Below are 144,179 nucleotides of genomic sequence, written 5' to 3'. Positions count from 1 at the left end.
GGCCGTGTAACAGAGTTTATGTGCAACGGGGCCTTTTAACCCCTGAACCCCAAGCAAGGGTTTGGCTGGATCTGTAGGGTGCTCGTGAGGGGAAAGGCCGCTTTGCAAAGGCAAACCCACAATAAAACTCTAGAAGAAGGAAGAGGGGTGTTTTCTGTGCTGCGGAAGCCCCATAGGACGTAGCGACGACCCACACAAGTTCCCTTTTGGGAATGAAAATTTTGGGCATTTGGGCGGGGGGAGGAGGTGCCGCGCACTTCTGGAGCGGACTCAGTTTAAGCAGACGGTATCACAAAGCTGAACGGAACGGGAAAGGCAAGTGACAGAAACACCGAGAGGTTTCGAAGGACGAGGCCGCAGCAGCGCGGGGGGCAGGCCCGCCCACACGGGGACCGACGGCAGAACCGCGGCCGGCCCTCGGGCAGGAGTGAGCGGGAAGAGCCCCGCTCTCGCCTCCTCTTTCCCCTCCTCCTCCTCCACCTCCCCCTGTCGCCGGGCTCCGGGGCGGCGCGTCCGTGAGCGGCGGGGCGGAGCGGGGCCCGCGGGAGCCGCTCCCCGCCCCGCCGGCAGCGCCGCCCCCGCCCCCACGTGTCCAGCCGGGCGGAGCGGGCGGCGGCGGCGGCGGAGCGAGGACCGGCCGCCCCCTCGCCCCGTTACTACGAGCCCGCCGGCTGCGGCTCCGCCCCGTGGCCTCCGGGCCCTGCCAGGGGGTGGGGGAAGCTCCTCGCTGAGCACCGCCCCCCTCAGCTCGGCTCCCCTCCCCTCCGGCGCGGCGCCCCGGCCCCGGCGGGGACTATGCGGAGATGGTCGTCCCGAGCCGAGGCAGGAACAAAGAGTCGCCGCCGCTCAAGCCCGGGCAGCAGCAGCAGCAACAACAGCAGCAGCAGCAGTCGCCGGGCGCCAGCCCCAGCCGCGGTCGCCGGCCGCACTCGCCCGGCAGGCAGGGCTCCGGCGGGGCCCGCGCCATGCGGAAGGGAGGCGGCGGCCGGCGGGGAGCCAGGGGCGACCCCCGGGGACCCTACCGGGAGGGGCCCGCGGCGGACGGGGAGCGGGACGTGCTGGGCCGCGGGCCCCTGAGTCTCCTGCGCCTCTGCGGAGAGCGGCTCCGAGGTGAGGCTGCTGCCCCGAACCCTGCCCCCTCTCCGCTCCCTCTGCCCCCGCGGCGATGGGAGCCGGCCCTTCCGCCCGCGGGAAGTGCGGCGGGGCTGAGCGCCGCTTCCCGTCCCTCTTTCCGGCAAGTGGCTGTTCCCTTGCCCCGTGGCACGGGGCGGCTTTTGCCGGGGCAGGGAGCGCCGGGACGTCTCTCCCGGGAAGCAGCAGCGGTCGGGGTCCGGCGGGCGGGAAGGAGGGAGGAGGCGGCGGGCGGTGCCTGGCACTGCCCGGGAGCGGCGGCCGGGTCGCGCTCCCGCTCTGCCCGGGCCCCTGCTCCCCCGTCACTGCGCGGGGACGGTAAGGAGAGAGAAAAGCTGACGAAACCCGCACAGCGATCGGCGGGAAACGGGGGCGAGGGAAGGGGAAAGGGCTTTTTACCACTTCAGCGTCCTCTGGGGTAGAAGTGGGGAAGCGTGCTGTTTGTGTAAGTAACTCTTGTTAAAAGAGTCTGTCTGGTGGTGCTGACTGTCGCAGCTTGCGGTGCTGGCATGACCAGCTTATTTCTGCTGAAAAGCACGGAGGGCTCAGTATTCTTTAAAAGTCTGACTTTCTGCTTGAGCGAATTTGCCAGTAACATAGCTTTGTAGAAATTACCTTTTGACAAGTTATTCTGTAAAAGTTATTTCAGAAATTAAAAACCTGATGATTTAAATAGTCACCTTCGTAGTCTATCTGTGATGTTTAAAGCTTTTGTGTGTAGTTATGAACTTGCTGTATGAAATTTCAGCATTTTTGAGGTCAAGATTTTTACATAAAACTAATGTTGCAGAGCTCAGATTTCCTTTTGTAGACTCTGTGCTTAAGTGATGCTTAAGGTGCTTGTATTCTTTTGGCAGTATTTATTGTCGACAGAAAGGCCTTCATCACAAAAGCTGATAGCAACATCTGGCTCACGTTCTTTCTGGGTAAGTAGAAGGAATACATCGAAGGGGGGAAATACTGATCTCTTTACCCTTCTCTGTAATTGTAAATTGTGTCAAAATGTAGTTGGAAATACAGATTTGAAAAGGAAGAAAACACAGCTGATGTTGAAAAGGGACAGGAAATAACTTCCTACCTGGTAATTTTTGGAAAGCTGTTACTGTAGCAGTTGATGGAGGAAAAAAGGATTTTTAGGGAAAAAAAATTCCAGGTATTTACATATTTCTTCTATCTAGTCATTAATTTATAGGGGAAAAAAAAAGGCAGCAACTTTTATTAAGTAATATAAGAACAACAGCTTGTTTCAGTGGAAGAACATACAGTTGTAGAGGGATGTAAATTTGGATGTTATTATCTTTGGTAATATTTTTGAATAAATAATGGCATGATTAATGACCAAAGTCTTGAAAAAAACATCTGAAGTATTGGCCAAAAGATGCATTCCTAAATTTAACAAATGTTAGGTAATAGCATATTTGTCAGCTGCACCATTAGGTATACACTAAAAGGTGTATTTTAATAGAGACTTTCAGGGTATTCCAACGATGCTGGTACTGTTAATCACATCACCAGTAGTCCTGGCTGCCAGAGGGAGTTTCTTCAGTTTGATGAATTGCATTGCAAAGCAGTAGCAGGGAAACAGCCCTTAGCTTACAAACTAATTAATGAATAAAGTGTTCCTGAATTGCTTTACTTGCATCTGTTTATTCAGCAGTTCCTAGACTTGTAGTTACTTAAATGACATAGAAATGCTTAAATGATGGTCAGAATTGAAAAATGCTTTCCTCTGATTGAAATTTGAGAGCAGATTAGGGAGAGAGCTTTATAATTTTTAGAATTTGATTTTGTCCATGACACCCAGATAACACATTAAATATTTCAGGGAATTTTTTTTTTATTCAATTGGAGTAATAGCAAAGTATGTACTAGCATACAGTATTTGCAGTAGCAAAGAATGTACATATACTAAATATGAAATAGTGAGTTTTGATTAAGTTTAGAGGAATTTGAATTTTTGTTGTCACTTTGCTTAAGATTTAAGGCCTATTTTAAAAACAGAGGCTCCCACAGCTGGAGCTAGTTTAATTATAGAGTGTGAATTTTTTTCTCTTACAAATTATCTCCCAATTTATGTGCAGCAGTAAAGTTGTCAGACTTTCAAGGATGTTCTTATACAACACTTCATCCTATTATGTTGTTTGGGTTTTTTTCACAATGACCATTGACTTGAGGCCTTATTCCTGGAGACATCCTTATTATATTGCACAGAATCTCAGAATGTAACAACTTGACTAAGCTGCAGAAGTAGTCAATGCTTGCAGATTCCTCATTGCTTCCAGTTCTACTGTATTCCTACTTGGTCATTTTGTGGATATTTGCAAAATATGAATCAGTGTATTGTACCTTTCACATCCTGTTGGATTATAGTGTCTCAGCATTTGTTGTTCTCTTGGTAAATAAAGCCAAAGAATGGCTGTATTCTTCAGTATTTAATTTCCAGAATTAGAATCCTTTTTATATGCCATTCATATTGCTTTTCTTATAATAACACGCAGACAAAAATAGGAAATCTATCAGATTTTACATAATAACCCTAGTCTGCAAAAATCTTATCATATGCTTTGGTTTTAGGGCTTCTTAGGCTGGGTGAAAAAATGGCATCTGCAAGTTCAAGCACATGGTAGCTGTGTAAGTGTCTGTAGCATTAGGACTGCAGTGTTCCCTTCCTGTCCCCTCCTTCATTCCCTCTCCAGTAAGGACATTAATGAGACCAAAGGGTGGTAATTTGACAGAGCTGAGCTGCATGTTTTCCATCAGAAACTGGCTTAATGCAGTCTGTTGAAAAATGCTGATTTGGGCTTAGAGTGGAAGTCTATGAATTAAGCCCATTGTCTCTTGAAATATGAGTAATTAACATTAATTGCTGTGTGATTATGAGAGGTCTTCACTTTGTACTTATAATAGAATGATACTGTGAAAATGTATATGAAATTCTCCAAAATAACTGTGAATGTATTTACATTTACTGCATTGACTTTCAATAAAGCATTTACTGAAGGGAAGAATCAGATTTAAAGACATTGTTTCTTCTATGAAATAAGTGGTATGTCTGGGTGTGAAATGTAATTTCCATAATAATAGTTAATTTATTTGCATCAATAAAATACTGCATATTTGCCTTATTTGGAACCCTGTGAATTTGAGTTTAAGAACAATACTGGTAGCTAAGATGCATTGGACTTTACTGTATATTCTTAACATGTGATCTCTCTTAATTTTTTTTTTTGTTTTTTTATAGCTGGTGTATGTGCAAATGTATTTCAGTATCTAATCTTACTGGGAATCTTGTGAATGTTGAGAAATAAAATAATGCCTTGTCCACATGTGTAACTATTAGTCAATAAGCAGTAACTAAGAAAGGTATGAGCTGCTCTGTTTCTTTCCATACAATTGCTGCAGAAGATGGTTTTTTTAGTATGGAATATGGTTTGCTGCATTGCTGATAGAGCTAATGTGCTTACCTGGAAATCCGTGTCATATCAATGCCTGCTCTTCTGAAAGACATTTGCAGCTTTCCATGGGAACTAATGTAAATGTCCTTAGTATAAAAATACCCCTGCAGCTCCTGAACCTTTCCTAAAACATTAAGTTCTGCTTACACCAAGCAATTTTGGTGATTTTTTTTTAGGAAGTATATAAAAAAGGGGAAGTTCTAAGTGAAAGATTGAGGTCTTCATTTTCTAACTGGAACCCAGTTGTCTGGGTTCAGTCTTGTCCTTGAAAAGCCTACTTCAAGTGATAGAAGTGGAGCTGTAAAACTCTGAGGGAAGTTTCAGTGTACTATAGTACCACCTCACCTGCTGTGTGAAGTGTTTAACATGAGGTCAATGTTGTTAAATTGTACCAGCAGCTCGTTTAGAAATTTTTTTAGGTAATTTTTTGTGTGTTTTTCTTTTTTTGTTTTGTGGTGGTAATTTTCTGTCTTGCCCAGCTTCATCTTGGATCTCTTCACTTACAAAACTTAAATTTTAAAATTAGGTCATAATGCAACACTCTACAGTTAGGACACCTTGTTGTGACCAGGATAACAAGTACTGGCAGTAGCAGCAAGCAGCACTTCCAGCCTCTGTGTTGGAGGACTGTGTGAAATATACATATATATGGAATATATGTTGGGTTTATGTACTAGGGCATGAAGTGTACATTAGGTCCACTCCCATGCCACATAAATTTAGTGGATTTGCAAAGGGTTTTTCTTTCTCTTATCCCTGCTGCTTTTCAGAAACGGACAACTCGAGTCTTGTAACATGCAGCCTGAACAAATGTACATTCCTTAACTCTCAGACTGTGTTCTGCATCAGCATGCAGGCATTGCTGTGTGCTTTACCAACGTCCAAGCACCTTGATTCCTTCCACGTCTTCAGAGAGGCAGCAGCAGTGTCTGGGTGCCTGAAGGAGGGAAGGTGTGTGCTGGTCAGCACCCTGGAGAGGGACACAGTGCTCAGCACCTCTCTGGCCACAGCTGGGTCTGGGCCAGGAGGGTGATTGTCCTCTCCATTTTCTCTCTGCTCCATACAGCCTATGTGAGTAAGAGGGCTCTTCATTAACAATAAAGATTTTAGTGGGTTAAAGACAACTAGTCTGCCAGATCTTTCTCTGGCAGAAAGCCTAGAGGGCACCTGGGACACCTTCAGTCCAGGAGGAGCACTGTGGTCCCTCTAAATGCCTTCCCATTATCCCTCCTTCAGGCAGGCTTTGCTTCTGTGGTAGGCTGCGTTTGTTGCCAGCATTGCCCAAGCGAAATGGAGTGGTTCCTTCTCTCTCTGGGTCTTGTCATGCTTAGGTGGTGTCAGAGACCTAGGCTGTTAACTCACTGCTGTATCAGCATTTGTCTCTTCCCTTTGTCCCTCAAACAACCCCCTTTGTTCTGTATCTACATGGTAGCAGTGCAGATAGTCTTCAAATGGAACCTAATTGTGCGCAGAGTCTATAATTTTTTAGCAATTACAGTTTCAATTAGATTTGTGTTGGTTGTCATGGTCCATTTGGATTCCTCATATTTACAGCACAGTGTGCTCTGTAAATTAAAATTTATTTTATGAGTCCATTAGGGAAGAAAACCAACAAACATGACAAACAAGGGCCAGTCTACTTTGTGCAGGCTAGTCTGACATAGGAATTCACTGAACCATCATTTAAGGCATGAGGTTTTGAACTTACAAGTTCTCTAGTTCATAGCTGAACTTGAAGCTTCTAACTTGTGCACCTCTCAGCAAAATAATTACCTAGATGGTGGTGAGAGCGTTCATCCTTCCTTTTTCATCATGATGCTGCATCACCTGGGAAGCACAAACCTTAAGCCCTTTCAGCCCACCAGGTTCTGCCTTTGGTGCCCTTGCTTTCACCTAGCAGTGCTGCTCAAATGCTCCAGGCCTTAGCATGAGTTACTGAAAATCCGAGCAGGAATTGAGTGAACAGTAACAGTAGGTGTCATAAAAATCCTAAAAATATTTATGCTTATTAAAAAAGTGCGTTTAATTCAGTTTTGTTGTCAATAACTGAAATGTGTGCATTAGATGCTGGTGGGTCAGCTTGAGTGATGCAAGATGTAGGTGGAAACGTTGCCTAGTGCGGAATACCACAGAAAATTTTCAAAGACCTGGCTGTGGAGGTGTAATTCAGATGTTCCTATTCTTCTGTTTGCTGGGGTCTTGAGTACCTTCTGTGCATATCTGAAGTAGTACTGCAATTACTGCAGTCAGCACATTTTCATGTTCAGTTATTTAAATATTTGAGTAACTTTGCACCTTATGTTTCCTTTACAGCTCTTTTTGCAGGAGTCCTACATTGGTAAGGTTAAATTTATTACTTCACAGTAATATGCTATTTTAAAATAATAAAAATATAATTTTTAGTTATTTTTAGAGAAGACGTTGGGATAATTTATATTTATAACTTTCCTCTCAAGACTAAATTATCTTTGAACTGAATAATTCTGTTCTTGTGAAGATGATGTGAAAGGTTTCTTAAGCCTGTTCAGAGAAGAGTGAAGCCTGCTTTTCAGGTGAAAAATTGCTGCTTAATCCTTTAGTGTCTGCACTTTAATTAAAATACATTACAGTTTATATATAATATATAGCGTTATAATATTGTTACTAATGCCATACTAGAATTTAATAAATACCCTTTGTTTATTCTTCTTCAATTTAAAATTATCTGAAAAGATGAGGATATTGCTATCATATATGAAAAAATTACAGTAGCAGTTTGTAAGTAAACTTTGGGTATTCATTGAATGTTCTTTGCTATCTATGACTTAGTACATATTCTAAACCTCTTTATTCCATTTTAATTGTTATTATTTTTTGGCAGGTGTCACATAACAACTCTTTTTGAAAATGACCGTCATTTTTCTCACCTGTCAACACTAGAAAGAGAAATGGCTTTTCGCACGGAAATGGTGAGATTATGTTCCAGTGTTTGGAAAACTTTTGTTTGTAATCTGATCATGGGCTGTCCAAAATGTCTTAATAGATAGATTCTGCATAAGTATGCAGATTGCTCTCTTACAACTACTGTGCATTACACTTTTGTGTGCAAAGTATTTGTGTGACTTGCAGCTGATCCCTATGAATTTATCACTTCACAGTTCACTTAAAATATAATCTAAAAGTACGGTTCTGGAGGACCCAAAATACAAAACTGCAAGTACCTTATATCTTGCTTTCAGTTATAGTCTTCTTATGCCACCTTGTTTGTCTAAATATTTTTTCAGTTAATATATGTTGGCATATAGATACACACACACACCTTTTATCTGCTTTTATTTTGAGAATTGTGAAACACTATTTAACGCATAGTTACCAGCCCAAATGAGAGGTTGCCAGGTATGCTATGAAACAAAGTGGAAGGAAACCCACACCACTTGTTTTGGTTGCAGTAACAGAAGAGATTTGAAAAACAGGATAGTCCTCTTCAATAAGTCTGTCCTGTTTGTTGTTACAAAATTTGTTTAAAAATGAAGCTTGTATGTAGTGGTTCCTGAAGCAGAAGTGACATCTTTAATTGTAAATAATTAATCTGTTCTCCTGTAGGGTCTTTATTATTCCTACTTCAAGACCATTATTGAGGCACCATCATTTTGGAGTGGAGTAGGTGCCATTATGAATGACAAGCTAACTGAATATCCTTTAGTGATTAACACCTTACAAAGGTTCAATCTTTACCCAGAGGTGAGTTATGTTTTAAATGTAATCCCTTCTGCAGGTCTTTGGTTGTTTTAGCTTTGACTATAAATTTGTAAAAGTTACTTTGGAAAATGTACTTGTAAAGATACAGTGACTAATGAAGTGTTGCTTAAATATTGTATTTCAGTTCCAGATTTCAAATGAGAAAGTTACTTCATACATTATAATCAATTTCCAAACTTCAAGTATTTTCAATTAACTATGAAAGCTTTCTAGATCTCAGTATTTTGTGCCCAAAAGTTGCACTTTTTGCCTTTTTTTGTTCTTTTCCCTGAAAGCAAGTAAGTTGCTGACATTATATACTTCAGGAAATCGGATGTATGCAGTATCAGTAGTATGTGACAGTAATGACTGAAGTGATGCAGGTTGCAAGAGATTATTTTGTTTTCCGTTTTTTGTAGGACACATGAAACTGACAGAACCAAGCACATCACAGTTCACAGTGGCTGTGAAATCCTTGGGTGGTAATAGTTTACTTAGATGTTGCAGAGGAAATTGCTTTGTGGAGGACTGACTACTGTTGATTTGTGCATACTTAATGTTAGACTTATTACCTGGTTAGATCACATTCCTAATCTGCTTTTTTTGTCATTAAAAAGAATGTGTTCAGAATGTGTTCAAAAGAACATGTGTACAGAAATGTTGAGGTTTCTGTCTCTTAGGGTTTTGCCAGTGTGTCTCAAACATTTTGCAAAGGGAAGATTCCTTTGGTTAATGTACATTTCTGTAATTTCATGTGTCAGCAGCAGTTTATTTTTATGAGAGCCAACTAATAATGGCTGTTATTGTTGGGTACTAGCTTTTATACTCATTCTTCTGCTCTGTTGGAGCAGAGCTGCTGTCAGGAACTGTATGTGTAAGGGTTCTTGGTGTGCATGTATTTGTACAAGTTGCACGTAGTGGTTTCATTTCCTTCCTAAGTCCTTGCTCTGGAAGAACTAAATGCTGTGTAGATGAGCACGTTTTTGTTGCCCTCTCACTTATTTAGGGTTTGTTTGGAATTTTTTTCTAATTCCAGATGGATTGCAGTTCAGTTCTAGAAATGCCCTATTGTGAACATCATTTGAATACTAAAGAGCTATTTCCTTTAGCTGGAAAAAATTTATTGACTTCAGCTATAGTCTGACTTTCAAAAATCAAGGATTACTGGTCAAATCAACTTGTTTTTAAAGACTCAATAGTATCATCCTGAAAGATGACTAAATAAATTAGGTGGTGGAATCAAATATAGTGGCTTACATTCTATGAATAAGAAAGCTGGGTTGATTACAGTGCAAAATGTGTAGGTTTGTCTGTTCATTCAGATTTCTAAGATTGTACTGGCTCGTAGAAATATTGGTGATAAGGTATGAATTCATTCATCTTTTCTGTGCCTGTGTGGGCATGCAAAGCAGACAAATAGTCTCCTCTACTCCTTCCAGTAGTTTACTGCTTAATGTCTAGACTTCCTGTAAATAGTGCTTTGGGTTTTTTTTTTTAAGTGTATTTCTTAAATACTCCTGTTTCCACATAACTGTATTTATAAAACTGTCAGTAGGTGCAACTTGGCATTTGAAATATGTTGTCTGAATTTACAGAATTTTCTCATGATTATAATGGGGCTGGGTGGTGAGAAGATGCTTGTGGATTTTTTTGTTGGCAGTAAAATTTTTCCTTCAGATGCTCAGTATCCAGTCATGTTTCCTGAAAGTGTTTCATTTCCTGTTTGATATTTTGGGATCTTTCCAGCTCTTTAAGCCCATTAGTAGCACTAAGGCTGAATTCTAATAAAATGTTTGTTTGTTTAATGGATATTAAAATTAAATTCTTCAAAACCAATCTGGAAATCCCATTGCTAAGTAGGACGTTAAATTAAGTAAGAAAAGTAAAACAATTCACTTACATGTACAGCCAGTACTAGCCTTAAAAACTTCAAAAAAAGGGAAAAAAAGTAAAATGAGTGTGTAGTAATCAATACATCATTTATGTAAATTATACATATAAGCAGTAAAAAAAAGCTGTCAAATGCTACAAGGTTGTCCTTGTAGCTGTACAACGTTAAAATTCAAATAAAGTTGATTTTCCAAGTATTTGCTCCATAGTCAGGTTGTTCTAGTAATTGTAGTGTTTTCATTTCTGATGAAAAATGGTAGAGATAATGTGTTAGTTTCTGTGGTGGAGAGATAATGTGTTAAGTTTGCTCTCTGGATGTTCATTGTTATGGAACAGTTGATATTTCTGTGTGTGGTGGTGATAATGAGGATGTGAGTTGAAATGAGGAGTGTGTTACAAAGATCCATGTAGTTGGCTTTAGAGTGCACACTCAAAGGCAACTAGTGAAAGGGCTTAACTTTTCTGCATGTTCTTTTGCAGCAAAGCAGTGGCCTTGTCCACAGAGCACTCCTGGGTCTGAGTGCCAGCCTTTTGTTTTCCAGGGTCAGCATTTGCTGCCTCATCTGATACAGAACAGTAGAAATTCCAGAAACAGCACTGTGCTCCAACTGACCTAGCAATTTTGTGCTGCTTACTGATTTGTTTCCATTTCTATGCCCATGTTAACTATTTCAAGTAAAGCAGCTTTTGGCAAAAAATAGGTTTTTTTGCTTGAAGTACTTAGCCTGATACCTTTTTAGGGAGTATTCACATGTAAAATCTGCAGCAGATACAGGCACTTGTGGCATAAACAGGTTAAATTGATAAATTAAAAACAGGTTGATAAATTAGTAATTTGATTTTTCTTTTTTTTGATGCAACATTTGGCAAGAATGGTTTATATGCTTGGCTAATGTCAGCTTCAGGGCTGGTGATGCAAATATGCCATAGAGATATCCCTAACAAAGGGACATTCAGGTGATAAAAAGAAGGACACTGATTTGGTTCTCCAGGCCTATTGATGTCTGTCTGGATATGGGACAGTGTCTGGTTCATGTATGCACGTGTGCATTGCCAGAAGCACCAGGGCACAGATGTTCAGAAAGTTTCCAGGAATTCAGGATGCTGTACTTTGTAAGGCACAATGTTGAGGCACAGAGTCTTGGTCTAGGAAGATGTAGTTATATTTTAAATATACAGGATTTACATTGTGAGGGTGTGAAGGTCACAGATGAAGTGAGCCATGAAGATTGGAGCCTTGATACTAAAAATGAATGAATTTTAGAATCCCAGAACAGTTGAGGTTGGAAGGGTTGTCTGAAGGTCCTCTAGTCTCAGCACTGCTCAAACCAGGGTGAAGTAGAGCAGGTTGCTCAGGGTCATTTCCAGTCTCAATTTGAATATACTCCACCTCTCTGCAGATTGTTCCAGTGTTTGACCACTCCCGAAATAAAAAATTCCTATGTATAAGTGGAATTTGTTGTATTTGAATTTGTGCTTGTTGTCTCATGTCTTGTCAACCAAAAAGAGCCTGTCTCAGTCATCTTTATTCTATGTCCTCCTTGTCTTGAGCAGCCCACAGCTGAGCCCAGCACCGCAGATAGAGTGTTAGCAATGCTGAGTAGAGGGGAAGTTGCATTTCTTGTCCTGGTGACATGCAGCTGATGATATATTGGTCTTTTCTGCATCAAGAGCTTGTTGCTGGCTCAAGTATAAATTGTGCAGCAGAACTCACAGGCCCTTTTCTGCAAAACTGCTTTCTAGGTGGTCACAGTGGTGTTCATTCCCAGTGCAGGACTTTGCATTTCCCTTTTGGGAAGATTCCTGTTGGCCCATTTCCCCTGCCTTTTGATGTCCCTCTAAATGACAGCACAAGGATCAGTCACTTCTTCCAGTGTTTATCCTGCAGATTTGCTGAGGATGTTCCCTTGTGCCATCATCTAGTCTTAAGATGTAGAACAGATTGGCACCAGATTAAAAAAATATCTGCAGTTTTCTCCTTATCTATCAAGACAGTCATCTCAGAAGGTTATAAAGCTGGGATTGCACCTTTTTAAATCTGTGCTGATTGCTTCATATCACTTTTTTGTCCTGTGTGTATTTGGAAGTGGTTTCCAGGAGGATTTACTCCATCACATTCTCACACGCGTTGTCTGTTTTTCCTTCTTGCCCTTCTTGAAGACAGAAGTGACATAAAGAGTTTTATTAATTGTATGGGGAACGAGAAGAGAGAATCATCTTTCTTATATATGTTCTCTGTGACACAGGGCAGAGGCAGCTAATACTGCAGTGGTGAAACATATTGTCAGTCTGGGAACCCCTGGGTTATAACTTTCAAAGCAGCTCAACTGGAATGGCCACATTACTCATTTATGAACTCTATAAAGTCAGTTATATCCTGACAGAATAGCTTGGTAATGTTATTAACTAATGACTTTGCTGTGAGATGAGTTCTCATTTTTGCTGTGTGTAAAGTACTGATGTTTTCTGTGTCAGGTGTTGAGATTTAGTTGAGTTGTTGTTATAAGAACATTACAGCATTTGCATGGAAAATGGAAATGCTCTCTTACATTGCATCTGGAAGCCCTTTGAATGCATGCTTAAAATTAAGCTATCAAAATTTAACAGACTAAAAATCCTAAAGATTTGGTCCACTAATATTCTTGTGAGGTGGAAAAAAATTGCCTTGAATGGGTTCAGTTTTGTCCACTGGCCTCTGTCAACAACATCTGTGATTTTAATATCTGATACACAAAAATACTCAAATGAGGAGCCTTCCAGACAATGCAATATGTGGGTTTTTTTTCCTGAATATTGCAGCTTGATGCATTAAATTATTTCTGTTATAAAGCATCTGAGTATCAATAGGCATAATTTTAGTCTGTTAATGAAGTCTGTTAGATGCCTCTAGGAAATTGTGGTCAAAAGTGCTGAGATAAATCCTGAGTTTGAAAATGAGCCTGGATGAGAGCCAGCTGTCCTGAGGGGTCACTCTGGGCAGAAACTTCTAATCCTGTTTTCCCCCTAGGTGGTCCTTGCCAGCTGGTACCGCACATATACCACCGTTATGGATTTCCTTGGTGTGCCAACAAAGACTTGTTGGACTGTGAACAGAGGAAAAGGGCTTAGTCCTGTTGAAAGCTGTGAAGGTAAATTCTGGTTTATCATGGTTTCTCCATGGAAGCATGCACTTGTGGCATTATGTATTTCAGAAATTATAAATAGTCCTGTGTTACTGAGGGTGAAAAATGTGGGTTTTGCTTATTAGATACCTCCTCTGGCCTAGATTGAATTCCTGTCCTGGAGTTCAAAACTTCACAGTTATGGTCTGAGCCCTCATAATGTTGGGTTGCTACAAAGACTAAGATGTCCTAAATGTAATTGGAAGCCTACTGTAGATGTATTAATTTTTGTAACTTCTGAAGGATCTCAAATACATTGCAACTTCCTGCATTTCAAAATTTCCTCCTTCAATTTTGGAGATTTTTTAGAGAACTCTTGCCTAGTGATGCTGCTGAGAAAAAATCCTCTTCTTACATGCAGTGCTATTCAGCCTAAGAATTCAGCATAAGAATTTCAGCCTTAAACGTTGATTTGACACTGTGCTCCAAAGGACACTGCCACTTTTTTTTCCCCCACATTTGAAATATTGGCTTGTCAAGTAGGTATTAAACAATAAAAGTACCTTACTGAGAAGTGCTTTTGAGGTGTTCTACAGTCAGTTCAACCTGAATAATAGATGGTAGTTTGTGAAGTTGTTTCATTTTATCATTTAGAATGCCTTTGTGTGATGACAGGGTAGTATTTTTCCTTTGCACAAAGGCTGTAAGAACTTCAGAGCTTGAATGGGTCACTTTCTCTAATTTTGTAAGAAGCAATAAACGGTGTGCAACCTTTCATTCCTGTTTTTCATGAAAACAAAACCAACAGAAGCACCAGCTATTGAGACTACTCTGTTTTGTGAGCATATCATCATCTTAGTTTAGAAAACTGTCTTGCTGTGTTTTCAGCAGTGGGGAATAATCAGTTCTGCATATGAAACTGAAGTTTTGCTGCCATTCACTTTAATGAATAAGGCTTTTTAATGCTGTATTGCTGAAATGATTAGAGCCAGGAGGGTTTAAAGAAATAGTGGGAAAGAGAATAACGGCAGAAGAGTGAGCGCAGAAGTGTCTGTTAATGAATAAATTGAAAGACTTGCATTACTGGAAAATATCTTGGCTTATAATGAAACAAAGCAAAGAGTGTTGTGTGTGATATGTTTAAAGATGAGTTTACTCCTGCAAGAGATGGGAAGTGTGAGTCTAGGATTAACAGACCTGTTCTAAAAAGCTCTATGATATAAAAATGTAGTCTAGAGAATATTCTTAGCTGTATTTCTACCTGCTAAACCTCATAGGTTTTTCTCTGCAGTTAGTGCATCCTTCTTGGCTTATTCTGTCACTGACTGCCCCAATGTTGTATCTACCCCTACTCTTCCTGTTTTTTTCCAGAGCTGTGATCTCCTGATTGAATCTTCACAATAGTCTTAATGACATCTACTTTTTTTTAAATTGTCTTTCTGTAGATACACTGAGATACTATATTGATAGTTTATAAATAATATAGACATATTAAGATAGTATACTGATTGTATGATGCTTTATAACCAATATGGCCTTCCTTCTATATTTGACAACATATATTAACTGTTTTTTGTTAGGGTTGGGAGACCCTGCTTCCTTTTATGTTGCTGTGATTTTTCTGTTGAATGGATTCATGATGTCACTGTTCTTCATATATGGTACATACCTCAGGTAAGGCAGTTGAGACTGGGCTATTTAGTTGGTATTAGCTGTCAGTTTTTAGACAAAATTTGAAAAAGTGAATGTAAAAATATTTTTGTGGGATATTGATGATTTGTACAGCAGTAGTGCTTTTTTTTACATACACATTGTCAATAAAAATTACTGAAATAGAGAAGCTTTTTTCTTAAAACGACGATGCTGCTGGAAAAAAAAATGTCAAAAATTTTATTGAGGCTGTGTCTCATTGATACCATGGGGTTGTGGATTAAACTAGAAGTTTATATGTGTTTTAAAAAGCTTTTGACATATTTCTGCTCTTAAAATTATCATTGTGACTCATTTTTACAACAAGTTGAATGATGGTGTACTTTTAACCAAGACTGGCATTTTCCCACTGCTTTGCTTCAAGTTGTATTTGCATGTATTTCCATTTTAACATAACTGAGAAGGCAAAATATTTTTTGACCTAATGCATTCTTTTGGACAAATTGTATGCACTTCCTTTTTTCTATAAATTTGTGTTTTCAGTATCTGTCCTTACATTTCAGGAGCTGTAATACACTTTCATACAAAAATGGATTCCACATTCAGCAGAAAAGCAGAAGTGGAAATATGTTTTCTGTTTACATCTGTTTTCATGTGTTGGTTTTGCCAAAAAGTGAAAGGCAGCTACATTTTCCTAAGAGATGTGATTAATTTCCCCCCCTCCAATTCATTTCTGGCTTCATTGTCATGGGTTTTACTCCTTTCTCAAGCATGTGCTGATAAAATAAGGAATAGCTCAGGGCAGACACTGTCAGTAAAAAGAGGAAGTTGCCTAGTGCATGTTTTGAGGAAGTAGGTAAACTTTGAATATTTGTCTTGTTAACTTGTAATATTTCTCTTAAGGGAGTTGTACAGAAATTCACATTTTATATATGAATGTCATTGAAAAATCAGTGACCTCTTTATTTCTCACTACTTTCTTTAAAAAGCATAGACCTTGAGTTTTGTTTCTGGTTTTGCGTGTTTTTTGGCAAATTTTTATTCTGTTTCTAGGGCTAACTTTTTAATGCTAAGCATGTTCTTAACATTAAAAATTTTAAAAACTAAAATTTTGCATTTTAGTTTTGAAGCTTTTCAAATTTATGGGATGTAAAGTTGAGTTTTATGTGCAAGAATGCACAATTCCTGGAGATTCGTTTAGCACTTGGTATCTTTAATCCTCAGATTTTGTACCCAGAACCTACTGATTCTGTTTAACTTGTATATTAGTGATGGGTGAAGGATCTCAGAGGGCTTTTTTTAGTTTTTGGGTTTGTTTTTTTTTTTTTGCCTTTTTTTTTTTTTTTTTTTGTGTGTGTGTGTGGTTGATTTTTTGTTGTTGTTGTTTGGTTTGGGTTTTTTTTCCCAAGAATCTTAACAGCTGGCTGCTGCTTTGGTTTAGTAGCAAAAATGGTATCATCTGTCATTCAGAGTAGTAGTGAACTTGTGTGCACAAAAATGTTCTTTGCTTTATATCACATAGCTTGAGCAATTATAAATCTGTTCAAACAATAGGAACTTTTTCTATTGCTCTTTTGAAATGGGAAAAATCTGATTAATATCTTTGGGTTTACTTTTGGTATTTATTCAATAGGTGAATTTGATTGGTATGGAAATGTAAAAAATACATTTAAGTCAAGGGCTTAAAAAGCTTCCTCATGTTAACATTGCAGTATTTCACATAAAAATTAAATTGTATCTTGCATTGACCCATATAATGAATTAATTTTTAAGTATGTTTTTGAATGTGCTTGATTTGATTACCCTAAATTAATCTTTAGATCCACACCAAAATTTCCTGTTGGGTGATTGAGCATGCAGATTCTGATATTTACTGCTCAACATATTAGGGAAGAAGTACTGCATTTATATTGTCTGGTTTTTAGAAGCACCAGATGTAATGATCTGCACCAAAATTTGTGAGCAGTGGAATAACTGTTTTCCAAGTTATTAACATTAAAATTGGTGTTCTGTGAAGAAGAGTTGATGTATGAAGGACTGGTTTGCTCTGAAATAAACCCTGTCTGACTAACTAGTATTTTAATATTGTATGTACTTTATTGATTTACTTCCCTTGATGTTTGAAAGCTTTCCTCCCTTCCTCCCCAATAAAATTAGCTGTACACAAGTGCAGCTTCACTTTTTTTTAAGCAACATTGACCATGATAAGATTCTGTTGTACCTATTTTTCTTGTTTTCACAGTGGGAGTCGCCTAGGAGGCCTTGTTACTGTGTTGTGCTTCTTTTTCAATCACGGAGAGGTAGGTTTCCCTCTCCCACCACTCCTTTTTGTTTTTAGTTATTACCAAAGTTTAAGCTATTTTCATTTCATTAAATGTAGTGATGTTGCTTATTTATTTGAGATTGAATTTAAATAACTTAAATTCAATTAAAATAAATTAATAAGACAATTGAAAGCAAAATAGACTATGACTGAAAAATACATAGCACAGTCCAATGTCCCTTAAGTGCTTAAAATAAAAAATCAGAAAGGAAATATATTGTAAATTGGTCCTGAGATTGAAACTCAGTAGCACAATGACTTCAAGTTTCAAAACATCAGGATACTCTATTTTCATGCCCATACCACACATAACTGGGCTACATTTACCATATGAATGAGCTTCAGAAGCTTCTTTAAATTGCTGTATATTTTACTGGAAACACAAAGAAAGTGCAAAGAAACCTCGGTATTATTTATATACTATACCCAGGATACACAGAATTTAGAAATAGTGTATGTATGTAAAGGATTCCAGTGCTAAACTTAAGTAAGCTGCATTGCAGGAAAGAAAAAGGAACTGTCACTTGCAACACCTCCTGGTTTTCCCAGTTAATGCTGTTCATGTCATTGTTTCATATTTTGGAAGAAAAATCATAGCTTTCATTCTTATTCCCTTGGGCTGTTTTTTTTTTTTTTTTCCTTAGTGCTCATTTTATGAAAGGAAATTTGTAAATAACTTCTAAATGGAAACTAACTACTTATAAATTAGTTTAGGGTTGAAATTATGTTTTGTTTTCTTACTTTACTGAGCTGAACGTGGTAGAGAACACTGAGTTGTAAGAACATGTATTGTACATAAGAGAATTAGAGATGCTTCCATCACAGTAAGCTTTGACAGTTTTTTTATAAAACAAAAATCTATGTGATAAAATGACTATTTTATTTTCAAGTTTCATTTGAAATGTCTTTTCTTTAAATATCCCCCATGTATGCATGGGGGATATTTAAAGAATTTAGGCACTTAAAAATGTAAGCATATTAAAGCATTGTCACCTATGGATGTTGAACTGCCTGGTTGAGAACAGGTGAACATTAGAGTTCCTAAACTTATTTTTTGTGCTCTATGTGTGTAAATATGGCATTTTATGTGGATTTCTATTCTTAATGGCATCCTGAAGTGAAATGATGTTTCATCCTTTGCTTGTGAATACTAATGGAATAGGCACTGTTTTCCAAGTCTGTGAAGGTGGTAAGTGTAACTTCAGAAAGAAATGTGTTGAAAACTTCAAGGTAGTGGTAGCAAAACAACATTTATTTCACTGTGATACAGTGCAATTCTTTCCATGGGTGACTGTAGGAGAGCTTCTCTCTCTCTGTGAATGACTTGACTTGGGGAAAAAGCACAGGTAATGTATTTTGGAGAAACGTGTGAAAGCAGATCTGCATAGCTCTACACAGATGTAGTCTGGGTTTAGGTGGGGCTTAAGGAAGGCAATCCTGGTTCAAGCTCAACTGCATGGATTTCTGGAGAACAACAGGAAATACTTGCAGAGGTGCAGCATTGGATCTCAGCTGGCACTTTTCTGTTTGGACTGTAGCTGAATGGAACAACTCAGACTTATTTGATATTGTTGTGTATATATTTATGGTAGTACCTGTAGTCAGAGGTGCACAGGGGCTCTCTCCTCACAGGGTGCTCATGTTGAATGCCATGCTGTGGGTGTGCCTGTGTGCGTGGAAGAAAGGCCCAGCTCTTTGACAGGCTTGTGATTATGTGCAAATCATCTTGAGTGGGTCAACAGTGCCTGCAGTCTAGCTAGACCAGCTGCCAAAAATTTCCCTTCCTATTTGGGAAGGATAGGACTGAGCTACACAAGTAAGCCTCATGTACAGCCCTTGGTATCTCAGCTGTAATGCTGAGATGTAAAAGTTGTATGTAAAAATGCTCTCTGGCTTTCAGCTAGTGACCCTAAGGCTGTATGTTTTTGTTTGTGCCGCGCTTGTGCTGCTGTGTTTTAATGATTTCAAACTTAGACAAATCTGATATATTTCTACCTGCAGCAGAGTGAGTTTACAGCCTTGATAAATCATCCACAGATGATTGAATTTAGCATTGCATTCCAAATATAGAAAAGTAGCCCATGTTAGTCAATCTACTTCTAAGGTAATGCTTCCTTTTCATGGTTGTATATGTTCATCATTTTTTTCATGTCTTATCTTTTCCAGTATCATAAGATTTGGTAAACCAAATGTTGCTGTAGTCTTGAAAAATATGCAAAATGACTACACTGCTTTAGAATAATCATGATTATATTTATTGCTTATTAAAAAAATTAACTCATCACATCTGTGCAGTCAGCTGAGGACAGCATATTAATACATATATTTATGAAAGGTTTATTTTAATGATAATTGCTGCAGCTTTTACAAAGAGTGCTTCAAGATGTCAGGGACTGTGATTAATGTGATGTGTTTCTGTTCTTTGCTTTTATTTTACACTGTTAATTTAACATTCTTGGGAAATGGCAAGACAATAAGCAAGGAATTATATAATGTTGATTTTAGTGACTTGCTTGGTAAAACAATATTTTAAAAAATGGTTTAAAGATTCTAGGAAGCAAGGGAAAAGGTACATTTTTGCAGCAGTATCCTACAGTATTTTCATAGATTGGTTATAGTCTATGTTAAGATTAATTACATTTTTCTCTTGTAGCTGTAAATAACTTATTTCTAATTTTTAATGCAGATCTCTTGATCGCCAATTTGAACCTGTTTTTTGTATGTCAAAGTATTCCTGTAAAGTTGTATTTGTTGTTTTTTTAAGGTCAGTGTAAGCCCTTTATAAAGAGCTGAATATAAACATTGGAGACAACAGTTGTAGCTGAGCCATTTGCCATGAGGCCCATTATTTATTTGTCATTAACCCCATTAATTAAGAAATTAATGAAACAACTATTCAGTTGACTTCAGTGTATTATGCTTTGCTTTATTAGGGTTAAAGAATGGAATGCATAAATTACGTATAAGTAGTATAGGGTCTGTGTGAATTTAATTTCATTATTTTAGTGTACTGGCCTGTTTTGTAAGGCAGCTTCAGATTTTATACTTAATGTGCTGTTACTGATAGAAATTTGAAATGTTTATAACCTAAAGAACTCTAGCATAATGAGGAATATATTGCTTTATCCTTCAGATCATCTTCCAAAATACTGTCTCTGTCTAAGTGTGGCAAGTCACTGCATCAATTTGAGAATTATTTACCTAGAAGAGTTGATTATTTCAGCAAAACCAGGGACAAGTAGCTGCTGTCTTGCTTTTTTCTTGGATATTCTCTAGCTGCCACATTTCATTTTGGAAAAGCAGTGCTCTGTTTTAATTAAACAGTGTATATTAGGCCCCAAGGGTGGAAGCTACTTCCTTTTCCTTCCTCTTTTCTGCTTCCTGGCTTGTCTTTTTAACGTTCTGACTAAAAGCTCTTGTAGCTTGGTTTTTGCTTTATTGGAGTATCTGTAGTCATTCATTTTGAAATACATTTTATGGAAATATATCAGTGAATGTCACCATCTAACCCAGTTCTTATTTTCAGTGCACTCGTGTCATGTGGACTCCACCGCTTCGTGAAAGTTTCTCATACCCATTCCTTGTGCTGCAGATGTTGATTTTGACCTATATTCTCAGGTACCTCTCAGTTTATACTGGGTCTTTACAATGCTTTAAAAAACGGAATGTCACAGGACATTTTTTGAAGTGCCTTTATTTAAATATTTATTTGAATGCCTCCATGTGCTGTAACAATGGTATCATTAACAGAGAAACTTTCCTGTGGCTGTTACATTACAGACGCTGCACCAGTAGAACTGCAGTCATATTACTCACTTATTAAAAGGAAAAACTTTGCAACTTGAAGACATGATTAACATAAAAAGCAGAATTACTGTGTTGGCAAATACGTGTCTAAAGTAAAAATCAGAATTTTTGGTTGATGTCCCTTCCTTCCCATGAGAAACAAGCTGATACTTCATCAATTGGTTTTGTCCCTCTTGGAGAGTGGTATGTTGGCTGCACGTAGAGTAAGCCTATGCTTTGCACCAAAGGATGCTATAGGCATCCATAAGCTAGTATGTTCTTGCAGTTTTCTGTGACTAATTAACTAGTCTCATTAACTAGTTCAATGATTTAGAGCAGTCTAATTACATTAATGCAGGGATGCTCTTGAGTTCATTAGCCCTGCTTTTCCGTGATTATTTCTGGCTTGCAACATGATTATTACTGTCTTGCCTCTGTTTTAGAAAATAAGCATGACCATTCCTACTTAAGGGCTTCTTTACCAACTCCATTGCATGAGATTTACTATGTATTTATGATTTAGGTGAACTTGGTACTTATAACCACCACCTTTCCTTTATTAGGTCATACAGATTTGTACTTATTGATGTTTAAAGCAAAAGTATCTCATGCTTATCACTAATTTGTGGTTTTTTATATAAGGAAAAGATATGTGCTCTCAAGAATTTAGTGAAATTTGAAACATGACATGTTTCAGAATTGAACTTGAACCAACACAGGATTAAATATTTTAAATAGCATTTATTTCCAAACATGGAGAATAGACTGGGGTTTCAGTTACAGATGAGTTTCATGTACTTGCCATTGTCTCCTTCCCTGAAACATCACTCAGGATTGCTAGCAGAAGGTAAATATGGAAGAAATGTGAGAGAGAGGAGTTAAATCACTTTCAAATGCAGACCATTCTGAAACAGTTGTGATTTCAGCTGAAATGGAAATAGTTGTGACCTGACTGTAGAGTCGTCACAAGAAGGTGAAGCACTTGCAAATGACATGCTTTGGCCTGCTCTACTGAATACTGCCAGGAGAAGACTTGTTTGGTAACCAGTGAGTCATCAAGCAGTTAAGAAATCAGAGCTGTTGTCATAGAAACTCAAGAAAAAAAAGATATTAAATTTACTTGGGCAGTGTTATCTGTAGTTGATCAATATTGCTAGCTATCTTCCAAGGTAGCTGTGTTTTTATTGCATTTTCTATTGTACTTTTCAATTATATGCAAACACCTGTGTAATTGTACTTACTGATGCCTATTCTGTCTCTTTTTCCCAAGGATTCCGAGTATTAATACAGGAAGCTTGATTGCACTGTGTGTTTCTAATATCTTTTTCATGCTTCCCTGGCAGTTTGCTCAGTTTGTTCTTCTAACTCAGGTGAGCCCATATTTACCTCTAAATAGCCTCTTTGTCTAGCCTGGACAAATTGACTGCTTTGTATAGACAGCCATTGAACTCACAACTATACTTTCCTTTTTAGCCAGATTTCATTCACGCTGTCAGGAAAGATTCTCACCCTTTACCACATCAATCTTGCTAGTCTTGAGTTTAAAAGTTGACTGTTTACACCTCTTATCATTCTGTCTCCAGATCTAAAAATATTTACTTTTCCCACATAAACAGCCTCTAGCCTGAGATCAGTACCTTAGAACAAGAAAAAAAACTTTGTCTTTTGAAGCACAAAAATAAAACAAAAGGCATTGATCAGGCTGTTAGAAAGTTTTAAATGTACCAGTGTTTGCATGGCATGTAATAGCTGGCATGATTTTGCATGATTTCCTATATAATTTTGATGAGTTTGTCTGTAGTGCTGTAGTCTGAGATTTTGGATAATTGAGGTAACTGTAGTTAGCACTGAAATCTAGGGAATGCTGATTGGAACCATAGGATGCTGTCATACAGCAACTTTCCTCCTGTTTGAGTTGGTTGAGATGTAGCCTGTTGACTGAAATCCAAAATCTGTGTCTCCAGACCTTTTCACTTGTCCGCTTTACCTGAAGCAGAGTTTGCCTGGTTTGAGTTGATAGCTTTAAACAATCCATATAAGCTGTGGTATGCAAGGTTTCTAACTGCATAAGAGGAAATCAATAAATTCTGTAACATATTGAGAAAAACTCATCACTGTAACCTGTTCAAGAAGCTGAGCCTGAAATTTGAAAATTCAGGTTCACTTCATAATTTCATTAATTTCCCATATGACTTTTAAGATGCTGTCTGATCCATATTTTCTTGAGCCTTATTTTCCTCAGCAGCAAATTGTGGATTTTTCCATACTTTGCTGAAAACTTAAAATTAATTAGTAATTCTTTTGTGGTTTTGACTGTTATATTTTGGGGTTTTTGTTTTGGTTCATTTGGGTTTTTTTGTTTATTAGGTTTTGTTTTTTTTTTTCCATTTTTGTTTGGTTTGGGTTTTCGTGTGCTTGGTCTGGGGTTTTTTGTGTTTAGATTTTTTTTTTAAATTTTGTTTTCAATTTAAAGGTGAAAGGTAATGTGTTAGTGCTGTATTTTGGTGGCTTGCATTTTTATAAAGTTGAGTACTTATTTCTTAAATATTCAACTGGATTTGATAATTCTTATTTAGAGCACCACAACAGGATTTCTGAAAGAAATAATTATGAAATGTCTAAGTACTAAGTAAAAAGTAGCAATAAAAGTTAATGATTGTTTGAATAATCTTTTCTTTTGCATGAAGGAGTACACCAGTGCAAATTGTTTTAACTTCTCTTTCACTTTTCATTTTAGATAGCTTCATTATTTGCCGTGTGTATTATGGGTTATATTGACTCCAGCAAATTACAGAAGATACTGTCTGCTCATATGGTAATGTTTTTTAAAATAAACCTTAAGTCCCCTCAAACAGGTCAAAGCATGAAAAGAGACCATTTGTCTGAAGTGTTTTCCTTAGTTGCACAAAGGTTGAAAACATGCAGTGATAGGGGAGGGAGGAGTCTGGACTGGAACTAAAATTGGGTTTTGAAAACTACTGTAGTCTTGACTATCCAGAGATCTTGTGGTTTAACTATTTGGGGAGACACTTAAAAAGGAGGACAAGAAAATAAATTTTTAAGTTGAAAATCTTTTTTTATTTTAAAACTGTGCCAGAAAGTCAAGAAAAAAGGGAAATGATAAGTAAAAGATGTGTAAGTTTCTGCATAATACCTGATTTTAATTTTTAAATTTGAGATAGTGATCAAGTTTTGCTTTTTGAAGTGAGATTACAGTTTTAAATACAAAGGAAGATGTAGACAAGTTTTTTTAAGAAATGTGATGGCGCTTAAAAATATGTTTTGCTAAAATTGTACTATGCTAACTCAGTGGGTGAAAAGAAAGTATTTCCCCAGAAAAGAAGCTAAATTATATTTCATATGTTTTAAAACATTTTTTGAAATACTGTAAATGATAAACTAAAGGCAATGTTAAGTTCTGTGTGATTTTTTGGTCATGTAAAGCAGGAACAAAATAAGCAGATTTCTTTGGTAGCTTTTTGACAGAAGCAGGATGACATACTTAAGCTTTCTGGCTTATGTCAATAGTTATATCATAATTTAGGTGCTGAAGTGCCATAAATAGCCTATTTTCAGATAGATAAACAGTCATGTTATGTTACAGCGACAGCTTATTGAGTCTGGGTAAACTGCCAGTCTGTTTCGTGGTGTTTTCAATTTTTTCCTCCCTCCTACCCTCCTCCTTCTGTGGAAAATGAAAGTCTTAACTATGTGAAGAGGGAAGTAGAAAAGTCTGCAAATTACTGTGTTATTTTTACTTATTCCTGTGTATAAAAGAAGACAGAGCTTGCTTATTGATTTTTGCCCGCCAAGTTGGAAAATGTAATTCAGATTGCTTTCTGTTAAAAAAGAGAGCACAGTAGATCAGGATAGTGGATGAAAGTTGTATTTCAGCCTTGAATTGGGTGCATATGACAAGACAGAGTTCTGCTTCCTTGACTTTGATGATGATAGTACTTTAAATAAATATTTGTCAGTTAGGAAGAAAGAAGACATCAAACATTCTATTAATTTTTACGTTTGTCCAGAATTCTAAAACGTAACAAACAGGATAAAGAGAAATAATACAGTAATTTAGAAAAAAAATTAATATGTTAGAAGTAGCTTCAGAAATTTATGTATTATATTACATAAATTTATCCAGGATTTGTTCTTGCATACTTTTAATGAATAAATTAAAACAATTATCTACACTTGGCTACCTGCTGCCATTAGCTCCTTACAATCAGTGTTTTCAGAACAAATCTGCAAGTGTATCAGGACTGCACTTTGCTGTAAAGTAGGTGTTTTTAAATTTAAAGCTGTTAACACATTAGGTAATCATTACCTTTTCTATTTTGAATTGAATAATTTTTATTCTTTCAGGTATCTCTTCTGGTGTGTTTTATTCTGATGTTTGGTAATTCAATGTTACTGACATCATATTATGCTGCATCTTTAGTAGTTATCTCGGTAAGTTGTTTAAGAGGAATCATATGCTGTGCTGAGACTGCGGTGCTGTACTTTTATATATGTATTGATGTAAAATGTGCAACTGCTGCATTACCAGACAGATGAGGAACCCTTCACATGAGAAACAGGATCAGACCATAAAGATATCTGGTGATGGCGTACATACTGATTCAGGAAATCGTGGATTTACACCAAAGCCTCTTTGTAAGAGAAATTCAGTTAAGACTCAGCTCTTCTACTTTTATAGTTCACTTCTTTTTATTAAAATATAAAATGTACCATGTATGTAATTTTGACCAGAGTAACTGTAAAATAAGAACCATGAGCAAGAAGGAGCTTCATTTAAATGCTTCTTATTGATAGTAAATCCTCTAGTGCAGAACAAATGACTAAGCCATATATAACAGTGGTTTAAGATTGTTTGAAACTGCTGCATCATACCACAGTGTTCGCAAAATTACTCACTGAAGATTCATCATCTCACTATTCATTATCTTAATCTTTCTTTAAATAGGACAAAACCCCACAAGCTCTTTCACTTTTGTATAGTTCCTCATAAAGGATTTATGTACATAAGAAATAGGAGAGAAAGTGTTGTGAGCAGATCCTATTTAGCTTTCTGCAAATCATCTTAATTTCTGATACTTTTTGCCTGTTTAAATTTTGTCAATCAGCAAGAGTGTGGCAATTTCTCACTTATGCTAGAGTAGACTGCCTTGGCTGCATATTTGCTGTAGTATAGTTTGCTTGTTATGAATCTATTCTAGTTTCTTGTAGCAGCTGTTGTAATTACATATTAAGTACAGTTTGAGTTCTCAACCTGTTGAGTTCCTTGCCCATTTTCTGCTTTGATAAAAGTATTTGTTGTTTGTGTGTTATTTGGATACTTATACTGGCCTCAGTCTCACATATGGACTGGATTTCTGGAAGCTTTTAATTACTTTGTTCATCAAATTAGCCTAAAATGGGTCTTCCTTGTGTTACAAAATGAACACGTTGTGAAACAGAAAGGTGTGACTCCTACCACCTTCCATACTCTGTTGCCTTACTTGAAAATTGTTTGTATTAATGCTGCCAGCAGTTTATTTCTTGCTTCAGTCTCTTGTCATTCACAGAAGCAGACAGAGCTCAGTTTCCCATTGGTTTTGATTTAAAGAAGCTCAGAACTGAATAATGCAAAATCTCCTTACTCATTCAGGAGAAAAGTAGTCTTCCATAATTGTACTCAAACTGCAGTCAGAGTTTCTTTGTTGGCAAGTTTTGCCAGTGGAGGGTGAAATCATACTATATATATTCATATCTCAGGTTGTATTAATTCTGGAAGATTTTTTAATAACTAAATATATGGTGTGATAGGCTTACCAAAAGGAAAAACCTCTCATTCAGCATACTGGAATAGCTTGTTGTTATTATGTTACCTGAAAATATGCATTAATTTTTTTTTTATTAGGGAATTCTTGAATGGAGTCCAAAAATCTTGAAGAGGCGCAAAAGAGAAGTCTATGTATGGGTAAGGAATTTTGAATATTTTGAAATTTCAGGGAAAAACGATGACTTTTTTTTGTTTGCTTTTGTCAAATACAGAAACAACTTCTGGTTTCATTTCTAATAATTGAAAATCAAGGACTATAGCTGCGCTACTGTCTTTAATAAATTGTCAACATTCTCAGCAATTAGTGTTAAATTCCTGAAGAAATAAAGAGAGCATAAACACACATTTATATGAGAAAGCTGAAATAACCTTTAAATGGCAACACATTTAATTTCACATTGACAACTTTACATGTTTACAAAATCTAAGATCTGTATGGAAATCCTTTTAAAGTAAAGGTCAATTTAGAAAAGGCAAGTAAAAGGCTAACAGTGCTTGCAGAAATGGAGATTAAGGTACTGCATTTGATATTCACTAAAATGTGGTTATCTATAGAATTTTTTAAGGATATTTTTATGACAACAGCAAACATCTTAAAATTGCATAGGGAAGCAAGTCAGAGTAAAATACTGTAGAGTGTGTAGGTGAGGTTGGAGAGTAGAAGTCATGTCCAGACAGGGAGAACACTCCCAAAACTATTATGAATAAAATGTAACACTGTAGAAAACATGAGAATTGACTTGCTGCATAAGACATGATGTTAACATGTAAAAACACCTCAAATGGGAGCCTACCAAAACTATGCCTGACTTAAGACAGGCATTCTTATTAAGTGAAGGGTGAGCTGTTAGCAAAACTGGATGAAATTCATGCAGTTATTATAAAGGAATTAGAATAGGAAGGAATTAAAATATTAATAGGAAACTGCAGTGTGTGGCTACATGCCTGGCTGTAGTACCAGAGAAAATCAGAGTGTAGGCAAATTTCATGTCAGTTTTCTGAAATGGAGATCCAGTGCACTTGTGGAACGACAATCTAAAAAATCTGGGGTTTGTAAAAGAATAAGAACTTGTATGGTGAGGAAGGTGTTAAGCTGTATGTATGTGCAGAGAGACATCCAGTGCAGCCTTTGTGAAAGGAAGTCGTGCCTTGCAAAATGTTTGACTCCTCTGAAGGATGTAGATAAGGGTGTGTGGGTGAATGTAATGTACATAAATTTCAGGAACTTTTTGGAGAAGCTGTCTAACTGGAACTATAAAAGAAACTAAACTCCATGAGATAAGGTATGAACGTTAGAAGGTCAGAAACAAAGGATGGTGGGATTAAATGGTAAGTTTTCAAAAGACCACCACCAACCTAAAAATGTATATAAAATAATTGATCCTAAATAAGATGCTACCATTCAGCAGAGAAATATCAGTATTCTTACGCAGAGTTCTCTGAACACACCAATTCATTACTGAGCAGACACCAAAAAGGAGAATACTTGATGGAAATCAGAGAGAAGGACCTGTAGAGAAAGCAGAATTTCTTTTTTTTATTTTGTAAATTCATATGTAACATTGTACATATTGCATGTAGTCTCAGTCAATGTGTCTTACATAAAAAAAAAGTAAAAACTATAATGCCTTCCACCAAAATCTGTTGACATTGAGTATGAAGATAATTATTAATGTAGATTTACCAAATAGCTGAGATTTTAAAATATGTTAGAATTCTACGTATTGTAAAGGTAGAATAAAATAAAGGTAAATATGACAAAGCCAGTGAAGAAAAGTAAAATATGACTTTTTAAAGGTGCTGTGGAAGAAAAATACCCAGAGGCATTCAGTAAAGGATTAGGATACCTCCTAGGTATTTAGGTTTCTTAGCAGCCATGAAATGAGCTGATTGAATGCAGCCCATCGTCACATAAAACCCTGGTTACATTAGGGCAAAGATCAGTTTTTTGTTGCATTCTCTCTGAAAGCATCTGCTGTGAGTCCCAAATACAAGATGCAGGCACAGGTTGTCCTATTCAGTTGATCCATTTTTATAAAGAATTAGCTAGATTAAGCTACACTGCCAAGAATTTAACCTTCTTGGTACAGGAATAAACTTGATACATAACTAAAAGGAGTAACTGGACATAGTTTGTTTTTATTTCCATCAACTTCTAACCTCAGATCATCTTGCGACAGTGCTATAAATCATCAAATTCCTCCAAAGATTTGAATTACCAGGCTAGCACAACCTGGTATAATATGGAGCAGCTCTTGTCCAGAAACAATCCCTGCACACGGATATGTGCAAAACAGATGGAACAGACAGCGAGGCTGCCCCTGTTTCAAAATAACTTTTCTACCCCCTCTGCTGCACTGTTGTATGCAGTGGTACAGCTGTAGTATAAGGCAGTGGCACAAAATTATTCAGCCATAACATAGGAGAGTTTATAAATAGTGGCTAAATTTAAGAAGCTTTTTAAAAAAGAAAAAATTTGTAAAAGTTAAAGACAACCATTTCATTCTAAATATTTTTTTCAAGGTCATTGAAGGATGTGCCTGGTTATTTGGGACAGTCACCTTGAAATACCTGACTTCTCTTGTGTTTGGAATAGCTGATGATGTAAGTTCTATTATCAGAGTATCTGGTTGGTATCTTACAAAAATTTTGTCATGCCTAATATTTGATTTTGACATCTTACTGATGTACTTTCCTGAATTTCCAGAATTTGTTTTAGAGAAGTGGGAGAGACATTGTATATTTGCTTTTTCTTTCATTATGTATTATCGCTTTGAGATCTTATTACCAAAATTTGCAAAACTACAAATACTTTTGTCTTAGTGAATGCTCTATGTGTTTGTTTTTAAATGTGGATTTACAGGCCTTTGTTTGTCTTGGCTATCTTCTACCTACACCTTTATTTACTGAGTTTGTCAATGCACTCTTCTCTGGAACTAATTTTTTTGCTGTTTTCTGCTTTTTATATAACACCATACCATCTGTGTTAGACTCAAAGATGTTATTTAATACACTGGAAGTAGATTTTTGGTGCTCTTGTAACAATACTGTAAGTGATATAAAATTCTGTTCTAATTAAAAATATTTCTCAATAAAGTGTAATTTATCATATTTATACTACTTTGTTATGGAAAACACGACTGTTTTTGCTTACTACAGTTTGGTATTTGTTTCCTGTGTATCCTACCAGGCTCATATAGGAAATATATTGAAATCTAAATTTATTGGCTACAAGGATTTTGATACATTAATGTATACCTGCGCTGCTGAGTTTGACTTCATGGAAAAAGAGGTAATGTGATTTTGGAAGAGGGAACTTCTTGCTTTATTTTTATTTGTAACTTAAAACATTTCAGAACCACATGTCCTACTGCCATCATAAGTTCAAATACATACTTGAAAAGATAAATTAATGAACTAAAGCTAAATTTAATTGGGTTTATTGCATTTAAGTGAACTTAAACCAAAGTAGTGTTTTGATTTTAGATCTAAGAAATATGCTAGCTTCAATGACAGAAGTGCTTCCTCAGGAATAAATGAAAGGTTACAGTTCTGCAAACAAGATTTTATGGGGCTCTCAGTACCTGGTTTTGAGTGTATGGAAAGTGTACTGAGAGCTGCAAGGGCCTTATGTGATAAGTTTAGACAGGAGAACAGCATTGAAAGTTCATCATGTGGCATTAATAGACTTCCTTTAATTTATCACTGCCTAGATATGCATTTAGAATGTTTATAGATAAGTCAACCTATAGTACTCAAATTCAGATGAGATACAAACTATTTCTCATCTTTGAATGGCTTGCCAAAGAACTGGAAATAATTTACTGATGACCCTAGTATTATGTCTTTAGTATGATTGCTGAGTGGAGTTTACATTTACATTTTACTCCAGAAAGGTCTCATTATATTAATTTCTTTAAATGGTGATTGAAATAATTACAGATGAGGGGATGAGGGGAAGCAATTAAAGAACTTGATTTCCATTTTAGACTCCAGTAAGATACACAAAGACTCTGCTATTACCAGTTGTTCTGGTGGTTTTTGGGGTAATCATCAAAAGGGTAAGTGATTGATTTTGTGAGTTACCTTTACCTTAAACTTACATTTCAGGGTTTTTTTTGAAGGGATTGCTATTTATTTATTTATTTGATATGGGAAGACATTTATATGGGAAGAAATTGATATGATGGGTTAACCTTTGCTGACTGCCAGGTGCCTGCCAAGCGATGCTGCTATTCCTTACCCTCACTATGATGGGGGAATATGAGTAGAAAAATCTCATGGGTCAAGATAAGTATGGGGGCTTCACTCTCTGATTCACTGTCATGAATTGAGGAAGATCAAATTAAATATTTTGTGAATTAAAAATAAAATGCAAGATGAAAACAAAAAGCTAAAACCATCTTCTCCTCATCCCCAGGCTCAGTAGGTCCGTTCCATAGGCTGCAGTTGTTTTAACAATGGGGTCAGCATAGGTCAGGTCCTTTCCATGGGGTACAGTTCTTCAGAAACAGACTGCTCCAGCATGAGTCCCCCAGAGGTTGCAGCTCCTGCCAGAAAACCTGCTCCTTTGTGGGCTCTTGTCTACAAGCTGCAGTTCCTGCCACGAGCTGTTTCCTTTGTGGGCTCTCTGTGGGTTGCAGCATCCTTCAAGGCATGCGCACCTGCTCTGGCATGGGCTCCTGCACAGGTCTCAGGTGAATTTCTGTCTGCTCCACCATAACCCTTCATTGCCCTCCACGGGAAAAGAAAAACAACTTATATCACTGTGGTGTTCTCCAAAAGATGCAGTCTCATGGTTCTTATGGAGCATCTCCTCCCTCTCCTTCACTGACCTCAGTGACTTGAGTCTCGTTTCACTCCCAGTTTTCTTGCTGCTCTCTCTTAAACATGCTGCAGAGTTACCTTTTTATGAACATGTTATCAACAGGGGCCCCACCAGTGCTGCTGATGAGTTCAGCTTTGCCCAGTGGTAGATCTGGTTTGAAGCTGTCTAGAGCTTGGCCTCTGACGTGGGAGCAGCCCTAGCTCTCTTCCCACAGAAGCCACCCCTGCACTGCTCCTGATACTGAAACCTTGACATGTAAACCCAATACAGTCAGAAAAACACAGGTTTTCAAGAACATGTATTTAAAATTCTGTATTCTCATTGCAAAGATTTTTGCAAAGGTCCAGTCCTGAGACAGATAGAAGAAATTTCTTTTATTTAGCTGATGAATACTAAACTGGAGTTTATAACTGTTTTTGTAAATTTGATTATGTATCGTTTGTGTAAAAACAACTTACAGTTTGCACAGGAACAGATGGGATAACTGCTAACTGCCTGGCTAATTAAACATCCTCTAAAAGAAGTTCTGGCTGAAACATTGCATGTCTTTTATCTTAGCGTTATCTCAAAAAGAGATTACCCAGGTGTGGTTTAATTTAGCAAATGTTGGAAATGCTTCAAAATGCTTTTGAAAGTACGTTCATACTTTTTGTTGTCTCTTGTTTTCTTCAGGCAATTAAATATATTCTGTGCTCCTTATCTCACACAGGCCGATATGAAAAGTAAGTATTGTCTTCTTTTTTAATGTAAAACTGAGTTTTGATTTGCTATATGCTACAAAGTTCAGAATTCTACATTATGTAAGTTCTTTTTGAAAGGTTAGTTATGTGCAGTTCGGTAACTGAATGGATGTATTGCAAATGGTATTTTTATATTATAACTAAAATGAAAGTTATCTGACATGTTTTAGACATCTTAAAGCCATTTATGCATAGATTTTATATTTAATGATTTACTTTTCTGCTCTTTTCCTAAAGCAGTATTTATGTGCTTTTTTGGCTTTTTTACTATTTATATTTTTTTACTTTTTTACTATTTGTATAAATAGTAAATACAAATTCTTTTTTCCCTCATTAGTTTCTTCATGGTTATAAAGGTACCAGAGTTTCATCTCATGGAAGTAATTAAACAAAACCTGCTAAAACCAGTACTCGAGATTTCCAAATAGATACAGGGATTGAGGAAGATGGTTATGATTTGCAATTTATTTCAAAACTTGGATAGAGGGGTGGAAAAAAATTCTAACACTTGATTCATGTTTACTGGATTAGCTGCATTGTCTAATGCCATTAGAGATTATCTTATTGTAAAGCCATTTCTTCTGTACATAAATAATGATGGGTTTTGGGTTGTTATTTTTTTCAGAGAAGAACGTTTTAACCATGGTGAGGTAAGATTCTTTTTCTGCACAATTTTGTTCCTGTGTTAATGCAAATACTCAGCATTGAAATGCAGGTTGCAATGGGCTGATGCTAATACATATGGTTTATTTGCATCTAAGTATTTGCATCATTATTTCCCTCATCTTAAGTTGGGTCTGGTATGTCACCAGAATAACTCTGAAATGTTGAACAAAGGAATATACTGGCTAATGGGGGTGATTGTGCAAGAGAGGAATCTTCGGCTTTTACTGTACCTGTTCCAAAAGACACTGAAGCTAGGCTGGACCTTCTGTTTTCCACATGGAGACTGAGAAGAAGATGGTTCCTTTACTGGGTTTTCACATGACATGTAATGTTCAAATTCTATTTTTAGATATGCCATAATGAATGTTGTAGTACACATAGTTCTTTTTAGTAAAACTGCAAAGCAGCATAGTGTGTCCCCCTCTGGAGCCATCGGCACAGGAAGAACGTGGACCTGTTAGAGCAGGGCCAGAAGAGGTCCACAAAAACAGAGGGAGAGAACATCTCTCCTGTGAAGACAGGCTGAGAGAGTTGGGGATGTTCAGCCTGGAGAAGAGAAGGCTGCAGGAAGACTTTAGTGGGGCCTTTCATTGCTTAAAGGGGGCGTATAAGAAAGACAAGGACAACTTTTTAGCAGGCCTGTTCCATTAGGACAAGGGATAGTGACTTAGAACTGGAATCAGATAGATTTAGGCAAGCTATAGGGAAGAAATCTTACTACAATGAGAGTGGTGAAACACTGGGATCAGGTGGCCCAGAGAGTTGATAGATGTCTGTGATTTAAGCTCAAGTTGCCTTAGAGGAGGTTTAGATTGGATATTAGGAAAAATCCCCAAAAGAATTTTCAAGCAGTGGGATAGGCTGCCCAGGGAAGGAGTTGAATCACCATCCCTGCAGGCATTTAAAGACATGTAGATGTGGCACTGAGGTCATGGTTTAGCAGTGAACTTGGCAGTGTTAGATTAATGAGTGGACATGACCTTAGAGGCTTTTTCAAACTTGAATGATTCTATGATAATCAATCAGATAAAAGCACTGATTGCAAAAATGCCTCTATATAGCACAGAACTTTGACAAGTGACATAGATTAATGTTAGGAGTAATGAGTGATGTATCTGATGCTTTTTAGAAGACTAAAGCAAGCTGCCTCTGATTGTGTCATTATCAAGGATGATCTTGTTTTCTTCTCTTACTCTATACTTGTGTATTTTGGGCACTAAAAATCAGGGTCTCTTAACTTCTATAAAGAGGTTATACAAGAAGTTTTACATATTCTGTTGTTGTCTGAGTGAAGCCTGTTAATGGCTAAGGATTTTTTTTAATAGCTAGCTGTTGCTCTAGCTCCTTTTTCTTTTATTGATAATATTTCTCTTTCCTGTTATTCCCTTCGTCAGCATACTACATGCACTCTAAATAAAAGATTACAGAAAGTCATTATCACCATCTGAAATATGAATATCTTTACTTTGACTTGGACTCTTTCAGACAAGCTCATCATTTAAGCTATACTGAAAATGAAGTTGTCTGTTTAAGGCAGAAAAGGATGCAAAGTTGCTTCTGTGTCTTGTGGTTTCTTTTTTTCTTTTCAGCTGGTATTCCATGCATTGCAGCTGTTGGCATACAGTGTCCTAGCGATTTTAATCATGAGACTAAAGCTGTTTTTAACACCACATCTGTGCATTATGGCTTCCTTGGTGTGTTCAAAACAGGTAAGGTCTTTTTTATCCTGTAGCTATCTCAGTACTTAGAGCGTTACACAGATATTTGTCCTAAAGCAGATTTCTCTGTGTGTAATTGCTGAATCTGAGGGTACCAGATAAAAATAAACCAGATTATATTGCTTGTCAAAAATGGTTCCATTCTCCCCTCTTCCCAAATAAAGCAAAAGTCTTGCTTTATGCACCTTGTCCAACTGCATTATTATATGAGTTAGCATGCTGTGTATCAAGCTTGAGCACAGGGAGACATCTCTTAGATTTTACTGTGTTTGCACACCTCTATGCCACTGCAAGTTTTTATTGACTATTAATTTTATCCAGTGTTTGTCTTTGTTTACACTGTGTTTTCACAGCTCTTCAGAGCTTACTGCCTTGCATATTTCCTGCCTATTAATTCTTTCTAGAAGTCTCGTTTGAAGTCTTGCTTGTTGAAAACATTTCAGTCATAAAAATCAAAACTCATATGCCTCAGACTTAATCTTACTACTTTGAATAATCTGTAACATCAAATATTAACTAGATTTCCTCCAGATATAAAAGGTCTTAGAATAGGCTTTCCATGTTTCATTATCTGTGTTTCTGAGAAGTGAACGTGATTAAATCTCTTATTTAAATAGCTATTTTAGAAGCTTTGAACATGCAGCAAAAGTAGGGTAAGTAGTCCTTTATCTGGGAAGCAGACAGGAAAGGTAGATTGAAAAATGTTTGAACAGCTGGGCCCAGAAATGGGTGGTGCCAAGTCTGGTTGAAGGCCAGTAACCTGAGGGGCCTGTGCTGGGTCCAGGGCTGCTCAGTGTCTTTGTTAATGGGCTGAAGGGTGGGGCACAGGGTACCCTCAGCGAGTTTGCTGATGGCGCAGAGCTGGGAGAAATAGCAGAGTCTTTCATGTGGTGCCCAATGACAGGACCAGAGGCGATGGGCAGACCCTGAAATGCAGGCAGTTCCCTCTGGACATGGGGAAACCTTTTCACTGGGAGGGTGAAAAGCGTTGGCACAGATTGCCCAGGGACGTGGTGGAGTGTCCAAAGAATCAGGTCCATCCTTGGAGGTATTCGGAGCTGGACATGGATCAGGGACACTTGGCTCTGGGTGACCATGCTCAAACCAGCCTTCAGAGGTTCCTGTCACCCTGCATGCACTGTGCTGTTGTAGAAAGTGTCTAAAAGGGAATTAGGGTGCTATGGTGAAGGCAGTTCCTGTCTGTGGAGCAGCTGATACCCGTGTCAAACAACTGGAGGATGAGTGAATGAGACAGATTTATGCAAAGAGGAGAAAGCTATCTCATGTTGGGCTAGCTGAACAAATAATTGTTTCCCAGAAAACTGAACTGCTTCCTAAATGATCTTTAGAGAAGGGTAGTTCTTTATAACACTGGACAGATTACACTGTATCAGTCTGCTTAAATGTGCTCATCCCTTTCTGATGCCTGATGTACTTGGCATAGGTTAAAGTGCCACGCATTTGCCAAAATCAGATTAATCTCTACAGTTAAAATGTAAAATGCTAAGAAATTATCAAAACCTCTTTCTTTAGCCACCCTGTAATTGGGACTTAGAAATCTCCTCTACATGCTTGCTATTCTGGAAGATTCACAGATGTCCAGTTTTGCAGCTCTTAGTTGTTCTTGAAATGCAGGCATCCTCCTAGGTGATCTGGTTGTTCAAGCAATAGCAGTTGCACTGGTTATTTTTCTAAGTGAACTTTCATAAGGTGTTTCTGAGTAATTTGAAATGAAGCTGCTTTTCAGAAGTCAGAGGAACAAAATGAAAAAATGTTCTTTTAACATCCAGTTTCTAGATAACAGTTATGATTTAGATTAATGCTGTCCAAAGTTGATTTGTTCTTAGTTATTTTTTAACTGTATATTTCTTGATGGTCTTTTCTGCCCTGTTGGTTGTGGTGGTGGTGTGGTAGTAGTAGTAGAGTTTTGTAGTGAAGTTCAGAACTAAAAGTATTTATATATCAGCACAGTAAAATCTGTGCTGATTTTTTTTTAGCTGCATGGTGACTTTTTTTTTTTAAAGCACCAGAGTGATAGCATTTCAGTAATTTTTCCTGGATTGTTGTGTGTTTTTAGTACTGCAGCTGAGGTCATCAGGCCAGTTAGTGAATGCTGGTGCTTTTCATAATTGTTGCATGTTGGATCTTAGAGGATGCCTTGTGTCGTAAATGTGTAACTATTGGAAGGGAGGACAGTAGACAGTATTTTGTCAATATTTTTTTATCTGCTGCTTCCAACTGCATTTTGGCCCTTTGATTGTTCTGCTGTTTCCTGTTGTGGAGTGAGAGCAAGCTTCTCAGGAAGCTGCAGTTGCAGATGCTAACCTGCTCTGGGAGCTGCCCCTGTTGGATCAGGTGACTCTGGTCCAGTAACTTTTCCTTCCTTCACTGCAGCATCATGGAGGCTTGAAGGAAACAGGTCATGAGTGCTAGGGAAGGGCTTTAGATTGCTGCAGGTCAGACATTTATTTTGTGCAGAAAGGGATAAATGACCAGCAGTGATACATAATACAGCTTGGGGATATCCTGGCCCTGGCTTGGGCCTGAGGAGAAGTGTTCAGGTGAATCCAACTTTAGGTGAACAGCATAAGGGGAAATAAAATTGATTTCCTTCTCCTGTTATTAGTGAAGGTTCTTTTGCCTGTTCAGCTGTTCCCCAGGTTGGTGCTGATTGATACCTGTAGAAGACAAGCTGGATTTTTTTCCTGGTCTGACAGATGTGTGCTTGCTGTAGTAGGGAGAGGCTGACAATCTTCCAAGCAATACAGGACTGGCTTCAGCATGGTACACAAACACTGGCCCATAAGGCTGTTGAGCCACCATTGAGCAGATCACCTCTAAGACTTAGCAAACAATAAGAAAACTTTTTTTTGTTCTTGTTTTGGTTGGTTTGCTTGTTTTTGTAGGGCCAGGAAAATATGAAGTGTTTTTTGATGAGCTTTTTCTATCCTACTGGCAGCTGAGGAGAAGTAGTTTTTTGAGGCTGAAAAATCTAATTGTGTGTGCAATACTGATCCAGAATTTCTTGGATGGAGGAAGATGAGATTTGTGACAAAATGATTGATTAACACTCAGTACAGTATATCATTGGATAAAGTTTTAGATGTTTGAATGAACATAAGTTAATAAGTGACAGTTTGGTTTTACAGATGCAAGAAAAATTTAAGCAAATTTAAAACAGGCATTTATCTTACTGCAATTGAGGTCAACACTGTCCTTTCATCTAGCAGGCCATGAAAGCTTATCTGCAGTGGTATGTTAGTATATCTAGTTTCTTTTGAGGCTAAAAATTACTGTTTGCACATGGAAAAGAAATTTTGTATGTTGTGTTGTTTCAGCCCATTGTGTGAATCCCTGCACTTTCCATTTTTCCATTACCAGCAGCCTGTGGCAGCTGATGGGCAATAAAAATGATAATGTTCTTTTTCAAATAAAGAGTATTTTCATTGTCTGGAATGCTTTCTGATGAAAAGAAGTGACCTAATGTTGATTTTCATTGGAAAGTAATTCACTTCATAGCACATTTTCAAGAAAGGATTTTTAATGAAAAGAAAATTTAAAGTAGCTGCATCTTTACAAAGGGAGTAACTCCCTTCTTCTGTACAGCTGCATTTTAAGTATGAGAAACCTGCTATTAGAACCTTTACTTCTCTTAGGTTGAACAAGGAGGAGTAATTAAATTAGGGATGATTCAGATATGTCATGGAACTCACTGTTCTTCAAGTTAGGCCCAGATCTTCTGCTGTTACTGTTCAGACTTTTGACCATTTGCATCCACACATTTCTTCTTTCTGTTAGGGAAAATGATGCTATCCTGAATGGAAATTTTGAAAACAAAATAAAATAGCTGGAGAAATACTTAAAGTATTCATTTGGGGAAACTAACCAAAAAACTAAAAAGCAACCCAAAAGCTTGAATTGATTAAAAAAAAACATAAGGAACAGCATCCAATGAAAGAAATGCTTTTTTTACATTGCATATATATTCAATCATTTTAGGCTCCTTGTGTAAACAAAATAGTGCTAAATTCAGAGACTTTGAACATCAATGAGGCTTTATAAAAACGTGACAGTAATGTAATTTTCTTTGATTTTAAAAGTTGTGGAACTGTCAAAGTTCTAACATGTCAATGAAGTGACATTTTTGCAGCTTTTGGTGAAAGGGAGATTTACTCATGCAGAGCAGCCTACAAATGAATTAATTTCACTTCATCCTTCCAGATCCACACAGTGGTCAGGCCTGTTTGGGAAATTAACTTTCTCTGGATAGTATTGCTGTTCTTCTCTGAGTGTTTAGTGAGTCTTTAGGGATGAGAGTAGAGTATACTGTATCTTTGGAGAGGTGACTGGAGAATTTTAATAATCTGAGGTAGTTTGTGGTTAGTTCATAAGAAAGATAAAACACACTACTTAATTGGTGTAGTCAGCCTTGTGGGAGCTTCTACTGAGAGACTTTCTTTCATTGCTTCATGCTTTAATTGAAAAAACCCAAATAACAGTACTATGAATTAAATGTATTTATTTAGTGTGAGTTTGATATTTTTGATGTGTGGAGCCTTCTAATTGGGAAAAAAATGTAGTTTATACTTTCTTATTTAATGGTTCAGGTATGGATGTGATAAAGTGTTACTGCTCAAATTAAGCTTCCACACAGCAAATTTAGTACTACTTTTTTAACTACCCCTTTTCATGTATTTATGAATATTTGCTTAGGGCCTTCAGCAAATTGCTTTTAGGAAACAATGCAAGCCCCAGCTGAAGAAAGGAAAGAGTGGGGTATAAAGCAGCGTTAAGCTTACTGTCTTCCAAGTCTGTCTTTCTAATATGTTTCAAAAGTTTGTAGTACAATCTCTAATCTGTATACTAAGATAAAAACTCTAGATAGAAACAGGAGATAAAATACCGTTAAAGTCCTGTTAGCTTTATTGAATCATCTTTCCTTGCAGATTTTGATATCTGAGATTTGACATTCAACTTTAAAAGTTTACATTAATGTGAATTTTTAAAATTCTTTTTTTTTTTAAATTTATTTAGAATTGCAAATGTAATGTGCAATATTTGTTGAACATGAGTAATTCTTAGGAATTGCATTCTGAAATACAGTATATATTGTATATAATATTATGTTCTGAACTATATTATAATACTATGAATTATAATCTGAAGTTTAGTGGAGAAGAAATAGCAGATATGTTTTTATAGTGCAATATATGTTAGATTCTTCATAGAGAAATAAAAATGAATTGTTCTGCATACAACATTACAGAATTGTTGTCTAGGAATTAATTGATTCTTGCATTTCAGTTGTTTGGATGGCTCTTCTATAAAGTCCAGCCCAAAACATTGGTCTTTGCTATTCTAGCATTGATGACAATAGAAGGATCTGCAAACCTTCGAACTCAGTGGAACATCATGGGAGAATTTAGCAATTTGCCACAGGAAGAACTTCTAGAGTGGATACAAGTGAATACCAGACAAGGTGAACTATTTAATAATGTAGGATGTCCCCATTTATTGTGAGGTTGAACCATGGAACCTGTCACAAATGACTGCAGAGGTGTTGCTACTATCTGCAGCTCTGGCATGTCTACTTGTCCACATAAAAGCTCTGTCCAGTGAAAAAAAGCACCAGAAGCTGTCTTTGTTAGACTCCTGGCTACTGGTCTGGAGGTTCTAACCACTGGTGGAGTATTTTCAACAAAAGCATCTTTGCCAAGTCCAATTAAAATAGGTTTTTACTTAAATGATGCTGGTCTTGTATGTTGGTACATGATCAGCGTTTTGCTAGAGGTGAATTAAAAATGTCTATGTGTGTTGTGGTTGCACCCCTCCTTTTCCTAAAATCTGTCAGAAAACTGGCTGGAAACAAGGTACTTGCCGTTCTAGACGGAATATATGTTAAAGCCATAGTGAACTGAGATTTTACTGCCCATTTAACACTGATGAAAGAGTTGTTTTAATAAGCATGTTATTCTACCCATTCAAGAAAAATGAGTTAATTAAATCTCCATTCTTAGATGCTTAGTTATCTAATTGCTTATATTGAGTTCAAGGTTACAAAAAACCCAAACTAAAACACTGATTTTGTGCATTTCCTGTTGATGTCACATACAGCCTTTTAAAAAGGAGTACCCTACCCTTTTCATGGTTTTCCTATGGGATTACTGCTCAGATATTTGAATTGCTTCTCTAATTGTTTGATTCCTCATTTCAAAAATGCCCTTGATTGTGTATTTCAGATGCAGTTTTTGCAGGAGCAATGCCTACAATGGCAAGTGTCAAATTGTCTACACTTCGTCCTATTGTAAATCATCCTCACTATGAAGATGCAGGATTGAGGTAAATTTTGCAGTTGAGGTTTTATTTGTGTCTGCTATTGATTCTCATAATGTCTGTAATAAAGAATAGGAATGGCATTGTTTTATATTGTAAAATTTGTTGAAATCTCACAGAACTGGATTTGTTATTTCAGTCAGAATGAAACCACATTATTCCTTGAGGATTTGTGTTCATCAGAAAGGATACACTCTAGGGACAGATATGGCTTCAAACTTCAAAATCAGAATTAAGTTAAGGAATTTGATTTCATCAGTTCAGTTATATCCTTTCTTCATTCTAGTTACTCCTGACGTTGTAGACAGATATAATTTTTTTTCCATGATAGCCAGTGTATTTATTTCTATTAGCTTTCTGTGATGGGCTGTCATTTTTTGTGATAATTGGTTAATTATTGAAGCTGAAATTTTGGGATGGAGTTACTAAGATTTGTACTCTTGTTATTTTCAAAATCAGGATATTTGCCTAAATTGAAATTGATTTATCTGAAAACGTCATGAATTTCTTTTACTATATTTAATAGTGTAGCATCATTTTTTTGTTAATTTGGTGAAACTGCTTGAAAGAAATCCAACACAACAAGAAGGCAGCAAGATAGAGGGGGATAAAAGAGAAAGGGCAGGGATTTTTTTTACATGCCTTATGTCCTTAGTTCACTGCCTGGCATTAACTGGCTTTAACTTTTGGTCAGACAGTGGGACTGGGATGATCACTGCAGGTCCCTTTCAACTGAAATATTCTGTCCTAGTTACAAAATTATGGGAAAAACAAGGTACAGGCAATACCTGTATTAAGTGTCAGAAGATGGATGGGCTTTAAGAGCATCATGCTTTGCACATTCAGAGGAGGATGTTGCTGGATATGATGTGAACTGGCCTGGTTTGGAGGGACCTAAAGGTCATCTACTTCCAAAACAGGATCATGGTGTCCAAGGGCTGATTTGGCTTGATGACTGTAGGTGGACTCCAGGTCTTATGCTCTGCATTTCAAAATGTCCCAGCAAGGGCAGTGTGACATAGTGACCCACAGTGATGGGGATCTTTTGTGGAGAGACTTGGCACAGGATTGATTCCTCCTGATCACCCCAGTCCAAGCAAGCTCATTTCTAGTCCTGAGTATTCCATGGTGAATGCATTGCTTTGGCATCTTTACACTTGCAGTTCACAGTAGCCATGGATCCTGTTACACAGTTGTCTCCTGCTACAGAAAAACTGTATAACTTGTTCTTGGAATCCTTAGATTTCTGAAGACATGATGGTACTTCAGCAAATGGCGCTATTTATGGAAACTTTGCTTTGGCATAGTTACCTTGTGAAATAAAAAAGCCTTCCTCTCCAGTCTAAGGTTAAAGCTTACATTTTCATGCTCTATTGCAGCTAACCCTTAGATTTTTCTTTTTGAAGGGCCAGAACTAAAGTAGTGTATTCCATGTACAGTCGAAAACCTGCAAGTCAAGTAAAAAGAGATTTGATAAAACTAGGAGTGAATTACTACATCCTTGAAGAGTCATTGTGTGTAAGCAGAAAAAAGTAAGTAATCTCCCTCTTTCTCACAAGAATGATACACTTCTGAAATATGTAGTCTAAAATTCATATCAAGTTTTGATTTGTGGTTTATTTATTAAAAGTGTCCAAAATAATTTTTGTCCAGCATCTTTAGATAGTAACTGATGTAATTGACTTTACCCTCATTAGCAGCCCTGTGTTCTGTGTGTGAACCTGGGAAGCTCTGTGGTATGAGTTTTTAAACTTCAAACTGTAAAACCCTGAAGGAAAGAAGTCATTACAAAGGAAAGAAGCAGTTATTCTCTGATGGCAAGAACAGATGTGTGTGTATAATGAAAGCCTGGTATGAATAAAAGGTGCAGAGTAAAAGATAGTTGGAGCACCAAAATGTTATGACCACTAATAGTAAATAAAAATTTTGTTACATTTAAGATGTTCTCCAGAAAGAGCTATGCTTTTACTGCCCCCCTCACCCCCCCTTGGTTTTTGGCCCCCCTTCTCTTTCTGACCTCCAGAGCAGAATTAGTTTGGATTTTTTATTTAATTTTCTTTTCATTTAGAATAAAATTAAATGTATGTGTTCAATTTCTTTTCTGTTATCTTTGATAAAATTAGAATATTCACAGTTATTATAACTTTGAAAGGCAGTTTTACAGGGAATTGATGTTGGCTGTGATTTTTTGTAAAGAACAAGGAATTGCTACTTTTTTAAGGTGTTTTATTTCCTGAATTTTCTTTAGAAATGTTAGCAATATGTATATCACACTCCATTTTATAGGCAGATTTAAGGGTCCCTGGTAATGTATAATGTGTTGCATAATTTGCGTCGTTTTATGTGCTTCCTCTTCCAAATTAATTCTTTATTAATTACATAACCACAAAAGCCATTCTCAATGCTATTTTTAAATTACTGTTATATTTATTGATTTTGTAATCTGATAATTTTTCTAGTACAGAGACAAACTCTAAAAAATACAGATGGCACAATCAAGTATTCATGGGGGCACTATGAAGGAAGCTTCATGGGTTTTTTATGGCATTTCTTCATTTCTCTTTTCATATTCCTGTTTTTTAGGCCTGGCTGCAGTATGCCTGAAATTTGGGATGTCGAAGATCCTGCTAATAGAGGAAAAATTCCTTTATGTACCCTTATGAGCAAGGATTCCAGGCCATATTTCATCACAGTATTTGAAAATAGCAATTACAGAGTCTTGAAGATTCCAAAGGAATAACATTTCAATGCAATGAAGCATCAGTCTTTCAAATCTTTCAACTAGTAACTGTAAGAATTCTAAATCAGAAATATCTTTTTTACTAGACTTAAAATGGAAAAATGTGTATTTTATTTTTTACCATTTTAAGTGAATTCTGATTATAGAAATATCTTAAACCTAACAGTTTGGATTTCTATTTCAGGGTCAGTCCCTTGAAATTTGCTATGCAAATGATTATATGTTTGCACATTTTATTTAACACTGATCCAAAAAGAGCTAAAAGTAGCTATGGAAAAGTTCGTAGGTGGACTTGAAACTTCATTTTTTTGGTGCATGTTATTGGAATCCTATTGATATTAAAAAAGAAGACTAATAAGGGTAATATTTGCAGTAAGCAATAGTTTAGCTTCTCAGTGTCCAAGGGTTTTTAGCATTCTTATGCATTCAGAATAAGCTGGCATAATATACATGAAATTTTTAAGGGAAAATGCTTTATTCAGGAAAAATCTGTCATAGCCTTAGAAAGATACTAAAATAAATCCTTCACTGCCTTAACTAGACCTTCAGCGCCTAACTTGATAAGAAATTACTTTCAAAATTTAATGCCCTTTTTCCTTTCCCCATATATTAGATCCTGCCTGGACTTTTTCATCAGCATTAAAGAAAAACGAAATTTATCCCAGTTGTGCTATGGGTGTAGTCAGTTGTGTGGGTATAATTGCTCCAGCATTATTAGACTGGTTCTGCTGTTTTTCTGTCATCTTGATGTCACACCATTATTATAATTAGATAATAGAGAGCTCACTTTCCGAGATACCCAGTGCAAGGACGCCCTTTAGTCGTTTATCTGACTTGGTAGAATTTTTGTATGTTTATTGCCATTGGGAGCTATCACAGTAATTGTGATTCTACTGCATCATAAGAGTGCTAAGGTCTAAGATGTTTCGCTGTGTGTTGTTCATGGTTTGGATTTGTTTCAACTGGTTTTTTTTGTTCACATCAGTCTATTGGTGTGACTGGTCTTTCCAGCCCTAATAGCATCTGGAGATCCTGGATGTTATAGGGACACCATCCATCACGCCTGTAACAGTGTCAATTAAATGGGAACCTGTGATAAAGTAGTAGTATAACAACTGATCAGTATTCTAAAACATCTTATTTTTTTATACTCTGTTTTATTGAGAGGGTGAGGGAGAATGGCTGAAAATGCATTAGCTTTTTAACTTTTACAGAACAGATTTTGGAAAAATTTCTATAAGGAAACTCACAAAAAAAGGGCTTTTGGGAAGTCACTTTTTAAAATGTTAATTGAATTCAAGGAAGCAGGAAAAAGTCTTTATATAAACATTGTGACTAGTGTTTCGGCACAAAAAGGTACTGTATTTTTATGAAGTTTATGCCAACTGTTGACATGTACTTATGTGGTTAAATAAAAAAGAGAAAGATGGAAATTGTGCTCATGTTTCTGGTAGGTGTTACACTTCTCTTATGTCTGTTAAACTGAAGTTTAACACAGTTACCACAGCAGATACGATTGGAGCCAAACTTTCAACTAAAAAAGTGCACAGAAGGGCTGCAGATGATTAAACCAAAATCACACACCTCTTTCTGGCTTCCTTTTTATTCAAAATATCAGTGCAGGAGTACATGAAAAGACTGGTGGAATGAAGAAACATTTGAAAGTTAAAAGTTCAAAGATGTGCTTTAATAAAAATGTTCGTCATTTGTTGAGGAGGTGACTTTTACTCGGTACGTGGCCAGACATGCAAATTTTCATCTCCAGGGATATTATGCTGTTCATCTCTTTAAGCTGCTCTGAAACCCAAATAATTGTTTTCATCTGTTTGATATTAATGTGATAAAATTTAGTAATGAAAAAATACGGGGCAAAAAATGCAACATATGACTGTGAGGAAGAAACCTGTGAATTCTTGAATCAGGTATCCTATGTTAGGAATTTCCTGTCATCTCAGTAATTTGTTCTCAGTTTCAAAGGAAGGAATTTTTATTTAAACAACACAACATTTAACACATAGGAGCACCATGTTAACATTATGCTTATCGCTGCAACCTCAGCCAGAAAACACAAGTTGGAGGCTTCTTAGCTCTCATTGAAGTTGCTTTTCTCTTTGCAAGATCCAAATCGATAAATGTGTTATACGAGTAAGTTTGGCTTTAAATACATGCAGGCCTTAAAGTAATTTAGGCATAAAGCTGGAATACTTCCATACTTGAAGACAGTTTCCATTACATTTTAGTAATATTGGATCATTGTGCTGGTTTTGGCTGCAGGCTGTGCTTTGGCAGAGCCAAGGCATACTGCCACACTGGCCGGGAGGTTGGGGCTGTGTGGGAGGTGGGGAGGAGACACAGCCAGGAGAGGTGACCCAAAGTGACCAAAGGGACATTGCAGACATAGCGTCATGTTCAGTGTGTAACAAAGTGGGGAGAGGGAGGAAGAAGCGGGGAGGGATGTTTGGAGTGATGGTGTTTGTATTCCCAAGTCACTGCTGTGGGTGGTGGGGCCCTGCTCTCCCAGAGATGGATGAGCACTTGCCTGCCCATGGGAAGCACTAAATCAATTCCTTGGTTTTTGCTTGTGTGAGCAGTTTTTGCTTGTGTGAGCATTTTCTGCTTTCTCTCTTAAAGTGTCTTTCTCTCAGCCCACGACTTTTCTGGCTTTTGCTCTCCTGATTCTCTCCCTGATCCTGCTGGTAAAGGAGTGAGCAAGTGCCTTGGCTGCTTGCTTAGGTTGAACTATGACAATCTGCCTGAAATGTCTGTTGGAATCCAAAATGCTGCTTGCTTTGTGTAAAATTTCTTCAGTACAATGGGCAGAATTTGGTACCAGACTTCTGATAATTGTGCAAGCTTAATATTCAGGGTGAAATCCAAATGAAGCACCTTTGTGAAATGAAGATGCTAAGTCCCATTCACTACTGCCCTGACTTGATTCTATTCATATACCATTTAAAAAATGCTCTTTTGACTTTTTTGCAGTTTAGTTGAAACAGTGACTTGAATCAAACACTTGAATTTTTATGATTAAGACATGGAGTTCCGAAACACAGGACTTGCTCCAAGTGAAGAAAACTCCTCTAGCAAAAGCAGATATGTAAGGAAGAGTATAAACATAGGGTTGTCAGAAATCAGCATTGCTTTTCTGCATGGCATGCAAAATTCTAAATTTGAGAGCTGGTCAGCTGTGCAGAATTTGCTTGGTTAGTGAAACCTGTCAGTGCTGCAGTAAGTTCTCAGCTGTAGCTGTACAATATAAGCACTTTTATTTCAGTACAAAATCAAAGTCAAGTGTTGTGATGAACTGTTTGTAGTGCAGCTTTAAGCTGACCTTTTGGGTTGCAACAGAGTAATAGGAGGATTTACAGTGGTAGGCAGAATCTCCTCAGCAAACTGGCTTGTTCCTGATCTCATGCTGTAATTCTCCATTATTGATGTAATTCATATAATGTCTGAAAGCATCAGTTGTTTGAGTGGGTTCATCATGTAATAGTTCAACAACTTTATTACTTTCTGCTACAGCATATATAGAACACTTATTGCCAATAGATCAAGAGATATGGATAGACAACACAGAGTGAATGAATAATATTGATTTCATATCTGGCTCAGGACTCAGGGAAGGTCCCTGTGGCCAGTCTTCCACCTTGTCAAGGTTATTAATGTTTAAAATGAGTATTGAGTGCAAGCAGCATTTGTTTCACCTGCTTGGTAGGAAGGATGAGCTCCAGTTTTTAGCCTGAAGAATATGAAAACACTGACTAGATTGCATTTAAAGGTGAAACTGAGCCTGCAACAGGAAAACCTCTCTCCTTTAAATGTTTACCTGAAAGGAGACAAATCACTCTAGTTCATTCTTTAGGCTTGACCAAGCTTATTTTTCACAGCCAGTGCACCAAATTCTTCCATTACTAACAATCCCTGTGTTTGAGCACCTGAGCAGTATCATCTTCATGTTACTGAGCAACTGGTTGCTCAGCTTCTCTGACTACAAGTCCCTGGAGTGTCTTGAGGTGGTGTTAGCAAACATTATTTGCAGGGAGTTAGTGTTTTGGTGTAGGTACCTCTGTCTGAGCTCTGCAGAATAAATCCTAACTTCTTCTGAAGTATTGGCTTTCATAGTTTACCTATTTCTGACAAATCTGCTTTTTTCTTGGCTTAAGCAACGTAGCAATGCCTGAAAATAGCCAAGAGTAGGATGCCGCCTATTTTTTTTTTCCTAAATTAGCTTTATGATGATGTGTGAATTGCTGTCTTGCTTTTATTTGGAATGTAAAATGTAATGCATCTATACTTGGAGAAATTTACCTTCCACTGCTTATTAAATTTTTTTTCAAAGCTGAAGTTAGAATCTAGCTTAGTAAATGCATTTACATTCCTGGAGTATTTCAAAGGCCATTTGACTAAAAACACGAGTTGTATAAAGGCACTAGGTGTAGATGTTTTCCTTAGCCTTAATTTTCTTTATTCTAGATTCTTGCTGGATTTAGCTGCAGTTATCATGCTACTGGCTGCTGCATAAAGAACCTTTGATTTGATACACTTTGGCTATTTTTGTGTTACTACATAATTTGATCATAAAATGTTTTGTGTTGGAATGGTCCTTAAAGATCATCCAGTTCCAACCCCCTGCCATGAGCAGGGATACCTCCCACTAGTCCAGGTTGCTCAAAGCCTCATCCAGTCTAACCTTGAAAAATGAAACGAATAATTACTTTGAGAAAGAATAGGGGGTAGCAAGATGATCAAAAGAATTTGTATTCCACAACTTCTTTATTCAAAACTTTAATTTTAGAATTTACTACCTTCAATGCTTAAAACCAATGAAACTTTACTTAGGAAGTAGTGCTTACAGAATCTGTAACTAGTTTTAAGCTAATGACATCTTGCCTATTTACTTGAAGAACTACAGGTTTGTTTAATCCGTGAGGTTTTGCCTGAAATAAAAAGATACTGTAGAAATCTTTTGAATTAGGAGCTTGTGACATGTATTGTCTTACTGTCTTTCTTTGAACCCTCGATGTGCAACTGAATTAATATTTGAATTTCGAAGGAAACCTGTCAGCCCTGATGGCTTGTTTTGTAAAGTTGCCCTTGCACATAAGGAAGTAGTGAAGCAATAAAGTTCCAACTGAAATAAATTGAAAAGCATAAATATTTGCAATGTCAAGGGGCAGCCGGACTATCTAAAGGAAACATGGTTTCAATAAAGTCAGACTTTATTTGGAATGTCTCTTTCTGGGTGGTTTGGGTTTTTTTTCTTTTTCCATTTTGCTTTATTCTGTTCCTCTTCAGTGCTGGGAAATGGGATAAAACTGAACAGAACAGACTTAAGAAAAATTGTATAGCTGAAACGGAGAAGATGCTTGTGTCTTCCAAAAGTGACCTGGTTTTAGTAAATCTCATCAAAATGCCTGGCTTATGCCAACGATCAGAGCATGTTGTCTTCTGTGTGGTCATGAACCAGTGAGTTGGTAGGAGCTGAGTTTGTTCTTAGGGAGGACTACGTTGCTACTGCCCTAAGCAGCACATCCAGACGAAGGCTTTACTGAGGGATTTCTTCAGGCTGCTGGAAATCTGCATGACATCTTTTTTTAGGTCATAGTGGAAACCAAGTTTCTCAAGGACTTTGATTTCATCTTAAGAGCGCTTTGGACAAATGTTATACACTGTGTCATGGTGCAGTCCTTTGAAAGGAATATAACTTGATCTGACTGATGAATGTGGCAGAGTCAATGTACGGAGGAGGCACTCTGGACAAATTGAGGGATTGTTTGGATTCTTAATCATAATGCACAAGGCTTAGTACAAAAGAGGTGAAGGAATGGCTTTTCCAAATTCATGAATTATTTTGTGTGCCTTCATTCTAGGGTGTACAGTCCTGGCCCAGCTTCCAGAAAAAAAAAAAATTGATCAAGTCAGTCAGAACTGGCTACTTAAGCTGAAACTTTCACCCTAGGAGGAAGGGAGAGAAACTGATATCCTACAAGTAGCTTGATCTGGGCTGTACATGTAATAGTTGTTATAAAGAGTAGTAAGAGTAGTAATAACAGTAAATCTTGAAAGCTTTTCAAGAAAAAAGTAAGTTTTTATTTTAAGAAGATTGCAGGATCCTCAATGATCACTGCTTCAAGCTGCCCTTTTGCTATGGATGTAGGACTAGAGTTTCTTCATTGTTTTTTACTCCCCCATGAAACAGCAAAACGTGAAGAGTTGCAATCCTTCCACTCCAAGGCTCCTTTTTTTGTTCTCTTTCCAAGACTGATGTTAAAGCACATTAAGACAAGCTACTGAAGAAGCAACAGGAGGATGTTGCTCTGCTGTGCTAAGCAGTTCAATTGGAAAGCTTTTGTGAAGAGCTGCACTAATGAGCATGTGACCTGTACAATGCTCACTCCTGCTGACAGTTTTTGAAACTGAAGAGGATATGTCCAGTGTGTTTAAAACCACAAAATTTGAATGGCTGTGGTTGGTGATGTCACTTCATAACACTATTGTTTACAAGCTCAACTGCTTCTCTGTTCCCTATTGTCTCACTGTGCTTTCCCCTTCTTTCCCCACCTTTTTATCACTTTTTTACCCTTACTACCACTGTGCTTCACCTAATGCCTTTGTGTTAAAAGTCGTATTCCACTCTGTGACTAAAGGGATTTAAATGCTGTCTGTGCAGAGCAGGCAACTACGATGGCGTGTTATCTGTTTCTGTGCTCCCATTTAAATTCCACAAGCAACAACAGCGATGAACCTTTTGATGTTGCTACCACTCTGTAAATGCTTACAGTTCCTTATGGAACTTTCTTCTCCAAATTTGTGGCAGGAAATTACAGTAAATACACATAAAAATTTCACTGTTCATTTTATAAATCAGGGCCGTTTCCTTTGATAGAGTGGCCAAAATGTCAGAAGATATTCTCTGAGAGCGTTTCAGATCACACTGATCTGTTTTGGTGGGTCAAGTTACATTTGTTAAGAACCAAGGATGAAGGAAGCACACAGTTTTGAAATAGAATTGAGGGCAAGCAGTACAGACACATTTAATCAGTTTCTGGTCTCCTGATAGCCCTCTGTACTTTTTCACATAAGGTGACTGTGTGTCTGTGGACACCCTTCTCTGTTGCCATCTGAGCTGATAGCAGAGGGTATGTGAGCAGAATTTCAAGGTAAAAAGCAAAGGAACCAAAACCTCTTGCTGTCTCAGCTTATTGAGTTCTCTGCATCTGTTGTTTCTGCACAGTCAGTGGCAGAGGTCCATTGCAGCGAATCTCTCTGGATATTACTTGCACCCTTGGACACAGACCCCATAAATGAGTTTCACTGACTCCTCTGTGAGTGCCTAAATCACAGCTGTGAGAACTAGATGGGTGGTGGCAGTGACCAGCAAGGTCCTTCCCAGCACCCAGAGCCGGGGATGTCACATTCTGTGCCGTGGGCTGTCGCCACAGAGCGTGCTGACCTGCACAGCTGGCACGCCAGAGTTCAGGTGGGTTTCCTCTATCTCTGCCAGCTGAGATGCCTTTCAAGTGCTACTCCAGGAACTTCAGGGAGGTTGCCTTGTTTTTAGTCTGTTTCCTGTATCCAGGGACCCATTTACTCAGGCTTTGCTTCTTGAGTGGTTGGGTTCAGTCTCATCACTGGATGAAACGTCCCTATCCATTTACTAGCATGTGTGTTTGATTTTGGAAGGATTTAGAGAAGGATAAACTAAACTTTCCCTGAGGTAGAGATTTTCTACTTCCTCAGGATTACTGAAGTCTAAACACACAATTTGTACAAGCTGTAATACCACCTCCCAGAACTGTTCTGTGCCTGAGAAAGATTGAAAGGCTGAGGGGAGACACAGCAATCACATTCAATTAGAGAAAAAAAACCAATACATTCTTCTTTTTCATTGAATTAAAAATAAAATGAAGGATGAACATTTCAAGAAATGAAAAGCTGATTTGACTTGAATGGCTAATGCAAAATACAGTTATGAGAATGTTAAATACAATATTTTTCTAAACCTTTCTAAGCTAAGTGATGTTAAAATGGTGGAAAGATTTAGTCTGGCTAAAGCTGTATTTCCACATACATGACAGCATAAACACGAGTGCCACTGATTAATTCATTATCCCCCAGCCAGCTCTCATGCTAGCATGAAATTTCATGTAGTCAGGGCTATAAACCAGATCAGGAATTGGTCCAGATGAAACTCATCTGGGAAAATAAATTTATTTGAATTATTTTGTAGTCTCATTTATCACACAACTATGGGAACCTTCAAACTTCCCAAGAAGAAAAAGTCTCATGGAGAAATACATGGACAGTCAACCATCTTCTTTCAGTGGCTGGGTCAAACAAGAGTCATAGAAGCCAGGGATGCTGGTCCTTCAGAACAGCCCTGCTCTGTCAGGCCCTACTGAAAAACTTTTAAATTCTTACCTAAGTTCAATGAAATTTAATGAGGAGGTAGAGCTCTAACAGGATATTTGGTACAGGTTTTGGTGAAACTGGTGCACAGGAGGAAGGCAAGAGAGGTCAGAGTTTCCTTCTGCCCTGCAAAAGCAAGAACCCAGCTGCTGGAGTACCTCTGCCCCAAAGCACTGTTGTCTCTGTGCAGGTGTAGTGAGGACATGGGAAAAGGGAGTTGTTATGGTAAAGGAGGGAAAGCTAAGGAGAGAGGCTTTACTGTTCACAGGGCTATTAATTAGGGTTTTTTTCCCCTTGGAAAGTGCTTATATTTCAGAGCTTTTCCCCAAAGCTCTGCTTATAAGAGCAAGAGAGACCTTTCACTGGAAGGATCAAGATGCCTACAAGCTATCAGTAAGTTGCATCAGCCTGATTTTAAGATATTATTTCCATCCTCATACCCCAGACAGAAAAGCCCCTCTCCTGCCTCATATCTGCAGGTTGTGCTCAAGGAGTGTGTGCACATCCCTGCCCCTTTCGTTGCAGCCCTGTAGCTCCAGGGCTTGGAAACAGCGGCTCCAGCTGCCACGCTTACAGAGCACTCCCAGCCCTTCCTGAGTCAGCACAGGTGGGACCAGCACCTGCTGCAGGGAGGACCAGGAAAAGGAGGCTGTCTGGATGTTGTTTGAAGTGCTGTGGATACTCCAGCAATTCACCCTGTGGCCTAGAGGACTACAGTCCTGTTTCCAAGGGCACAACAAAAAGCCAGAGGAGGCTGCAGGTAGGTCCAAGCCAAGGTCCTGTAGGCTTGCAGGCATATATATCAGCACAGGCTTGGAAGGCAAGCTGTGGAGCTGAGGCATTTCTGTGGGTCTTGTGAGGTGCACAGGTTCAAGGGGACTGGCTTGGGGACAGCAAGGACATGGAGTGGGTGTTTGTGTCTGCAGTTGACCTGCAGACTCCCACAGCTCTAGAGGAGACAGTGATGTGTGCTTCTCTAATACAGTGGGTTATTTCCTAAGGTGTGGTTTTGTCATGTTTATCCCCTTTATTATCTGCTGGTAGTTTAACTAAATCAACCAAACTTAAGGGTGAGCAAGGCTTCCTAGTTTGGGCCCCTTCACCAATGCAAGTGGAATCTGCTGCAAAGGGCTGAGCACTTTCAGCTGTCCATGAAGCCGCTAGGAAATTTGACTGGAAAGTATCAACTAGACCAGGTGATGCAAGACTCCTGTGTCCACAGATATGGAAGGATGGGCTTCCTCACAAGGGTGTTGGGGACATAATTTCCTTGATGTGTCTAATGCAAACTTGTGGTGTGATAATGGCTATGAGAAAGAAATCTAAGGCAGCACATCTGAAAAGCATGGAGTAAAGAAGGTGTGTGGCCATGCACTGAACATTTGGGGTTAGGTAAACTAAAGAAATAGAATTAATCAGGGTAGCCTATTGCATGTGTAGTATAAATCAAATATACTTTGTGGTAGCAATTCTGTTCTATAATGTATGTCCACATGTAGAAAGAATGATTAAATTAACTGTCACACCCAACCTTAATTTTGGCTTGTGCTTTGGGATTAACTTTGGCACATTTCTGGGTTTTCCAGGGTCTAGGCATGCACACATGACCTGTGTGGTCCAAGGGCATGTGAATAGTGGATTTCTGTTAGGCACAATGCTGGACCAGAGTTTTCATCCATGGTACCTCACAATGCTTTGTCCTCAGAGTACATTTTACCAGACAGTGTTTTGGAAAGCTTTGACAGCTCAAAAGGCTGCCTGCTTTCTGAGCACAAAGCCAATGTCAGCACTCCACAAACTGCCGTTGCTGCCAGAAAGCATGGTCTGCTGGCTCTCCGCCTCCACCCTCTCCTTTGGTTAGCTGAGGCATTCCTGCAGCTTTATGAGGAACAGGATATAGGAAACAGGTCAAGGTGATACTTGGTGTTGCTGAAATTAAAGCTAATTTAAAGTGCTTTTGCAAACTGTGTGTAGATGTGTAGCCAACAGCTGAGAGATGAAGGTAAAGGAAACATGCATGCTGGAAAACTTTTAGCAAGCCCTCTCTGACACTTGCTGTATGTTACAAAATCACACCCTAAAGCCTGAAATTGTGAAAAGCAGGGACTGGTTTTGATGTCAAAGTTGAGTATCTGTGAAATTATGCATTATGAGGTTGTGAATGTGTCTTGGGTAGAGAACTGACCACAGCTGAATACCTCACCAGCTCTGCTTGAGAGCTCTCTTGTTGCAAAGGGACTCCATACTAAAGCTGCAGATAGGTTTTTCCATAATTTATAAGATTTTTGATGTTTCATGACAATTGTTCAAGCTTATATTGAGATTGTTTTGATTAAGAGGTGACAGAGAAGTGCATGATAAGTAAGGTACATAGCAGTCAGCAGCCTCTGTGCATGCACAGGTGGAGGGCAGGAGCTTTGATTGCAGGGTGGATCTGTATATGAGATACCCTGTCTAAGGTAAAGGTTTTGTTATTTTTATTTAGCATCCCCCCTACTCTTCCTCAGGTATAAAGAAAAGAAAACAACTATATGATATGTAAAGGAAAGCCTCAGGCTGCAGAAATGGCTAAAAACGGGGAGAACAACATTATGGCATCTCATATATTGTCAACAGCTAGCACTGACTTAAGTATGAAAATCCAGAACAAAATGTAGAGTGATTGAACTGCACCAAATAGCCAGAGATTTAGAGAGAGGTCAGGAGATAACTGCTAGGAAGTATGGGAATAAGCCTGTTGGTTATGGTTTGTGGTTGTGTTGAGCAAAGCAGGCAGGCTTTGTAGTGCTGTGGGTGGGTGCCACCTGTGTCTCCCAGAAGGAGAGGTACTGGATACAGACTGCCCACCCTGTCACTGGTCAGCTCTGCCTATCCTGGGGCAAAAGTGTTTTGGAATCATAGAATCATTTTTAGGTTGAAAAAGAACTTTAATATAATTGACTCCAACCCCTAATCTAGCACTGCCAGGGCCACCTCCAAAGATGTCCTTAAGCACCACATCTATGTCTTTTCTAAATATCTCTGGGGATGATGACTCAACCACTCCCTTGGGCCGCCTCTTCCAGCACTTGACAACCCTTTTGGTGGAGAAATTTTCATAGTATCCAAGCTAAACCTCCCTAGTACAGAGCTGTAAGATTTTAGCAGTTGTTATACCAGACACCGAAGTGCCAAAAAATAATGACTGATGTGTTGTTGATCATGACTCAGTACCCAGTAGCAGCCCATATGGAGTGGGACAGATCCAGTGCTCTCCTATTACACAAAGGCCTGAAGGAGTTTCTAGAACCTTGCACATCCAGGATGGCACCTAGAAGACCTGAATTACAGTTGTCTGGTTGAAAGACTGTTTGTTTATTTGCTAACTGAGATCAGTTTGTTACCTGGCAGCACAGTGTAGCATCTACTAATTGATTGGGAATGCAGCTCAACAGCAACAAGGAATTTGGAAACACTGAACTGAAGGAATGCACATCATCAACTTCAATTCAAGGGTACTTAGTCATGGTCCAAAGTGGCTGGGGTTTGCTTTCAGTTCAATGTTTCATATGCTATTCTCTGTATAAAATCAGTATGTCAGAGCTCTAGAAAATTGCTTTTCTTGCCTTTTCATATTCTCCATATGTTTTTGCTCAGGTAACTGCAGAAACATAGCTCATTTCAGTGTAAAATTTCTTGTGTCAATATTTTACCCTATGTAAGCTGTATCACTAGATGAGAGGTTAATACATAACCCAGAAAAGAATTCTCACTTTAAATGGAAATGCAAAAATAATGGAATTTTGCCATTCTTGAAATAGCTGTTTTCCTTTGGATTTAGGTCGATTTAAACACTCTTTTTGCAAGTGCTGGCTTACAGTTGAGAAGAGAAGTGAGCCTGAAACCTGCAGCTCTGATGTTTCTTGACATGGTGCTGCTGCCTGTGTACAAATAAGGATGGGACGGGTGAAGGGCTGGGAGCATATTGACTCTGCAGGCAGGGATTTAGAGATTGTAGCTGGAAGAAAAGCAGAGGCATAAAGCTTTCATCTCAGTGGCTCCAATGACAAAGGCAAAGTGGCTGCAGCAGCGCTGGCCCTGAGTGCTTGGGCAGAAATGCCTCTGAGTTTCAGTGTTATCCCGCCTGGTCAGATGAAAAACCACCTTGTGTGCATCTGTGCAGTGATGTTTGCATCCTTAACACTGCTCTGCCAGTGTGAGGGACAGCAAAGATCCCAATTATTGCTCTGCCAGTGTGAGGGAGAGCAGAGAGAGCCCAGGCATTGCTAAGGGACCCTCACCCCCTGCAGCCCAGAGAGCAGCTGGAGACATTGCAGGAGCGTGGGGCTCCTGTCTGAACTGCAAGGGGGCTGGGAAGCACAGCCCTGGCTCCTACCTCCAGACAAGCATATTTCAAAGAAGGTAAAGAAACAGCCTCCGAGCCTTGCAGCAAGCTCAGTGTAGTGTAAATTCTTTAGGCAATGCAAGTAAAGAGGAATTCAAAGTGTAGTTAAAGGTCATGAACTTTGCTTTCAGTACTACAGCAAAATAGAATTAAAAAGAGACATATAAATAACAAATATGTGTGTCTTGATGAGTATAACGGCATTTTGAAAAGGACAAAGGATTCCCCTGAATAATATTTAAACTTTCATGTCGCAAATTGCTTGAATGAATAAAAATGGCATTTTTAGAAGGTCAAAAATTGCTTCAGAAAGCTATCTAATCTTTAAAGTTCAGTAAAGAAATCTGCTTCTTACAGCCATGCTTCTGTTCATGTTGCTATGGACTCACTTCCAGCTGGAAGAGAGGAATCTGAGCTGTGGTGGAACTGACCCTCTGTCTGTGGATTAAGGTGTATCAGACAATGATGACCCTTTCTGGATGCTTTTCATTAATGCTGGTGGCTCTGCAAGCTCAACAAACCTCTAGGTAAAGTCCATCCTGTCCCAAAGAAAGCTGAGAGGGAAATTCTGAGCATTCTGTGCAAATCACAGTCTACATGGCAAAGCAAAAATAGCTGCTGTAGCTGGCAGAGGGGGCTGATAGGATTTTCTGTCGATGTGTGGTTGGCACTGTTTTGCTTCAGCCATGCATGGAGACTCTTAGTGAGCTGCCTGAAGTGTCCCTGCTCTTGCTTTTGTGCCTCTGCTCTCAGATTAGCAAGATTAGGGGCTTCCTTACTTTCTGGGAGATGTTTAGCCATGGGCATAGAGTGCGCTGTGGATGGGAGGCAGAAGGGTGAGGGAGAAGTAGGGGCTACCCCAGTACAGGCAACTCAGTGACCAGCACCTGGAACCGATGGACTGAACTTGCCTTTTGGTGCTCAGCCTGTCTCCATTCAAACACACACCTAAATGTGTTTTTGGTATCAGTGGTGTTACAGACAAAAGAGTTCATTTCATACCACCATATCAAAGGATTGTCCCTACTCTTAAATCTTATCCCCCTGAGGCAAATGTCCCAGGGAATGCGGGAAGATGGGTTGGAGAGATGGTAGCATGACCTTTTGTAGAAAGGATAATCAGTGGGATAAAGTTGCATATTGAAGTACCCATCTGCATTAGAATTCTGCTGGTGCTACATTGATCCAATGCATGGAAGTGCAGTGCCTGGCTCACTTTGAAAAATGCAGCCAGCAAGGAACAATGTTGTCCTCTTGGAAATGTGCTCATGATCCTTTCTCTTCTCCCTCCCTGCCTGGCAGATGGGGAGAGCTGTTGAGCAGGGGATAAACCACATTGCCATCATTTGTACTGGGCTAAACAAGGGTTGTGAGAATTTTGAGCCACCGACCTCAAACTCAGAGCTCCCCATCTGGGAGGGGAATGTGTTACAGATCCAAATCTGCCCGGGTCTGACTTCCTCATGGCAAATTCTCTTTCTTGGCCTGTCTTGTTAGTCTTTTACATAGTAACTGACTGTAACTCACCTGGAAACGACATGTGTTGCTGTGTGCCTTTACTTGTTGTTTTCCTACTATCAATTTTGTGAAATTCCAAGGAATAGTCACAGTGTGGGCTGAGCAATTATGTTGCTGCTTTACATGCCTCTTATGTAATTATAGTAACAGAGACAATATCAGCCTCCTTCTCTCTAAAGTTGCACCATGATGAGGCTCTTTTATCACAATTGCGTTTTGGGTAATTCATTTGGTGTGCTCAGAGTAGTGCTGACTTGTAGAAAGGAGGATTTTTCTGTGCTGTCACCAAAGGGTAACCAGGCATTGTATGCACACTTGTTCTTGGGGAGTCCCAAGGGTACCGGGGTGGATGGCACGAGCTACAGCAATATGTGTGGTTAGCATTAGATCAAGGAACAAAACGAATAGGAAGGCTTGGCCTGATCTCATCAGCAAATTAGATTAAATAGACTTGGCAGGCTGATTGAAGCTCTAGTTGTCAGAGTGTCAGTGAACCCTTGTTCGTGAGCTGATTGGAAAATTGCAGTTTTCCTTCTAGTAACTTTGAATGCCTTCCTTCCCTTCATCCTGCTATTGTTTCACTCTGGTATTTCAGATCTTGCTCATTGTGGCTGATACTTCCAAATAAAACAAAGTCACATTCAGTAGCAAAAAATATATTCTTTGGAATTTTGTTGTAGGAACAGTTGTGAGAATTGAGTTTTCTGATAAATGTGCAAATAACTGAGACTTGGAGTTTGACCGTCTGTTTCAGGCCAGCTTACTTGAGGACACCTTTGAATGGATGCTGACATGTTGCAAAGGCAACTTCATTTCATCTTTGCTGCCACTCTGTACTGACTGACAAAGTCCTCTCAAGGTCACTGTGTACCCTGGTAGGTCTGACTCTTTTCTTGCAATGGTGATGACCTGCTGTTGTTGGACTCCTGAAGATGTACTATGGCAAGCATAAATGGCTGAATTGTGGGGATCAGCAGTTTCACAAGCCTTTGGACCAAACCTCCCCATCCTCATCGTGGGTTTGTCAGCAATGAATCCGTTCTTTAGGAGTTGTGGTGGGAAGTTCTGGTTAGGTCAGGCCAGTACATCCACCAGCTGGTGGCTGTCTCATGCACTGGTCTGGTGACAGATACACCTTGCATAAAGTGAGAGGCTCCCTTTGGGGAAGTCTGAAGTGGCACTGGGGTCTGACTTTACCCTTGTCTTGCAGTGTTAGAGAAATTTTGTCACCAGGCTCTCATCTCCATCTCCAAAATACTTTTTTGGACACAGACCAATGACAGTCTCTGGTATCTCAAGCCAGGTGCCTCTAAAGAGGGACCCCAAACAGAGAAATTCCTGGGCAATTACACCCTTACAATTTGAACTCCTCATCCTTCATGTGACAGTATGGACAATCAGACGAATTACAGGCTGGGGTGTTATCACTCTTTGTTGGTTCCCTGTTTTGTTGCCAAATGTTGCAATGTTTTTTCTTCATACTCCCTTAGGTGAGATTTGGTGGGAATTTCAGCTGATTCTGCAGTCAATGTTGTAATGTGTCAGTTATAGTTCATATACCATAACCTAGGGGCTCTCCACTCTAGCTATTCATTTTTAAGCAATATTTATGCTGCTAGTTTTGTCTATTCTAACCATTATTAATGTTTAGACTGTTAGCTGCAGATTTCACTTTAATCCATCTTTGACTTACACAACATAACCATAGAGTTCAGGTAAACTTCAACTTGCAGCCTAACAAATCTAGGTGTTTATGTCTACTTTCAAATAATATCAAAATGTCAATGTGCAGGCTAGCCAGAGACAGGTCTTACCTGGAGCACCCATATCTTTGTTCATTTGGTGTGTCTGCAGGGTTAATACCTTTGCAGGACCGCGCTGTGTGAGAGAGAGGCAGGAATTTGTGTAGAGTGAAGACTGGTGCCTCCAGTTTTCTCTCAGTTAAAGGTGTCTCATCAGGCTTGACAGTGTCCAGGCAATTTTTGCACATGGATATGTGCACCCTTTCAATGACCCTGGTGCAGATTTGATCTGTCAGGGCTGCTGCAGTTTGACCTCCAACTGTCCTCCACAAGTGGGTCCCCACCACCTCCCAGCATGCTAGTGGTTCTCAGAAATTATCTGGCTAAAAACAACACTAACAAGAATAAAGCTTGCTTTCAGACAGCCTGATGGACACGGCGCCTTAGATTAGAATAGCTTCAATAGCTGTGAGAAAACCCATTGTCTTCAAACCCCGCTGAGAGCTGCTGCCCAAAGGTCTTAGAAGCTGTCAGCCTAAATGCTGTGTCAGGATGCCCATCCCTTCTTTCTCAGCACCCTTGTCTGTAAGTGCATGGAGATGTAGGTGGAACTGTCTGCCCTGCTATCATCTTCTGTGGAAATCAAAAAGAAAGGAAAACAAGGAAGTGGGATTTACTCCATCAGAACCAAGGGTTCTGCTCGTGCTTCTAGATGTCTGCAGTTTGCAGACACTGTGGCCCAAAGAATTTTTAAGTTAATAAGTTGCTAAGAGTTTGTGGTGGTGGAGGGTGAAAAAGAAATTAGATCAATTTTATCAGTCGGAGTTTAGGTGACATTTGAGATATGCTAAATTAACCTTCAAAATGTCTCCAAATATCTTGTTTAGGAAAAACAAAAAAGGACATTCAGTCTGGGTAAAACAGACAATGAGTGAGTGCATGTAAACAAATTCCCTAAAGCATTCATAACTGCATTTCCTCAGCCTCCAGTATTACAACAGGTAATGAATTATTTTCACATCTGTCTTATTGAACAAAAAATACCACCATCTGAGCTTGAAGGTGAAGAGGGAGCAATATATTTAAACAAAGCCTGGATGCAGTTGAACACAGAGAGATTATTTTTAAAAACCCCTGAACATTCACAATATTGCTTCCCTGTTCCAATTACAAAAAATGAAAACAGGCTTAATTCTGTATTTTGCTGCTACTACAACTTTGCCATTAGTTGGTGTGATTCCAATTTCAGACCTTAAAAATACGGAGATGAAAACGGAATGAAATATTAATATAGTTCAACTCTTGTGAAAATCCTTACCAGTCTTGCCTGGTGCTTGTAGGCCCTGTGCTTGCACTCCCACATGAGATGCTTCATGAGATGCTGATAAATACACATGTCCTTCCAAAGAGAGCCCATCTTCTGAGGATAGCTCAAGCCTGCTGGAGCCCCAGTACTGTTTCTGGTGGGAATAGATTTTTCCTTGCTGGTCCAGGTGCCAGGGTTCTCTCAAGTGGAAGCCTGGCCCATTGCTGCTTGGCTACAAGCATCCTGGCACTTAGACAAGGCCAGTTGTCAGGTTTTTCTGAGGCAGTACATCTCAATAGTCACAGTGGACCATGCTCCCCATGGGGTTCAGCTGAATACACTGCCTTCAGGAAGGATTAATGCCCACTAATCCTCCATTCAAGAGAAAAAGACTCAGGTGTTTGCCAAGCACCAATGAGCCAGTTTAGTCCTTTCCTCCCTCCCTGCACTTTTTTTTTTCTTTTTAAATAAATCCTTCTCAAAATTACAAAAGCTGATCCAAGCACTCACAGCGACTCAGCTGTAGAACCATAAGCAGTCCACACTGCAGATCAAATTTGCAATTGGTAATATCATTGTGCAGCACTGTGAAAATGTAAAATCACTCTTTTCCTACTTGCTACATGCAAAGATTTGCATCAAGCCAGAACTGCTGCTAGAAGAGAAAAAGGAGGAACTAACATCCTCAAGGGGGTTAGAAACCATCTCCCCCAACTCCCAGTTTTACCAGTAATGTGATCTTGGCTGGCTTTATCTAAAAGGGAGAAAGGAGACCGACTCAAAAGCAATATACGAAGGGCACTCATTCAGATGAATATTGCAGGGAGTGGTATTTCACCACTTTTCTGTGACATTTTTTTACTTCCAAAGATAGCAATCATGATATTTTTAATCTGAAATCCACCCAGAGCTACTGCAGGTGCTGCTCATTTCAGTCAAGTTTACAAAGATTAAAACTGATTAAGTGTCAGAGAGGAGTGATGAATTCCAAATACTGATATGCTAATTACGATAATGCATTAATAGTGATTGCTTACAAGTGTAATAACCTTTCTCATCGAATCTGGTTCTCTTTGTTCCTTGGTCATGTGACAAAATAGATAGCAGTGTCACCAAATCTCTGAAAACTGGAATTTTACTCCTTTACACCAATGTAGTGTCAAGAAGGGCATCAATTTTTTAGGTACCTGGTTTCGCAGTCTGTTCTTTAACTCTCTTTTTTGTATCTCATTCCTGTTCTCATAAGACAGCTGTCTTAGCAGTGCTTAAATAGTATCACAATGTTGTCCAAATTCTGGCTTTCTCCCAGATAAACTGAACAATGTTTTTGTGTTCCTTTTGATTTCAATGTCAGAATTTCCATTGACAACAATAGGAACAGGAAATCTCCTTCAGTATCCTGTGAGTTTCTTCCTGCTACCCAACCATGGTCTTGTTCATCCCCTCTGTTAAGATGCTCAGTTTTCTCTGTGTCCTGCTGGGATGAGGTTTGGAGTTTGCTTTGCTCACACTTCACCCAGCCACTGGTTTCCCTGTGCCACTTCAACACATCCTAGAAGATACCGGGGCACTTGGCTGATTTTGATTCTACATTTAGAATCATTATTTTGTTTCTATCCCAAACCAAGGATGCAAAAATCTTGTTGGAAGCTGGACAGCCATTTTACCTCTGTTTCTTCCATGAGCCATTATGGGTAACTATGGCTTGAAGGGAAGAGGCAAAGCCATGCAGAATATAACTCTGCTTTACAAATCCCATAAACTGAAGAAGGCTTGCTGAACTACACTTATAAAAGAGAAGTTCTTCAGCTTTGATAAGAAAACAGTCAAGATGAGGAATCCAGTATTTCTTCCTCATGGTGATTCCCTTCACTAGTTAAAAACATCCAAAATCTGTAAAAGCTTTTTGAAAAGGGTGTGATTTTTATGTCTGTCCTTCCCATTGTGCGTGGAAGGGTATTGAATGACCCCTTGTTTCTTGTCCCTGATGTCCTTTGATGCCCTGATAACACTCATGCTTTGTTGTCCATTATTATTATCTCTAGTCCCTTTCTACTCTTGGGCTTTGCATCCACAGCACCACTTTCTTTAGATAGAGGGGACATTCTTTTCCCCTTGATTCATAATTTGGTGCTTGATTGTACTCATGCGCCTTTTGTATAGTTCTAATTTACAGAATGTCCTTGTCCTGCTTTTGTGAACACTCAGCCCCCATCTGTGTTTATCTGTTTGACATCTGCATAGCTTAGCACAAGGGATTTCCTTTATATTTTCAAATCACTGATAAGTATACTGAATCAGATCAATATTATATTTCTCCACTTTTTTGATCTGCCTACAGGGTTCAGATTGCATAACACTTGGTAGCAAAGCCATTGCAAGAGCCCTGGGGAAAGGACTTTCAGTGGAAGGTGATTTCTCAATGCCCTCTTTGCCTGCACAGTCCTGGCAGAGGGCACCTGCAGCCAGCTCTGCCTGTCCCCCATTAATCTCCTGCATTTCCTCCCATCCCTTTTCTGTATAGCAAGTGGAGCTGGAGGATTAGGTGGAAAGGAGACCCCTGCCCTCAGGGATTGTGTGGGGATTGCTCTGGATTTCAACACACTGCAACATGGTAACAGGGGAATTTCTGATGCACTGTAAGGGATTTATGAAGCTGCAATGGGGTGGCAGGTGAAAGCCCTAAATGGGGGGGTTTGGTGTGCCAAAATGTCATGCTGCAGTTCTGATTGTAGCTGTGGGTTGTAGTAAACAAGCTTTCCTGATAGTCACTGTACTTGAAAAGCCTTTTTTTCCCCCTTCTGCTTTTCAGCAATGCTTTACAGAACTTAAAAGCAGCTTTAGAGCAAAAGTGCTACTTCTGTCTCTGCTTGCAGGTATGCCACCTGAAATAGTATGAACCATAAATTACTTTAATAGATAACAGCAGAAACTTCAAAAATCTTTGTGATTCAAACTTCAGAGGCAGCTAATGCTGCAATTCAGAAGAAGAAAACTGGGAAACTGCAGTCGTATTTTGTGCTGCTGGCTGAAAAGATCATGAAATGACTTCAGCTAATCATATAAAGATTGTCAGTCAATAGAGCAGAGGTTCTGTGTTTAAACGGTTTAATGACTCCACTGGTGAATGTCCTGTAGCTTGATAATCGTTTGTCTTTGAGTTAATTATCTGAGTCATATTAGCTTTGTGAGGCAGAAATGGAGTTGTGGGCGGCTTTTATTACACCATAGAAATATTAAAATCAGACTGCTGTACTGTTAATCTTGAATAAGAATGTCTTGGCAGAGACAAGCACTTAGGGCACTTTCACCCTGGAGCTCACCTTCTCCTTGAACAAACAGCAAAGCAATCAGGCATGCTGAGGCTTTTATCCAAAAGCTTTTACTTTACTAAAAAAGGCAGATGTCAGAGTTGGTGTGACTGTCTCCTAGACAGAGGGGTGGTGTATCTGCAGAGGCAGTGTCTAAGAATGCAGTTGGGTGCAGCAGCATGCAGAGTATCCAAACTGGCTCCGGGTACTATGGCCCCAGACTTTTTGTCTGTAACCTTATGCATGCACAAGATTGCCATCCAGAGGGCTACTCAAATGATGGGCTTGGACATGGCTTTTGACCATGACTAAATATTTCCTGATTCAGTCTCATTCCTTCTCTCTGCAGTCTGGTGTTCAGGCTGCAGATGCAAGTGCATGGTACAAGTTACCCTGCAGGAACCAGGGTTTCCCCAGGGTGAGAAGATGAGAAAAAAGATGAAAGGGAAGATAACAATGAATCCCCAAACTCTCCATGAAGAGAGTGTGTAGGAGAATCGAGGGGTAGCACAGTCGGGACGGACGGAGACGAGAGATCTCTGCAGCCAGTTCATGGAACTTGGGGTTCATTGCAAAGGGCCTGGGTGCAGGGGCCTGCTGGAATTTGGGGTTCATTGCAAAGGGCCTGGGTGCAGGGCCCTGCTGGGAGCTGCCAGCCAGAGAAGAAAGGGGTAGAGAGGATGAGAAGGTAAGAGAGCAAAAGCATAAGAGAATAAAAGGGGTAGGAGCGTAAAAGGGGAGGGGGCAAAAACGTAAGAGTGTAAAAGGGTAAGAGTGTAAGAGAGTAAAAGGGGTAAGAGGGAGAAGTTCCCGTTACAACACAATAAATCTTCTTCTGTGTTGAATGTTCTGATTCTCACTAACCAATCTAGTACAATATACAAATCTTATAGCATTTACATGCAGCCTATAAGAATCACTATATTACCATACTGTGTTACATTTTAAACCCTAAAAACTACTCTTTGGACCCCTTCTGCCAAGCTGGCAGGGTCTGCTCAGACCCTTGGACCTGCCTGCAAGCAGAGGGTCTTGTTTCATCCAAAGGGGGATTACCTTCAGTGGCCATACTATTATTTTCCAGTTGTTCAGTAACTAAGGGATCTCAATGCCTGCTTTCATGTCAATCTCACTTATAGTTCCGATATTCTCAAAATCTTTTGTCAGACAACCATATTTATAAGGCTTTCCTGTTTCATCTTCGCCAACAGAGTGACACCTGTGAAATACTCAAAGCCCACTTTTGAAAGCCTATCTATGACTTTTGTCACAGTCTGGGGGCAGGGTAGCGCATTTCATTGAGTTTAAGACTTTTTTGTCTATTGGGACCTTTAAAGCATGGATTTTATGCTGCTTAATCCCAGTTTGTGGTGGGAAGGAGTAAAATCCATGAGAATTCTGATCTTGACTGGGGAGAGGATTGTATTTTCCCTGAGATTGCCTTTAGTTCCTATAGATGTGACTCTGAGCATACTTGATGATCCAGGAATTATTTTATACCACTGCCAAACCCATAAAAATGTCAAGAAGGTGTATGAGATTCGTGCTAAAATCCTGGAAAGATCTGTGTCCCATAGTGTCATCAAATACATGCTCTTTCAAGACTGCTGGTATTCTATGATATTCCTGTCTCTCCTGTCTGTGGTGTAATCTGAATCCACTGAATTTCAGTGGATTCAGCAGGGTATCAGGGCATTCTTTCAAGAAATAGGAATGACCTGTGAAAGAGGAAGCAAGCATTACTTATTTCACCACTGTCACCATTTCAGTAGTTCCTCCCATCCCATTTCTTAGGTGTTTTGTTAGATAATTCTATGTCAGTGTGCACTATTTTTCTCCTAGCATTTTGCTTGGCTGACCTGAAGAAAAGTCTCTGCAACCTGTTTTTTAAATGTCAGTTTGTTTTGAGGTGGCAGTTAAATCAGTTCAGTCCTGCCTGAAATAGTAAATGTAAACACATTAAACAGGTCTTGTGCTCTTCCTGAACAGAGCCTGATCAACTCCTACTGAAACCAGCAAAAAGAATCTTCCTGACTTGTGATACGGCTGGGTTAATCTACCAGAAATATTTATTCATCACCCAACAGGCCTCCTCCAACAATGCAAACTGAAGTTCATGCTGCTTTATCTAAGAAAAGAAATTAAATTGATTAGATACTTCCAAAATATAGCAGCTTAATTGCCTTCAGGCTTTTGCAAAGTCTCCAGCTGGCTAGACTACTAATCTTTTGCAATTATTCTCATAATTATAAAATTAAAATTATGCCTGTTTTCTGATGATTGATTGTGGTTCAGAATGGCTCACACTGGAGTTCCTCGATATATGGATGTAGGCCTGATCTAATGAACCCACCATATCTTCAATGGAAGGTGATAAAGACCTGCTGAGATGCATAAACAGAGAACCTGGCTCCAAATATTAAACACATCCAAATGTGTAATGCTGAATTCCCACCAGGTCTTTCTGATATTTGAGTCCCTGTGTGAGCCATACCAACAGCTTGCCTCCATATATTGTTAATTAGGTATCTCACCCACGGCTTTGGAATTTGAAATGAGCATTTACCGTAGGCATGCAGTATGGTGCCTTGCAGTGATTCCTCCTGGCCAAGCAGTGCTCTTTAGGAAAACTGAGGCAGAGCCATTTGCCCCCTCTTGAACCAGGTTAGACCCATTTGCATGAAACTTCTCTCTTTATTTCCCTTTTGGTAAGAAGGAAGACATTTTTCCAGACTCAACAAGAAACCCCAAGCCACATGAAAATCTTGGTGTAGGAGGAAAGATAGGCTAAGAAAGAGAGAAGGAGCTGCAGAGGGGTGTGAAAGCAGAGGCAGCTTGTCCTGGTTTTGCCTGAGATAAAGTTAATTTCTTCTAAGTAGCTGGCAGAGTGATGTGGTTTGGATTTAGTACGAGGATAATGTTGATAACATGCTGATGTTTTGGCTGTGGATGAGCAGTGCTTACCCTGAGACTTCTCGGTGTCTCGTACGTGACCACTGAGCAGGTGCACAAGAAGCTAGGAGGGAGCATGGCCAGGACAGCTGGCCAAAGAGATACTCTGTACCACAGAATGTCATGCCCAGTATTTAAACTGAAGGAATTACCTGGACAAGATTACTGGTTGTGGGGATGGGGTTTGGCATCGGTCAGCACATGGTGGTCAAGTTTATTGTGCATCACTGGTTTTTCTCGGGCATTCTCTTTTCCTCTCTTTCTTTTCCAATTTAATAATATTATTATATTTTACTTTGTTTCAAACATTGAGCTGCTCTTAGCCTACAAGTTTTTGTGGCAGGGGAATGAGCAAGCAGCTGTGTAGTGTTTAGCTGCCAGCTGGGGTTAAATCATGGCACAGCTCCAGGGTGCTCTTCTGTGAGGGTCTTTTCCTAGAATGGGAAGTCATGAGATGAGTCTGAGGGGTTCATTACCACAGAGTGGATGCTGGACATCATGGGGGACTGGAGGTGAGGAAATGTCTCTTTATTTCTAGTCCTGGGGACTTTGTGTCTAAGAAGCTACGTGAAGACCTTGCTTCAGCAGGTTGCTTAACCCTATAGCCAAGGCCATGGTGATGCTGAAGTGCCTCTCTTCTCCATTTGATTCAGAAAATACTCTCTGCATCAAAAAACTTCAAAGTTCTCTCAAAAATAATAATTTCCTAGAAGAGCTTGATTGACAGTAACTATTTCCAGATGACCCTATACCTTGTTCCACATTACCAGCCCATTCTCTGGGGAATGTTCTGGGAAATGCCAAGTGTTTGATGGTATTTGAATTTCTACTATGAATTATCTGGCACCCACAACATCTCATAAACACCATAATGCTGAGTCACCTTTAAATTGCTATTTTGGTCCTATATTAAAACTGAGCATGCTTCTTCCACCTACATTACATATATACAAATCTGTAATTCCCTCTCTAGGTTTTTAAAAACTCTCTTGAAATAATCCTTCCAAGGAGAAGATTAAGCCATGAGGTCTAAATGGGACTTGGTGATATTTTGCTACTTGATCACTTTAAAGTCTCCTTTCTCTCCCTAGAAGCTACTTGAAGTGCCTTTTAGCTTTTAGCATGATCAAGGGAGTCTGATTTATCTTTAATTTTCTGTGTAAAGCATTTAAGGGGCCCAAATCCTTCAAGTTAAGGGCACTTCATCAATTTATAGTTGCAAGAAATTTTCCCTTTGGCATTAGTCTTTCCTGCCCAGGAGGCTGAATTCTGCTGTCACTCCATATATAACTTACGCAATTACAGGCATTTAGTCACCTCTTTGTAAAACCATGTGTGAAGGAGGTAGAGTGGGAGGCCAGACAGTGGTGAGTGGATCCAGGCTGCCTGCAAGCCACCAGTGTAGCTGTGGGCTGCTGCTCCAGCACACAGGTTGTTGTGTGAGAAGAGTGTGAGTGTCTTGGGCAGAGAGGACAGAGGATTAAGCGTCAGAGAGCACTGCTTGTATAACTCTGCTCTCATCAGTATTGATCTCAGCCTGGAAGCCTGAGCAAAATCAAAAAGGCCAGGTGCTACCTTGTACTCTCCTGAAATCTGTGATGTGAGTTGGCCGGGCAGCAAGGGGGAGGGCATGCTCATGCCTGAAAGGTCATTGGCTTTTCCAGCTCTCTCAGCTTGACTTAAGAGGATATTATCCCTCTAAATAGAAGTCCCCTTTGATACTGTTCATCCTTGCTGCACCATTACAGAGGTATGACCATTAGAAAGATCCAAAATTAGAGGAACAACTCCTGGTCCCTTTGAAAAGCTTGTAGAGAAAGCTTTGCCTTGCCTTGCCTTGTTGTGGATATAGATCTCAATAAACAGCCATAGCAGAAACTACAAGGGCTCTCTTATAACCCAAAAGCTTGTTTCCAGCCCATACAACAAGGTCTGGGTAGGCTGATCACTGTATTAGAGGAATTTATTCATAGTGAGATTATTCCAGGGGGCAGGGTTTGTTGCAGACTTATGTTTTTAAGTAGGTTTTTTTTTCCTTTTCCTCATTTTCCCACATTATTGTCTTAATAAGCAGCAGAAATATCCCTTTTCCAGCTTTCTATTTTACCAGTCCCAACAAACCAGAAGCTCAGACTGTTCTTTTCCATGCTCCCTCTTTCTCTTGTTTAACACCCAGTGGTCTCATCAGAACAACAGTGACACTCACAGAGTCTTAGAGCTCTTCTGACAAATGCTTCACCAGACACCTGTGGGGATCATGCTAGCCCCCTGACCCCACTGGCTGTGGTGGTGTTGGTAACCAGGCATCCTCTGGCTGAGGATGCTCAAGGCTTTCTTCTCTTCAGACATTTCCAGCTGAAGAGTTCCCAATTTACAACAGAATTTCTTGTAATCAATGTAATTGATTGTTAACACTGTGTTGTAGTTATCACATTTCTACTATTTGGGTCCTGAAGGTCATCCTTCTGTGTGATGCCTCAGACTCTGTTCATTTTTACTGACTTTATTAAAATTGCTGAATTTTAACCCATTTTCATTTGCCTTGTTTGAGACTAAATCAACAACGAAGATTCTAATTATGTACCAATGTAACCAACTCAGCCTGAGAAATCAGCAATGTCTATTTGTAAATTCATGCATGTTTGTATGCCTAACCCTCTACCTCCATATTTTATGCATACTCAGAATAAGATGCCATCAAAAATGACAAAAGATTATTTAATGAGCCATTCAGCCATAATGCTTATCTAAATTAAACACTATGTAAAATAAATTAGTTTGCTAAAGAAAATGAAGCATATTTTACCTTTCACTAAATATTGCATTTACTCCACGAATTAATCACATTTCTCAAGATTGATGAATAAAGTAAAATCCCTTCTCCTGTAAGCACCAAGGCTCTCTGTTGGAAGGTACACACAGATAGCTTCTACACCAGTTTATCTTCATTTGTGGAATGATTCCTCTCTTGATGACCAAAGGCACTTGTGACCACAGCATATATGTATACAGTTGTTTTTTTAGTGTACTTTCTACCATTACTTTCTTTTGTTGTTCTTTTTCCGTTAAGTGTTTATGAAAAGCAAATGCAGTCCTTGTGAAGGGTAAAATGAAGTGGCAGGTAGTGTGATGCCTTCTGTGTTCTTGTTTGAAACATATCTGCACAAACAAGGAATTGGGACTTCTGAAAGGACACTGAACTTGAGGCCTTCTTGTCAGCAAGGGTATTCATTGTAAAGAGGGCCAAGTGACTATCCTCACTTATCTTGGCTCATAGTTACCCCAAAGTGCTCATATCTTGAGAAATTCCTTGCCAGTGTTGTGGGGTGTTCAGTTGGGTTATTTTTCTTTTGTTTTTTTTCATAGGGTCCCATGGTTTGAGAGGGGATTTTCCTCATTTCCTGCATCTTGTATTGTCAAGAAAATATGTAATCTGAGTAGGCATGAAGATTTCTGTTGTTCAAATGTCAGGGTTTGAACTGAACTACAATAAGTATTAGACTTGCTTTTACTTCTCTTTTGTGTCTTTGTAGATTGCTATTAAGAGCGGTCTGGTGCTGCAATAGCTTATACTCCAAAGCATACTTCCATAATGACATGTGCTTGATTCCTATGAAAACAATTCATATTTAAATGCTTAGATAACGTGTAGAGTACGAACATTCATTCATTTATGCCTCACAAAAATTGCAGATATGTAAGAATATTTTTTTTTTGTTACTCTGTGGAAGTCAAATCATTTTGTGTCATCTCAAAGAGTGTAATTATATTTCTATGAAAAATATCTTTCAAAAAGAGCCCCAAACCTACAAACAACAAACTAATGGCTAAACTTTTCTTTTCTTGGAATGATAATGCACTTCTTAGCACTTGTTTGGCAATGTGCAGGAGGGTGAAACACATTTCTAGGTAGAAACACATTTCTAGGTAGAGTTTTGCTTTGATGTTCTACAATGGTCACAATGGGAAATGTTGAATTTTGCTGCCTTGCATTAGTTTTCTTCAAAGTAAAAATAAAAAGAGGAGACAGAAATTTCCGAGGCAAAACCAAACTGAAAGACAAAATGCTGCTTTACACTTTTAGCAAGAGATGGAAATCTGGTCCAAGAGAACTGAACTTTAAATTACATCAAAAATATCCAAAAGAGAATTAAATAGCTTTCTCATTCAGATTTTATTTGAAACTTGCACTGAAAGCATACATGTTTTCTTGGATTAGTGTTAGTTTGGAAAGTATCCTAGTCCTATGCTGTTTGATGTGACTTCCCTGAGAGATGAGTATCTGATTTTTCATGCTTCTCAGGAACCTACAGTCAAACAGGACTTTATCATCACACAAGGCTTTATGTCCCAGCAGTCGTGTGTGTGAATATTTCTGTTCACTGTGGCAATGTCAGAAGGATCTCACAGATGCCTCTGGAAGTGTTAAAGCTGCTGAAAAGCAGAGCTGCTCCAGGGCTGTCATGGACAAGCCAGCTGGGTGCCCTCTTTTTGTTGTGTTCTGCCCCCATCTCTGGGCACTCAGACCTCAACACTGAATTTTGCTGCCTCCTCCTAAGGGTGGGGTCTGCCAGAGCAACTCTGGCACCTTTAGGCAACCAAACAGCCAACAGATGTGGGGTGAGTTGCAGACAAGGAATAAGAAACCTGCTGGAGACAGATGAAATTCCCTAAATTTCTCTTCCCCAGAAACAAAGGAGGAGCATGCAAGTGTTTTCCAGACTAATGGAAAAACTCAGCTTTAACACAGAAGATGTGGAGAATAGAAAAAAGGTAGTAAAATGCCGTCTCCTGCACAGTAAGAAAGCAGCATGGAAAATAAGATGAATTATTTATTTCTGTATTTAAGCACTTGCAAGGGATGCAGACAAAAGCAGTGTGTGGCCATTTAAACTGAAGGATTCTCATATGAGGAAAGGCATCACAATCATGTCCAGAGGAAAAATGATTAAGAACAACTTGTAAATGGTACATAGTAGAATAATGAATGAAACAAAAAGCTGTTTCCTTGAAAATAGATTGATAATGACTTTATTTCAGTCCAGAGTCCGACACAACTCATGCAAATGCTCAATTTAGATGGATGGGATAATTCATGTGGTGACCCTAGTGACTATTATGTAAATTTTAGTGGGATTGAGTCATACTAAATTTGCAAATCAAAGTACTGCTCAGAAATGTTATCTGATTTCCAGGTATTGAGTCTAAAAACTCCATTAATTGTTCAAAAGTAGGTGGTGAGTGTACATTTATCAGATGAAAAAGCTAAAATCTGCAATCTATGAAGCTTAAACAAAGCAGTCCAATTTTAGGAAAGTTATTACATGCCCATGGGAAGAAAATATTGTCTTGTTCTTATATACAGCCTATCCAAGGTCACTGCAGTAAAGGCTGCTGCAGATTCATAGTTTTAATTAAGCAGTAGCAAAATTTAGACACAGAGTCTAAATAACAGAACTTCGTGGTAATAAAAAGAGATACCTTATTTATTTTCCTGAGAACATAAAGCCCCATGATTTTATATGTCTCCTACTTAGGAAAATGTATTTTTGTAATATGGGCAATTATAAATAAATTTTATTCAGTTCTTGCTTTACAGGGAACAAACTCATTGCAAAAGATCATAATAATAAAAACCTCTTTTTAAACTGAGTCCACTTAAGTAAAAACAATTTTTTTCACTGAGAGGAAACAAACTCAGTTGCCATACAGCTGGTTAGAGTGCATTTTTAATACAAACACTTCAAGCTGCCTTGTTGGAAAATGAACATTGAAGTTAATGTCACCTCCCCTGGCTGCATGAGAAATTTTTCCCTATATTGAGTGGTGGGAAGATACCCAGAGGACTGGGGGAAGGGGATGCCCAGGTGCTTGGGCACTCAGTAGCAAAGTTCGGCCTGAGCATTGGCCCTCTGTGAAATCTATAATGAGTTCACAAGACTGGACCATCAACAGATTATTTTTTCTAAATGTAATTGGAGTTCTGTGGTTTTGCTTGGGTCTTTTTCCAGCTCTGAGTTTGTGCAAAGATGTGTGTGGTTCCCTGCGTGATTTAAGTGACAGGGGTGATTTACAGTGATATGGGATAGGGAAATGCTGCCATGTGGGTGGTGAGGAAGATCTGCTCTGGCTGAGTGCCCTGCATGGCAGCTCCCATAGGATCCTGAAGAAGCTGCTCAGGGCCTTTGCCACAGAAGTGTGGAAGGATCTGCATGTGGGGTGCACCATGGAGTCTGTGAAGGTCTGGTGGGCCATTCACCATTATCCCAGAAATAAATGGCTGTGCAGATGTGTCATGTGTGAGTCCTGCTGAGACAATGGTGTGCCACTGATGTGCCAAGGTAGGACAGCAGGGAAATAACACACTGGAAGGGGATGAAGAGGTACAGGGACAGTGCTGCTGGTGTGATCTGAGAGGCTGGGCCAGGTGATGTGGCAGGCAGTATCCCAGCCATCCATTCCCCTCTTCTCTGGCTATAATTTTGTAAATGGCTCCATATGAAACCCAGATATAATTACACAGAGTGACAATGGTGTTTTCTCATTGGAAAAGTGTCTGTGTTTTCATTTTAGCTAGGGTCCTTGCTCTGTAATTGCTTGTAAACACTCTATTGGTTATAAGAGCCAGATGGTGCAGTAGATGGCTTTTAGTGACTCCTGAAAAATAGAGAAGACTCTGACTAGACACCATTTCCATTTTTTTTTTTCTGTTTGGAGCACATAGATTACAGCTTGCTTTAAACAGAGGGTCAAGATGAAACCCCACAACAGAGGCATGCAAACCTCTCATAGTGAGCTTGGCACTGGCAGTGTGCAATTGCTGAGGCTGCAGTGCCCACCCAAAATGTGTGCTGCAAGGTGCAGAGGAGTACAAGGTGCAGGCTCTTGCCCAGCAGTGTCCATCCACTTCACCATGCACAGGGCTTGTGGGGGACCTCTGTTTTCCTCTGTACAGGTGCCAGTGTGGCTTTGCAGAACACTGTCAGTGCTAGATGTATTCTGGTTTCGACAGGACCTGCATCTCCTGCCCTCCATTGCTCCTTTCCCGCAAAGTCCCCCCCAGCCTTTGAGTTCTTCTTTCCCTACAAAAAAATAGAGAATGGTCAGAATTAAAGAAGTCAAAAACAGTTAGTCAGTTTAAGGACTGTGTTTATGTGTTCCCTCCCTTCTTAGGGGTAGTCAGAGTGACAGTAAAGGAGCAATACTCGGAAGGGGGGCAGAGGCTGTTGCTGAAGAAGCAGTAGATGAGGGGGTTGACGGCACTGTTCAGGGCTGGCAGGTTCTGAATAATCACAGATGCGTAGAAGCGCTCTTTGGTCTCAGGCAGTATGTTGAAGTTGTCCAGGATATCAAACAGAAAGTAAGGGCTCCAACAGAGAATAAATGCTGCAGACGAGACAGAGAGAGGAAGAGCTTGACACTGGATAGTTTACCAATTTAGGGAAGTAATTACACACTCATGGAGCAACTGTCATAACACATAAATATTTGTTCATGCAAAAAAAAAACCTCTCCCCATTCAGGATCTTATTTAAGAGAATACTTATTAGATTGTGCTTTTATTTGTCTTTATTTTTATTTTAATGCCTATAAAATATATTACGTGTGTTTCTCTAAGTGTTTAGAGTGCTCCCTCTAGACATATTGAGACACTTCTGAACACTACACAACACATAAAGGGTAAATAGGTAGCCAGTTAAAGCATCATCAGTTCTAGTGAAGTGCTCTTTTAATGGTCCCCGGAGTGAGCAGCCAATCTAAATGTACACACAGCCAAAGTGCTGCTCTGTGACAGTGCTGCCTGTCACAGCCACCTATTAAAATAAGGTTCTCAGACACCCAGGAGCAAGGAGTGACACCCTTTCACACTGCATTATGGCAAACCAACATGCCACTCGGCATGCTGGATGGAAACGCTGTGTACGTGGAGTGCGCAGGAAGATTCTCCTGGTTTCCTGTACTGCCATTTGAGAGATGAATTTGAGGAAGGGAAGAGAGGACTGTCTGCTCATAGCCTCTGCTTTGGTTCAGAGTGACAGGGAAAAAAAAAAGGTTAGCCACGGATCTAGCTTTATTTGCAGGCATAGGGAATAAATCTGTCTCACACAAATTTCTGTGCCGTCTCTTCTCACAAAGGCCTTTGATTCGGGATTTGCATAGAAATGCTGGGACAGGTAGTTCACTCAACTAAGCTATAGTACCTGGGTTGCAAACATACAGGTAATTGTGAAATCAGACTCATGATGACATCCTGACTCAGATGAGACAGCAGAGTAAACCTGTGCCTGTTTTTTTGTCTCATTAATCAGAATTTCTTTCCTGGCAGTCAGCTGAGTGCTCACTAAAAGTGCAAGGTAAGCTCCCTTCCTGTTTTTAGAACAACCAAACAGGAGGTGTCTATGCTTAGATATATGCAAAATAGCAATACACAGTGCCAGAGTGTGGATCATAGCACTCACTATGCAGAACTTTAAGTGGCTTTAAAAAAATCCATGGATGTTAGGTGTCAATCTGTTTGCACATCAAGAGATGCTGGGTGCCTAATATTATCAAGGTCTGCTGAAATACTTGAGCATCCATGTGAGTTCTCAACATCTGATGGCCTTGCAGTAGTAGTTGTGTCTGCCAAAAGCTTTCTCTGATTGCCACGCAGAAAAGTTCAGACACAGAGAAGCTGTTCTTGAGCCTATGGAAAATATAAATCACACTGGCCTCTCTCATGTCTGCAGATGCTGCCTCTAGACAGTGAGCTAAGCTACTCAAGTGGCTGTTATCACAATATTCTCCAATCTGAATTTTACACATTTTTGGAAAGAGAAGCAATCTCTTTTTCAGTGTCAAGGGATGACTGTCAGCCCTTGGGAGTAAACAGCTTTAGTTCCTTTCCTGCATGTCTCTGGCAGCTAATCATAAGCTCTGTGTGATGCTGCCTTTATTTATTGAGATAGAATATCAGCCTCCTAATTGCATCAGAATAATGTAATTTCCCTGGGAGACAGAGAACACCTGCACTAAGTCATCTGCTGCCCACTTGGGAAAGGAGAGTTCATTCTTTCCATCTTGGCAGGCAACACACCTGTGACATTAAATACAATTGCTGCACATCTCACCTTTCTTCTCTCCCTTGCACCACCCCAGCATCTCACAGGCCATATACAGCGTCTCTAAGCCTGAAAGACAACTCAATTGCCAAATCTTTTGGCAGTCTGGATAGAAAAGAGACGTCCTCTTTCTTTCTTCCTTTTAGACATTGTCTCTTCACTTTCTTTATGTACACAAGAGACTGTGCATCTAATTTAATTCAAAGGTTACGTCAGATACCTAAAATAGAAATATATCAGCCAGAAAAGAGGGGAAGGACAGGATCAGAAGGCAAGTCAGGTGTCTGAGTAAAGCTCCTTCTCCAAGCCATCTACTTTGTCTGCTGATGACAGAGGTTGCTGAGGAAAAGCAGCTTCCTAATGTCAGCATCCTCCCTAGCTCCCAGCTCTGGGGCTTTTCACTTACCAAGGATAATTACAATGCTGTACTTGATCGCCTTCACCTTGGCCCTGGATATGAACCCACGGCTGCTGTAGCCACGGGAGGTTTTGCCACCTGGGAAAAGAACAGTTCAGCTGGTGAAAGAACAGGACTGGTGTGTGGATGTGTCAGTGTGCACCTTGGCAGGCAGGACAGGAATACACAATCTCATCTTTCCCTGGTGTCACTGTCACCTCAGTAGTTCCTGAAATTTGGACACTTGCAAATCTGCTCAAGTTGGACAATCAAAACCTGAGCCACCCAAAATAAAAAAAGGAAAAAGTAAGCAGAGTAGATCCCCAAAGAGATCTATTTGAGGCATGTGTAGTCTTGGGATGGAATACTCCAATCACTTTCTAGCTTTCTGTGCCCAGGAATTTCTGATCTTGAAAAAAATTTAGACTTGCAAGTACATATGAAGACACAGAAAAAGTGTTGCCAAGTATATGCTAGAAAAAACTATTCTGGGAATGGACAAAGTTCTAGGAGTAGGAACTCTAACTTCTAGAACAAGTAGTTTTTATTTTTTATTCATTTTCTCATAGATGTTTCCTATTATACCTCTAAAGAGAATTTAGTGTCAAAGGGAAGAAGGTAAGTAATGTAGAAATGAGTTATGAATGAACAAATACAGAAACCCCATTCCCACCACAGCGATAGGGGCCCAACATGACATGTGCATGTCCAAGCACTCCCAGATTTGTGAGGATCAGCTGGAATTGAATCACAAAGCAGGAGTCACAGGTATGCTGAGACTCACCAGGACAGCTGGATAGGATGACAGCCTGAGCTTTGCTCTTCATCCAGATGGTTCGAATCACGATTGAGTATATGACGCTGCAGAAGGGGAAAAGTTGCTGGTATTAGGCACAATAAATTTAACAGACATCCCAGCCATTTGTGCTCTAAGAATATACTTGTCCATGTGTAAGGAGTTCACAGAGGTGGTGGGATTGCATAGGAATAATAATAGTAAATGACAATAATAATAATTATTATTATATGACTCTCCCACAGTATTATCTGTACTGAAAAGTGAAGACTTTTCACCATGGACATCTTTATGGTTGCCCTGGCTTTGCAGATGTCAAATCTGAGGCTCAGAGGAATGCAGTGATTCGGCCAAAAATCTTTCAGGCAAGAGCTCATTGGTGATTTTGAGCCAGTCAATGCCAAATCCATCTGAGTATCAGCCCTGCAGCACCAGTTCTGATGAGGGAAGCAAGGGAGGGACCTGGTTTTATTGTATGTATACTTCAATTTTGTTGTTACTTTTTGGATGTGAAGCTGGTGAATAAAATTTCACCCTGGGGAATTAGATAAGGGCAAGATCCATGAGAAATGCAAATAAATACAGAAGTGCTCAGTTTTGGATCTCAGTGTCCTGTGGAGAACTGAATCAAGGAGAACTGAAGTGTCAGATAAATGGGAAGAGTTAGATGATTCAAAATCAGATCCACCACAATTTGCGTATTTAGAGAGGTTTATATACTTTCAATAGGAAAGATGAAAGGTGTCTTAGTATACAGTGACCTTGCATAGTTATGGAGTTTCCCTGTGCAATAGCCAATCTGGACTTCTACTCACTTAATATAGAATAGATAAAAATTATTCCTTCAAGATGAAGAGCTGTTTAAACCACCTCCTGCTTGAGGATATTAATTGTCATAAACCTTAGTGGTCCTTATGTGAAATAGGTGCAACAAAGGACATCATTTCAGGGTGTTTTATAGAGGCAAAAATGTGTCTTACTGTTATATGGCTTATTTTTGTTATCAGAAGAGGCATTATACTTATTAGTCCCTTCAGACTGATACACGAGTCTTTCCTACAGCGCCCTCAATTTCTAGACACGCTTGCAAAGGCAGAATTTGTGCTCAAAAAACTATGAAGTTTTGGAGGTTTCCCTTTGTGTGGAAGTCTGAGCCATCTGGTTTCCAGGCTCAGAAGGTGAGAGCTGTAAATTCAAGGTGCAGTCTGGGCTGTGCAGCAGAGCAGCAGCGTCCCTGCCCAGTGAGGGGTTTGCTCACATCTGCCTGCAGCTTGGACTACATCTTGCTCTCCTTAATCCCTTCAAAAGTCCAGCTTGGCTCCCAGCTGATTTGAACATTTTCCTTTCATCTCCTGGCTTCTCAAGAACCTGTTTATTTGACAGCTCATGCACTTGAAACTCGAGAGTTTCTTTGTACTTTTTACAGACAATGGTGGAAAATTCATGTACGTTTCTCCTGTGATTGTTCCAATGAATCAGAATGTATTATAATGATAATTGTTGTCATCTCAGAAATTTTACCGGCTCACTCTTAAAAGTCCTGTTTTTATTTTCTTCCTAGCCTGCTGTCTCCAGCCTGACCTCTTTATTTGCAGTTGAGACAATGTCCTTTCTAATGCAGATTTTCCTTTGTCCAGCAGGAAAGATTCAGAGTTTCTTAAGCATCAGGACAAAGGAGTCTAACTCTGTAGTCAAAATATCCTTACTTTCAGCCAAATGCCATAAGGACTGAATTATGAAGCCAGGCTCCTCACTTGCTTTGCCTTGACCCCAGAATTTCTGCCCTCTTGGCTGCAGTCTGGTAGGGGCATGTCTTTTGCCAGATACAGTTACAGCATCTGTCTTCTCACTGGCATTTCAAGTATGAGATTGCATGCTGATTCATTTGAATCCTTAATTTTTAGAGCTCCTGAGGAAAGCTGAATTGTTGTTTTCATCCAGCAGCTTAACAAAGTGCTGCCAACATAGTGGACCTGTGTCGGTATTTTTGCTTCTGTTCATCTTTCCTTTCTCTGTAGCTGAAGCCAATGGAGCCTTCCTTATCAAGAGTGGACCAGAGGTGGTGTAAAGCTGCTCAGGGTGGGTGTCAGGAAAGTGTACATGCTAGGTAGACTTCTGAGCAGCTCTTGTGCCAGCCGCAGTTATTCATTTATAATTTGATCTCTCTGGGACTCCAATTCATAGTAGTGTCTGACCCTTTTCTTTATTTTTTCCCCAGCAATGGAGCTGAGAAATTGGACTTTCCAGAAACGAGTTACTAAAGCATAGGATCATAACAGGCACCTGCACGTGTGTTTCAAAGCCACAGAAGTAAAAAGAGGGCTCTTATGGAAGAGAAGTATTTTTCTTAGGAGGGAAAATCAGCTTTTTTCAGAATATATTCGTAGCTCCTTTCTTTCTTGTAAAAGGCAGCTGGAGGAGGATACAGAGGTTGCTCAAATCTCAAAGAAATTCTCACTTGAAAAATGAAGTGGCAGATGAGCAAAGAGTAGCAGGGAACAGATGACAAACTGATATTCAGAAGAGTGTTTGGAAATAGTCTGCACTATTCCAACCATATCCTGATTTCTGCTCCCTTCCTCTGGACTCTGAACCGCTCAGCCCTCACTGCCCAGATGTAAAAGCCTGTGGTACACACTGCCACAAAGCTCTTTTTTTAACCCATGCAACAGGCCTGCATGCTGCTGGCCCTTGTCTCCCCCGAAAGCACAGGGAGCTGTGATGTGCAGCTCTTGAGGCCCAGGTGTTGTCAGGGTTCTTTGTGTCTGTAAGTGCACAGCAAACTGATCTTCCAGCCCAGGCTGTAGGAGAGAGACTAATGAAAATGTACTAAGGTGGAAAAGTCAAGCCTGGATGGAAAATTCATCCAAGCCATTCTGAAAAGTAGCTGCTCAGGCTTTGATGACCACAGGATAGAAAGGACATGCTGTTGATCTGAAAATGTGATGATTTTTCTAACCCTGATAAAATAGGTATCTTGAGAGGTAGGAGAAAAATACAAAAGTATGGCTCACATTATGGGTGTATCTCAGAAATTAAATTCTTTGCATCTCCAAAAATTTGATCCAAATTTTAAAAGATTAAGAGGCATGTCCCTCATAGCCTGCTATTAGTTAATGGTGTTGTTCAATATGCCTCTTTGGTAATTACAGCATTTTTTATCCGTGTAAATATGTAACTTAGGGTTAGTCATACAAATGCAACTGTGAATAATCTCACCCCATCTGTATTTTTAATTCATAGACCAGTTTGTTTGTTTGTTTGTTTGTTTGAATAAAATGTCTTCTGGTAAAGCTATGTACTGATATTAACAATCATAAGTGTTATTGATCTGCCCACTCTTTAAATGTAGATTTTTTTGGAAACAAAATCTACATTTTATTTATTGGAAATAAAATCTATGCCCACTATGAGGGCGTCCCACACAGCCTCAGTATTTTCTAGTAAAATGAGCCTTTACCATGGCAAAAGTGCACTTAAGCTCCCTGTTAATTACTTCTATTTATCATCCAGTATTGCCTATTGTTCCCTATACTTTATTTGTGCAAAGTGATGTGGCTGCTTTGTTTTATGGCAGCTAATTTACAGCACTATTTGTCTGAAGAGAAAAGTAAACTCATCTGAGCAAACCATTGCAGCCACATGTAATGGATAAGTGAAGAGATGGACAGATATTAGAACGTGTGTGCAGGACCCAGGGTTTTTATTTAGAAATAGAAATTGCAGGCAAAAAAGAATGGCCTCACTGAATCAAGTTCAAAAAATGACCTTTGGTATTTTTATTAATGGCCTTTCCAGTCCTTTTATTTGATTTAATTCAGAGAAATACCTTTTATTTAATCTATTTTTTATTTCATTACAATGCCTTGGGTTTAATTCCATATTTTTCCTTTTAGATGATTTTGGTTTTTTTTCTCTTCTAATTATTTTTCAGCTGCTCCAAAGCAAATGCTCTCTTTGGAGTTCAGATTTTAAACAGCAGATGGATAACTTTTTCCTCTGTGCTTCAAGAGAAGTTTAAGCAATTTTTTTAAAACATGAGTTTGCAATTATATTAGGTAAATGTCTATGTATCATATTTATAATTTTAAAATATAAAAAATATATTTAGCAGTCATGAATAACAGCTAAAAAACTCTGAATTTCTGGATACTCGAGTGCCAGAACATAATTATGTTTTGGCACAGAGTAGCAATGCAGACTAGAAACACAGTAGCTCTTCTGTTTCCCCATCACAGGTTCCGAGGGGCCCAGGTGCAAATATTTGCAGGAGAGCAGTGTGTAATCTTGATTTGAGCCATATTTAACCTCTGTTCAACAGTGTCCCAGAGGTTTTCAACAATCAGAGATATCATTTCAGCTTTGCTTGGTGTGTTTCGGAATAGGAGGAAAGGCTTTGGTTATAGCTGATGACACTTGTCCCAGAAGAGGAGAGAGCTAATTACTACAAGTTCCCTAATTACTTTTTTTGAATCTTCTGTGGTTTCATAGGTTGGTAATATCAACTGCAGATGAAGTGGTAGAATAATGTAAATAAGAGGGAACAGGCCAAATTTTTAAGCATTGTATAGAAATGCCTGACTCAGGATCTGTTGTTCTTCTTGCACAACATTGAGACAGTGGGGACAAGGGAAGTTTTAATATGAAAAGAACAAATATTCTCCACTTTTTTCAGCTCTCAAAGATATCCACACACTGGGGTTAAAAATACCAATCATAGCTTTTCATTTTCTTTTCATTATTCAGGTCTTATTGCTCATTGGTATTGTAATCAGATAAAAAAACTTGCTGAAAAACCACAAGCTTTTTGATAACTGATTGCTGATTCTCTAGTTGTGAAGAAGTGGTAGGAATATACCTCAGAAGTATTAAGGTCTTTCAGGCTGTTGCAGTTTTCATCAGAAATTACCTTTCTATACATACATTTTTAAAAAACCAGGGGGTGAGGGGGAGAGAGTGCTGCGTTCTTCTGGTTCACGTTTTGGCTTGGAATCTGTAGAGTTTGCTCACACCACATCTGGGGGTTTAGCTTGTCAGTGGAAGGGTTTTCCATGGTGAGCATAAGGTTATCAGCTAAATAATTCATTCCATGGGCTGCAGAGTTATGAATAACACAACTCCTGTGAGTTAGTTGAAGGCTGTCAGGAACACGTGAGATCAGCTCTACAGAGAGAGCTGAGAGCTGGATGAGAGAAGCTTAAAAGATGATGGTGTCTGAACTGTAACAAGTGAAAACAGCTCAGCCAAAGCAGCCTATCTAGTGTGGAATTAAGTCCTGCACCTGAAAAGTAAGATTTTATCCTTTGTATGCACTTCAGATGAACAGCACCAGAAAAAGTGCTGTCATCAGTGAACTGCTTTGCTCTAGAGGTTAGGTTTTCAGCAGATTCAGGCAGCAGAACTAATTAAGAATTAACTCTGGCAGCCAGTGTCCCACATTGCATCAGACACCTGCCATGCAGCTAAATCAGAGTGCTTCAGCAGAGAAAATAAAGTAGCTGTGCAAACAATATGAATTCTTGCAGAAAAGGTTTAATTTTTTTCTTTGTGTGCACCCTGCCTTGCTTCCTCACTAAGTGTGGTGTATGACTTAGCTTCTGGCTTATATGTATTCACGGCTTCTTCTACTGATCCTTGACCTTTCAGTCACACATTTATGGATCTTCTCTCCATTTCATGTTGTGGCTTTTTTTAAGTAACATCTTCGGCTAAAGGTCATAAAAAAAAAAAAAAAAAAAAAAAAAGCCTTCCTAAATTTATTAAATAACACCTTTCATTTTATAAATAATCTCTTGTCAGAGTAACACACAACTGGAACATATGTGATTCCTCTCACCCTTATGAAATAGCATCTCGTTTATCATCTTGTGCACCTGAAAGTATTGGGTGGAATAAAACTTTTACAGAGAAACTGAGTCCCAGCGGGTATTAGCAGCCATTCCTGCTGTTCTTGAGCCATAAATTGCTTACCAGAGTATTTGTATGCTGCAGCCACATCAGGTGGATTAGCTTTAAACTCCTGGACTGCCAATGATTTTTAAAGGAATAGATGTCACACCTTCAGGCTATGTTGCCAGATGTTTTACAGATACATTGGCTGGGAAGCTGCAACCTTCACTTTTATGCTTGAGACTTTAAAAAGTGTTCTAAAAAATAGCCATTTCCTTCCAAATTGCATGGCATTTTTTCATAATGTCTCTGCTGACCTTGCCCTGTAGCTAATCCTCTTTTTCTGTGGTTTTAGACAATCCTCTCTGTTCTGAAGAAAATAGTATCACTGACAGCTAGAAATAAATAAGCACAAAATAAATCCTTCCCTGCACCACTCCCCTTCCTTCCTTCCAGTGCCAGACACCACTTTGGACCTGTCAAAAATATTTTTTTCTGCTGGCAAGGACACAGGAGCATTTGTGTTAAAAAACACTGAAACCAGGAATGTTTCTGGGCAGGTGATGGACACTGCGCTGCCCCTGGCTCCAAAACCAGTGGTTTTAGCTCCTGTCCCGCCATAAACTTCTTGTGTGAATGTTGCTTGTGGTTAAAGCCACAAAAAATTTAGGATGCTTTATTCATGTGTCAGATGTCAGGACAATCTCATGAAATGCCAGTTTCACTGCCTTTCTCCTTCCCCTCCTGTCTTCATCACCTTCTTGCTTCTGGGGATTTACTGTAAAGCAAGTCACAGAGCTGATCTGGTTTGAATATCTTTCTTTGGCAGGGAGGAGGGGAGCGTAATGTCAGCAGCTCTGAAATATTTATTGCTCTGTAGCTTGCCTTTTCTTGCCAAACAAGTATAGATGGCATGTAAAAGGAGTGGCTGGTCTGTAACAGAAACCATGCAAATCTATGTGTATGTTAGAGTGTGAAAGAGATGTTTCACACACCTGTGGAATGACTGGTAACTGGGCAGGCTGTGGGGTCTTTTTCCTGAAACACTTAGGATGCTGGCTAGAATTTCCCAACTGCTGCCTACTTGAGAAAGCTCATAAAAGAACCCCTTTCACAGTAACAGCCAGCCTCAAAATTTTCTGGTGCCATTTCTTTTCATGTTAAATTGCTTTTTGTCTGTGCAGTGTATGTTTATTGTTTTTGCTGCTACTGCTGGGCTGCAGATCTACCCACATTTTTATTTACATATTCCCAAGAATATTTTTTCTGCATATTGAAAACTTGGCTGGCTTTCAGATACAGGAAAACATGCAGAGAAATTATCCCACCCAGGAAGGATAACTTGGGGGTAGTTTTTCCTTTCTTCTCAAACTTTCCTTTAAGGAAAACTTTCTTGATTTTTTTAAATTATATCTATGCAATCTGGCACAAAAATTAGAAGATTTAGTGAACTGACATGTTATGAACAATGTGTAAAAATCATCCTTTTTCTCTAGGGAGCAACACTGGTCCATTTTGAATCCATATCAAAAAGTCAGCTAGATAAGTTCAAGCACCACATGGTTTTGATTCTATCAGAGATAAACTAGTTGTCATTAAAAGCTGCAGAACTTAATCTCTGTGATAAAACAGTAATAAACTTCAAGGTTATGTAGTCACTCCTGTCATCATCTAGAAGAGATCAGTCTCTGCCCACCCCACTCTCACCCAGGGCACTAATGAGCAGGAAGCTAAGGGACACTCATGGCTCATCACTCATTGGAAAAGCAGCTGGAACAAGAGATAAATCCAAGGGACATTGCAAAAATAGCTCTTCTCTCAGAGTCCAAGCAGCACCAAATTATGGGGGGAAAAGAGGAGTCCCAACAAGTCTTTCTTGCTGCTGACAAGAAGAGATGGACACCAAGAAATACAATTGTAACCTTGCTAGTGAAAGAAAGAACAGTAATGGCTCTGAGAACTGTCACTGACACTGGCAGCATTTTGAGGCAGTTAGGAAACCTCACTCCCCTCCCACATCTGATTTTGACTGCTCTTGTGCATTGGTGGCTCCTCATGGCCAGTTACCTTCTGTTCCACAGCAGCTAATGGCAGTGCTCTAGAGGGAGGCTGATCACGAAGTCTGCGATATTGATTGACCTCAGTTTTATACAGTTTCTGCAGATTGTCTTTGTGACTTGAGGCAAATCAGTCTCAAATATCTGCTTAGGTTTCCTAGCTTAGGTTTCCTATTACAAAACAGGAAGAAGTACATTTGTTCATACTTTAGGATAATTGGCAACTACTTGGAGCACTTGGAGATTTCTTTCCAATCCTGGTGAAGGAATCCTTGTCGAGTATTGTGAAGCTTGAGAGCACTTCAAGTTAATTTTAGTTTAATTAGTGTTAAGTGCAGTTTCCTGTTCTTTTATTAAAATTATCTTTTGTAATAATGGACAAATATTCATACTGGGTTTATAAAGATATCTTTCAAGCCTGAAGCTGTGGAGATAAGTGGACACACTTAGAGATTCATTCCTTTTTTCAGAGAAAATGTTTCTGGCTGTTAATACCACACAGAGAACACCCAGGGCAAGTACAATGACCCCTGTATTATGTGATAAAAACCAAAGCAGCTATGCAGCAGGTATGGAAATGAAATTGTAATGAATGACTAGAAATTAAAGCATTAAGCTGATTGCACACTTGACAGCATTCACCACACATTTGCTGACTGGGCTTTGGACTCACCTGATTATGATCAGAGGAATGAAATACACCAGGAAAGCCACAATTGTCATGTAGGGGATCCAGTAGGAGTCATCAGGCCAGAGAGCCCAGCACTGCACTTCCCCATTGGAGAGCTGCCGTTTCCCAAAAATAATCAGAGTGGGTATGGAAAACAGGAAGGAGAGGCTCCAGGCCACTCCAATGAGCACTTTTGCCTGCCTTTCTGTGTAACAGAGTCAAACAGACAGTGTCAGTGGGGTTGTTGGTGACAGTGAACCCTCACAGCACTATTAACAGAAAGGCAGGGAGGAGGAGGAAATTCTGTGAAGAAAGGGAATTTTAGCCTGCAGCTGGCTGGTGCTGAAAAGACTTCAAAGGAGAAAAAGGATTTAATCTCTTTCTCATGATAAATTGTCATGTCATTAAGAGCTTGTATTTTTGCAAGTTTTATTTAAGGATGCTTAGGGCCTGTTGAATCTGAAACACTCTGAGAAAGGCACTGGTCAGGGTCAGCAAGTCAGAAACATGAAATGCAAATGGTAGCTCTATGCCACCGAGAGAACATCACTTATGGGTGTGAAGGACCTCAGACCTGCCCTACTGCATGCCTAGTGATGCACCTTGAAGTGAGAAAGACTGCCAAACATTTCCTAGGAGGAAAAAGAAAATGCCTCAGCTCAGGATCAGAACAAGATTGCCTTTAACTCCATCTGCAATTTTACTGTCCCAAAGAAACATGGGCCTGAAGAGCCTGGGCATCTCCTGCCCTTCTCTGTATGATGGTAGGAGTAAAAGTTAGCTCCTGCTGATGAACCCATGCCATGCCAGGAGTGGGCTGCTAACCACAAGACAGGGCAGATGACGGTGATCCAGTGCCCAGCCCTGTTTTATCTGCTGCAAAATACAGGAACTGGGAGATCCTGCTGGACTTCATGGCGAAGAACGGGAGCTAAAGGACCTCAAAACCTCCAGCAGGTTCATCCTCTTGACTTCTGGCCACTGCCAAGTGAGGAAAAGCAAGTGGGAAATGAGATGATGTCTGGTGGCACCCACAAGATTTCGTAAATATCAATGGGTTGGAGCACAAAGTTCCAAAGCTTTAATTTTCAAAAACCTGCATCTTCTGGCTAAAATCCAGTTAGCTCTAGCTGAAAAGTGTGGGGAAAAAGGGCTTATCTGTGGAGTACCCATGATTATCAGTGACACTTATTCCTCCTCAGCCAGATTGCAAGAGGAACATATGGGGACAGATTTTTTTTTTTTTTTTTAATCTGGGAGCTTTAGTGTTCAAATACTTTATTGTCCTAAAAAATACCCGAGGTTGTGTGTGAAATAGAAAACCACTTTAAATTATGCATATCAAGAAGAATGTCTTTCCTCCTTGAAGCTCTAAGAGCAATACAAAAGCATGTGGGCGAAACATTCAAAAAGTAATTTTATGCTTTATAAAACATCAGTTGCAAATACTCAGTTATCCTGCTCATTTTTAAATGCTACCCACGTTCAGGAAAGCATGGTCTTGCTAATCTAAGGCTTAAGGGAACTCTGATGACATCTGCCTAAGTGAGAGAGTTAGATTAAGGCTATAAATATTGTACAGGCAAAAGAGAACGGTGAAATTTCCCAAAGCATAAGGGAATAAACTTAGCAAAAGGAATATTAAGAATAAATTTCACAAAATATTTCATCACAGAAAGGACATTTCAAATGTGAGCTAACTACTTAAATTACAATCATGCAAGCCTCAGTGTTTTTCTAACTAAAAACGATCAGAGCTGGAAAAGAAACCTTTTTTTTTACTGTATATTGAACAGAACTGGGTAATTTGGGTTGGCAATAGAGATATTTCCTTGTGTTTCATAGCATTTTTCTGCAATGTTCCTTTATTTTTATTTTTTAAATGTCCCTTGCATTTGGTAGAATATGGCCTTGCTAGTCTAAAGTGTTTACAGGGCACTGATAGGGAAGCAGATTTTTGTTTTGTTGGAATAATGTCAATTTTCTGCCTCACCAGCAGGGCTTTTTTTATGCTGCATTTTTAATAGCTGCTCTAATATGCTCAAAATGCCAGAAAATCCCATAACTAGAGCTGTATCAGTTATAAATGAAATCAAACAAATAACTTTTGAAATACAATATTCTATTGAACCAGTCTGAGCATTTTCCTTTAGAGCTTTTCAAACTGTGGTGGCCAAGACTAACTCCCAGGGCTGGACTGGGAGCTGTGAGCTCTGACTCTCCTAAAAGAAGTTTCCTTGTGACTGTTCCCTTCGCTCTGCTCCCACCACCCCTGCCCTGTGACAACGGGTTTGAGAGCATCTCTCTGCTCCCAGCAATACGGGACAGGGGGTCACCTCTTGGAAGGACCTTTGCTTTCTGCTATCCAGAATGTCAATACTGTAAAATCCTTTGATAAATTGAGTGCCACCTTAAAATTAGGTTTTAAATCCAGAATCTTAGTGACAGCACTGTTTCCAGCCCAAAGCCCCACAGGGATCAGTTTACGCCTTTTTGGGTTTTGTCATTTTCTTCAGCAGTTCTTTTTTCACCTGTTGTTTAGTTTGCATGTTGTTTGCATATACCTTTCAAACATGATGAAGTATTCATAAAATATTTTCTGCTATAATTTCTCAGTTTCTTTTCTTTTTGATCTTTATTTTACAATTTTTTCTTAGTACCTTTTTGGTTGTAGAATTAGATGTCTCATAGTAAAAGCTTTAGGATTAAAAGGCATGTTTCTTTCCCATACTGCACTTTCTCTGGTCATTGATGTATTTGGTATGTATAAAATATTCAGCGGTTGAAGTTTGTTTTCTTAAAAACCATGCAAAGAACAGCTCATTGCAAATACTTTATAACAAGACTTGAGGCTAGTAACTAAACCACAATTTAAAAAAATAGTTTGACATTTTCAAAGTGGAATGTTTGACTTTTTTTTTTCTAAAATGATATTTCAAGGCTACATGGAAACATAATTTTTCAAATCAATAAGAAGAAAGAACTCTTTTGTTTCTTGATTGAAGGATTTTGGGGGGATGAGTGTTTCATTTTGCAAAGAAATTTGCCATAGGTTGACTCAGAACTATTCATGAAGTTCCTCTGTGTCATCACCAATGACAAAGATTTGTAAATCTCTTTGTTCTCCATCTGTAGAATAGCTAAGAGGGCATTTCAAAAGCGTCCCACACAGCACCTCTGCAAGGAATACCTGGGTGCAAAAGGTGATTATTTTATGTACATTCCAGAAGGTTGCTATGTTTAAAATATACCTCTCTAGAGCCTTCTTTTGGATTTACAGCTCTCTTCTTTTTTCCTTTGAACATGGACTTTGCTTGTGCATCAGTGTGTAGCCAGACCTTGCAAGAGGCAGATGGGTTTTGTCAGTGTTCTCTCTGCTTGTGACCTTTTTCCCCTGACCAGAGCTGCACCCAGCTGATGATTATGCTACCCTCAACTGGGGCAACATCTGCTTTTCTCCAGTTTAAAAAAAAATCAAACAAAAAAAACCTTTATGGTCTAGGTATAGGAAATGGGATTTTAAAAAGGCTTTTATGAAGATTTGAAGTGATTTTTCACGGGTTCTTTTTCAACTTCAAAGAGCTTTTCAAAGATTACCCATCAAATTCTTTACTATACCCAGGCAGTAATTTAACAAGCACTGCTTTTCCTGTGCCATGCATGAATAAGAAATGCCAGCAGGTCTGTCCTGCTCAGCCAGCAGGTTTATGAGCCCCCACCCTGCCTGGTTGATGAGCCCTCCTGAAGGAGCTGTAGAGCAATGCCACCTCTTCCAAAGCCCACTGAGAAAACCTTGATATCCATCTCCCTGTGCTGAAAGAGTTGATCTACACACTGGGGAATATAAAGCTAAATTTTACACAAGTTTTTGAAGCTTTCAGACCTTAACATCTGCCAAAGCTGCACACTGTCAGAGCTGTGATTGACTCACAGGTTTTTAAGGCCAGGAAGGACCATTAATCTGATCCCCTGAATGGAGCCATCTGGCAAAAGCCATCAGTGCTCCAAAACAAGAATGATACTTGCATCTGATTAAAGCACATCCTCCAGACCTCATGGCTCTTGTAACTGTTCTTCTTCCTCCCCACCTGCAATTTCTGTTTCTTCACTCAGTGCAACATTCTTAGCACCCCACTTTGGCTCTGTGGGGAAGAAATAATTTTTTTTAAACTGTACTGCTAAGAGGCCAGGATATATCTGAGTGCTGTAAAAAAAAAAAAATGAAACCAAACAAACAGAGGAAATTATAAGAAACAATAGATACCCAAACTTATATGCTATGTCTTTTGAAGATACATCAAATTATTGTGTGAATTCTCAGTACACCCTCCATCCAAGTTATTTTTTAATGTGAATAAATAGACATTATAGATGTCTCAGCTCCTACAGTCAGGATAGTGGAACAAGGGATAGCTTTTGTCCATTAAAACTTTCTAAAAATCCTGGAATATAATGAAAACCATTATGCTTTTTAAAATGTCATTTCATTCTTTGCTAACACAATACTTGTAAAAACTGCTGAGGGCTAAGTGGAGTTTAATAAATCTTGAAACCACAGCTACTTCGTCCTTTGGAAAACTGTAACAGAGTTCAAATGCAGCTAGAGCAGGAATGAATAATTCATAGCAACAAGGTTTGGAATTTTGAGAACTAAAAAATTGCCCAATAATGTCTACAGCAAGAAAAAGGTACTGAAATTCTCCTACCTCCTTGCAAGAACTTCATGGGGTAAACTATGGCATGGTACCGGTCTATGCTTAGTGACACGAGGACGTAAGTTGAGGCATAGAGAAGGACCACCTGGGGCAGAAAGCATAACAGGACAACAGTTGAGACACATTTATTGCAGAAGGTGATGTCAGTGAGAACTCTGAACTAGGAATGTTTCAAAGCTTAATGGGGGAAAAAAAAAAAAGAAAAGGAAACCCCTCCACCCCCTTGTATATTCACACAGGTATTTTTCGCTTTTCCTGTCCACAAAATTTAAAATATTTAATATGCTCTAACGTGTTTGATCTTTAAATGAACATTTTCAACATTTAGCACTTTTGCTGCTAGAAAAAATTCTACACAGCGTTTTTGTCAGAGTTTACTGCTATGGGGGCACAAAGCACGAGGTTTTTGTACCTGGAAGTAGCGAACGACCCTGCAAACGATATCAGGGGCCATAAAATCTCCAGTGTAGCGCCAAATGATGTCTGTCATTATGTTGATGAGTCCTGTGAATGAATCTACAAAGACATTAAGTGAAGAAGCATTGGAAGAAGCAAATACAAGACTTCAGGTGAACCACAGAGGCAAGTAGGACCCTTGGGGTGTGTCTGCTCCCCAGTCCTAGGGGCAGTCAAGCCATGACCCCTCAGCCCAGTATGCCAGAGGAGGTGGGAAAGCCTCAGAAAACACCCCATAATTATTGTCTAAGTGTGTCAGCTTGATTACTGCTGTGACAAATACTGAACCACTGAACATCCTTTATTCTTTATCTGTTATTTCACTTTAAAAAGTCTCCTGTGAAATCACCTGGAGTGGCAACCAAATGCTGCTAAAGTTAGTGGAAATTGTGTCAGGAGTTAATTTGCAAATTTAATTAATTAATGACTAACTGTGCCTTGTCAGCTTGAAGTTAACCTACTTATGCCTTTACTTTTATACTTTCCAAATAAAATACACCTCAGGCTATTTCTTCTTTTTTCTTCTTCTTTTTTTTCTCCTGCAAGAAAATCTAAAGAGAAATTCCAGCCTTTGTTCTGTTTCTTATTGAACACATGAGTGCTCAGAGAGATGCAAGTTTTACAAATGAATCACAAGAACTGGTACTCCTGTTTTACACACAGGTAATATTAAGTTTCGTCTTCAAAACCAGCTTCTCTCACATGGACAAGAGAAATGTTTTCAGTGCAGTCCATGGAAGAAAATATCGTGCCACTTCAAGTAAGGTGTCATTTTGCTGTTCTTGCACAGGTTACCACGAAGGGAGAAAACAGGTTAGGAAAACATTTCATGCAATTTTCAGGACAAAATCAAGAAATATGAAGAAAAAACTTCAGTCTATATTAAAAAAAAAAGTGTTTCATTTTGCTACCACCATTTTACACATTCAAAAACCATCTCTAAAGTGTAGTGCGATAAAGATATTTTAACCCCCATATCAGAAGATTTTGATTTGAAATTTATGCCTTTGGAAACAAACTATTTCAACAATTTTAAAAAAATGTTTGGGGAAATAAACAGTTTGGGTCAGTATTTCCAAGGAAATAGGCATATGTTTTGCAAAATAGGTTTCTTCTAAGCCCTTTGAAATTACAGAAATTCCAGATATTTCTAGTTGGAAATTGAGATTGCAGCTTAATGCTTCAGAAAAAGCAACCTGGTTTGCTTCACTGGAAAATCAGGTTATTTTTTCTGTATCAGTAGTCCTTTATCTCCTCATTTTCTTCTTCCATTTATCTTCCTCTTCAAGTCTCAGTTCAAAATTAAATTAGTGTAACTACATTGCTTCCCTCCTTATGACTACTGTTCAATTAATACTGGTTTGCTCTTTATTCTCGCAGCGTTTCCCAGCCCCATTTTCTGTCTCTTCTCTCTTCCCCTGCCTCCAGAGAGAGGCTGGATCAGAGGCAATATCCAGAAGGAAGTCTGCGGTTTGAAACGTTATGTTAAATATTGTTCATTGATTAGGGTGATGGGGCAAGGAATGATTGTTCCTCTGATGAGTACAGTGGCTTTAAGACTTTACTGAAAAGACTGTAGGTATATAATTAAGGTGGTCTTTGAAAAAACCACACAGTTGAAGTGTTTCAGAAAGCGAAGTGCATCCTCCAGCAGTGGTTCCAACCGATCCCTTTCCCTTGCCTTACCCCTGAATTATTGATTCATAGTCTCTCTCTCTACAGTAATGAAATATATATTGGTTCAAAGTATTGCACGTCAATAGAGCTTCACCTCAGGGCATCCTTCGGCTTTTGATGGTCTGAGCATCCGCCAAGCAGGTGCTAAATCAGGGCTCGGCTTTGCTCGGGAGGGGGAGGGCGCGGAGGCTGCCCATCCTCCTGCCAACCTCAGTGCTCTGATGAGGAGAGGGAGGGAGAAGGGACAGCACCTCGGTCATCTCCTCAATTCCCTCTTCTCATGGCCGTCTTCCTGTCTCTTTTCAGTGCATCGGAGAGTGCTTTAGTGGTGCACCTTGCAGCTGTGATGAGAGAGGGGACAGCATCCTGGTGGTTTCCTTCAGGTAAGCAATTTGGCAGTCCCAGGTAACACACTTTCAGCTTACACCTTTCAGCTTTCTTGCGTCAGGAGTGTGATTTTTAACTTATGCATGTCCCCCACTTCACTGGAGATGTGATGAAGATCCACAGGGAAATGAGCCTTTGTTTGGCTGATGCTCAGCCCAAAAATACTCTCCAGGGCTGCCCTCCATGCATCCCACTCGTGCAGCTACCAGGCAGTGCTCAGGCTCAGGAGCCATGGCAAAGTTTATGCAGCAGAAGCAGATGCCTCTCCAGAAATACAGAATGTGGATATCACCTCTGTGTTTTTCATGCTACCGGTCTTTACCCACTGTGTGTCATTACCTACAAATATATCTATAGCCTTAAGTACTTCAGGAGCTTTAAAGACAACTCAGAATTGTCATTCCCTTGAGAGCCGTAGAGTGAGGTTTTTCAGGTGACTGCAGAGGCTTTTAAATGAGGCTTAAACTTCACAGCTTTTTTTGTGCTGGCAGCCTCAGCTCCTCTCCCCCAGCAGTATGTTCTAAGAGCTCCTTGTGCTGAATTTCAGAATTGTGGAGGGTTCAGCATGAGCCTCCAAGCACGTGCCCCTGAACACAACATACATGTGTGTACCAAAGCCAATGCACCTGTGTGGGCCAAATTCAGTCAGATTTCTCAATGCCCTTTAATTATAGAAACATTCTCCCACTCAATGCCCTCATGCCCTCCTCAGGTTTTAAGAATATCTCTTGTCTTTTCAATCCTAAATGTACCAGACTAACTGTTCTCAGAGGATCCTTCAGTCCTCTGCTGCCTGCTCCAGAGAATGTTTCTTATCCCATCTCTGCCAAGGACCAGGCTCTCTCAGTATGAACACACATGTCTCGAGGGTTTGTCCTGCAGAATTTATACAGGGCCACCAAATAAATAATGTGCTTTGTGCTGGTGATCAGACAGCATAAAGGGAAAATGCAGCAAGCCCACAAATTATGACAAAGGATTGCTATATACTCTCCAGAGACACAAGTACCTAGTGCAAACCGTTATTAGTGATTTAGACACTAAATGTGCTGCTCATTAATCTGTTCTCTTATGCTCATCACACCTTCAATAACTAGACTTTATATTTTTCACACCGTCACAGTGGTTTTTCTTACAAGCCTCTTTTTGCACAAAGCCCTGACATGCCAGCACTATGAACATGGTATAGAGATAATGAATTGCTAGCAGACCTTTTGCCACTGGTAGATGAATCCTTCTCACCCTTGTATCATCTCAGATGCAATTATGTCCATGACCACAGCATCTTGAAATCCTCATTTGCCATGTAATTTGAATTGCTGTGGTAGAGGTCGGTGCATGGAAGTCAGCTGGTTTCAGCGATGATCTCAGCAGATCACACATTCCCTGGCTGCTTTTGGCAAGCTTGCACCTCAAACCGTGTCACTGGATTGCATCATTGCCATCCTGAGTGGTGAATGTCAGGTACACAAAGCTGACATAGCCAATACATTGCTCTAAACCTCAGTGTCCTCATTACTTTGAGTGTGCTCACCACTCCTTACAAAGCTGGTGGCTCAAGTGTTAAACACTTGTGCTCTTTCACTGACAAATGGGGCCAAACAGCACCAAGATAATTTCTAAAAACTGTCCTAAGCAATCTTCACTCACAGCTGTGTACAAGCCTTGTCATTCCCACTGCCTTCTAAACAGTGTTCTAAGTTTTTTTACTAAGCAGCAGTGTGTTTACTGTGGTACTGTGTCAGCATTGCTAGGCAACAGTGGGGTTATAAGACCATTTAATTACTCAGAAAAATAGGCAGAAATTCAATTAATGAAATATATTCTCTTCTCATTCAAAATAAAGATGCCAGAAAGTGATTCTTTTTGACTTCTAAGCCAAATGTATATTCAAAGAAGGATACAGATGAAACAATTCCGTGTTGAAGAGAGAACGTGGCACTAGTGTAATAGGAATGGAAGAAGTTTGCTCTTGAGGGAGAGTGGATTTTCTACAAACAAATGTAAAAGAAAAAATCCATGAGATTTCAATAATAAGGAAAAGTAGAGGGAGAAGGGGAGTAAAGATAGCTTTGCCTGGGCAGAGGGAGGGAAGAAGATCTTTGTGGGGTTTGTGCAACTGGACAGGTCTGCAAACCTTGATCTGCCTCCTCCCTGCTGCCACCATGGCCACAGACAGTCCTCAAAGGCAGAATTAGTGTCTGCCTTTACAAACCTGTCAGCATTTCAAAATGCAGCATTTTTAGACAGCATTTATCAAAAAGGCCAAGAAAGTGCCTGAGAAGGAGAAGCGCCCTGTTGTTCCCAGAGGAGACTGAAACATGCTGAATATAGAGCTGCAGCATCTGTCGTTGGGAAATATGTCAGGTACTGAAACAACCTGTGAAAATCCTGGGTCCTAAAGGCCAACACAACTCAGGTTTCCATCATTGTAGCAAAATGCCTTTGGATTTTTTTTACAGGCACGAGTGAGTGCAGGCGTTGCCTCTATAGTTTTGAGCCCAGGTACCACTTGGTTCAGGAGGTGATTGCAGTAGCTTGGGTAGTGGGTGCTGCCTCACATGACTGATCTCAGAAATGTAAAAAAGAAATCACTGCCCTTGGAGGGAGAAATATGAATGTCAGCTTGCTGTTGGTGTGAGTGAAACAGACTTTTTTGTCAAAAAGCCCTCCACAGAGAAAGAAGTTCATTATAGAAAGCAAATGGAGGTAATTAGCAATCTGGCTTGGGAATAGACAGGTTACAACTGTCTCAGATAATATGTTCATAGAAATTCATTGACTTGATGGTATTGCCACAGGGATGTACCTGTGCAGACTTGAGGATATTCCTTTCATTGCAACTAAGGAGGTTCAGACAAAAATCTGCACTAGCAAGTCTACAAGAAAATGTCTCTATCATTTTATTATTACTACTGACACCACTCTTCCCTCAAGATGCTCACCCTGAGGATGAAAGTCTTTTCTGTCAGAAGTGGAGAGCAGATTGCTGGTAAGCTGTGATGGGTTAAAAAGCTCCACATGTCATCTCAGCTGCAGTTTCATTTTCCCCTGATGAGAACAGTTCTATTAAGTTGGATGTGGTGATCCATGACATCTTGGTGAAGCTGTGCCTCTTACTAAAATACCTGCTCTCTTTTCGTGTCACTTACAGTGATTCCATTTTAACGAGGTATATCTTGTTCTGCTTTGTAAACAGCACCAAGAAGCACAAGGAAACACAACATTTTGTAAGGCAAGACAAAGGGTGCAAGCTGCTGGTCAGGGCTGAGCCTTTCATATGGCTCATTTTTCCTGGACCTCGTGATGTACATTCCCATCACCCACCACTCCCCAAGGAGTGGATCCTCTGGAAGCATCAGAAGCAGCAGTTCACCAACACCTGCCTGCAACTGAGTGATAGACCCATAAAAACAAAAGTGGCTTCATTGCCCTATAGCAAAATCAGGTCCTGTCCATGATTTTAAGCTGATGAGGCAGCCACTGCTCTCTGACCTTGCTGCTGTGTATCACACTTTATGTGCTATCAGCTAACCAGAGTCAGTGCTGTGAACTGGCCTTGCAAGTTAGCAAAACTCATATCTGATATTTCTACAGGCCTGTGTGTGCAAGATATTTAAATTAGGTGTTCTTAGGGGTCCTGGAGGTCAGCTTTAATTCAGGCACAGGGCAGAGATAACAGGAGAAGCTGCCCTGCCTCTTGCAGACACCCCTGCAGCTCATTTTCTCCCACTCTTCCCATAGCCTGTGATGTCCACTGTAAATTTCACAGGTGGCTTTGCAAGCATTTACTGCACTAGAAATAATTTTGTAACCACATGTCCTGAAAAATATACCCAGAACTCTGTTCTCATTCAGGACCTGATAGTGAAATAGGTTGTGTCCCTGCTCTGGGCATCTGTAGGACAAGATACTTACAAGATGCCTTTTCAAATTCTGACATTTTAGCTCTTTAAACACTGAGCCAGGAGAGCCTGGTGTGTGGCCTCTCTGTGCAGTCATGGAGCAGCAATGGGCTGCGTGTGGAGCAGGGTGGGTGCAGGGGCCTGGGTGCAAGAGTTGCCCTCGTGCTTTGACAACTGATTCCTCCTCTTCACAACCCCTCCAGGTGCATTTATCTGAGTTTATGGTGGTTTGCAGCCCCTTGCTCCAGCACTGCAGAGCATCTGGGCACCATGCTGGAGGCAGGGCCAATAGGGAGGGTGGTTGACAACCCCAGGAGCTGCCATGGATCTGCCAATCTTGATTTTAACTATTTTAGAAGTGTTGATAAGAAGCAGATGTGATTGTGCTAACGCAGTGCGAGGATCCCAGCTCTCTGCCAGAGAATCTCTGGCAAAGGGACAGCAAGTGTGAGCCAAAATGTGGGGTGCACTAAGTATTTGTAGGGAATCAGCAAGGACACCCACAAGTGCTTTGTTCCACTGTGGTGCCTGCATTGGAGCACACATTTTGCACTGGAGCAGCAGTTTTGCCACAGGTGCTAACAATGTGTACTATGTTGCTCTTGGGCATTTTTTCCTTCAAGCCTGGCAGGCTGGAACAGAACACCAAATGTAATGTATGAAGCAAAACCCGCTTGAAAATTGTCAAGAGAAAACCTGCTCAATTGACCTGTTAAAGCTATGTGGATTTTTTTTTTTTTTTTTTTTTTTTTTTTTTTTTTTTTTTTTTGTGGCAGAAGTGGTGCTTTCTTCTCTTTCAGGCTCATTGGAAGTGACAGGAAATTTTGTTGAACTGTGTGAGCACCTAATTTATTTGTTGCATTTCTTATATTTCTGCTCTGAGATCCACTTTCTCATGAGATGAGGCAGGCCCTGTTAGGCTAGATGTTTTAAAGGATGGATGCAGTGATGCACCAGCCTCACTCCATAGCTCATCCAGGCTGAAAGATGAAGGGCTGAGAAAAGAATATACTGCACAGTACCAACCTCTTAAGAAACAGCACTTACAAAAGACGTGGAGATCAGGCCTGCAGGAATTAAAATTTAATATGCCCTGCCATTGTGAAAGGCATTAAAGTTATGTTTAATTTACCTTTATTAATATATCTCTTCCTACCACACCATTGCTCTGGGGATAGAGCTGGAGGGGGCTGGACTGATCGAGCAGTTCTGCCAAGAAGGAGAATGGCACCCACCAAAACAGGGCAGGATAATGGGAACAGCAGCAGCACATCAAATACAGTGGGGAGAGGTGGGCAAAACAGAGGGCTTTGTCTCATCATTCAGAAAAACTGGTTCCTCCCACAAAGTTGAATAAATTACTGGAGATCGGTTTCCTTGTAAAACCAGGATGTATTATGAACCAGTCAGAACAGTAAAGGCAAGTAATTTTCATTCAGATGCCCCCTTCTTCAGAACTCTGTAAATACTGTGGTTTGGGAGTGGCAGTTGCCCTTAGGGGGAATATGCAGGGACAGATGAAGTTGTTGATAATTCTGAATCCTAGCAAAAAGTTTCCTCTTCCCAGATTGTGTTACTTGCACGTAGATGAGACCACTTTCTACTAGATGAAATATTATTTTGTTGCATGCAGTTCATTTTGTGTAAATTCATTCAATGGTTCATTCAGTGGTTCATTCTGTGTAAAGAGAATGTGTCTCAGTGTAAATGCAGAAGACACAGTCCTGTGGATGAATTTGTCTTACTTAAACACAGAAAAACAAGAATATGCCTCCTCAAAAGACAAGGGAATCACACTGATTGTAATTCATTGCTGCTGTATATATTTTAAGTGGTGCCTATACTTGAAGTGTTTTCCAGAAAAAAAATTACCTTCTGAGATACCAAGTACCAAACAATTCAATTTTTAATTATTTTCTTCCCCAACATCTTGTACATACAACCTTCTGCTATTTCTTCTGAATCTTCTGTGTTGATCCTTTTGCCAACTCTTTACCTCAACTATTCGAAGGACCGTAGGTTTATATATTGGTCACAACAGAAACTGTGTGACTATTGTCATCTAAAAATGTGGACCATCCTAGGAGTATTTTCTGTTGGTGTAGTTCAGGCACCCAGGTTACCAGAGTCATTGATTACCCACACTTCTTCCAACGCTGCCTTAGTTGGCTCAGATATTGTTGATGCAGGTAGCTTAGTTTAAGTAGGAGTGGTAAGGGTGAAGCCTTCTTTCTTCCCTCACAGCAAACTGCAAATCAGACTCCCATGGTGCTCAAGCAGTGACACTGCATGCTGCAGCTCAATTTTTGTTGAAGCTTAGGCTTTCCTTTACAGAATAGTAGAATAGTGTTCCTTCCCATTTTTGTATCTGCTTTGTCTCCCCTGGTGTTTGCTCATAGCACGAACAAAAGCACACTGGTTAGTTTCATTGGCAAATTCCCATGTAAAATCATCACATGGAAAAGGCAGATCAGGCAAACTCACACTGAGCTGTTTTCCATTAAATATACTGCAGTGCCAGAACAGGCTGAAAATTCATTACATGTGGTGTGGATCTCAGTCCTGTAATTGAGCTGAACATGGCCAAAATGGACTTCTAAGCATTTGGTCTTAATAGAGCAACTAGGTCTCTGAAGTGCCGCATGATATCTTTGACGTGAATTCCATAAATCCTATTAATCATTTGTAAACATTTGGTAAGCATCTAGGCAATGGAGCTAAAGGGAATGACTCTCCAGATAAAACCTGCAAAACAGGTGAACGTGAGTTGGACATATTGGCAGGTGATGAACTGCCACATGAAAGAATTGGATGTGTCATCCTACAGCCCTTTGCAAAGATGGGTAAAAGGAAATGTGTCCGTGTTATTGTTAGTGACACAAAGACAATCTAAGTAAATAAATACCACTGCTTGAATATGCAAGAGGGGAATAGAAAAACACTGATCTTCTTAATGTAACTTCAGTGCCTGCAAAGGCTGTTTCTAGAATAATTTCTGTTCGATTGCAACTAGATGTGCTGCAGTACAGATGATGGACTAAAAGGTATGCTAATGATGTATTTGTACTTTTGATGTCAAAAGTTTAAAGTCATGTCTTTTAATGGGAGCTAATGAGATCCTAAGTGATGATTCCAGGTAAAGCATAGTCGTTATTGCCATGCTGTTGGCAGTGCCACACTTGTGCAACACACTTGTGTTTCTCAGCATTTACTACTGCACGTGAAGAAAGGTAGCAAATGCCACACACCTACCTATAGTTAACAATAGAAGTCAAACTCTCATGTAGAGTAACTGTAAAATAAATATCCTCTATGCCAGGTGACAAACCTGCCTGGATAGCCATCAGGGAATCAAACAGGAATCCATAAAATTTAGAGGTAATGTTTTTCAAGTAATTCAGAAAGAAATCAATTTCTCCCCTTAATGCTGAAATGTTGGACCCAGAGGATTATACAATTTATCTGCCAAGCACCTTTTATTAAAAACAAAACCAAAAACAAACATAACACAACTGTCATTAGGATTTGAATGTCTGAAACAGGCTGAAGATAGAAAAGCCATAATCAGTCCTTCAGGACCACATAACAATTCTGTAGCTGTCAAAACAAGAATTAAGGCTTCCTATAAACTGACATAAATTGGCACAGCAAAAGCTGACTGCTGCTGATGTAGAAAATGCATGGTTCATTTCATTGACTGTCAAGTGTATCTACAAAACATATTCAGGGCCACCACTGGGCTACAGGAAAGGGTATCAAAATAACCTTCCTAAGATTATCAAAACAACCTTCCTAGACCATCCTCGTGTCTGGTTTTGCTCTGGAGCCCCATAGAAAACCCTGAGTTCACCTCTTGCCCTTCATGTTTCTCTGCGCCTCATTACATGCAACAAGAATAAAACCCCACCTGTTCTTGCACTCTGCCTTGTTCGAAAAATGCGGTGTTTTGAAGAAAGTGATTTATGAAAAGAGGCATTAAACATTGTTTTTGCAGCCAGACTTAGAGATGCTGCTGCTCTGTTTTCCCAGACTATGTTACTGATGTGAATAAGGGCTGTGCCTACACACACCACATCTGGACTGTGGCACTGCATGGAGCTGGTGCATCAGATGTTGTCAGTGTGGCCAACTCAGACCTCTCTGACTCCTTCCCTGGGCTCCCAAAGGGTTCCACCGGAGACCAATTTGGGGCGCAAAAATCTCCAAGACCTACACAGAGCTTTGCTCTGATGGAGTCAAAGTCCCCCACAGTGTCAAAAGTATTTGGATTGCATCTGATTTTTAGTTTAAGGGCTAAGCCAGCCAGCCAGATGCTGTGTCAAGGTTGCAATCGCAGCCCAAAATTGAACCCCCAACATGCTAAAATCATAAAAGACATTAGTTTTTTCAAAATGCCTGGCTTCTTTTCCTGACCAAAAATGCATGAGAATCTTTGAGATTAATAACCAGATATTTGGATTTTCCCTGGAGGTAATTCACTGAGATTGATTGACTATAGAGACTGTAAACAACAATTCTAATTTGAAAGCTAAAATCAATTGACTTGTGCCTCTTCCACATCCTGTCAGTCAACATCCTAGCAAAGTACTTCTTTGTCTTGGGAATGTCTTCCCAAATGATGAATGAATATGAAGTTTTGTTTTTATTTAAAATTCACACTGAAAATGTAACTGTGAGGAAAAAATAATGAAAATCCAAGTATGTTTATCTATATCTGAAGCAATGAATGGTCAAGAAAGGGATGTGAGTATTTTTACAAACATCTTAGAATCCTAGAATTATTTAGGTTGGAAACAATTTTTGTGATGAATAAATGGCATAATCAATAGACTTCATAAATTCAGCAGTATGAAGAATTTATAACCACTATCATTTCAAGAACATTTTCCTCAAGGCGCAAAAAATGTATTGTGGAAATATTGTTAGCTGAAAACCATGCTAACCTACCAAAGCACTCATACTGAAATGTATTTGGTATACTAATGAGTAAGTGTTTAAGGATTTGGAAATAGAGTTGAAAATGAAAAACTCTATCTTGCAGGAGTCCATTCATTTGTGATATTTCAGAATGATCAAATTAGTCTTGAGCAAGAGCAAAACATTTTGTTTGTGATAGTATCTCCATACAAAGAGGTCCAATAGAAGAATTCAAAACCATTTCCTTTTACAGATCCTTTCAAATTCACATTGACATTATAAACCTTGTAAGTGGAGCACAGAGTTATTTAAAAGTATACCTTCAAGGGGCTTGGTTTTGGAAGCACGGCTTTGTTTTTCCAACAATCTTGTTGAATTGATTTTTTCCAGTCTATTTGTATTAGCTGGGTAGAGGATTCACAGAAATGCAATTGTGTATTGTAATTTGACTTTGATCACAGTAATTTTCTTTCTTGAGTCTCCCAAGCAGTCTTCTAGAAACTACAGCAGTAATGGTATGCAGCAGTGGATATTGAACTGCTTGCAAGCCACTCAGGCACCTCATAAAAAACATTATTAAAAGGCAAATGCCCTTTGTGCTCATAACTCCTAAAGCACACAAGCTGAAGTGCTTTAATACTTCTAATGCATTTTAATATATTGAGATGTGCTCTCTTGGAGTTGGTGTCGTGGCTTTCCAGCCGACAGCTTGTGCTCCTCTGCCAGTCACCCTGGTCCCTCCAGTTCCAGAAGTCAGGAGTCTGAGTGTGGTTTCCTGGGAAGCTCAGTGACTGGCAGGTGGCACATACAACCTTTCTGGAGTAATCTCATCTTCTACAGAAGGAACCTTTTCAGAGCATCCTGAACCATTTCCCTTCTACTAATGAGTGTTCTCCCAAACCACAGAGTCTCTGGAGATGCCCAGTCCTGCAAAGATGCTTTGGCTCACCTGCTAATGTGAATTAGCTCCCAAGGTGAGAGTTTTGGAGACCTACAAAGGCCACAGAGGACAAGAGCATTTTCTGCGTCCATGTGCTTTGTGTGCTTTACCAGGTAGAATAACAAAGGAACCATTTAAAAGATAATCCTGATGTTCATGGAAAAAGTGGCATAGTGCTTTATTTTCTGGCTGCATTAAACAGCAATCTTCCCATCTCCTAAGGTCATCCCTTGCCCAGCAATATTCAATAATGTTATGTTCAGACCTAATGTCCAGACATATGAATTTTCTCCTTTACCTGATGAATTGGGACCACATCTGAGGATGTGCTTTCTCTCAAAATCAAGACAACTTGTGCAGGTGACCTGGAACTTTCCCCAGAAAGAGAAGAGCAATGAGACTTGCTGTAGAGCTCAACAGCTTAATAAGCATTGCTAATATTTACAGTGTGCTGGGGAATTCTTCTATAATTTATTATTTTCTGTAAATGCTGTTTTTTTATTATTTTTCTATTTTGCCTAGTTCTTTTTTAAACTAAGCATTAACTTTATACTGTCTACAGGGTGCAGATTTTGCAGCCTTAAGAAGTATTTCTGCAAAATGCAGTCAAAAAGGATGCAAGATATGTTGGAACATCTAAAACCTTCATACAGACAACAGGCACCATTCTAGTCAGTATCAAATTGTCAACATAGGATTTATTTTTTCAGTTGGCCTCAAGAGCTTTATCTCAAACAACAATTTCTCTATTGGCTCACAACTTCCCCTAAAATGGAAATTACTTTCCCTTCTGGTGTATTTTGATCTATTAGGGAATCTTCTTTAATAGTGAATAAACTGTACTGCCTTCATTTCCTTCTCTCCACTGCTCCCTTCCCCTTTCTCCACTTCCCCTTTCTTCACTTCCAGCTCTGAATGGAGATATTTGATTTGCATAACTGTCTAGATAGTGAGAGCTCCTCCCAAAAAGAGCACTTAAAAGTTACTTTCAGAGGTGGAGTTTATGCCTCCACCATAACCAAAAGAAGTTAGTAGGCAGAGGGCTGAAATTCAGTTTTAAGTATATAAGTTGTTTCATGCTCCATGCCTTTGGACATGGTATGCACTTACAGTAAGGTAACTTTGGAGTGCAAAACATGGTTTTAATGCCATTAGTGACAGAAAATCCATACTTGAGGCAATGTACACACACTTTTCCCTGCCCCAGACACAGTGCAAAACAATTCCATGCTGATTTCCATTAACCATCCATTTTCTCCAAGGCCTCAGAAGACAGCCAGCACTGAACCTTGTCTCATTCGTTCTACAACCAGGTCCAATACGCTGCGTTGCTACAGGCCCACACTACTCAAAAATATCTGGCTTAACAAGCATTTGGTAGACATGTGACTGCCTTTGAGAAATACCTGAGGAGAGCCAAAAGTGCTCTATTTTGAACAAACCAAACTGGTTTATTTACTGCGTGGAAGGCAAACTGGGAATTTGGGAGGCATTTGAGTACCATGTTGTGGTGTTCCATTGAACTAGGCAAGCTGTGAGTACCAGCATACCCACGCAGGGAGACTTACAGACAGACTGCAAAGGCACAGGATGCATCACTGATTTGTTTGTCTAAGTTTCAGTGCTTGAGAGAAAAGATCTTACAGCATATTATGAGAGGGCACTTCAGAGAAACTAGGTTGATGTGCAACTGATGTGGTTGTCACTTATTAATATTAGATTAGACACCTTGGCAAAGCAAAGATTTCAGGTGAATAGTTTTATCACTGTGCTGTCTTTTGTGCATTAAAATTTCATTAGAGTTTCTGTCTTAGAGCAATGAGATTTACCACTAATAACTCTTTGACACAAAGAAACTCATTCTTTATTTGAGTAACACAACACTATAAAACCTCATCAGAGCTGATCATCAGAGATTGGAGATGCATGGATCCCATGAATGGATTGGAACAGGTACTGTAGTAGAGTCTTCTTGGGTCTCATGCTCCCAGTATTGTGAGGATTAGTCAAATGGAGTGTGCCATCTAACAATGTGTCAAGCTTGCTGTGTGTCTGCATGTGCTTCTGACAGGGATAAGAGGGAATCCAAATTTAAATTGATTCTCTGAATGAAGCATGGAAGTGTTTATGGAATTCTCCTTTCAAAAAGATGAACATAACACTGAAAGACCCTTACTTTACTGGGGTTATGTACAAAGCTGTCCTCAGGAGTGGTGACACTGGATTCCATGCTAAGGATGATGGAAAATGCCACTCTGCTTTTCAGCTCTTTTAGAGGGAATCTGCTACTGCCTTCCATGAGCAAACTGCTGTGACCTTGCAGTTCTTAGGAAAAGGGTGTAAATAAAAATGTCCCCTTGATTTCTAAAAGTTTTGCATGTTTCATTAAACAAAGATGACTGAGCAGCAAAAGACATTTCTTGTATTTCAACTGGCTTATCAGCAGGAGAGACAGTTTCAAAATGAACATTGAAATTACCATACTTAATATACCTTAAATTTTTTCTCTGGACTTACTAGTAATATAGCAGTAACTCCAGCACTCCCATAACACATTAGATTAAACAGTGATTTTACAGTCCCTATCCCTGCAGCATGGCAAAGTCATTTTCCTAAGAGGGGGCTCTCCATCCTTTCCAGATGTGACATCAGCTCCTGATTTTCTCTCTGACTATGGGAGCTAGAAATGAAAATGTGTAGAAATAATTCTTCTATTTAAGACTACAAAATGTCCATCAAAAAAAAAATACCATCTCAAAATGTAGATGGGTTTTTGATTGTGGAGGGTTTTTTTAGGAAACAAATAAACATCTCTTTTTTGTCATGTGTCTTCAAATTCCCAGAATTTCAAAGCAATCTGTTTCCTCATGCAGACAACCCCTTATTCCCCACTTCTAGTGTGCAGGTTTCTGGCTTATTTGAATAACGTTTTGTCTCTTGTTCTATTTTGCTAGTTTACAATGAAAGCAAATATGCCTTTCAAGAAAAAATTCCATTCCTTTTTTATCAGTAACCTCTAAGAAACTGGCATAATCAAACACTTCACTTTTCAGTGCTGTTATCCCTGTTCCTTAGGAACTAGCAAAAAGTTTGACTTGTGAATGAAATGTTTGGAGATTTTTCCAGATGTAATTTCCATGCTATTTTGACTGATCATGTTCTTGTTAAGCAGATCTTCACTCTTCTTTCTTGCTTGCCACTGCCTGCAACATAACATAATAGGAGTGGAGAAACGTGTGACTTACCTGCAAGGTTTTCTGGATTTCAGGGCTGTGGTGTGGGGATGGGCAGGTGGATGTGGCTGTGCCTGTATTGCATGTGTGCAGAAACAGAACCAGATCCCCATTGCATCCTTCAGTGATTTCAGGTGGTTCTTTCCACCAACACAGTGGAGCACAGCACTTACATGCACTGAACTCAACAATCTTGAAGCTCTTTCCTAACCTAATTTATTCTATGATCCTAAAAATTCTCCTTTAAGGCTAATCATGCAGCTGTAGTGTTAATGCACAGGTTTGGAGTAATTTTTGTCACTTAAATTTGTCACTTTTGTTCCATATCCCATTTAGATCTCTGCAACTACCTGAAAGGACAATGTAGAAAGTTGAGAGGCAGTCTATTCTCCCTAGTATCAAGCAATAGAACAAGAAAATGGCTTCAGGTTGTGCCAGGGGAAAATTAGTTTAGATACTTGGAAAGATTTCTTCTTAGAAAAGATGCTCAAGCATTGGAACAGGCTGCCTAGGGAAGGGGGTTAATGACCATGCCTAGATGTATTTAAAAGAGATGTAGATGTGAAATGCAAGGACGTGATTTAGTGATGGAATTGGCAGTGTTAGGTTGGACTCGATCTTTTCCAACCTAAACGATTCTGTGATTTCATGAACAAATTGTCTTTTGGGCAGCATCTAGAAAATCTTGGACAAGTTCCATATGGCTATTAAGAAACAATTCTGAGCACAAAAGAAATAATCCTGCACTTTCCATCAGGTAACATTGCTATGCCTTGCTGTGCTTAAAAATAAACAAATGGAAAGGTTCTGAGAAATATCTTCCCTGTAAAACTTGGTGGGCTTTGAGTCAGAGCCTTCTGAGGTCTGATTGAAAAGGAGGAATATTGGGTTCTTAGTTGTCAAAAATGAATAGTAATCCTGACATATTTGGTGATGTACGAACACTGGAGGGATTTATATAGTCAACTTTAGAGACCTAAATTAGGAATTGAGTCCTTCTGTGCAAATCAGTGAAACTTAAGCCCAAGTATAGAACTGCATGGAGAGTTTTGCTCTATTGGCTATAAATTGAGCATGAGAAGGGTGACTTTGTATCTTATATACCTACAGTGAGGTGCCTAAAATAGATGGCAGGAATAATCCCTAACATGAATACCAGTGTGCAAGAATGCAGTCATGAGATTTAATCCAATTATCTCTGTGACAATTATGTCCCATTTTTCTTCCCAGAACTGATGTCAAGGTGTGGGCTTTCTTCAGACCTCCTTCTGTACACATAGTAAGAGGCTAACAGGGCATCTGCCCTCCATCCTCCCTGCTATTAGAAAGAATCATGGAATATTCTAAGTTGGAAGGGACTCTCAAGGATCACCAAAGTCCAGCTCTTAAGTGAATGGCCTCATACAGCGATCAAACCCACAAAATTGACATTATTAGCACCAAACTCTTAGCAGCTGAGCCAATCTCAGTATTAATGATGTTGTATAAAACAAAAGGTGTAATGTTCCAAATAACAGTAATTTCCTCAGGTGGAGAAGGTCACAGATTAAAATTGCTTTGGTCAAAGGCCAGCAAATGTAAATAGTCACCACCCAGCTGTAAGACAAGGAAGGTAGCTGAAGATACTTGCCTAGTCTGCATTTCACTTGGCTGACTGGAAAAGTTACCAAGATTAGAATTTTGTTGTTCTTTTTGCTGTTTCTTTCAAATGCCACACAGCTGCTCTAGCATATGAGCCCAGACCATACTACATTTTTGTCTTACAGCCCTCAAAGTGCTGTCATTGCCCCTACAAACCTTTATAATCTCCACACAGCCCTACTGGTACCAGCAGAGCTGTGACAGTGGAGTAACTTGGCTGCACAGTGTGTCAGCAGAGGGTTAGAGAAATTATATTGCAGGTGAAAGTGGAGAGTAAAAAGCTACTGGCAAAAAAAGTCAAAACAACCAGCTGAAAGGAAATGCTTTCATTTTAGTCACACAGCTGTCTAGTCAGGAAAAACATTTGTATGCAAAGATCTGAAGGAATGACAGCTTCTTTTGAAAGAATAGAAATGGTAAATGTGGACTTCCTGTGCAGAAATCTGTAGGTGGGTAAATGGAATCAAGTTTAGCCAGTGTGTGTCTGTTGAAATGAGAAAACAATGCCTTTGACAAAGATAGGACATATAAGGTCCATTCATCACTTTTAATCCTTTCAGAAATGACTTATTAGCCAGGCAAAGCAAGCAGAAGAACCGATTCCATCTTAGTTTAAAATTGCATGATCTAGGGTGAATTTTGGAAGACAAGATTGTCACTGAGATGTTATGTTGATATTTCTTACTTCCTTTCTGGGGATGTACAGGGGCCCAAACCTTAGAGATGGCATTCAGAAACATTCCCAGATGACTTAGTACAGAAGTCTGGTGCCTGCTTGTGATTTTAAGCATACACATGCACTGCAAGGGAATAGTCATTGGACACTGTATTGCATATTTATAGACCTGTTGTAGTTAAATTTTCCCCTGCTTTAGATGCAAGAGGATTTATGAACTGAAGCCTATTAAGTCGCTAAAAGCTGTATAAGGAAATACTCAACATCTTTGTAGAAGAATCACCACATCTACTGAAAATACTTCATAACTCAAAAAAAAAAAAAAAAAAAAAAAAACAACAAAAAACCACCAAATTAGAAAAGGACATGTCTGGCTTCAGAGTGTTAAAGTGATTGAGATGCAGATGAAATGAGGGCATATCATCTTTGTTGCTAAATTCTCAGGTCCCAGGAGGTCCACTGGAATGTGAAAAAAAAACCCCACATGACCATATCCTACACTGGAACTACTGACAAGCAGAGAAAATGTGTCTGTTGTTTTGCATTTGCAGAGGAAGATACAGTTTCTATCCCTAGGCACTCTGAAAATTCCACACAGAGTTTCTATGTATGATGAGCACACAAATTGTCCCCTTCCAGAACAATTTAGTGCAGCATTGAGGAAAGAAAATACTTTTTTCATGAGTTCTCCTTGCCTGTGTGAACGTCAGCTCTGCACTTGGGTTTAAGCTGCAGAGTGATTTTTGCTGCCTGAAAGGGATCTGAAGATCACTGTTCAAAAAAAATAGACAGAAAACCACTGTTTAAGGATGTCTGCCTAGTGGGTTGTGATTGCATTAATTACAAATCGTGAATCATGGACATTTTGTTCCTGCATTTGTAAGATTAAAGTACGCTATATAAATAAAAGTCATTACAGGGTTTTTAAGGGGATGATCATGCTTGCTTCCAGTAGCAAATTACCATTATATTGCCACTAATGGGAGGGACACTGCATTTTACTCATTCTACTACTATAGTTACTGCACATCAGTGCTTTTTTGTTTGTTTGTTTTTTGTTTTTTTGTTTTTCTGGGTTTTTTTTGTGCTAGTGCTGCTGTTTCCTACTGCAGTGAGCTCCAGTGGATAGAGTCTAAGCAATTAAGCAAACATAAATACTGTGTCCATCCCTGGACTTTCCAGCGAACCCCTAAGAAAATATCTAATTATCTAAAACTACATGAGTATTAAAAAAATATAGCATAACAGGCTTCCATCTGTGGGCTGGTTAAAAACACGTAGAGTTTGGTTTGGAATTGAATTCTAAGGCAGAAGTTGTTGTCAGCAAATCTACAGCTCATTTCTACATTCTCCAAATGTCCCATCTCCACAATAGCTCCCAGCCAGGTTTTTGGGCTATCTCATTCTGGCCTAAAACTCTCTGGTTTCTGCATCAGGATTTGATCCATTGCTGTTTCTTTGTCTTTCCACATATACTTGCTTGACTCCAACCTTTTGGGCACATACAAGAAAGGCAAAGGTGATCCAACTGCCCTAGATCCCAGGATTACTGCCAAGTCTCCAAGGCTACCTTTTTTTCTTATAGTCCCAATCTTGTGGTGTCATAACTTTACCTTTTCAAGGAGGTAAATATTGCACCAAGAGAAGTTTCTTTTGCTTTAGACCTCACAGGGAAGTAGTATAACTCCATGGATTGTTGGAGCACTAGTCCCAAATTCAATGTGCCTACACTAGTAGACTGGACCAGAATAAAGTATTTTCAGGATACCAAGTTTTCTATGTCAGACCTCATTCTTCATGATTTCACCTCTAAAACATAAAATCTATTCGTTTTCTGTGAGCATTTTCCTTTGGCTGGATGACCAAACACTGCAAAATAGAGGCCCTGAACACCCCTTTCACATAAAGCTTCTTTCTGTCTTTCAGTTTTGATGTTGAAGTTCACTTCTGGTTTCCTTTCCTGCCTTCTGAGGATATTCCACTTTTTACCCCATCTACTTCAGGACTGATTGGGGAGAAAATGCATTTTAAGAGGGATGCATGTATTGGATATTTTCCTCGGGAAAACAGAAACTATGTTTTGACTAACCATTTATGCAGAGATAAATGAATACATGCAGAAATACTCATGGCTCTTTACGTAAGAAATATTAGAGTATAGTAAAAGATGATTCATAATATCAAGCTGGAATTGCACAGCACCAGTGTCCAAGTTGCATATTACAAACTAGGGAACTATGATTCATCTTCAAATCTGAGTAAAAGTTCAAAGGAGAATTCAAGTCTCTCCTAGATGTTATTGAATCACAAGGAATGGCAATGGGTAGCAAATCTGTTTTGCCTCGTGCTGCCACAGGGCATTGCAGGCTGTGATCACATTTATCTTATCCTGCATTATGTTTCAGTTTGTGGGGGCATGCTAATACATACCTCGCTTAAAGTCCCATGTTGCTTTCCTCTTACTGAATTCATCTTGGCAGAATCAGCATGGAAAAATGATTGCTACTTTTCCAGGCAGCTAATGCAGCCATGAAACAATTTTTTTTTAATTCACATAGTTTCATGGGATGCATTGAATAAGCAATATTAATATTGCTGTGTTTACTCCCAGAGACCATTTTTGCTCTTGGTAAATTGAAGCACATTTATTCTGTAAATGCAAAATGAAAGTTGTACTAAATGCTATCGTTTTCACAGCCTACAGAGGAAAGGTGGATGTAATCTATTTCTTTCCCTATTTATCAAGCCATGTGTGCAGTTAGGTGATTTGCAGAATTCTTAGACTTACAGATAGGTTTTTGGGAATCAAGCTGCTTGCAAAAGTGGGGAATTTGGATGCCATTGGGTATTCTGTAAAATTTAAGTGTCTGTGCCTGAGGAAATATTAACAAATTACACTTTCTTTCCAACCTTGACAAACCTCTTTCAGCAGTGATGGGAGCATGCAGTGCAGAACACAGATGATCCATTAGCAGAGACAGTTTCCTTACATTAATTACACTTTCAAGAGGTTTTAGATCATAATGAATATAAGAAATGCACATGTCCTTCTCTCAGTTTCAGCAGTGAATTCTGCAGTATGATTGTAACTTCCTCTAAGTTTTCTTTTCTTCAGGTAGGATGATGAAATTTCTCACCTTTCTTCAGCCTTCATATTTTTCCTACAAATAGCAGACAATTAGCGTGGAAAGAGGAGGAAGACAGATTTCTGGGAATTAGTTCAGTTTTGTGCATTAAGTTTCTGTGTCTTAGGTGGACAGCCATGTAAATCATATTGGTAGGTTCCAGCCAAGACCCAGCTGGCAAGAAAGGCAAGTTTTCTAGTATAACTGGGAACTCTTTGGACTTTTTGGCTGCCAACAGTCCACCTCCATTAAGGTGACTTGCTGATTTAGCTGCTAATTGCCTCTGTGCAATTAACTTCCAATGCTCATAATCACTGTGATGTCTAAGGTACTTGTAAAACTGATGAATTTGTATGTATGATTTCCCTAAAGTGCAGAAATATTCCAAGTATCATTTTCCTGATGAAAAGCTAGAACAGAGACCATTATCTGTTAATAATGTTCTACATGTTAATTTTGGTAATGGTGTTATTATATTAAGCTTTTCTACAGATCATGGAGTAACAAGTCATCTTCATTCGTTCAAGTCATATAGAACAATGAAGAAAATTATTGAAGGACAGGCACAGTACATTAAAGCAGTCAGTACCCAGTACCCTACTGGTTTTGGTGTAGGGGAAAAAAAGAAGAAGAAAAGAACAAAATTTGTTCATGTTTAGCTCTTGTGGCTGCACAGTTAGATACACTCATTTAGTGCATTTAACTGGAAAATTAGTCTCTGCCTTCAGTCATCTAATCCAAAGTCGCCCTAGAAGTCAGTGATTGAGCCCAGCTGGTTTTAGTCTCACTGTCATGCTCTCTCTGGGCAGAAGCAGCACAGGAATAAAGCAGCACTCTTTGCTTTAGCAGGGTCCATTTCCACCTATATGCTTGTGTTGCCCTCTCGTAGCAGGTTCTCAGTGTATTGGCTTTTTACCAAACACTGAACAAAATGAGTGCAGCTGGTGAGGACCAAGGCCTTCAACTTTCTGGGAGCAACCGAGGAAGGTAATGATACAAATATCTTTATATCACTTTTTAAATTACCTCCTTGCCTTTTTAATGTAATTCTCAAGTCATCCCTTAGGATTTGGTATTTATACCATAATATGGACTGTACAGCTGCATATGCTTACAGAAAATCTTTTGTTTTCCTCTTTATATGTAAGCTACCATAAAAGTTATGTGATGTTCTTTCTATTTTCTCTCTTCATTACAGCCAAAGCAATACATATGTGAGCACATATTTCCAAACAAGACTGTCAGACTGTAGCTTAAAATTTGGCATGCAGTTAAGTGCCTACATGTAGTTCTACCCCTAACAATGGACAAAATGTAACACTGTTCCTAAATTACTGATTTCTGTTAAATGGTGGAATAGAAGCACACTGAGCTAAAGGTCGTGACATTTCAAGTTCCAAATTTCCGGATGGTAATGTTGGAGAAAAAGATTTAAATAAGCTACCTACTTCTCGTCAATAAAAGGAACTTAAATACATTCCTCTGTCAGTGGTAGTTAAAGTTGAATGGAAAATAATGAGAAGAAAAATTCTTTCATTTCATTCATTCTCTTCAATTCATTTCTTTTCATTTAAATATAGACTTTTTCAATGTATTGCTTGATTGGTTTTGGAATTGGTCAAATAATAGCAGTTCTTGCTGTTACAAAGTACTAGCTCTTTGGCCCATAAATTATATTTCTTATCCACTACTACTCAAGTAGTTTGATATATGCCTCATGTCCACTGTTTTTACATTTTGAGAGTAAACTTAAGAAGGCCTTCATTTGGTAGAGCTGGGTAAATTGACCTGTTCAGATACAAATGTGTGGACAAACCATGTTTCCTGAAAACAATAATATTTCACTTCAATACTTCCAGCTTTATACAGCGCCTTTGAACTCATCCCAGTCTTTGATCTTGAACCACTTGGTGATTTCAGTCGGAGGCAAACATCTTAAATACAGTAAGACACTGAAGTTACATGAAATGGCATCGGGTAGGGGAAGATGTAAGAGATTTCCTGCCAGGAGAGATAGCTATGCCATGAGCATAACTTGTGCTAAGCTCAGAAGAAAAGTGTTTGGGGAAAAGTGTTTAGAAATACCCTCCTCACAGGGTAATCTTCAGAGCTTGCTCTTTCTGAGAAACTAAATTACCTTGGAGATAGAAATCTGTAGGAAACCTAGCTTTAGTTTCCATCTGAACAGACAAACTTGTTTCTAAGAACAACATTTTTACAGAAGAGGAATATGCCCAAAGGCAAACTGAAAACTGAACACAAGCCAAATATGGCAATATTCCTCTTCATTAAATTAGCTGATGCTGAGTGATTAGTACTATTGTTCAGCTCAGCTGTTAACTCTTAGCTGATTTCCTAGTTCTTAATTCCCAGATAATTTCAAAGAGATTTATGCATGAACTGAGAGTTAGACATAGACTTAAATGTGGTACTGACACAAGCATTGTATAAGTGTATATTTAATGTAAAATATTGTGAATCCAGGCTTCAGCAACATCCTTAAGCATTCTGAAGTTGAAGGGATTACTCACATTCCTACAGATCCCCACAAGTCTGAGCACCATGTTGAATTATGATGTAGTAAAGGATGAGTAAGAATATTCTCTAGATTTGTGGAGTGGGTTGAACCACTGAATTCTGTCAGTGTTGAAAGAAGCCTCAATCAGTTAGTTATTTCTCATCTGCATCTGGCTTGGCAACCAATCAAGAAGAACAACAGCACTCACTTCTTATTCATGTATTATGCACAATTTTGCTTTGAATACCTTGTTTATTCTAACACAAAGGCTGAATTTTAATTTCATTTTTGGTACTACATCAGTGGCTAAATGTGAGAATTGTGGGTATCTCACAGTTATTGAGCCACAGATCAATAGACAAAAAGTTTTTAAATGGCTTTGAAATGTCTGCATTGATAAAACTATATCCATTATTCTTCTTTCTGCTACTGGGCAGAAATAATAAATATTTTAAGGACCTCAAAATAGATGAAAGTAGTAATATTGACTAAGCAGAAACTGTTTGCCAGGAGATTAGGCCCTAGTTGGAAGGATTTAAATATGCTTGGCATGTCAAAGCAATGTGACAAGTCGGTGTTTTCATAATGTTCTGCGTCTACCTCATAACTTGTGAAAGGATGATGGCTGTTGCCAGCTTGCTTTGTTCTTAATAATATTTTTAAAGATAAGAAAGTGAAATGGCTCCATTTCAGGAATTAAGTCATTTCCTTGTGCCAAAATACTGACAAGCAGTCTTGGTGCGGGAAGATAAATTAGAGTTCTGACTCCTGCATCACAAAAAAGAAATCGACATTGCTTAAAAGGAGCCTTGTTGTTAGAGCTGAAGTTACTTCTTTTAACGTTGCAGATGTGAATGTCAAGTGAGTTTTCTATGTGAATTTTTGTAATATGAAATGGAATAGACTGTTGAACTCAGGCAATTTTAAAAGTCAAGGATAATTTTAGGGAAGGGGAAGTCAGAAGAATCAGCAAGTGGAACACACAAATCTCAGTCAAATTATAGCATCAGCTGTATAGCACTATTTGCTGCCCACATCTAATGGTGTATTTGCTTTGTTGACTTTGCCACTGTCACTGATTCTTTCAGCTCCCTCAAAATTGCACTTGCAATGCCTTCCTCTCCTTTCATGCTGACAGTACTTAAACCCCTAGTGAATAGTTCTTCATGGACCTCCATTCTAATAGAAAAAGTCCTCTTTCCTATGGGTACAAAATGGAAAAATTCCCCCTCGGACACTTTTCCAGCACAGAAACAGCGGTAGACTCCTCCCAGTACACCTGACAGTAAGTATGAAATGGATGATGTCCGTCTGGGGCTTCCTCTGCTCTTCTTTCTTTGCCTGTACTTCTGCTTGGCTGCCTGAGCACATCCCATTCATCTGGGATGGGGAGCTCTTTGAGCAGTGTTTATTTTGAAACTCCTGTGAACACTGCAATGCTTGATCTGTGATTGATGCTTCCAAGCTGGGGGTGAGGCTGTATTGACCTGCCTTACCTGATGGATAATACTTCTGCCTCATGAAGGAAGTGGCAATAAAGGTCACAACTGAGATAAGAAGTAAAACTATTTATTACAGATGACTCAGGCAAATAGGAAAACAGCTGTCAGCACTTCAGAAAAGAAGTCACTGCAAACCCTCGCCTCCTCACCTTACAAGGATTCTTCCATCACCTGTTACAGGCCTGCCTCTTTGCATCAATTTGCACACCCTGGTCTGTTTCAGCTAAGAGTAGTTCTTCAAACTGAACATGCTCCTGAGCAGACATGGCTGAGACCATGGAGCTATTTACAAAAATGCATGGTGGAAATTGGGCAGCGTAGTGCTTTGTTTTTCCAGTACAACAGACAGCAAAGGAGGAAGCAGTATTGTTGGAAAATCATATATTAAATGGTTCTTTAGTGAAAAAGTGCTATAATTCCTACCATAGCTTAGGGGAAGAAAAAAAACCAATAGAAGCCTATAAACATATCCTATATACACAAACAGTACAACACAGATGTCTTGTAAGCAGGGATTAGTAGCAGGACACTGTTAGAGAAACAGCACATATTTTCCCTTGGGAAACTTAAACCCCCACAAATGTAGTCCATTCAAGACCACAGAGAAACAATGTGCTGCTTATGCTCATTTCCTTTCCTTCTTGCTGAGACTGACATTTTACAAACCAGGCTCCTGTACATTTCACACTCTGTTTAAAAACTACAAAGTCCTTGGATCAGCATCCTTTTGTCCATTAAAAAAAAACACCTAAATGCATTCCTCTCCACCTGTATATTGTTATATTTCCCTTCATTAAACTGGACAACATTAAGTTATTTTCACTCTTCACCACAGGACAATAATTGATCGAGTAGTTTTAGTAGAAAAACACAAGAGATTAATCTTAAACTAGTTTAATTTAAGCAGTTCCATGACAACAACTGGAGACATCTTCTGGGAAATGTAGATGCAAACTCAGACTGGAATATAAGATTTAGTGACACCAATGGGTTGCAGCTGCTGCATACTACTACATCTAGCAACATCTTTTTAGATCAGAGTCAGACTGAGCCCTAAGATAAGTAGCCATCCATTTGCTTTATGGCAAACTGCAACTGGGCATTAGGTGGCAACTAGATTCTTCACCCCTCAACTCACATTTTCTTATTTGTCATTTTAACAGTGATTCCTGTGCAGGTCAGGTGCCCTTTCCCCTCCCATACACTACCTGTGATTGCCAGCTGAGTAACAAAGTAGGTCATTCGAGATTTCCGCTTCCTCCTCCAGGTAGAGAAGAGCACAATGGCATTTCCAGAAATTGTGACAATAAAGAGAATCCAAAGAGTCACCAGCTGCTCTGTCTGCAATGGAAAGAAGGGAAAAAAGCATATTGGTGGGTGGATGGACAGTCACTTATCCTCAGACAAATGAGATGAGAATAGAAAACAGGAGTGAAATTTGAGTTTTGCCAATTGATTTAAACTATTTAGTCTAAAAGACATTCTTGGTTTTTTTTTTTCAGAAAATACTTAACATGCATCACTGCTAGTGATGTTCTTTCCAGTTTGGTTTGCAGGGGCTGTATATTACTTCTCCCTTCACAAAACAACTAGCAGTGTCTGTATTCTGCACTTAGTGCTAAAATGAGAGGCAGCTCTCAGCTTTCTTGTGCTGCTCCAGCAAGCTGTGAAATAACCAGCTGCCTCACTTCATAAGGAATGTTGATAGATGGGCTCCTTTGGAGAAATGGAGGAAATAAATACTTCTCTCTTCCCCAGCTTCAGTGAGTCTGGGTCATTCACGAGCCCTGACGAAATTCAGACATCCACTCCATGATCTAGATGTGCACCAAGACTGAAAAGGAAGCGTGACCCACTAAAGAAAAGTATACTTGTGTAGCGACTGAAACGTGATGACAAAACGTCCCCTAGTGGTGTGTGTATAAAGAAAACAAGGTAAGAATGCTGTTCGTGCTCTCAAAGCATCGGGATGCTCTGGCTGTAGGATCAACGCCGTATGTGTGTGTCCATGTTTGGTTGTTTGGTACGTGCACATCCAATCTTTATATCCTAGCAATTGTCAATGCAGTAGTTTGGGATCTTTCCATTCAAAACAGCAAGTCCACAACATGGGAGTTAGGGGAAGATGGAGGATGCAGGTGAGGGCTGCAGCTGAGGAGGGGTGCCAGGTGCTGGCCCTACAGACTTGGACTCAGCAGGCTGGGTGCGAGATGCTGTCAGTAATACCAACCTACATGATTAGGCTGATAGAAGAGCAAAAACCAGGGAGAACACTCATTAAAGGCATTTGTAAGCCACTATGGTGAGCAGGAACCAGAGCTCCTTCTGCTTTCAAAGAAAGTAGTTCACTATGAGAGTGGGGAGGGAAGGTGCAATGAAATGAATGGAGCAGGGACATGGAACTTCCTGCTTTATAATTAGCCTTAGTGCTTCTCAGGACATAGCCCCACTCCTGGCCAGCAGTCATTGTCCGTCCTTGTCCCTCCCATTGCCCCCCAGAGCAGCTTCTCCTGGGAACCAGCCTCAGCTTTGCTCCAGGTAGGGACCCACACTACCTTGTGGATCACAGGGTCACGCAGGGAAAGCAAGACCTGATGAGGGGCAATTTGATGTTGCACTCTGTGCCTGAGCCTAGAGATAGTTTAAGCAAACAATGAAAGCTGTGTAGAGAGGATTTCACTTTTCCCAGCATGATGATTTTCACCAACATAATGTCATCTCACCTAATTTTGAAGTTCCAAAGAGACACAACTGTTCTAAATTGTCTTAGTATTGTCTAGGTAATAGCAGTGTCGCAGAGATGAGTCACCACTCATCTCACCTACCTTGGGATGATTTGTCTCCACTGAGTATAGAGAGACCTAGATGAGACAACCCATGTGGGCTAGATACTTGGCCTTTAGATTAAAAAAAAAAAAAAAAAATTGTCTTTTTGTGTTACCTGCAAATCTCTTTAATTTATTGGAAACAAATTTCCTTAAAAATGTGTGGCAGAAATATGGTGAAACTGTTTTTATGGGGATGCTTTTCTTAGCACAGGAATTGGAAGGAAATATCTTTTTGGAAGACAATAAAATCATAAGATAAGATTTCACATCACTTTTGTCCTTGAAATCAATGATTTCTCCTTGGGGTTTGTTTTGGTTTTTCCATTTCAGAGAACATATTTCTCACATGAAGAAAACTAAGGGACTAGACTTGTTCCCGTTTTCTTTGGTATAAAATCAGAAGAGCATTTTCTTAAAAGGAATTATATTCCTGTATTAAACTGATATTGATAGGAACAGAAGAAAGATCTGACAGTCAAACCTTCTTATGTTTCCCACAGAAGAAATTGCTATGGAACATCAGAGGCTGTGTTAGAAGGATAAGAGCACAGTACAAATGGTCAGATTAAATCCCTTCTGCCAATTTAAAAGCAATGCCTAACAATTAAGCAATGTTAGACTCCAGACATTAAACCAGACTGCAAAGATAACTTAAAAATGCAAACACTGAAAATAGAGGTAACTCTGGAAGGGCCGTAGACAAAGAAATAAAGCCAAAATTTCTATTAATCTATTTGTGGGAGCTGACATTCTGACTAAAAGAAAAAAGATCTCATTCCTGAGGATTAAGGAGTTGTAACAATAGGAAACTTAAATCACTGCAGCCTCTCTCAGTCTGTGTTAACTTGCAGAATGAAAACTTCCATGGTTATTAATGGGATGCCCACTGTGATAAAGGCCTTTGCAGAGGCCAGGATTGGAATTCAAAATTATCTTCATGAATTGGAAACGTGTACTGGGAAAAAAAGCAACATGCTGTCCAACAAGGAGAAGTGCAGGGCTGCAGTGCAGTGAGTGTAATCTCTCTTGGTCGAACCAGCCTTCCAAACATCAACCCTCACAGGCAGCACACGTGCAAAGTGCCCCAGAACGTCACGGAATCACCCAACCATGGGAGCAACAGCCCCCACCACTCTGGGATCAACACCAGGCTCATGTGCCTCTGCTGCATCTTCCCACTGGGCCATGCCCACTCCTGGGCACAGTGCTTCAAGAGAGACACACAAACGAGTTGACATAAAGGATGTAGTCAGGCAAAACAACTGAATGAATCAAGTTGCTAAATCCAGGAAAAGCCGACTGCAGGAAAAGATGAACATAGCCTTGAGGACATAAAAAGACTAATGTAAAAAAGTAAAGCACTAATCTCTTCTTTAGATCCACTGTGGACTGGACAAAAAATCAAAACTACGGTACAGAAGTCAGGATGAAAATTTAAAAAGAAAAAGAAGGCTTTAAAATATATCATAGATAGAGAGATTGATTAAGCCAGTGAAGCCGTCTGTGAAGCCTTTAAAAATAGTTATTAGATTAGAGAGATAGCTGATGGATTTTTGAATCTCACTCCAGCTGAACTTTCTTTAGTTTTATTCATCATCTTCAGATTGTTTTGACATAGAAGTGTTTAGATTCATGTCTTGTTCATTCATCAAACAAAAATCCTTTCTTAATAACAGTCCTGGACAAGGTAATTTACAAAAAACATGCCTCAATAATATGTTGTGCAAACATCAGAAGCATTCTGATAAAAAGGAAAATAATAATATCTCCCAAACCTCTTTTGACAAGGGCTTCTTTTGAAATGGGCATTAATAACTACAGTAGATGAGAATGCCATGAGAGACTAGTGTCATAGAGCAGTTATTTCAGGTTAGAAAAGCTACAGATGCTGTTGACATTATTAAAGTCACCAACAAATGAAAGTCAAGAGGATTTCCTTGGTTTGACTCGAGCCATTGCACATATTGCTGTTCCACAAGGCTGCTGTGTTTGCAGCATGGAAGTGCTCAACATCCAGAGAGCATATTCAGGTTTTGCTATGTTTCTCTAAGATTAAAGCCATGTTTAGTCAATGAAGAAAATGCCTCTTCATGGGTGAAATGGAAGCCAGAAAACCTCTCTGAAGACTGTGTGCATTTTCCTTTGGCTGTAAAATGGCTTATAATTTTCTTTCTCTAATTAAATTTCTGAATCCAGAGGCTGGAATAAGTCTAACAAGAGGTGTATTCTGCTTTATATTTGAGGCAGAGATCACTCCTGCAAACCCTTTTAATCAAGACCATATTTAAATCCTTTTGGAGATGTTGGGTGGCATTTTGGTACCACAATGCCATCCCTCCTTCCAGTTCTCCCCAGCCAACTTCCTTGCTCTGTCTTCCCTCAGGATTTGTATCCCTCTTGCTGGGGAGCACCAGCTGTGACTGTGGAATGGGGATATACCTGATAGCCCAGTCCAATGGAGGGGCTGTTCCTCGTGTCTTGAGGTGCAAAAGCCTTTGTCTGATATTAGAGAAGTTGCCTAATAGAGAGAGAGGTTCAACTAGCAATGGGCAAAGATTATTTGTACTTGAACAGAGACCCAATCTAAAACGTTTTAACTGCTGAGGCTGCTCTGGAAAAATTTGGTTTCAGGTAAGAAATGAGGAAACAGAAAAAGGGAGGGAGAGATACTCCATGCCTGGAGTGGCTGACTGGCCTCTTAATATGAGCACTGCAGGCCTGTGGCAACTTCTTGGTCCTGCTGACCTGGCATCTTTCTGCACCATCTTCTTGGTCTCCTGGGTGAAGAAGAGGAATGATTCCTCATATCACAAGCCAGTAGCAGCTTAAGTCTCTGAACAGCTTTTTCTTGACAGTTGATAAACTCTGGGAATACACAAATGATCTTGCCTTTGGTATATTTTAAAAATTATGGGGTTAGCGTAGCAGCAATTGAGATTGTAAGAGAGCTGTAATCATGAAGCAAGCCAAGCAATTTTGCAAGAGTGCTCTTAACACATAAGAAGACTATATAAATCCCCTTGTTAAATTGGGTAACTGTCATGCTCTTGGTCAAGTTCACCACTAGTAGATTGCATTGCACTTTCTTGAAGGAGGGAAAAAAAGAGAAAAATCTTTTTTCATTCTCTAAAATAATCACATTAATTGCAGACCATGCAGAAAAATAGAGCAGTCTAGATTAGCAATTTTTTTTTATCCTACTTTAGAAGATTTGGTATCTTGAACATTGAAAACTGAAAATGTTCAGGATGGATTTGCTATTTTAACATCCCCCATTTAGGATGGAAACTTAAAACCCTTAAAAAACACCAAAAAAAAAAAAACCCCAAAAATAAACCAAAGACCCAAAAAAACCCCCCCAAAACCAGGAGAATTAATTTTCCAGAGGCAGACAGGTGCCATGCAGTTTGACTGATTTCTGTCAGGGATTTATGATCAGCTTATCTCTAAGGCAAATTGCACTTTGGACTGCTACACTGAAGGGAATAAAAGAAATACACCCATTAAGCCAATTAGGGAGTTTTAAAGGTACTGACCAAACCTCTGATATAATAAATTTCATTTTTAAATAAATAAACAAAGCAAAAATAATAAAACACCTCTTTTCCGTACTGCCAGATTCCTACACAGCAGAAACCCTAGAGGAGCCTTCTGGGGTCTAACTGCTGCCTACAATTATCTGGCAGGAGGGTGCAGAGAAGATGGAGCCAGATTCTTCTCAGATGTGCACCATGAAAGGGCAAGAGTCCACAAACAAGGGTTGCAACATGGGACATCTTGGTATGACATTACAGGGAAAGTCTCTTCATGAGGGTGGTCAAGCACCAGGATGGGAACACAGAAAGGTTGTGAGATTTCCATCCCTAGAGATATTCAGAAATTAGGCAGACACTGCCCTGAAAAATCTAGCATCATTTGGATTTGCTTTCAAGTGGCTAGTTCAGGTTACCTCCAGAAGTCCTTCTCTACTTGAATTATTATGCACACACACAAGTATGCATAAGACCTATTTTCTTAACAAGTATTCTTAAAACTAGAAGATACTTAGACATAATCAGATTAGTGCTTTGCCCATGTTGCATATTATTTTTTGTATCACAGAAAAAAGAACAGCTCAGATCTTTCTGGTAATCTTTGCATAACTTAAAATTTGTTCTGCAAGTAAAGAGTATGGCTGTAAGGGCTACTGGCATGGAAATGGGAAAAGCATCGTTGCCTTAAGAAAAAGGACTTTAAAAGTCCTTTTTTAAATATTTACTTGAAGTCCTGAGATGAAGAATCTCTGCCAGGTGTGATCAGCTTAAACTGTGGGCTTCCAGAAATGAAGTGTGATGCCACTGAAGGGGTCATGACTACGGTTATGCTTACCACCTACAAAATAAAGGTTTTTTAATACATAAAAACAAAGAACAAACTTGGTTGGTTAAAATTCTAAGGAAACATCCATCTTTTTTCCTGTGCTGAAACTTTCTACACAAGTTGGGTTGTGAAAAAACCCCACAATGTAACATCAATCTCCTCAAAGAAAGTTGCGTATACGTAAATTATTAACAACAGTTCTGACTGTCAAGAAGGAAAAAAGCAAGGGGCACCAAATATCTTACAAGAAGAGGCACAACAAACATAATACTTGGGCTAGAAATAAGCTTCAAACAGCAACAAATGCTAATGACCTGAATGTGAAGATTCAGATTACTAATTCATCTCCTAATCTTCATAAAAAGAAAAGCTAAAAAAATGGCTGAAAAGCTCTTGATTCATTTGCTGATAGCCTGTGTCTTAATAAGAAAGAAACATAAAACTGGGAAGGTCACTGGAATCTTCAGCCTTGGCTGTCACAAGCAGCAGGAAGTTGTACTGTCCACCCCTGTAATACAAATATGTTTTGAAAGAGGGTTCTCCATCCAGCAAGGCAAAACTGAGAAGATGTTTCTACTCAGATCTCACACAAGGTATTCCTGAAAATTTTGGGAAAACAATTTGATTGACACTTAAAAACCGAGGGGAAACTCATGTGAAGGTAAGAAAGACTGGGAGAAAAGAAAGTTCAAAGCTAAGTTTTATATTTTGTCATTGAAAGTGCTTCCATTATGATTGAATTTGAGAGAAACACATTTCAGCAGGCAACAAGCCCTCTAGGAGTTGATCTTTTTTTGTTGTTTTTAATTAGTGTGGCTGGAATGGAGCCTGATTCAAAGTGCATAAACACCAGTTCAGCCTCGGGTTTGACTCTGGGACTGCTGCTTTCTCATTTAAATGCTACTGGTTGTGCTTGATAGCTCTCCTATCCCCTGTGCAGAGGCTGCCTTCCAACTGATTACTGGGGTTATCCTCCCAGCCCAAGGTTACGGAACATTCTGGCAAAGCTGGGATGCATTGCCACATTAAACCTCCACCAACATATCAAATATTCTGACAACAGTCACTTCCCAAGGAGTCCTTATCATTGTAAAAAACACACAGCTGGAAGGAGCACAAGCTGACTTTTTCTGTTCTGTTGAACTTGAGAAGCAGTTTTGTACGAGTTTGTGTCGATATGGTATTTCACTCATGTTTATGTGTTACATAGAGGAAAGATCTACAAAATTTTCTTCCTTTTAGACTTAGGGAAACAGAAAAGCTGAGAAATAGGCTGAGAAAGTCTATTCACTAAATCAAGACACTTCCTCATGGAAAGGGGCAATTTTGTTATCAAGATGAATTTCTCCTCTTTTTGAAATCTAGCTTTTTTTTTTTTGATTAACCTATGATTTTTAAAAAAACCTATTTATTAGCTCTGACTTCATCACCATGGATGAGCAGGGTCCCTTCAATGCACACAATCTAATGCATGCTAATTGCAATGATCTTTCCAACCTCAACAGCTGAACAAGCCTCCACTCTGTCCCAAAATTCTCTATAGGTGTGATGGCGACAGTCAGTAACAAATGTGATTAATTCAATTCAATTCTGTCACCAAATAGTTCTTATTTGCCATTCTGTTGTGATTTGGTACAAGACAGATAAGAAATGTGGGCAGTGCTGTTCAGTTATTGCAGGATGTTTTACTCATTGCACTCTAGGAAAATTCCACAGAATTAGACAGATATTCCTGATTTAAATGTCATCAGGAAACATACATTTTTAATGGTGTACCTATCTATATTTTTTTAGAATATTTTCAATCTAGAAAGATAATATTAGACCACTCAAAGGTCTATCCATAATCTTATGATTTTTGACAGCCCTATTTAAAACTCCAAAGTGGTGTTTTTCTTAATCACCTAAAATTATTATGTATGCCTCATCGGTAAAATTTAAATATCTCAAAAATGTAAAAAAAAATTATACTTTTTAGGGACATTTACGTAGGAGATGCAGACAGGGGCAAACAGTGTGCCTGTGTGGAGAGCAGGGACAGTAGTATGACGTTTGCTGGTGTAGAACAGCCCAAATTAGCTGCTCAGAGCTTCTCCCTGTTGGGCTGTCAGACTGCCAGTCCCTTCTGTGCTGTGTTTAAGCTGCTGGATGAGGCCAGCCTGGCCAACAACAGGGCAGCAGCCCAAGGAGATCATTCTTATCTCAGGAATAGCAACAGTCATTACAGCACCTTGCAGAGGCTGTGTTCAGGAGTCCCTGACACCTTATTTGTGTAAACCAAATCCTCCTCCTCTCCCCCACCAAAAGATTGCAAAGTTACCTCTGAATTATTTGATATGTCTATTTTCTAAAATGTGTGATTGCATTTGCAGAGATTATTCCAGAAATTTGACAGCACCCATTATTATTTTCCTATTATGTATTCAATGATGGGATGCTCTGTGATCTTTGCTTGAAAATCAGAATGAGAAATAGCATAAGCAAATACTTTTCAGGAGATAAAGAGACTCCTATATTTGGATTAAAGGATAGGGACGTTAGACTGTGACTTCAGCAGTCTCTGAGAACACCTGGAGCCAAATCCATGTAACAGGACAGTCCTACAAAACCTCTCAGCATGCTGGTCTCCTCAGCTCTTTGCTGGTAATGGTAAAAACCCCGACCCTTGTAAAGAGCATTAGCTCCATGGATAAGCAGCCCATGTTCTTAGAGTTGTACTTACTTGTGCTAGATTGTGCTATCCTGTTTAAAATCTGAGCTACATAGGCTAAAACACACAGGTACAGTGAATGCTGCAATGCTGGGGGAGTGCAGTCAAAGACACATTTAAAATAATTTGTGATGGTTTTGATAAGCACACAGTTCCTCCTGAAAGCGGTAACACTTCAATGCCACTGCTGTGCCCTTGCTGCATGGCACGGGGACCAGGTGCGTCAACTTTTGGAGCAGTGATTGGGGCTCCCACTTGGCAAGGGGGGACACTGGGGTTCTCAACAACCTTGGATGTAAACAACAAAACCTTTGTGTCCTGCTTTTTTGTTTCCTGCTGTACAGGTGGGGACTGTACACAGCAGGAAACAAAAAATACTACTTGATGGATTCCCAGCTTTGCTGGGAGGTAGGAAATGATGGTGAGAACACAGTCCCACTGAGAAAACTCACAGTTGCTGTTCCTTTCTCTTTTTGAGCACTCCAAGCTCTACTTTCCTGTGTAAAAGCAGGGCATCTTCTTTCTCAGCAGAGCTCTTAAAAAAGAGATGAACCCTACCCAATCTTTCTGAGGACAAGCACATGCTCCTACCATTGTGAAAACTTCTGGTCTGTTAAGAATCTGGCAGGAGGAGATGCTTCCTCTAGCCCTGACAAAACCTCCCAAACATTGTGCAAAATCATGCCAAACCTATTCTGAGATTCCACCTTTTCTCCAGGCAGGTTTCTGGTTTGTACCCTGTCAGGTTTGCAGAGTTAAGGAGGTCCTAAAGTAGAGGAAGGCTACAGGTATTTGGATGATTTCTGTGCTTTCTGTACTACTGTATTTGGCAGGTGCTATTGATGCTTAGAGCCCTTTTACACATGGATTACACATACACATATGGAGGAGATTGTAAAGGATTGTAATGAACTTTCCTTTGGCTTGGAAGGTTGGAGCTGTAATTAATGCAAATTTACACATCTGTTCTGAATTAGGTGCTGAAGCAGCCAGCAGAATTCCTTGTAGTTTAAGACACTAACCTTCCTGGTATTTTATACCAGGTAGGTATAAAATGCCTGGATACCCCACAAAAAGGCACACAGGAAGAAAGATGATCTGAGTTTTCAGGGACAATTTGCCATGACACAGCAGCAAGACCTAAATAGCAGTGGGAATGAGGCAACGCCTTTGCCATGGAAAGCACCAGCTCTTCTTGCATGCTGAGTGATGCATGGATACACCCAGTCCTGCTCCAAAAGCTGCCATTCTGTATGCCAAGAGTCAGTTTAGTTAGCCCACATGGCCCCAAAATTAGACATCATTAGCAAAGCTTTGATGAGCAGCTGGCCCTTCTGTAGTAATGACTACCAGAAGAAAATCTGCATTCCTCTAAGTGGAGAAAATGTTCCATTTTTTGAGATAAAATAAATCAATAAAATTCTCCTCAGCCTTCCCCCCAAAAAGACAGCAAAAACCTGAACTGGCAAAACATTGTCTAATCTGAAACTCTGCAGGGTTTAGTTGTTAAGCAGAGGAAGAGACAGAAGCGCAAATTTTTTGGGAAGAGAAGCAATCACAGCTCAGCCTTTCTGGCACTGAAATACTCTAATGCACATTATTTTACTTTTGTCATGTTGCCACCACAGTACAACACAGACACTACCTGGGGTGGGTACTGGCCATCCTTTTGCCACTCGGGAGGAAAAGAAGACACCAGCACATGCTCATGTAGTTTGAGCAGCGTGTGAGACACCCTGGCACCTGTCATTGGGTAGAATCATGAAAAAGTCATCAACACAGTTACAGGGTGTCACTCCCTAGTCTCCTTTTATCAGTTTAGATCATGTTTTCCTATGACTGCTTTGCTAAGGTGGGTTACACCTGCATTTTCCAAGCAGAAATAGCTTGTGTGCTCTGTCTGCACATAGGGTCTGGGCTCAGCCTGTGTAGTGACCGCTCACCCCCCCTGCCTTCACAGTCAGCCACAAGCTTCAGTGTGTTTGAAAATCCAAACCCTATTTGTAAGCTATGTTTTGAACACTGAGCTCTGTTTTTCAAATTCATTCAGCCTGTTCCAAACTGAAACTTGAATTGTTTTAGCTGCTTAACTACAGCATTATAAAGAAGAAGATGATGCTGCTTGGCTTGCTGAAGTGGCAAGGACGCAGCCACAATATGGGCAGAGCAGGGGGATGATGATGGCCAGCGGAGTCAACAGGTATCAGCAGCAACTTCCACACGTGGGTTTTACTGAGTGCTGAAATTGCTGGCAGGGAGCCCTGTCTTCCCTGCACTGCAGTCATCAGAGCCGGTGCTTTCTCCTTCCTTTCCTACAGCTGCACCAGCTGTCACTCGTCTCTAGAGTCAAAATATTTCCATGCCTATCAACAGATAGTAATTGATGTGAAATCAGTGAGTCTCCTTGCAAAGTTCATGCTACATGTGCCAGAGCCAGGCATCCGGCAGAGACTCAAGAGCAAGTCTGATGAGAAGCCCTCAGCTACAGAATCGTTTCCTTTAGCTCTGGATGAGCATGCATGACTATCCTTGGTTCCCTAATTATTGTAATTTACTCAATCTCTCCTATTAACGAGCATTTTTCTGCCTGGGGACTTTCTAATCATGGAATTAATTGTCACTTTTACTATTATAAAATATTGCTCCCATGACATTGTTCAGATTTACAGCCCTAACTGTGAAAAGAAGACAGGAGATAAAGAGAAAGTTGTTAAAATATTTTTCTTGTCCCTTGTGATTTTTTTTTCAAGAGCATTTTAGGAGTCTAACATGGAGAGGAGGAATAAAAAATACTTCTCACCCTTGAAATCCTAGTTAGCAAGTATTACCCTAGCAATTTCAAGCAGCATGTTAAAAGAGACCCTCACTAGTTAAGACTGGCCCTATGGATCATCTCTTTCTAAACCAGGGCTGGGAACCTGCTGTAATTCCACTGATTCCACTAAGATTGTGTCAGAGCACTACTACTACTCTCACAGATACAAAATTGCTCCTGAATATATCCCCTTTTACCTCTCATGTTGTCAAATGATGCAAATGCCTGGATCTTTCTTGCTGAAATTGATCTCTTTGGTGCTGAAGTCCAGAAGGAATGGCAGGGCACTCCTAGCCAGACTTTTTAATGACTTGAGCTTGTACAACGTACCATAAAAATAAAGAGATACATGGCATTCAGAACAAAATTAAGCAGTAGCAACAGGCAGAGAAATCTGAAGGAATGTGAGCTTCAGAACTTCTCCAATCTTTTTCCTCCATTTACATATCGCTAGGATGATGTTTAGTATGGAGATGACTGAATACACTTCCCATTCAATTGAACAGCATTCACTACTGAATGACTCATCTAATGCATTCTTAACAACAGATTTCAAAAGACACTGCAACCCCCACTCAACTCACCAACAAACAAACAAACAAATTAGAACCTGTCCCTCACAATTAAAAAAAACCCAAACAACAAAAACCCCGTCTCACTTGTGTACAATATTTGTTACAGCTGGAAAATTGAAAAGAAATCCCTTATGCCAAGATGATGCATCTAAGAAATTGCATTAAAAATGTGTTAAAATAATGCAAGCTTTTGACTAAAGATGCATGTATAATTACAATACCTCTACAGAAAACCAGTACTGTCCTCTCTTGGAAGGGGATAGAGTTAGCTAAGACATGTAAATCTGAAGTTCAATTTCTACAAGTATTTTGCTTTTCAGTAAATGCCTCACACATGCTGTCAGCTGTTTTTGCAGGGAAAAAAACCTACCAATATCTGGGAAAAAAAGTTAAAGAATGTTAGTTGCCTCCCCACATATGTGCTCAAAAAGCTCCAAAGCTGCAAGCATTTGAGAAAAGTAATGCACCCCTTAAAGTAATACCTTAAAGGAATAGTAAAAGGATCCCCACTCCTCTTCTGCCACCACTTCTGTGAAAGTCACCGTTTCAGTGAAAGTGACCAGGGTAAGATCCAGACAGCCGGTGCCTCCCTGGGAGATGCTGGTGGCTTCTGTGGACTTGACCTCCATCCCTGGGTTTTGCTGAAGTTGTCTAGTGCTGGTTTTAGTAAGAGTTAATGCAGCCAGGCTTCTCCTGTAAGAGCGCAGCACAGAACCAGCCTCTCACTGGCTACCAGAGGTGTCGGGCTTCAGTGCAGCTGAGTGATAGGAAAAAAAAAAAAAAGCCAAGCTGGCATTCCTGTGAGCTTTCTTTTGGTACAACTCTGACAACAGCCATCCACATGCTCTTCCCAACAGCAGCAGCCAGTAACAAAGTCAGCACACATGGCCCCAGCCATGTGCTTTGTCTATTCTGGATTACCTGGCACCCCAAGCTGTTAGCTCTGGAGTCAGGCACACCTGTAAAAGCATGGAGCTCTTCCCTGCACTAAACCCAGGAGCCTGGGTATTCCACTCAGCAGCATTGCTTACTTACCTTAGCTGGGCTCGCTATGATGTTGATTACCTTCAGTCTTATGGTATATCCATAAACAAACACCAATATGCTCTCCCATATTAATAAAACCTTATTAAGTTTGTAGGCTTAAGGGACCTGTCAATCTCTACCTGACCTCATAAATAGACCTCTCCCTCACCTCTGCAAAAAGATGGAGTGTGCTGCACACCCAGGAAGGCAGTGCTTTCTTCACCATACAGAAAACCTGTCTGGAAAGGCACAGGTCCTAAATACTTAGAGGCTCAAGACTCTTCAGAATAATCAGGTAATCAATTATATCTCTATTCACCGATTTTCTGGGCACCGATCCCACACACCCTCTGTTTATTCAGATGTTTTTGCCCATCTCCAGTGGCGTCACTCTAGCTGTACACCAAGGTGACAAATGAGAGTGCACTCACCTTTCCTGACCAGAGCTCAAAGTCACTTGTAAATACAGCCTTTGCTCATCTTTGTGAGGATGCTCTGCCCCAATGATAGTGCAATCCTAAGCAGAACTCAAAGTGTTTCACACTCACACCCCACCAATTAAATGTCTCCTTACCTGCTCATGGCAAAACCCAGTCCTGCATTTCTGTAGGTACAGATGGCCATGGGTGAGCTCAGGAGTCTTTAGACTCCTCTCTCTTGCTAGCACAGCACACCTTTTCCCCAGGTGCTGGAGCAGCACTCTCCACAAAATGCCCACGTCGTCCATGTCCCTGATCTTTTTGGGACTGTGCCTATCCCTGCCTGCATGGGCAGCAAGAGAGGGGTCACTAAAAGGCCCTTCAAATCCCAGACCCTGTATTCATAGGGGAAATTAGGGAAATTCAGGTCCAAATTTTGACTCTGAATCCTCCCAAATTAGGACATGCCTGGATCTAGGGCTTTAGACCAGGCTGTTCTAGAGACTGCAGAAACCTCTGTGTGTCTGAGCAATAATCAGGCCCTCCAGAAGATGCTGGAGTCCTCAGAGTCATTCAGTGGAGACATTAGAGGAGGGAATCAGTCTAGACTAGTACAGATAATCAGTACCAGTCAGGAGGCAATCAACTCTGACTAATATGCACCAGTGATCAATATTTAACAGTGACAAATGACTCATGGGTTGGAAATATGAAACAGATAAAAAAGAAATATAAAGAAAAAAGATTAAAAGAAATATTATAGAACCACAACATTTTTGCTGAAAAGCACTGGGGAAATGCTCATATATATTATATAAAAGAGAAGGGAACCATTTTTGCATTTTTTTCTGGCTGATTATACAGGTTGACTTTGAAACTCCGCTCAGTATTTAAGTAGCATCCAACCGTCTTGAAAATACTTTACCATTTTTTTACCCCTCTTCTTCCTTCTTCTAATGTTTCTTTCTTATATTTACAGAATTCTCTTATCTAGAGTCGAAATTTATTACACTGAGCTTTTGGGTTTTTTGCACTTTCATTCCTACAGAGCTGTTAAGCTCAAGCATATTACAGGCGCTAAGAGGCTTCTCAGTATCCACCCCACATGCCAGATCATGGGCAGCTCTCAGGGCTAACCTAGAGTGACTTGTCTTGTGGCTTTGCCAGCTACTTTCTCTAAGTAGTGCTTATGGTGCTGCAAAAGGTTATACCATGCCCTGCTCCAGCACTCTCCGGTCTGCAGAGGCTAATGCAGATTTTCCATCACTAATAGCTTTTCCTCCAGTGAGTATTTCTCAGTTACTGTCTCTGCCGTGTTTTGTTGTCAAAATGCTGTTTAGTCACAGAATTGGAAGCCGTGGGCTGTCTGTGGTACCACATCTAGAATTAGGCTAATTCTCTAGAATAAAATACTTTGGTTTTAAACCACTACAAGTCATTAACAACTCTTTGAAATTTCGTGCTCAGATTTTTTTCCCGACCCCACTCTCCATGGTGATATTAAGCAAATTCTGAAATGAATGGCAAAATAAAATATTTTATGATTGAATCTCAAAAACTTACAAAATGCAAGATCAAATCCTAGAAGCTCCTCTGTGCTGAAGGAATAGCTGATTGAGTCCAGTAACACACTTTGGTTTTTCCTCAGTTGGGACCTTGAAAGCCTCTGAGAACTTTCAAAGTTTTCAGAGATTGAGACAGTTTTACAGGGAGAGAAGTTCAGTCTTCTCTCTGCTTTAATGTAAAATGCTGTCCAATTATTATTGCAAGACAGTTTTTCATCTAATGTATAATAACAAATGCTTCTTCCTTCTTAACCTTTAGAGTGGCTTTTTTTTTTAAAGTCACTGTATTATAGCACTGCACCACAGCATGCTTCATAAGTAGGAAAGATATTTAAATATCCATAAGCAATAAGAATGGATTATATGAAAGAAGAATAGAGAGAACTTGCTTTAGAGGCCTCCTCATTTGCTGTTGCCTTTATCTCAGTCTCAGGAGCTACACACATTTCGTTTTCTTAAATAAGAAAACTTGAAGCAAAGCACCAGAAAACCTAAGAGCATAAATGGTTCCACTGAAAGGTGAAGAGAGTATTCTGTGGTTGCTGTGTGCAGCAAAACTGACACCCTGCATGTGCAGAAACATGGGGGCAGATGTGCAATTTCTATCCTTTATCTCCCCATAGTGGCATGGCACTCCCCTCTGGAAAGAAGAGGAAACCCTGTAAACTGCAAAAAGTGAAACCAGGAGATTGATGTGATGATGTGATGTGATGTGATGTGATGTAATGTGATGTGATGTGATGTGATGTGATGTGATGTGATGTGATGTGATGTGATGTGATGATGTGATGATGTGATGTGGTAGATGTAGGTAGGCAACTCTGGAAAGAAAAGGTAAAAAAAGAAAAGGAAAAACAGGAAGCAATGAATCAAAGTTTTTAAAGATCAAGTAAAAATTAATGATTTTGATTATTTAAGCCTGAAATTCCTCATGCAAAAACTCTGGTCTTTCCTGCACAGCAGCCGTGAAATGCAATAGGTGGAGATGGTTCATTTTGTGCATCACAGTGTGGATGCTCCATGGCAGGCAGAGGTGCCATCACAGAGGATGTTACACCCCAAAACTCAGCAGCAGTAGGAGGAGGGACTGGGCAGGAATATCTGGTTCCTCCTCTGCTATCTGTTTCTGTATCTTGACTTCCCTGGCAGAAACTGTTGTGTGGCAGTATTTTTGTGCATGATGCAGATAACCTGCCAAAAGCCAGCCAGTGTAAATATTCTAATGTGTCAAATTTTAAAAAAGATTAGGTACATCTGAAATGGGCAGAAAAAAGATCTGCTCAAGTATATTATTTTTACTGAGACTTTATGCTAGATTTCATTTTGTTGTATTTAGGCATCGTTCAGAGTAAAATTGAAAAAATATTTGGTTTTCTGCTCTTTGGAGCTTTGGCACCCAGGAGTAGTTAGGCATAATCATATTAAATGTAAAGAACAAATAACGGTATCAGACTGTGGGAAGAAAGAAAATGAGATATTTCTTACTTCTAAAAGAGCAGCAAGTTAATTGCTTTTCTGTAAAAAAAAACCCCCACGCTTATCCAAATCTTTATATGCCAGATTTGGAAGAGGAAATTTAGCCTGCTCTTCCTAGTGCTCAGGTCCTCCCCAAAAGCTGAACATTTGGGGCAACTCAGAGGGACTCAGCTGCTGGTTCTGGAGCACAGCACCACTTTAGAGTGGTGTGCCCTCATCCCCGCTGCACAGGAGAGCAGAACTGACACATTGGTGACACAATTCCTGTTGTCTGTCAGAAACTCATTCTCCTTTGACTTAACAAGCTGCTCAGCACATGCATTGTGTTCCTCTGGCGCCGTGCATCCAGAGGGATGCAGACCTGGACACCCCGGGTAGGCAATACCCAAACAGGCTGCATTGATTGCCTCAAATCTGGAACCAAAAACATCTCCACGTGGTCCCAGCGCCTGGGATGTGGCTGGGAAGGGATGCCCATGTTTCTGGACTCTTGTAGGTCATTGCTGTGTGTGAAACAGAGGATTTCATGTGTGCCTTACTTAAGATGCAAGTATTCCACCACACATTTGTACTCACATTTATACAATTTTTGAGCCCCTCCAGGTGGAGATGACATCAAATTTCTAAATCTTTAAGACTAGAAACAGCAATGATATTTTATGGGCTAAATAAAAAGATACTGGATTTTCTTGACAGAAACCCCTAATATCCATCCTCCATCCTCCAGAATGAAGTGGCTGTTACTAGGATTAAAAAATTTGGGAGTCAAAGTAAGATTTCAGAAGCTGGTTATAACCTCCTCCCAAACATTTAGTTTCAGGATCTGCATCCCAAAGCAGGACCTGGTAGCAGCATGTTGACACTGCCAAACTTAGCCATTCCCAGGATGCTCTTTGTGAGGTGTGAATTTCAGCTACACTCTGCAGAGACTCCAGGGGCCACAGGGCCAACTAACAGCACACTGTGTTCACTGCATCCCTAAATTTCTTGCTTCTGGAGTTAGAGTCCAGTAAGCACAGCTGAAAAGCCCTTCTCTTTGATGGAAAAGTTTGAGTTTGATTTTCATCCAGAATCTGTATAAACTTAATTTTGAAATATTGAAAGCATCACAGAATTAGATAACTGTTCTCTGCTGGGCTCCAGGCTGATCTTTCTCACCTGTCAAGTCTCTATCCAGCTTTGAATCAGATCCCCAAACTGACAGAAAGTTGAATTTTCCTCTAATGTCAGTTTTGAATCAGATCTTTTGCAAATGCTTAGATTTTACCCACAGTAAAACGCTAGAGTTTCAAAAATCACTGAGCATTTTTATAATAAATAATAAAATGCGAGTTGGTGGTTTCTCTTTCTTATATAATTTAAACAATTTTATTTTTTTTAAATAGGAGATTTTTCCTCATCTCTATTACTCGTTGTTGTCTTATTCCAGACTGGTTCATTTTGCAAAAGGGATGCACAGCCATTTCTCATTTCTTGTTAAGAAACGTTTGCAGAAGAATGAGGAATCCTTAAGGGATTATCTTTGAAAAGAAGCAAGCAGATAAAGAAAACATGGAGATGAATGTCATTAAATATGAATATTGTGTTAGTGGAACTGTCAGACACCCTGAGATTTCAAATCCCTTCACTCTGTTCCTCTCAATATTACCATCAAGGAAATCATATATTTTGCAAGGGCCTGATTCTCTATTCATTTAGTGTGTTGCAGAGCGGAATTTTTTCTTGTTCTGTGACTAGAATGGCAAGCAGCTTCCACAAAAAATGAGCCAAGCCCCATGAACTGAAACAGATGCCTGATGAATGTACATTCCTATAAAATATTGAGACAGTCAACATAGTCACTTGGAGTGTTCTAACTTTTCAAGAGCTGAGCAGGTGGCCAAAATGTATGGCATCCATCAGGTGCTGGCATGTAGTTATGTGTACAGGTGCCAGTACGTAGGTAGAATAAATGCACAGCTCGCATCACCACCAGAAAGATTTTTCCTTCAAAATCTTCCACTTCCAATTGCCAAGGTACTGTCTGCCCTTCTCAAAGGACTGCAGCTGGAAAGGGAAAAGAGCACAGAAATAAAGCCAAGGTGCCAAAAGGGGAAGGTAGCTTCTGGTGAGCCCAGGCCAGCTCCCAGCACAGCCGGCAGGAATGCAGCCAACCCTTCGACTGCATCGCCCGGCACACCGTATGCTCATTAACAAGGCAACTGCAGGGAACAAAGCACCAGCCATATGCTTGTCCTGCCCTGCTCCTCCCTCTGCTTAAGATCCCATTTAACTACAATGAGCACCAATGTACTTTCAGAGGAGGGCCAAGAGGCTGTGCAGACACGGGTACTAGATCCTATTTTGTCTACAGCTGGCATCAGCAGCTTGTTGTAAAATCTCCTGAGCCACAGGCCAGAGACTCAGCAGTCCAAAGCTCTGTTTGCCACAGTACAGGAAGGCCATTGGAGGAAAATTGGGTTCAGGATTTCCAAAAGCCAACTTCTTAGCCACTTCTGACACATAATGCATTTAATAACCATTAATAAGAATCTTTTTCAATTCTATTTTCACCTTGTTGTTTAGAAGAAATTTTCTTTCCTTCTCCCATTTTTAATTGAACCAAAACCAATTTAACAGGTTGTTGGACAAGATGATCATTGTAGGTCCCTTCCAATTGAAAATAGTCTCATCTGGTCACTTCTATACTGATTCTTAATTCATCTTAATCTGCAGAGTATGGATAACCACATCATATCTGCTTTGGGAGAGGAATACTCCCCTCCTCCCACTCCTTACCTTTCTTTCTGCTACCTCTGGTGAGTGCACCAAGAGGTCATTTCCATTATTCCCATTCAAGCCTGCACTGATATAGGAATTACTCCCCTGTTAGATTTCAGAGGATGCCCGGATCTTATTAACATCTCTCTTCTTCTCCAGGGGATGATCCAATGGCTAAGACTCAGGCTTGGAGTTCAGGGAAGACAGTAAGCACCTTGCTCTTTTGCACATACCCATTCTGACCCTGACCTTTCTCCTGTCCCATAAGAAAGAGCTTTGGAAAGCAAAGAAACTCAGGCCCTTCTGGATCTCATTCCCCATTCACCTGGATGCTCCTGCCTGCATAGTTATCCCCAGCTCTGGGTACATGCTGGTCCGTGGCTGAGCAATTAACTCAGTTATAAATAAGAAACCCAGCCCAGTTCCATAAGCTGGCCCCTGGGTTGAGCTATGATAGGGTGGATTTGAATACATTTGACTTCACCCAGTCACATTCCACTCTAAACTGCAGACACCTCACTGGCACAGAAGCTGGGTGGTGTTTAAGCCAGACCAGTGAGCTGTCTGCACTGGGAGATTCAAATCCTCCTGCTTAAGGAGGGTGAGGACAATAAAACAGGCTGCTGTCCCATGAGAATCCTGGGGTATGTGTTGTCTCTGTCTCCAACCACCAACTCCATGTGACATGTGGTGAGGATCCAACTCAGCCATTTACAGCAAGCAACCGCAGTATTGCAGGAAGACAGGAACTGCAGTGGAATATTGCCATGAGCAGCAGAACAGTTGCTGCAAACAGGCAGTGGGACAGCAGAAAAGCAGTGGGAATTGCTGCGGGCAGCAGAAAATGGCTGCGAAATCCCAATGGTAGGCAGCAGATTATGCCCTGTGGTTTCAAACCCCCCTTTGCAGATTGGAATCACCATCAGGACCATGGGAGCGTGGACCTCTGCACCAGAAGTACCCGTTCTGAAGATATGGACTTCCTTTTTTAAAAAACAAGGGATTAATTATGACAAGTGGGCTCTGCTGGCCCTGCTCACGTGGTACAAAAGCCACAAACTCGATGTGTCTGAAAAGACCTCCTCAGACTTATTAACCTGGGAGAGAACTGGCTGAAATATACTTGCTGCAGCCTCCATTGGTGATGACACAAGGCATTAATGTTATAAACCATGACTCAGGTTGTGGGTGTTCAAAGACCTAACATGGTTTGCACTGTTGAAATGCCTAAGGCAAAGCCTTTGCAGATAAAGGTCAGTGGAATGATTGGCACAGGGGCAGACATAACTCTGCCAACATATGGCCTACAACACTTGCAGGATCTGCCATTGCTGGCCTCTGAGGGCCACACGGAGCTCCTTGAGCAGCAATCCTGTGTTGATGAAAAATCCTGAGGGCCAAAGAGCTACAATCTGGCCTTACATCACTGAACCTGTGGGGAAGGGATGTTTTTTCTGCATGGGGAGTGCGGATGGGAATGGATTTTTAACAGAGGCCATTTTAAACAGAATGGATTTTTAACTGTATTAAAGTGTGCAAGGTATCCCATACCAGCTCTGAAATGGCGTACTACTCAGCCTGTGTGGATACCACGGTGGCCCCTTGAGAAAGAAAAGCTAGATGCCCTAAAATCATTAGTACAAGAACAGCTAGCTCAAGGACACACAGAGCCATTTAGGAGCCCTTGGAATGCCCCTGTATTTGTTGTACTAAAGAAATCTGGTAAATGGAGTTTGCTCCATGACCTAAGAAAAATCAATTTTGTGATGGAGGGCACGGGCGCTTTGCAAGCTAGTGTGCCTTATCCTACAATGATACCTGCCTCCTGGGACATCCTGATTGTGGACCTGAAGGATTGTTTTTTCACTGTTCCACTGCACTCAGATGATACCCCAAAGTTTGCCTTCCATTAATAATGCTGTACCAATGCAACACTACCAATGGCAAGTTCTTCCTCAAGACATGAGAAACAGCCCTACAATCTTTCAGTGATGTGTTGCACAAGCACTCTCATCAGTGAGAGAGCAGTTTCCAGGGGCCTACCGCTATCACTACATGGATAACATTTTGATTGCAACCTGAACACAAAAGGAACTCTCACAGATTCAGCCAAGCCTGCTACAAGCATTAAAAACACTTGGACTGCAGGTAGCACCAGAGAAGGTGCAGCAGCAAGAACCCTGAAGATATCTGGGACTCAAAATATTGAACCAAACTGCTCAGCCACAAGCAATTCAATTTTCAACCAAAATTCAGACTCTAAATGATGCACAAAAACTTTTGGGTACTATCAATTGGGTCAGATCATATCTAGGTTTAACCAATTCCCAATTAGCACCCTTATTTGACCTCCTAAAAGGTGATCCTGATTTAACTTCCTCCAGAAAATTAACCTCAGAGGCAAAAGCTGCTCTTGAAACAGTAGAGCAAGCTATCACAAACTGACAAGTCCATCAGATATGCCCAGAGGTGTGCATCACTGTGTTCATTCTTATTGTTAATTTTCATCCTACTGGTATTATTGGACAGTGGAATACAGACAGGCTTGATGCTTTGCACATTCTAGAGTGGGTGTTTTTACCTCACCAACAAAAAAAGACCCACCATCTTTGAGCTAATTACACAGTTAATCATCAAATGTCGTCACAGGTGTTTACAATTGAATGCTAGAGATCCTTCACAAATTATTATTCCTGTGACACAAGAGCAGTTTGAATGGTGTTTTGCTAACTGTACAGCCTTGCAAAGTGCCTTGCAAAATTTTTCAGGACAAATCACTTACCACTTACCAAGCCATATATTACTAAAATTAAGTGGCTAAACTGCACTGTCTCTGAAACCTCTAAATACCAAACACCCTTAAAAAGTGTTACAGTGTTTACTGATGGTTCTGGGAAAACAGGAAAGTCCACTGTGAAAGAAGAAGGTGAGTGGCAAACATTGGAGGGATATGAGAATGGATCACTTCAAATAGTAGAGCTACAGGCTGTAGCTGTGGCTTTCCAACATTTTCCCCACACTCTGCTAAGTGCTGTAACTGATTCTGCAAATGTGGCTGACATCACACAAAGATTAGACCAACCACTACTAAAGAAAAATTATAATGCACAACTATTTAACTTAGCAAAAACTCTATGCCTTACTATCCAAGCCAGAACTTGCCCTTATTATATCCTACACATCAAGAGTCACACAAATTTACCAAGTTTTATCACAGAGGGCAACACCAGCCCTGCTTGAATAGCATCACAACAAGATACACTAGTACAAGCAAAGGCATCACGTAATTTTTTCCACCAAGGTGTTTGAGCCTTACAGCAGCACTTTCAGCTGTCAAACACAGAGGCTTGTAATATTGTTAGCACCTGTGCTGACTGCCAAGGTCACACTGCACCACTGCAGATGGTGATAAACCCTTGTGACTGTGTGCTTTGCAAATCTGGCAAACTGATGTCACACACATCCCTGAATTTGGCCGCTTAAAACATGCACATGTCTCAATTGATACTTTTTCATCAGCAATATGGGGTACAGTACACACAGGAGAAAAAGGTCAGGATGCCATCACACACAGGAGATCAACTTTTGTGGCTTTGGGCATCCCTCACATCATCAGAACAGAAAATGGCCCTGCATACACTTCACGGAAAACTAGACCATTTCTACAACTCCAGGGTGTGTCACAGCAAACTGGTATTCCCCATTTAGCAACTGGACAGGCCATTTTAGAAAGGGCACATAGCACTTTAAAATGTTTCTTACATCAAAAAAAAAGGGGAATATATGATGAAATCCCACAGAGCAGAGTAACAAAAGCTGTTTACACGTTGAACCATTTAACAGTATTAGAAAAGTCCCAGAACCCAGTTATTTTGAATTACTTCTTATCACTACAATCATCCTGTGATGTTCAGCTTGCCCAAGGCAATAGTGAGAGACTTCCTCACCAATACATGGTGGGGGTTCTTGGGATCTTATTACCTGGGGTTGGGGACTCTTGAAGTGACAGTTCATATAAGGACTTCGTTTGTTTACAAATTATTTTTTCCTGTTTACAAGCTGTTTTTTCTGTTTACAGATCGTTTTTCTAGTAGTTGGGTTTTTCTCTAGCAGTTCTAAGGGTTAAATGGTTTATTGTTTTTAAAGTTGTGACTTGTAACTATAAGCAGGCAACCTCTGGCATGTTAGCCTGAAGGATGGTGATCTCGCCTAACAGCTCCTGGAAGTGGGTGCTGCAACTTCAAGTGGTGCATGGACACTGGTAGCTGGGGAAGCTAGGTTTGTCAAATTAAGTAAAAGGCCTCATTCACATTAGGCCACACCATTGGTGCTCAAGTTCCAGATTGGAGCCAGTGAAATCAGCAGTAACTAAAACTGCGCCAAGCAGGAGCAGAAGGTTTTAAAAAACTGCAAGTCTAGGTGAAGTTTAAAATTGAAGTTCCAAACATAGCAAAAAGATTGCAATTAATGCATAAGAACATGTTTTCAGACTACACTGCCGCCTTTAATCTCTGATCATATAGTACTTCAGATGCTACAGAGATAGAAGGGGGCAACAAAGGGAATTGGTCTAATCCATCAACACTAAAACCTTGGGGAAAAAAACAGTACAAACCACAATGTAGGTCAAAAAATATGCCCATAGAGAAGTACTGGGAAGAAAAGTAAGTGTGGGAAGAAAAAAATTTAAATGCCTGCATCCCTGTTCTTCTTTTCTATGGAAGAAGTTGTACCTGAAGTAATGAATACACTCTGTCTTGTGGCGATGAGCAGCAGAGTGGAGTTACAGATTTACAGCAGAGGTAGAAAGCCATTAGATGAATTGCAGGACCTTTTATTACCAATTGCAATTTCATGGCAGGGTTATTATTTATTAAATACAGGAGCAGCCAGTTGAATTCTTACTGCTCTTTGGCTTAATTCCACTTATAAAAAGGCTGAAGAAATTACAAAGAGCAGACTAATAGTGCTCTGCAGTAGCAGGCTTCTTTCTCACTGCCTTCACCTGGACGCACACACACACACACACACACACACACACACACACACAGAGAGAGAGAAATTTAAAAAGTCATTGTATGGAAGGGGAACAAGTCATATCCAATTTCACTTTAAAAAATCTAAGGTATATTGAAATAAATGCACTGTACTGCTATCATTATTGCACCTGAAGAGCAGTTTGGACGAGGTAACACCCTCAAGTACTGAGGTTCAGTTTTTTACCGTCTCCAGAATAAACACATGAAATGACATGACCCAAGTCAGAATTACTAAGTGGGTGGGGGGAAGGAGATAATATTTGCCATAATATAAAATTGCATCCCAGGTCATCTTCATGAAGAGAGATTGTGTATATTTTCAGGCAGCAAAAGGGATGAGCTATTCAAACCTCAGCAGCTTTGTACCAGCACTTATTTTGAATTCCCTGAACCGCAGAGCAGTGGAAAGGAAGAGGAACCAGAAAGAAGTGAAGAAATACCCACTGAAGAAACTGTCTCAGCATGGCTCAAATCTCTAAGGCTTTGTTCATGCTTATCTGTCACTGCACACTGGCACAAGCAGGGTGTTTAATAACTTCGTTTGCCAGAAAAACAAGTGCTATAAAAAAAAATTCTTTTTAAAATTTATTTTAATTAGTGTTTGGCAAATAATTTAAAAAAAGATTCAGCAGGAGCAAAAAATATGTATAAAATTTCTGTAAAATATAGTTTGTATATAAAAAAGTAGTCTTCTGCAAGCCAGCTATTTTTAGACTATAATGTAAATGTAGATTAGTCTGGTGTGATACAAGCCTTCATTTCCAAAATAACATAGTCCTTTGCTAATATATTTTTCAGGCATACTTCTTCATATATTATCTGATATTCCTTAGCAGTACATTGATGTTCCTGATCACACTGTGAAATATATTTTCATTAAAAATGTGGAAATGAACTGCTATCATTTCCATTTCTGCACAAATAAAACCACTCAATTACGGTTCCAATCCAATGAAGAAGTGAAACAGGACTGCTTCACATGCTGACTTGAACACAGAAAACACAGTTGAAAGAAACAATATTTTCTAAAGAAAATTACAAAATTTAGCAATCAGTTTCAGGTTGTGGATACAGTTGCTCTAAGTGTCCTCATCCCCAGTGACCAAACAGGCAAATTCTAACTAGGCAGATAAACTCAATCCAGCATTTTTATGTTCCCACATTTTGAGACTGTTGTGCCTCTTAGATCACCCGCATTTGAATAAGGTGACAATGATGTGGATATCTCGTGCTAATGATTCTTTGCTCACCGTTGTAAATGTGAGCATTATGATACAAATGCTCAGAGAAATGGGAATAGGGTGCTGTTGTTGGAGTGGGCACGATTTCCCTCACAATGGCATTGCACACAGGCAGCCCTCACGAGCTAGATGAGGACAGATGCTTTATGTGCAGTAAGCTGAGGACCTGCAGCATCAGATCTTCATGCAAATAAATGGGCTCAGCCCTTTTCAGCTCACAGGTTGTACCCAAGTATGAGAGCAGCTGTTCTGCCTTGCTGCTTTTGGGAGGTAAGCTGTGGATTCTTTTCTCATGTGCGTATATGTATAAGCCGAGATGATTTACTGTCTATACAGACAAAACAACATCTCCTTTAGTTAGCTGAGAAATTTCCAGTGCCTGTCCAAACATACCTCTGAAACAGGTAATATTGTTCTTGTACTAAAGGAATACAGGATAAAATAATAAGTATCATCTAGGAAGCAGGAGTGCGAGAAGTTTCAAGTGCATAACAGTGGTGTGGGCGGAATATATGAAGTAGCAAATACAATACCCAATTTGCTAAAGTCATTAGAAGCAAACCAGAAATCAGTGTGGGAGACATTCGTTGCACCTGCTGCTCAGAGCTAAGTTTTCAGAACTTTTTAAGATACCAAAATTGTCGAAGAGTTCCTAAGGTTTTATCTCTGGAACAGAAAGAAAATTGGAAGGGAAAAAAATTATTGTTATGCATCCACATGTAGCAAGCCAGTGAGAGATTAAACGAAGGAAAAGGAAAATGCCTCTATGCTCAAAGCGTTCAAAGCTTTTGTAGCACAATTTGCTTCAGGAGAAAATAATGTTTTCTGTGGTTATGAACTTGCAAAAAAGATTCCAGACTTTATATGAACTGCTGCTCGGGGATTAGATGAGGATTTAATATCTTTCTCAGAGAAAGGATTAATTAAAATCTGTCTTCTTTGGGAAGGTGATGAGCAAAATAATTTCATATGCATACAGAGCTTTTGAATTTTTTCTCTACAGAAATGAAATGTATTTGGTGACTTCTCATTTCGTATCTTTTTCTTCAAAAAAAGGAATAATTTTATATTTTTATTCATAGGACTAGCTGAAGGGATTTTAACATGCTTTCAAAATGTCAAAAAAAAATTGAATCATGGGAGTCTCCTTTAGAAAACTTTGAAAATCTGGTGTTAGGAGTTGAAGAAATACTGCTTGAATATCACTAGAATCTGTCCTTTTGCTACATATTTCACCATG

At 39.6% G+C, this 144,179-nt stretch overlaps 2 protein-coding genes across 2 annotated transcripts; one reads left to right on the top strand and one right to left on the bottom strand.

Moving 5' to 3' along the window:
- Window positions 1-803: 803 nt before the first annotated feature.
- On the top strand, window positions 804-45,335 carry DPY19L1 (dpy-19 like C-mannosyltransferase 1). The gene is made up of 23 exons (XM_059479930.1): window positions 804-1,110; window positions 1,989-2,057; window positions 6,900-6,924; window positions 7,447-7,534; window positions 8,169-8,306; window positions 13,201-13,321; window positions 14,875-14,968; window positions 17,187-17,244; window positions 20,794-20,885; window positions 22,324-22,423; window positions 23,791-23,868; window positions 25,419-25,505; window positions 26,956-27,015; window positions 29,401-29,481; window positions 30,068-30,169; window positions 30,867-30,938; window positions 32,378-32,427; window positions 33,071-33,095; window positions 34,701-34,820; window positions 40,134-40,308; window positions 41,069-41,168; window positions 42,569-42,694; window positions 43,746-45,335. Exons 1-23 carry the CDS (start codon window positions 804-806, stop codon window positions 43,900-43,902), a joined length of 2,325 nt encoding a protein of 774 aa, XP_059335913.1. The 3' UTR covers window positions 43,903-45,335.
- A 29,119-nt stretch (window positions 45,336-74,454) lies between these two features.
- NPSR1 (neuropeptide S receptor 1) lies at window positions 74,455-130,042 on the bottom strand. The gene is made up of 9 exons (XM_059483250.1): window positions 129,896-130,042; window positions 117,335-117,467; window positions 91,562-91,665; window positions 91,141-91,234; window positions 86,438-86,639; window positions 77,807-77,883; window positions 77,032-77,121; window positions 74,730-74,910; window positions 74,455-74,606 (listed from the first exon to the last, which is right to left on the bottom strand). Exons 1-9 carry the CDS (start codon window positions 130,040-130,042, stop codon window positions 74,513-74,515), a joined length of 1,122 nt encoding a protein of 373 aa, XP_059339233.1. The 3' UTR covers window positions 74,455-74,512.
- Window positions 130,043-144,179: the final 14,137 nt, after the last annotated feature.

This window comes from Ammospiza nelsoni, chromosome 1 (assembly GCF_027579445.1).
Source record: "Ammospiza nelsoni isolate bAmmNel1 chromosome 1, bAmmNel1.pri, whole genome shotgun sequence".
NCBI classification, from domain to species: Eukaryota; Metazoa; Chordata; class Aves; order Passeriformes; family Passerellidae; genus Ammospiza; species Ammospiza nelsoni.
The sequence above is the reverse complement of the archived record's forward strand: the minus strand, read 5'-3'. Positions and strand labels throughout refer to the sequence as shown.

Bases quoted from the DNA above. Each gene is read 5' to 3' on its own strand.
- DPY19L1 (XM_059479930.1), top strand. From the start codon at position 804: ATGGTCGTCCCGAGCCGAGGCAGGAACAAAGAGTCGCCGCCGCTCAAG. The intron at 30,170-30,866 runs GTAATGTGATTT...TTTCCATTTTAG, and splicing joins TTGACTTCATGGAAAAAGAG to ACTCCAGTAAGATACACAAA. The intron at 30,939-32,377 runs GTAAGTGATTGA...TGTTTTCTTCAG, and splicing joins TTGGGGTAATCATCAAAAGG to GCAATTAAATATATTCTGTG.
- NPSR1 (XM_059483250.1), bottom strand. From the start codon at position 130,042: ATGGAGGTCAAGTCCACAGAAGCCACCAGCATCTCCCAGGGAGGCACC. The intron at 91,666-117,334 runs GTAGTGTATGGG...ATGTCTTTGTAG, and splicing joins TACTCAGCTGGCAATCACAG to ATTCATTCACAGGACTCATC. The intron at 74,911-77,031 runs GTAAGTGAAAAG...TCTCGTCTGCAG, and splicing joins CAGCATTGTAATTATCCTTG to CATTTATTCTCTGTTGGAGC.